The sequence below is a fragment of the Mustela erminea genome, chromosome 1, assembly GCF_009829155.1.
Source record: "Mustela erminea isolate mMusErm1 chromosome 1, mMusErm1.Pri, whole genome shotgun sequence".
Taxonomy (NCBI): domain Eukaryota; kingdom Metazoa; phylum Chordata; class Mammalia; order Carnivora; family Mustelidae; genus Mustela; species Mustela erminea.
The window spans coordinates 62,497,216-62,613,386 of NC_045614.1; the positions used below are offsets into that span (position 1 = coordinate 62,497,216).

General features: G+C 52.9%; 1 protein-coding gene across 13 annotated transcripts; it reads left to right on the top strand.

Annotated features, from left to right (window-relative positions):
• The first annotated feature begins 3,744 nt into the window (after positions 1-3,744).
• SCN5A (sodium voltage-gated channel alpha subunit 5) lies at positions 3,745-98,484 on the top strand. 13 transcript variants are annotated; one of them, XM_032350129.1, is made up of 28 exons: positions 3,745-3,927; positions 19,941-20,255; positions 22,602-22,720; positions 30,041-30,130; positions 31,401-31,529; positions 37,810-37,901; positions 41,074-41,304; positions 42,844-42,907; positions 44,291-44,432; positions 44,959-45,156; positions 46,357-46,536; positions 47,383-47,754; positions 52,408-52,540; positions 53,491-53,729; positions 61,703-61,876; positions 63,130-63,486; positions 67,445-67,885; positions 69,148-69,300; positions 72,083-72,203; positions 73,104-73,258; positions 80,263-80,436; positions 83,809-83,931; positions 85,856-86,137; positions 88,446-88,499; positions 89,013-89,150; positions 89,768-89,872; positions 91,416-91,686; positions 94,897-98,484. In XM_032350129.1, the coding sequence occupies exons 2-28, from the start codon at positions 19,983-19,985 to the stop codon at positions 96,135-96,137; spliced, it is 6,051 nt and encodes a 2,016-aa protein (XP_032206020.1). In that variant the 5' UTR covers positions 3,745-3,927; positions 19,941-19,982; the 3' UTR covers positions 96,138-98,484. The 13 variants fall into 13 exon arrangements, 12 of the variants coding, with proteins under 12 accessions (XP_032206020.1, XP_032206103.1, XP_032205804.1 ...); XM_032350212.1 differs by lacking the exon at positions 3,745-3,927 and adding an exon at positions 4,334-4,356; XR_004287236.1 differs by lacking the exon at positions 3,745-3,927 and having other exon boundaries at positions 19,983-20,255; positions 94,897-97,018; positions 97,107-98,484.
• The last annotated feature ends 17,687 nt before the right edge of the window (positions 98,485-116,171 follow it).

Consider the following 116,171-nt stretch of genomic DNA (forward strand, 5'->3'; position numbering starts at 1 on the left):
GATAGTTAGCCACTGATGGGGGAGGGGGACCAGCACCTGGCTGGGAGGACAGGGAGACACCTCTCTGGGTCTTCCTGGCTTCTGTGTAAGCGTTCCACGAGGCCTCCTGCTTTCAGCCTCCAACCTGTACTTCCGCCTTCCAAGATGCCTAGTCCTGAGCGTCCAAGCAAGCTGACCCCAGATCAGCTTGCTTCTTTACCTCCTGGGACCCCAGGCACGAGCAGAGTGAAAACAAGAGAAACACGAGCTAGTTACTGCTCTTTCCACCAATTAACATCTCCTACCCTACCTGTCGTCCCTCTCTAGGGGAACGGATAAATAAAGCGTGGTGGGTGCCTAACAGAGAACACGCGGCAGCTGTCAGAAGCGAAGAACTGACTGCCCACACCGAAATGTGGCTAGAGCTCCAAAGCAGAGTGTTAGGGGAGAAACACAAGAAAAAGAATGGAAGTTAGAACAATAGCCATTTATATAAATGAAAAGCACATATACACAAATGGCCAATAAAACATGAAAAAGTGCCCAATTTCATTAGTCATCAGGGAAATGCCAATTAAAACCACAATGTAAAACCTCTGCACACCCACTCCAGTGGCTAAAATGAAAAAGATAAAAATACCAAATACTGGAGGATGCTGGAGGATAAACCAGAACTCTCATACAGTCACAGCTGATGAAGTATATATTGGTAGAACCACTTTGAAAAACTCTTTGGCAGTGTCTACTAAAAGCAAAAACACTCTCCCCCAGCAACTCTCTCTCAGAAATGCATACATACACTCCCCAAAATTCATACACTAGAATGCTCATAGCAGTGCTATATATGGGAACCCCACATTAGAAACTACCGGACACCCATCTGCACTCGAATGGGGAAATAAATTGTGGTATATTCACACGATGAAATTCCGAAAAGCAATGAGAACAAATAGCAATATGGATGGGTCTCACAAACTTAAAGTTGTTCGAAAGAAGCCAGATACAAGAGTTTCTACTCAAAGATTCCATTTTTGAAAGTATCAAATCTAGGCAAAACTCAGGTGCCAGGGTGGCTCAGTTATGCGTCTGCCTTCGACTCAGGTCATGAATCCAGGGTCCTGAGATTGAGTCCCACCTTGGGTTCCCTGCTCACCGGGGAGTCTGCTTCTCCCTCTCCCTCTGCCCCTCCCCTGGTTCGTGCTCCCCCTCTCTTAAATTAAATTAATTAGGCAAAACTAGCATGGGGAATTCAATGTACGCCAGTATAGTAGTTAACCCTGGGGGAGAAGCAGCTGTGACAGTTAGAAGTCATGGAGGAGGCTTCTGGGATGCTGGTGGTGCTTGGTGTCTTGATCTGTGTGCTGGCTATAGAGAGGTTTTCAACTAGTGATAACCCTTGAGCTGAACGCCTAGGGTCTGTGCTCTTTTCCATGTGAAAGTTATGATTCAGCAGAGAAAGAAAAGCCCAGGGCAATAAAAACAGAAAACACATAAGCATGAACAACAATATTATACAATTTACAAAGATGTGTACGTATTTAAAGACCTGCTTTTTCTCCTAGAGAGGGAGCCTGTGTGGGCCAGAGAATGACAGTGAAGTGATGATGGTGACCAAGGGAATAAAGAAAAGGAAGTAATGCAAGAGAGGAATTGTGAATGGATGTGCAAACACAATGTTCTCAACCCAACTTTGAACTGGAAGTTGGGGGGGGGAGGGAGGGACAGATAAAGGAAAACACCTCACTTAAACTTTGATTGTTCTGGACTGCTGACTGCATGTTCTTGCTTCAATTGAATGGGGTCTGGGGCCCTTTCCAGCCTTTTCCTGCCCCCTGCAGCCTCTCTCAGACCAGCAGATGGGTTAGCTGAATCTCCACGTGGTCAGAACTCTGACACCTCCTTTTCATGGGCTTCCCTCCCCTCTTTTACATCTGGGGTGCCTGTAGAGTCACGCCTTAGCCTACCTACCCCTCTGGCAACATCCAAGTGTCCAACGCTAAGAAAGACAATGAGAACTCCAACTCTGCTGAAGCGAGGGTGCTCTCTAAAGATCCCTGCCCCCATGCCATGGACCCAGCTGCCTCCGTCCTAGCTTGGTTTTCTGCTTGACACGATGTCCATTTGTAAGTTTTAATCTTCATTCTGGGGTCTAGAATCTGGTCGTGGAAAACCTCGGGAGGACCCCCTTCTACAGCCCTTTCCTCGCACCAAGGAGGTGTGAGCTCAGGGAAGGCGGTCCCGCGCGCCCGGGCGGCTGCCAAGTTGACACTGCCTGCACTTCACGCTCTGGTCGCTAGTGGGAGATGCTGGCCAACCTGAGGCCCGTCAAGGGGCTAGAGGCCAGCGTGCTGTTTTTATGATTCATCTGTCTGGCCAGGAGCCATCCCACCCAATCCAGGGCCGGAAAGCGTCCTGTGTCTTAAGACTCTCCTGTAGACCGACATTCTCACCGATTCCCCTACCCTGGACTGGCTGTCCTGAAAGCACGGGTAGCTCCTCAGTGTATGTGTAAGGCCCCCAGTGACACCTGGAACCCCACACCCAGATCCCAAAGGGACAATGGACTCATCGTCACCTCTCCAGAGTCCCAGTGGAGGGGCAGGTCACAGTCTCTGAGATCTCAAATCCAGCACCTTGGAGCTTTCTGAGATACCAGCCCCCATTTTGCCCTCCAAGAGCAATTCTTGTATCTTGGGGCTTTGAAAGTGTCAGAAAAGTAAAGACGGCTGTGGGCAGTGGCCACTGTGCAGGGCAAAGCATACCGTCCCTTCCAACTATGTTACTGGCCTGTGGGGAAAATCTGGTAGCCCATTTTGTTTTAAAAACTTGTGTTTCTGGGCATGTTTCCCTATGGGTCAGCCTGGGTATGAGCGATAATTTGCCACTGGTCTATGTGTCCCTATGTGAGAGGCAGTGTCTGTCTCAGTAGCCACATGTTTGAGCGTCTCTCTGTGTGTAAAGGTGTTGGTTGTATGTGCCCCAACAAGGTGTATGTATGTGAGCATGTGTGTGAGTCCATTTCAGGGTGGGTGTCTCTGTGTTTGTTGGTTGTGCCCTTATTTCTGGTCTGTGTGAGTGCGAGTGTCTACTATTGTGCAGAATTGTGTACTATCCGTGTTTCTCCAGCAGAATGTGGTCCCATGTAAGTGTGTGCCTCTGTGTCAGGGGATACGAGTCTCTGAGTCATGTATCAAGGAGTTTGTCAGAGTGTGTCTGCCTCAGTGTGTGTGTCAATGATGTGTCTGCCTATGTCCGTGTGGGTGTCTGTGTGTCAGCGCAGGTGTGCGTGTGTCGAGTGTGTCTGTCAGCCTCAGGGAATGTCAGCATAGGTGTCTGTGTGAGCCCGCATCAGGGTCTGTCCGTGTCCAGGGGGCTGGTTCCCCAATGTAGGGTCCCCAGGTCAGGGAGGATGCCTGCGTGTATTCTCCCGTGTGTGCCGGGATGCGTGCCTGTCCGTGTCCGCGTGGGTGGCTATCTGTGGCGAAGCGACCCTGGGTCGGTGAGTGTGTACCCCAGCGTGTGCCCGCGTCTGCGTGTGTCTGTCTGTGCCCGCGTGGGCGGCTGTCTTTGGCGGGGCGCCCCCGGGTCAGCGTGGGGGTGTGCGCCCCGGCGGGTGCCCAGGGCTTCACCCTCTGAGCGGGCGGAGCGCCACGTGCGGAGTCCGGGGCGCGTCGCTCTGGGGCGGAGCCAGCCGGGGGCCCCAAGCCCCAGGCCGAGCCCAGGCGGGGCCCGCCCCCGACCCCGCCCCCAGCCCGAGCCCGCGCCGCCCGCCGAGCCCCGGAGCCCGAGCGGAGCGGCGGAGCCGAGACGGCGGCGGCGCCCGTAGGATGCGCGGATCGCGCCCCCGGGGCCGCTGAGCCTGCGCCCAGTGCCCCGAGCCCCGCTCTGAGCCGAGTCCGCGCGGAACCTCAGCCGCCCATCCCGGGGCCAGGGCCGGGGGACCAGCAGGTGAGCGAGCGCCCCCGCGCCTGGGAGCACCGGCCGGGCCGGAGCCCCCTCCGCCTGCCGCCGCCCAACTTTCCTCCCCGAGGGTAGGAGCCTTCGGCCCCTATCCACCCCATCCCCTGCCCCGGGTGCGCCCGGCAGTTCCCTCCCCCATCGCTGCCCCCGAGGCGGGAGGGAGAGAAGAAAGGGTGCAGATCCTCCGGGCTGGAAGGGATTCCCCCGGGGGTGTGGGGGGGCGTCTGTAATCGCCGTGCGCCCCCTCCCCATTCCTTTCCTTCCGGGTTTCCCGGTGCGCTGTCGAGGGCCCGGGGAGGAGGAGCTGCGGCCCCGGCTTCCCGGCCGACCCTGGCGCAGGCTCGGGGAGGGTCTGGGATTGGGACCCGGATTCCCGAGGCCGGAGACCCCAAGGTCAGAGCGGCGACTAGGCGCGCAGTGAGTGTGGTTCCAGAAAGCCGGGGAGCCGACCGAGCAGGGCTGGGAATGGGGGAGGGAGCCAATCACCCCCTTTTTCTGGGCCCCACTGAGCGGTCCTCTAGGGGTGTCTTCTTTGGGACCGGATCGCTTGCCTGTCCCGACCTGGGAAAGATCTCTGCGCCCTGAGGGAGCAGAGATCTAAATACGTGTCCTATCTCTGCGAGCTTCGAGCCGGAAGAGATCTCTGTGCCCTTTGACGCCCTAACAGGGCCGCATCTGGTCTCTGAGCGCCTTGAAGAAGGAGAGACCTCCTTATGCTCTCAGCAAGGGAGATCTCTGTGCGCTGGGATTGGAGAGAGTTCTCTGCCCTGCTTGCTCTCGCTTTTACCCGGGTAGATCCACTCGCCTTGACGGGAGGGAGGTGGCTTTCATCCTCTGTGTTATTTGATCGTGTTTGGTGGCACGGGAAGGAACGGGAGGAACGGTTGTACCTAGCCTTGTGGAGGCTGGAGGTGCAGAGAGCCGTAATGGGGGAAATGCTGGGGACGAGGCCCTGGCCATAGGCCTGCCTTGCAAACACCTGTTGGAGGCCAGGGTACAGATGAATCAGCCAGGAAGCCATGGCTGACGTTGGGGCAGGAGTCAATCTTCTCTCCTTAGAGCACTGAGACCAGTCCTAGGAGGGCAGGGTGAGCCGCCTCTTAGGCTTTTTGGCTGGCATTTCGTCCCCCCTCCCACTGAGACCCTAGTCACCTTCCTCAGTGAGCCTGAACAGCGGGGTGGAGACAGACACACCACATGACCCCCACCATGCGGCAGCACCTCAGCCTTCTCGCAGATTCCCACCAAGCCCCTCATGATCTAGAGGGACTCAGAGTAGCAGAGGCCCAGGCCACTGGGAGCCCAGGCCCTTGTGGTTGTCCTCAACTCCATCTCCTCACCCTCAACTCCTCCCAGCTGGAATCGGGCAGGTGCACGTGAGTGGGTGGTAATGGAGCTGGAAGGCGGAAGGAGGGTGGCACAGGATGATAGCTCATACCATGCTGCTGTCACAGGAGTATCAGGAGGGGAGAGTCAGGGGACAGCCAGACCGTGGAACACAGATTTGATGCTAGAATGTCCCACCTTGTGCTGAAATGAGACCCACTGAACTTTTAATCGAATTCTGTCATTAGTGCCACATTGGACAGGAGAAAACCGAGGCCGAGAGTGGGTCAAGGACTTATCCAAGGTCATCTAGAGAGAGTCAGTAGATTTGGTGCACCACTCAGGATGAAGATTCCTTGAGAACTACTTCCTAGGGACAAAAATGAGCTAGGACTGACCAAAGAGGATCTGAGCAGAAAGGAAACAGGCTCTGGGGTGCTGGCAAAAAGCATTCAGCCCTGTGTGGCCTGGGCAGCTGCTGCGCCTCTGCGGTGCTTGGCCCATCCCTGGTTGGTGATCAAAGCTCTTCTGGAAAAGTTCCAGGATTGACTCACTCAGCATGAAGACCAAGCTCACAGGAGTGGTGGGAAGCACCAGAGACAGCTGGGAGTTGTGGAGAAGAAGAGGCTAGTGCCCAAGCCATTCCAGAAGGGAGTCGCGCAAACATCCTGGAGCAGTGGTCAATGGCAGTCTTTGTTCTGTTCACAGGAGGCTAGTTCCCACTGACTTTTGGGAAAGTTATTGGAAGGGTATCACTATCAGAAGTGTGACCCCATTACCCCCCTGAAAGAGGAATGATTACTTTTGGCCAGAGGAGTTAAGAGTATCTCTCTAACAAAAATAACCTTCCTCATGGGTTTTGAAGGATGAATAGGAGTTTTCGAGATGGAGAAGTTGCAGTCTAGCCATCAGGACCTGCATGAGCCATGCAGATTTGTGAAAAACACCCTTGTTAGTTCAGTGACCCGTTGGGTCTCATGGTGCGAGGGAGGGAAGAGCAGAAGCTAAAGCCAAGGTCACAGTCACGGGGGCCCTTGTGAGCTCTATACTCAGGAATTGGGAATTTATCCTCAGTAATGGTACTAAAAATAGCTAACATTCACTGAGTGCTTTCTGTCAGCCAGGCACGGCACTAATCACTTTATAAGGCTCATCTCAGGATTCCTTACATCAGCCCGGGGGGTGGGACCTTACTGATGACAATACTGCAGGTGGCGAAACTGAAGGCCCAACAAGGTGAACTAACTCGCTCACTGTCACACATCTACTAAGTAGCAGGCCTTGGGTTTGAGCCGATGTGTCAGGTCTGCCCATACAGATCAGGAGTGCCATCAGAAGTCCTTCGGTTGAAGGAAAAGAAGAGTCAGGTCACCACAGGTAGTGGAACCTGTGGCATCCCAGCTTTCTTCTCTGTTCAGAGACGCGCCGCTTCTTCCCTCCCTGACTTTGATTTCTCATTAAATGAGATTCCCCACCATCACCCCCACCACACTGCAAGAGTGAAGTTTAGGTTGGTAAGTTTGATAAAGAACAAAGGAGAAGTGACACATATTCCGGAGTACTGAGTGGAACCGTTAGTACTTCCAGAGACAGATCCAAACATGCAGTGGTCAGTTGGAGGGGAGGGTCCAGTGTTTGGCAGGAGACCGGGGCTGGAGGTGGAAACTAGGAATCATCTGCAGATGCTGGCCACGGGAGTCATGGCAGTGAACTAGATTGTCCAGCAAGATTGCAGACCAGTGGTCCTCAAGCCTGGCCACATTAGCATCACTTGGACAGCTTTTAAAAATTGAAAAACATGGGGCGCCTAGGTGGCTCAGTGGAATAAAGCCTCTGCCTTCGGCTCAGGCCATGATCTCAGGGTCCTGGGATCGAGCCTCGCATCGGGCTCTCTGCTCAGTGGGGAGCCTGCTTCCCCCTCTCTCTCTGCCTGCCTCTCTGCCTACTTGTGATCTGTCTCTCTGTCAAATAAATAAATAAAATCTTTAAAAAATAAAATAAAATAAAAATTGAAAAACAAAACAAAACAAAAAAATCTATGCCCAGGCTCCACTCCCTCCCCTCAAGGTTCTAATTCATTTGACTCCAGGGTGAGGCCTGGGCATCAGAAATTTTCAAAGCACCCAGGTGAGCCTGATGTGGAGGAGAGAGTGCAAGAGAACAGCTATGGTCCAGAGCCCTGAGGCACTCTAACAATTGAGGCCGGAGAAGTCTGCAAAGGAGGCTGAGAAGGAGCAGTCGGAGAGGTGGGAGGCAAGCCAGGAGTGGGAGGTGTCACAGAAAGCAAGGAGAGAGCATGTCCCAGAGGAAGGGGAGTCTTCTGTTTCTTTTCTTTCTGCTGATTGTAAAGAAGATGGTTCTGAGAAGTTCAGGCATAGATCAAGAAGAATGCCTACTTTTAAAAGGAGTGTCCGTTAGATTGAGGAACAGTGTGGATGCTGGTGACAGTGAGCACCAGAAACTTCCTTAACACCTACAGAATGTGGTGCCCAACACAGATGGTTAGTTGTTGAATGAATGAATGAATGAATGAATGAATGAATGAATGAATGAATGAGTGAATGAATTGGTGAGAATAGGAGCCAGTTTGGAGTGGGTTCAGAAGTGAGCAGGAGGTGAGGACGTAGAGACAGCACGTGTAGACAGCTCTTTGCAAGAGTTTGATGGTTTAAGAGGGAGAAAGGAGATAGAAGGGAGCTGGCCAGGGGTGGAGTCAAGGGGGTATGTAGGGAGAGCCCAGAGTGGACTCTAGGCATGTGTGTCCATGCAGTGCACCCACGGGCGGTACTTATAGGTCAAATACTTTTCCTGACAGTGAGGGGCCAGCGGTCTGAGTTGAAGTTGTGCCTCAGAGGGGGATTTTGATGGCAGGAACTGTGATTCCTCCTGGGGGTGGGGGACAGGAAGGGGAGGGAGATCTTGCTCTGAGATGAGAAGTGTTCCAGAAAGCAGTGTTTGGAGACACATTGAGGTCCTCAAGAGCAGATAACCAGGAGTAGAGGGATAGGGTGGAAATCTTGTGGCAAACTCTATGAAGGAGGCAGAGAGAGAAGGGATGAAGCCAGGGGACAGGCTGTGGACAGAGACTGGATGCTGCAGAGAGTAGACCAGGCATGGGGGGGCTACAGAGTAAGCCAGGACTGGATTCCCACTGCCTTCTGCCTCCCCAGGCTGACCTGAAGGGTTGGTCTGAGGCAGAGTTCAGCTTGGGGTGGTGGGGGAGGGCCCAGATAAGACATTCAACGTCTACTCGGTGCCACAGAAGATTCTAGAAGGTATACAACTCAGATTCAGTAACTGCTCTCATGAAGTTCACATACTATAGGGGAAAGACAGACCAGATACCACTAAGCAAATAGATACTGAAGGTAATTTTAGATCATGACCAGGGCTATGAAGGAAGTAAAACAGGATGATGTGGTGGACAGACAGGAGTGATCCTAGACTGGCTGGTCAGGAAAGACCTCTTGAAGGAAGAGATTGAACTGAGACCTAAATAACAAGAAAGAAGCAGGGATGCTGGGTGGCTAAGTTGGTTAAGTGGGTGACTCATGATTTCCCATCATAATCTCATGGGTCATGAGATCAAGCCTGGCTCTACACTAGGTGGTGAATCTGCTTGAGATTCTCTCCTTCTGTGCTGCTGCCCATTCGTGGGGTCTCTCTCTCTCTCAGATAAATCTAAAACAAACAAACAACAACAAAACAAAACAAACAAACAAACAAAAAGGGAAAACCTATCCAGAGGAAATCTGGAGAAAGAATGTCTTAGAAAGAGGGAACTGCAGGTGCAAAGGCCCTGCGGCAGAGAAAAGCTCCTGAGGCATGGTTGGCTTCTGTGACCAGAGCAGAGAAAATGAGGTGGAGATGGAGAGGTTTCATGCCTCAGTTTCCAACTGCCACCCTTTCTGTCATCTGCCTCCTTCAGACTGCCCCTTTGTTATGCACAGCTTATATGACAGCCTGGGGCTGGCAGTGGTTCCTGGGGATGAAACTATTTTTAGACATAACTCTTCTCTCCGTGGGCCTAGAACATTCCGTGTCTTTTTAAGATGATCAATATGGAATGGGTGCTATTTATAGAGACCCCACATCAATTATTGGGGCCAGGGACCCTCAAATGGGAGAGGGAGTCCAGGAGTAGACTTTTCCGGGGCAAGTGCCATAGCTGGCACAGCTTTGGCACCATGTGACTCGTGGGCTCTTTGAAACCTGTGTCACCTCCCCTGCCAGATCACCCTCATCCCGTTCCCAAAGAGTCACAGCCATGGGCCGGGGAGCCGGGTACCCACAGCTTTCCTACCTCCAACTTCATTTCCTGGACAAGGTTCTGGCGTGCCCCAAGCCCCGCAGAAACTTTAGTGGTTATTGAAACTGGGGTCCAGTGGGACAGTTCTGTGACTCTCTTTGTCCATTCTTCACTCTGTTTACTACTCTGGTTAGGCAGAAAAGGAACCAAAGACCCTTGGGGCCTAGTAGGTTTACCCCTGGGGCCAGAGCGAAGGCTGCTCAGGACAGAGGAGATGGATGGCAGGAGTTGGGAACTCAGTATGCTTGCGTGCATGCACACACACACACACACACACACCAGCGGAGGTCCCTGTAGCCCAGAGATGCCAGGGGAGGGTACCTGGAGGAGGTGGGATTAGAGCCCAGCTGTGGCAGATGCCCAGAATTGGGAAAGGGGAAAGGGATCAGACTGTGTGCGCGGGCCTGTTGTGGGAAGAGAGCATTTATGCTCAGCGGCTGGAGTTCAGTTCTTTCTTTCTCTTCTTCAGTTTCTTCTTCTGACTGAATCTCCAGGGAGGCAGTGGGAAGTCGCGCCCCCACAAGTGTGTTAAGCAAGCGAAAGGACGGAGCCGCTCTCGTGGCAGCTGTGTGGGCGCGGGAAGGTCCCTCACCCACTTGGAGATCCCTCCGTTGTCATCCCCAGGGTGTGTGCTCCCCTCCTTACAGCCCTGGAGGCCGGGGACCAGCGCTGGTCAGCCTCTAGGCTCAAGGTCACTCGGGCACGCGGGTGGTGCGAAGCCCGGGACCCGCGGTGCCCAGGCCCCCACCTCCTGACCACTGTGCCCAGGCAGTCCCCGTGCTTTCTGGGAATGGATTTTGAGCAGTAGAAAGGCTCTTCCTGGCATCAAGAGGGTGGTAAATGCCTTTCTGGCGGGTATTGATTCCTCGAAGTCCTGGGCAAAGGAAGGGCCTGGCTCCAGAGGCAGTGTTCAAAGGGATGGAGGGCAGGGAGAGGTTTGCCTGGAGCTGCTGATTTCAGTCCTCAGGTTTCATTAGCCGTCCCTCCAGCTGGCCTGGCTGGGTCATCTAAGATGCAGGGGAACATCAGACCATGGGAGGGATCAGCCCAGCCCCATCAATACTTGCTGTGTGGCCATCAAAGCCCCAGCCTCATCGATCTGGGCCAGTAGCAGGGAAGGGGTACAAAGGTCCCCTCTGAGCCAAAGTGCCTGTTCCTGCTGCCCAGCACTGCTGCCTGCCTTGGGGCCCACCCCTGGGAAGAATCCCAGCCCCTGAGTCTGTTCCCCCTCCCCCAGCCAGAGGACACCCAGCTGCGCGTGCGGGTGCAGGCAGGCAGAGGGGGCCCGCCACAGCCGGACTTGAGGGAAAAGAAGGCGCAGGACGGGGGCCAGCCATTTGCAGCGCCAACCCCGCCGCCGCCACCTCCACCACCGTGGTGGTTGGATGAGGCACAGACTGCCAGTTAAATAAAGCGACAGCTAGTTGCTAACAAAAGTGGAAACCCAGGGAAAGCCCCCACTCACTTGCTGAGCTGGGTGCCAGTTAGATGTATAATTGCTGAGTTTCTGTTTCAGGAAATGTCTGAGGGAAGGAGAGAAAAATATTCCCTAAGGATCCCCCGGGGGCGGCTGTCCCCAGAGAAAGCTGGACTTCGGGTCCCTCCCAGTCCTCGCCTTTTATGATCCGGTGAAGGACTTGTCCCCAGCTGGGTCCCGTGTGGTCACAGTGCATTGCAAAGGGAAGTCAGATGGCCGTCCCCGGCAAATGCGGTGTAAAAGCCTCAGAAGCATTATGTCAAGCAGGAACATTTGATGCAAACAGCCCATACAGTGTGCTTCTATATATGCGAAGTTCTAGAACAGGTCAGACTCATCTATGATGATGGAAATCAGAAAAGCTGACCAGAAGGGGACACTAGGGAACTTTCTGGGGCGGTGGGAATGTTCACTAGCTTAACTGAGGTGGTAGTTACACGAATGTATACATTTGTTAAAACTCATTCAACTATACACTGAAAATCAGTGCATTTTCATATAGATAGATGTGCCCATTCTGTCTCATAGACAATTTTGTGGCATAGATCTTGTGTGTGGATGGATTGGCTTACCTTTCTCTGGGGGTTAAGGGACCCTAAGCGCCCCCAGGCTTCCCTAGGGCACTCCTGTCTCCCTAATGCACACAGTAGGTACTCCATAAATGCTTTGGTTGCCATGACCTCAGTGTACAGTTCCCCTGTGAAACCATTTTTTTTTTTTAGCCCAGGTGTTGAGAAAAATGAGTTGGAAGAAACGAGGCTAGAGACTTAGGATGCTGATTTCCAGCCATCTCGCAGGCACCTGTGTGCTGGTCGGGTGCTTCCTGGGCCACCTTTCTGGCCCAGTTGTGTGTGGTGTGTAGCTATAGACGATACACGGTCTGGGCCAGCAGTGCCCTGGTTGACCGAGCCAGCTGTCTGACTTCTGAGTTCTTTTGGTCACATAGTGGATCCTCCAAGCCCCCACCCTGGAGCCCCTGGACCCCTAGGCAGCTCTGGGCTGTGAGTAACATCTCAGTGCCTGACATAACATTCCAGACCCCTGTGCATGGAGAAATAATTGGGCTTACAAGACAGACTCAGGCCTGGAAGGAAGCGGATGCCAGGCGCCCTGTGCAGGGGGCCCTGAATGACCTAGGCTGTGTGTGTAGTTCCCCTGACCTGGCACCAGCAATACCAGGGAACTTGAGACGAGCAAGCCCTTTCCAGGCTCCCAAAGGGCCCTATCCTTACTGTGGGGAAGGTGGAGTTTGAAAAAACAGGAACTCTGGCTGAATCCAGGGCTCAAGCCAAAGGTGCCCCCACCCCATTCCAGCTCTCCCCTCAGCTCCCACTCCAGAAGGAGAGGTCTGGTCCCAGGGACCCCTTTTTATTCTTCCTGGGGAATCACTTAAGCAGAGCAAACGGGTGGGGTTTTCTTGTCAACTGAATTAGCCTCGGCTTCAGCCAGAGTGTTGGAATAAATGAGATGCAAATGTATGTAAATGAGGGCATCCCCAGCTTCTGGGGTGGGCGTGTTCGCCTCCAGAAGGGATGGGGGTGGGGATTCTGCAGGACTTCCCCAGATTGCTGGGGGCTGGGATCGGGACTGGAGAAGGAAAGCCCCCTGGGGATCATCCTCCCCCAAAGCTCGGGCTCTGGGCTAGACAGAGTTAATGTCTATGCAGCCTCAGAGGAGCGGAGCCTGCAGGGAGCCGGTTCGCTGAGGCCCTGCACAAGGACGTGCCAATGTGCCTTTGATCTGGGAGCAAGGACCTGAATGCACAGGCCACGAGAACCAGCTGGCACCCCCACTGAGCCTTTGTCCAAGCCGTTACCCTGGGAGAGCCAGGACTGTGCAGATAATTGCCTGGGCTGGAGGGATGCCGTTGACCCCTCCCACTTCCCCCTCTCCCCCACCCCCATCCCCACCTGTGGCTCCAGTCAGTACAACCACCCACAAGCCACTGCCCCAAACCGGGTGGCCACTTTCTGGGCTGCTGAAGACAACTCTCCTTCAACCCATCCCCGACCCGTCCTCCCCCTCTGCTTCTCTCCCCTCCCCCACCCCCAGGGCTAGGCTGAGGCCCAGCCCAAAGGCAGTGGAACTGTAAGTGTTTAGGGCCCAACAGCAGGGAGGGAATGCCATCTGGTAGAGAGGGAACATGAACTACCCATGAGAGTCACATATGCAACTTAAAATTTTCTAGTAGCCACATTTCAAAAAAAAAAAAAAAAAACAAGTGAGATTAATTCTGTCATTTCATTTAACCCCATACATCCAAAATGTTAACCAGCATAAATTGTAATCAGTGTTTAAAAGTTAATAATGAAATTTGTGGGGACTGTACCACTCTGGATGGCCACTGGGATAGCCACATTCCAAGTGGTCAGTAGCCATGTGGGCTGGGTGGCTACCCTTTTGGACAGGGCCGTTCAACAGGGCCAGAGCTGGAGATAAAAACTGCTGGGGAATCATTTCCAGCGGGGAAACTGCTGAGTCCCTGGCCATTGGCAGAAATCGGCCAGGTCTCCCTGGGAGCAGCCGCCCACGCGTGGGCACAGGCAGGTCGGCCAGCCAGGCTGCTGAGAGGGAGGAAGGACCAGCCTTGGCTGGACTCCTCATTTTGTAGGTGGGAGGGCGGTTCACAGACATGCCCCGCCCCTGTCGCAGATTGACGTAACTTACCCCTTCCTCCCAGCCCTCTGTGCCAGCAGAAGTAGGAGGGAATGTAAGTGCCTTGGTGAGACCTGGCTTTCACCAGACAGACTGGGGCCTGCTTACTTAACCTCGAAGCATCAGATTTCCCTTTGTGTAAAACAGATACTAACCTACCCTCTCCCTAGAATTGTTGCAAGAATGAAATAAGGTGATCACAGCAGCACTTCCGGCAGTCCCAGACACATCATGAGCCTACAACCTTGCTGGATTGGCCCACCCAGTTTGTGGCTGAGAAAAACAAGGCCCAGAAAAAGGGGGCTTTGTGTTGTTCATCTCCAAGCTCACAGGCTGGGCAATAGGAAGGTTAATCTGGCATTCATTCATTCATTCATTCATTCACTCATTCATTCACCAGGCCTTTAGAGGCACCTCTACTGGGCCAGACTGTGGTTCGAAAATTCAGGACACAGCCGAAGGGAGAGGGAGATGTGAAAGGAAGTCAGTTAACTGCATCCTGTGGTGAAGTGGGTATGGGGATGCAAGTGTGCTGAGAACACAGAAAAGGGAAGGCCAGCCAGGCAGGGAGGACTGGGAGTGGGAGGCAGAGGAGGCAGCAAGACAGGTCTTTCAAAGAGGGATCCTCTGAGTTGGATCTAGTAGGAAAAAAGTAGTGACCACAGCAACCACAATGATAAGAGCAACTGGCATTCTTAAGATACTTCCTGTGTGCTGAGCCTGTACAAGTATTAATAATCTAAGCCTCAGAACGGCCCTGTGTAGCAGGTACGATTATGACCCCCCATTTTACAGATGGGAAAACTGAGGCAGAAACACATCAGTTAACTTGCCCAAGGACACGTGGAAATAAGTGGACAGGACCAGATCCCACAGGCAATTGAATCATGTCCCTATCCCATTTAGAAACAGAATATCCTGCAGAGAAGGACGTGGGAAGGCCAAAGGCGGAAGCAGAACCGGGCACAGGTTTGGGTTCTCTGGCCCAGGGCGTTTCCTCATGGCCCATCTTGGCAAGGCTGAGTGGAAATGTCCTCACAAGCCGCCACAGAGTCTCTTTGCTGATGGCTCATCTTCATCTCCCCATCATCACCTGTTGATTTAGGATCCATTACCTTGGGAAGAAAAGTGTTCTATGAAGTCATTTGTAAGACCGTGTACACAGCGGGTGCTGATTACTGAATCATTCGATTAATAAAATGAGTCTATGAGTTGAGGTGTTAATTAGTTTTAACTCATTCTCCTCAAGGAAGAAATGAATTCACTCCACCTGCCCTCACTGACACCTGTGGGGAGTGAGCCCTGGCCTCATGGGCACCCACATGCTCTCCCTGAACCTCTTGCTGAAGGACTGAGGAGCCGTGGAAGGCAGGGCCATGGGGCAAGGGCACAGGTGAGCTGAGTCTCCAGAGCGGGAGGGAGGAGCCAAGGAAGCCAGCAGAGATTTTCTAGGAAGCCTGGGAACCACTTCCACTGAGTGCCTTGCATAAATTTACATAGCAAAGAATATTCTTTGCATGCTGTGTTCCAGAGGCTGTGATTCCAAGGCGACCAAAATGCTAGAGGTGACTCAGGATGCCAGAGCGTGCCTGCCTTGGGATATGGGAGGGGAATGGGAAGGAAGACTCCACAAGGAGGGACTAGGCTGGAGTCAGGCCCCTCTTCACCCCTCAGGTGACCAACCTTTCTGGTTTGTTCCCGACCAAAGGGTATCGCCTCTCAGGATGCATGAATCTTAGTGCTGAAGCCAGAGAAGTCCGGAGCATCACTCCCTGGCCCTGGACCATATCCACAGCTACACTCTTTTCGTGTTCCACAACCTGGCAAGGTGACCACCACAGATTGAGCCCCAGCTATGTGCCCCGTACATTCAGGAAAGTCTTCCTTCAGGAAGGCCAGCTGAAGAGACAACACGGAGACAGGTCCAGAGGGCTCCGGTGTCTGGTGCGGACAGTCACTGCTCTCCCTCATGGCATCTCCACCTTTTTGTAATACCCATGTGTACAGCCAGCGACTCAGAGGTTTTTGGGCTATTTGGTGAAATCAGACTGCCTGAGAGGTGATACCCTTTGGTCCCAAACAAACCCAGGGACTGACTATCAGGGAACCTTTGTGGCCAGGAAGCAGGCAAGGGCTGGATGCCCAGAGGAGGGAGATCAGCGTGGGTGGGCAAACATAGAAGGTGTCCTAGAGAAGGGGGTCGTGAAGAGAGCCTGAGGTGGCCCTGCCATCGCACAGGGCAGGGGCTGTGTTTGGGAAGGGCTGGGCCAGGGAGTGGTGGAACTGCAGAGTGGAGGGAAAGAGAGAGGGGGCCAGTGGCCATGAGGTCAGCATTGTCCCAGCTGGGGGGACAAGGTCTGCCCCTGGGCAGTAGCATCGGGATTGGAGGCTGTAATGTTTGATGGGGTGGGGGTGGGGGGGTTGTAGCCAGTGTCACAGGAAAGGATCAGATTGAAAAGGAAGCTTCACAGATTGCTTCCCTGAGCTCAGGAGCCAGCAGAACTTTGACAGAGAAGCCCCCGGTAACCAGAAACTGATAAACTTGGGACAGGATTGGGTTGAGGTCCCCTGGAGCTTGAGTCAGGCCGACAGAACAGGAGCAACCAGGTTGGGCAGGGTGGTCAGCTGGAAGAAGACGTTCCAGCCCAGGGAGCATCTACAGGACTGATGGGGACAAAGAAGCTAGCCTGGACGAGGGAAGAGAGCCATGGGGTGCTGCTTCTAGAGGAAGAGTCTCAGAATCAAATCAGGCCAGGCCTCTCCACACATTGAATCTGTGTAAGACTGAGACGTGTTCTTTCCCCAGATTGCTGGGGGCCTGACCTCCTAGGCCTGCAGGAGATGGCTGGGTCTTAGCCTGGAATGTCCTCGGGCCCTCCAACCCCAGCCCCCCAACTCGGGCATCACTAGAAACCTTGCAGCCAGGGCTCAGCCAGTCTCGGCCTCAGGCAGGGCGTGGGCCCTGAGCTGCTGAAGGAAGAGCAAGGCCAAAACCAGGTGCAGGCAGGGGGAGAACAGGAAGAAAAAGGATCCGTCCTGCCTGCAGGCCCAGAGACAAAGGACACGCTTGACTGGTTTACTTTGGAACCTGAGGCTGCCCGGTTGCTGGGAACCTCACCTGGTTTCAGGAACCACAGAGTCCCAAGGATTCAGGTGCTCTACTGGAGGCCACGGGGAACAAGACGTTCCTCAGATCTAGGCCCCATTGTCAGTGCTTCTTTATTAACATGTGAAATAATAAGATTTGGCAGCAGGTCTGATAAGCCTTTTAATTGTGGAGTATCAATGAGTGTTCATGATATCTGAGATCCTGGGGGCACTGGACACAGAACAGGAGAATGAGCACGGTTAACACAATCACTTTGCTGCCTGTATTCGTGATTGAGGGAAGTGCTCAGTTGCATTTAAAAGTTAGTAAGAACAAGGAACATTTCCTCCTACGCTGAAATCTTTCCCACCCGTCCAAGAGGCTTTTAGGAACCCCTAAACTCCACAGACAAGGAAAGCTGACTCTGCCATTAGCAGTCAGGAGAGTGGTCTCCCTTGGCCAGGGAGGTAGCTGGTGACTGGAGGGGAATCCAAGTGTGAGGGACAGGGGACAATTTTTTCCTTGACCTGGGTGCTCTTTCCAGCTGTGTTTAGTTTGAGAAAATTCATCCACCTGCACACTTAGAATATGTGCGCCAATCTACGTGAATCAATTGATTTCAATACACATTTTTTAACACCTTTACTGGAACAGACGGCTACGTAGGTGTGAGCTTGTATGTGCACGCACATTCTCTGTCTCTGTCTCTCCCTTACACACACATGCATACACACACACACACACACACACACACACACACACACTCCCCAGTATATACCGGTGAACCTCTGCAAGTCCATGGGCATACACGTGTCCCCAGAACCCTTGCAGGCATGGGACACAGATGGATACAATGAGACAGAGAACACTATTTTTAGGAAAAAATTCCAAGCCAAAGAGGAGGCTTCCTGATTTACTTAAATAGTGATTGCTGATGGTGGAGAGGATTGTCCTGGAAAGGGCCATTGTCATCCTGGCTGGCTTTTTTTCTTTTTTTCTTTTCTCAGTAAGGACTAAGGCCCTTGTTTTTATAGAAATAATACAAGATCATCCTAAGTAATTCAAGAACTAAAGAAAAGTACAAAAAGGAAAGTGTACCATGACCCACATTTTTACCAGCAAAGGAAAAAAATCACCATTCATGGGGCGCTTGGGTGGCTCTGTGGGTCAGGCATCTGCCTTCGGCTCAGGTCATGATCTCAAGGTCCTGGGATGGAGCCCCACATCGCCTAGGGCTTCCTGCTTGGTGGGGAGTCTTCTTCTCCCTCTGCCACTCCCCTTGCTTGTGCTCTCTCTGTCTCTCTCTCTCTCTCAAATGAATAAATAAAAATCTTTAGGGAAAAAAAATCGCCATTCACGTTCAGCAATGAGTGTCACAGACACCTTTCTTGTTCACTCAAAGATGGAAGCTGAATAGGGACACGCTTTTATAACAGGGGAACCTACTCCCTCACCTGCTATTATTATCAAAGGTGTTCCTTTAACTTGTCTTGAATGAAACAGAGGAACAAGATCCCGAAGGATGGAGTGGTTTTTAGAGTGCTAGGTCCTAGGACCTCTCCTCTGACCTCCCTTCACACCGGCCTCATCACCCTTCCCTGGGGACCAGAGGTGCCCTTTGGAGGCCTGGCTGTGTTATGCTTGCTCACCGTTTACCTGTCAGCTGACCAGGTGCCTGCCTCCCAGCCATCCTGGGCCCGGAGCCTGGGACCTTTGCCGGCTATGTGCAAGGATTGGTGCAGCAGATCGCCGGGGTCATTGGTGACGTATTTCATGGGAGTGAGATCAAGGCAAAGCCTGCCTTTGGTTGACGGAAAGGGATTCTGTCCTGGCAGAGATCTCCAACAGGTGTCTGCCCTGCCCCCTTGAGCTGGTGCCCGGCCATTCCTGGGTTTGATGTGGTAATTAGCGACACTGCCTCCCCCTTCCCGGTGGCATCCCGGTCGGAGCTTCTGTGCCTACCACATCCTGTTTTGCTGGGACAGTCAGGAGTACATTCTTTGGTCTCCATGTCATAGGCAGAGCATGTTCGCACCAGGTCCCAGATCGGTTGAGGCCACGGGGGCCCACATTCTCGCAGTCTGACATGAGTCCCGTGCGTGTGCTTCTCGGACACCCCTGTGGAGGGTGGTCCCTGTTTTCTGGTTCGGCCAGCACCAGGGGCAGCCCTCATTTGTTCGGATTTGGGAGGAGGGGAGCACATGGAGAGGTGTGAAGAGCCCAAGATGCTCCATTGGATCTTCCTATCTTGGGAAGAATGCTCGCCCTGGGCATTTGGGCAGGGGGCCCTCCAGCAGGACATTGCTGCAGTTGTGTACATGGGGTGCTGACATCTGGATGACAGCTCTGAAGCTGTGCCCCTGCTGTTTCAAACCCCCTGGCATTTGCCTGGGTCTGATTCGGCAGACACAGGTGGTCCTTCAGGTGCCAGATGTTGGCACCTCCATGCCCCAGGGAGAGTCTGGGCACCCTCTGCCTGCAGACACATGGTGCTGTGGGGAGATAGACAGAGTACCCCCCTCCCACCCTTTGGCCCCACTGCCTGGGCTGCCTCTGCCCAGAAAAGAAGCCTGGGCATTGGCCCAGGACACCTCTGATCACCTTCCACAGGGCTCCAGGGTTTCCTATAGAAGGGACAAGCTTGAGAGGAGGGACGGCACTGGGTACCTTTCCACACCCTTCCCTCACCTACACATTCTTCATCATTCCTTCCATCATTCATTTGTTCAGGACCAGCCTTGCCAAGGCCCTGGGACAAAAAGATGACAGGTCCCAGCCCTGCCCCAGCAAGTGTCCCTTCTTGTCCAGAGAGAGTCATCACCTTTGTAGGAAGTGTTTCATTCGGCTCGGTTCAGGAACCCACAAGGGCAAGTGTTCCCTTTTGTGTTGAGTGGGGCAGAACAAAGGACTTCAGTGACACAGCCACTCTTGCCTAATTGCCATCAAATGTGCTCGCTAGGACAGGAAAGGGACCCTCCTGTGCGTCCCCACACAGAGCCCGCATCCTTGAGGACACTGGGTTTGCCCAGGCCAGCACCAGCAAGGTGTGCCTCTGGAGATGTTGGGGACTGTGGCCGGGACCCTCTCTGCAAACTTTGCATCCTTCCCTCCACCTGCACAGCCCGTGTTCTCTGGCTTCCCCACAGGCCACGCGAGGACTGCCTGGGCCCCAGAAGCAGGATGAGAAGATGGCAGACTTCCTGTTACCTCGGGGCACCAGCAGCTTCCGCAGGTTTACCCGGGAGTCCCTGGCGGCCATCGAGAAACGCATGGCGGAGAAGCAAGCCCGAGGCTCGGCCGCCTCACAGGAGAGCCGAGAAGGGCTGCCCGAGGAGGAGCCTCCCCGGCCCCAGCTGGACCTGCAGGCCTCCAAAAAGCTGCCAGATCTCTATGGCAACCCGCCCCGAGAGCTCATCGGGGAGCCCCTGGAGGACCTGGACCCCTTCTATAGCACCCAAAAGGTGACTGCCGCCCACCTCCCTGCCCACGCCTTCCTGCAGCTCCCCTCTCAGTGCAGTAGACAGGGAGAGGGCCTCGCCTCCATATGGGGCTGCGTTTGGGGCGGGCTCCCTGGGCTTTGGGGGAGTGAGTCACTGGGGATCTATATTCTAATCATTTTCATTTTATTCCCGAATAAAAGCCAGAATCACGCAGCCTGATAATGTTTGGTGTTAGAAGAGAAGGAGCAGGCAGCCACAGTTGAAATCTTGCCTCCTTGGGGAGTGCCAGCTATGGGGGTCATCTGTAGTTAGACTTTCCCCTTGGGCAGACTCCAGCCATCCTGCAGGGTGTATGATTTGGAGCTGGACCCCAGAGCACAGCATGTGGTCCCAGCTCCTACTAGGGACAGATGTAGCCCAGGGGGTTCGCTGGGCCTGGCTGTGCCTAGGTAGCTCAGGCCGGCGGCCGCAGCAGCAGCTCCTGGGCCTTGCAGGCTGGCAATGGGGCAGTGAAGGCCGAAGGGAAATCTCAGACGGGTGGGAAGAGAGCTTGTTCTGCTGTTGTCCTTCTGAGTGTAGGGAGACCAAGTTGCTTTTGTCCACGAGGCAGGGTGACTCGGGCTCCCTCCCAGCAGGGATTTCCACCCAGGAGTTGGATTCCCCCATCTGGGTGCCCTGCCCCAGCCTCACCGCTCAAACCACAGGCACACGAAGCTCCCACAGAGGCCTGGTCCCCAGCTGGTTGCCCACTCTTCCAGGCCTCGCTGCTGGAGGAAGGCGGGTTTGCATTTGAGGATGGAGTCAAGGGTGGGCTGGGTCAGGGACACTGTTTTCTATCCCTGTGATCAAGAATACTTGAACCATGGCCCAGGGCAGGTACAGAGGAAGAAGGTGGTTGCTCTCATTATTGGGAAAAAGTCAGAGGGCAGACAGGGTCAGTGCTCCCAGGGCAAGTGTGAGTCCTGTGGGTCTGTATCACTAGGTGCCTGAGTGTGTGTGTGACCGTGCATTTCAGAGACCAAGAGCCTGGGGACAGGTGTGGTTGTCTCCTGTGTGATGGGAGTGGGTGTGGGTGTGTGGGTAAAGGGAAAGCCCACCCAGTCTATATGCAGAGGTGGGAGAAGAGACCTTGAACCTTGTTCAAGTCATGCAAGTCGGGGTGGGGTCAGAGTTAGTCTGGAAGCTGGGATCCGTCAGGGTAGGTGGGTCTAGGTCATGGTTGGTCACAGCTGGAAGTAACAATTAGGATTGAGGTGAAGGCCAAAGCCGGTGGCCGGTCCTGCTTTCAGTGGCAAATCCAAGTGGCAGCCTCGTTTGAGTTGGCTAGGACAGGCAGAAGGCATGGCAGGAGGACCCAGTTGAGGATGGAGTCAAGGGTGGGCTGGGTCAGGGACACTGTTTTCTATCCCTGTGATCAAGAATACTTGAACCATGGCCCAGGTATGACTTTGGCCTCTAACCTTCTGTCTCCTTGCTCACCCCTGGTGCACTGTCCCAAGTCCCAAGGGGTGGCACAGGCAGCACAGCAGAACTTTTGGTCCTGATATGCCTAGTCAGCTTATCTCCCTAGCTCAGATTAAATAGAACTTTGTCTCACCAGCTCAACCTTTGGAGAAGCCCAACCCCAGAGCTGTGTTCCCTACACTGTTCCAGCCTTAGCCTGGGAAGCTGGAGTTGCCCGTGGCTCAGCCTCCCGCACATACCGTCCACCCCCATGCCCCGCTATACTGTGTGGACAGCATCTTCTGGAAGCTTGGGGAGAGGGTCTGGTTTGGGCTGCTCAAGATCCTCCCGGGGGAGATACTCGGTCATCTCCTCTGGGGTGAGGTAGGGCTGACACTTGTCCTGGACCCCGAGACAGGGCCTCAGGGAAAGCTTCTCTCTTCTGGGCTGAGATCTCTGTTTTCCCATCCCTACTTCTCACCCGTTAGTCTTCTCCACTGACCCAGCTCCCCCATTAGTGCATCACCACTAGCGAGCAGGGGGAGGGGGTCAGAAGGGAGCAGGGGAAGGAGCAGGCATCAGCCAGGTCCTGGCCTCTGCTGTGGAAACAGCTCAGCTAGAATCACGAGAGGCCCCTTCTTAGGACTGTCATTTTGAAACTGAACTAAGTCCCACCCAACCTGACATTCCCCTAAACTTGACCTTATCCCACTACAGCCACAGGCACTACAGCCACAGGCAACACCGTAAGGGGCCACTGGCCTGCCCTCTCCATGCCCGCTGCCTTTCTCTGTCCCTCTCTTCCTCCCAGTCCACCCTTAGGCAGGGTTCTAGGGCTCTGAGTCAACCACTGCCCCCCAGAATCCTCCTTGCACAGGGGCCTAGGGGCCACCACCCCAACTTAAAGCCGCTCTCTGTCCACAGACCTTCATCGTGCTGAATAAAGGCAAGACCATCTTCCGGTTCAGTGCCACCAATGCCTTGTATGTCCTCAGTCCCTTCCATCCTGTCCGGAGAGCTGCCGTGAAGATTCTGGTTCATTCATATCCTTTGCAGTGAGTCCCTGCTGGGTGTCTCCTCCGGGCCCTACACGGAGTGGGCAGGGTGTTTGGGGCTGAGAATGGTGCGGGTCTCTGAAGACCCAAGCATCACCGTCATAGCCTAGTGGCGGGTCGGAAATGTAGAGCCCTTGGACCCCACACCGGACCTGCCAAATAAGCGTCTGCATTTCAGCAACATCCCAGGGGATTCTTGGGCACGTGAAAGTTTGGGAAACCCAGCTTCAGTAGAGAAGCATCCTGGCAGCCAGGTTATTGAGGATCCCAGAAGACAAGAGTTCTGCCAATGTCCCCTGGCTCTGCTTTGGCTCCCAAGTCCCCTGCCACTGCCTCCCCATCCCCGCGCAGGGACCTCAAACAGTGCATCAGGGCTGGGCTGAGGAGAAACCACTTTCCAGTAAAGAGACCTCTGGTTTTTTCACACGTGGGCACCCTTCTAGGGAGGCAACACTTGCTTTTTGATTAAGTGTTGACGAAATGTTTGCAGTTTCAGAGTTCTCTCAAAGAACTCTGGTTAGCATTAAATTATATAAACCACAGCCTAAAAAAGCTGCCGGCTGCGGAGGAACGCTCTGGGAGTGCTGCAGTGTGACAAGGGACAGACTGGCCTTTGGGCCCGAAGGGAGTGTGACAAGGGACAGACTGGCCTTTGGGCCCGAAGGGGGCCTCATTCAGGCCGCGTGGGATGTGGGACAGGACGCCAGCACCCAATCACTGCTGTTCCGTGGACTTCAGAAAGGGGGCCCCACAGATGGGGAGGCAGCGGTGGGGAGGGTGGGGAGGCCGGTGTCCGGATGCAGTCAGAGGCATCTGTGTCTCGTGGTGCCGGCCTGGGCAGCCTTCCTTTGGCTGGCAGCTGGCTGGGCCATTAATCGAATCAGTGCTGCTGGGCTCTGCAGAGTGATTAGCCGTGGGCGCGGCAGGCTGGCCTGATAGAGCTCCCCAAGGCCCCCCCCTCCATTCCCCACTCTGGATGGATGTTTTCCGAGGCTGAGGCAAAGACCCATTAACCTCTGAGCAGGGCTGGAGGCTTCAGGAAAACAGCTGCCCTGTGAGGAGCTAAGTCACTGAGACAGATGCTGACAGCTCAGGGGCTTTTCCTGGCCAGGCGGGGGTGAGGGATGCCCGTTCCAGGCTCCACTCACCTGTGCCCCAGTGCCCAATCCTCACCCCAGGGGTTAATTGGAAGAGCTCAGTGCCAAATCTGTTCTCTGCATGCAGACCCTCTCTCCCCGCCTCCGGCTCACTCCTGCCTTTCCCCCAGGGCTCGCTAGATGTGTGTGTCCAGGCAAAGTCCCACGTACAGCCACAGCCGTGGCAGCCTCGGAGAGGTCTCTAGAGTGGACAGACACTGAGGGGCGCGGTTCCATTCAGGGAGCAGCCTGCCCTTCCTAGCTGTGTCTTCCTTTGTGAGGCAAAGGTAGTTCTGGATTTAATTTTGGGCCATTCTGCAACTGTTTCTAAACTCCTTGGAGACACCCAGCACTTTGCAGGGCACCCTGGGTGCATGGAGCTGAACAAGACCCTGTCTTTGCCCTCTTGGGAATTGTACCATCCCCTCAGACTGATAAGACAGCTACGGGAATAGTTGTCATTTCTGCCAGCGGGTAGGCGCCGGCTGGTGAGGACAGCGCAGAGGGAGGAGGCAAGGCCGGCCTCCTTTCCAGCTCAGAGCTGGTCTCCCCCTCACTCCGAGGGCGTGGCCTCCCTGAAAGCATGCTCCAGCTCCCACCTGGGGCTTCTCCTCCAGGTATCTAACCAACCCAACACTGTTTGGCAGCTGGGGCGCCTCCAGGGATACAGCGGCAGCCCCAGGATTCCTGCAGGGCCCTGGGCTGGGCCCTGGGTGGGGGTGGCCAGATGAGGCCAGGGAGGTGGTTGGGAAGTGCTGGCGCCCACAGCCTGGCCAGAGGGTCCGTTGAGCAGTGACTGAGGCTGTGCGATGCTGCTGGTGTCCCCCTGCTTCCCCATCCCCACCACCACCCCCACCCCCACTCCGGGCACGACCGACCCTGAGGCCTCAGAGCTGGCCTGTGTCCCCCAGGGCAGCTGCCCCAGGGAGGTGGCTTGCCACGGTTGAGGCCCTGAACTGGGCTCCCAGGGGCTGCCTGGATCCTCCAGCTGCCAGGGATTGGAAGCACTCTGATGGCCCTCAATAGCACCCCCTTAGTGGGCTCGGGGGCAGTGGGGAGAGGAAGGGTCTAGATATATGAGGTTTGAGAGCTGCCCCTCTGTGCCCTTCAGAGTGTGGCACACAGACAAGTAGCAACAGAAGCCTGAGGATCTCGTAAGAATTGCCGAGTCTCAGGCCCCACCCCAGGACCTGCATTTTCTCGAGGGCCCGGCGATCCTCGCACACAGCTCCCTGGACAGGTGTTTCCAGGTGTGGGTCTCTGAGGGTCATCTCCGGCTCACCTGGTAGTTTATTCAAAATGCGGATTCCTGGCCCTTTCCAGACCAGAAGCTCCAGTGTGAAGCCTAGGAATCCACAAACTCTTCGTGTATTTCTTTTTTTCTTAGTTGAAATGTAATCCACATACCATACAACGTATTGTTTTGAGACGTCCAGCTGAGTGGATTTTAGTATATTCCTACGGTGGTACAACCATCCCCACTATCCAATTCCAGAGCATGTCATCACCCCAAAAAGGAGCCTCGTGCCCATTAGCAGTCACTGTGAATCTGCATACAGATTTCGTGTTCTGAGTAGTGAACTTTCACTCTGCTTACATTCTTTTCTATTGTAGTGAGAAAAAAAAAAACCCCACAGAACATAAAATTCACTGTTGTGACCACGATTAAGTGTAGGGTGCAGTGGTGTTTATGTGGAGTAGGTTTGTGTGCATATTGTCCTGCAGCAGAGATCTAGCATTTCTGCCAAACTGAAACTCTGTTCCGTGCTTGGCTTATGTTTTCATATCCACCCAGATACCTCCGAGCCACCCATGGGTGCCCTTTGGGGCTCGGCCCTTTGGAAAGGGTCAGGGGGCAGAGATGAACAAAGCAAGGGGCAGGAGGGTGGCCCCTGCTCTCAAGGAAGAAAACCCACTCACTAGGAATGAGGCAGGCATTCCCAGCGATCTGCTAGCAAGTGCCCCGTAATTCCGCTCAGCTTTGCTCTGAGCGCTACGCTTGTTCAGCATCCCTGGGAAGTGGCCTAAAAAGTAAATATGGGTATGTAGAATTATTTTTTTTCCAATGTATTTTTGTTATAATCCTGCAGAATGTGTTCCTGCCAGGATTAAATAAAAGAAACCAACTGAATTCCCAATTCTGCTGCAGTCACATTCAGAGAAGCATCACGTTCACGCCGAGAAGCTTTCTGCCTTCCTGGGTGCACAGGGTCTGTTCACAAAATCCTCCCACGTTTCTCTAGCAGATTCAAATGGGCAATCAAACCACATGTTTGTGTGTGTTTGTGTGCGTGTGTGTGCATGTTCACTGAATGACACAGATAGATGAAAATGCCCCCCACAGCATCCCTTCTTTTCTCGAGGTTTCGTTGTTGTTGTTGTTGTTGACTTCTCGGGATCCAAAGACAGGCAGTCTAGGCAGGCCAAGTTTAAGGCATTCCCCACCACCAAGGCAGGCAGTCCTTGCTGGCATTTTAATCATGAGGCTGGGAGTGGGTGTTTGGGGACAATGACATGACAGGATTGAAGATGTTCAGCAGAGCTCAGACCTAGAGAGCTGGCCTTTGCCTCTGCCCACACAAGGGGCCAGCTCAGTCATTGGCCTGAAACTGCCAGGCAGTGCAAACAGGTGTGCCCGGGGCTGGAGTGCACTTGACTCATCTCTCCAGTATTGGCTGCCTGCCGGGCTCCATGGGGGACCCAGGGATGCTCTGAGCAGAGTCACGTGGACTGGAGGCACCTGTAGGCAGGAAGAGAACACACACACATAGTGATGGAGAATAATGGAAAGGTGGTCCTCAGGTTCGGGAGAGCCAGGCAGGGTTTCCAGTGGTCAAGCAGCTCACAGTCTAGGGTTTGCTGCACCGCCCCCATGGGACGCAGACCGTGGCTGGCAGCATTCCAAAGGGCGAGCCATCTTCTCTGGCTCTTCCGTAAGTCTTGATGCCAGAGTTCAACTCACCTGAGCTCCAGCCGTGTCTGTTGGTCCAAGGCAGCCTGTCCACTGCTGTTTTCTGCCCAGGGGCCTTTTCTTCGCTCTAGTGAGAGCTGTTGAGAGGGGTCTCCCCAGGCAGCCCAGCTTGCTTCACCGTGACCAGCAGGCTGATGGATTGCTAAAGGAACCCTGTCCAGCCTTGGGTGCCTGTCTAAGCACCTCCTGTCCAGCCCTAGGCAGGCCCGGTTTCTCATAATGTCCCATCTTGGAACTGTTTCCTCCCTCCCTGTCTCCCACCCAGGGCCAAGCACACATGCTCTTTAGGTCTGTTCTTAAAAATGACAGTTTCAGGGGCGCCTGGGTGGCTCAGTGGGTTAAAGCCTCTGCCTTCGGCTCAGGTCATGATCCCAGGGCCCAAGGATCGAGCCCCGCATCGGGCTCTCTGCTCAGTGGGGAGTCTGCTTCCTCCTCTCTCTCTCTGCCTGCCTCTCTGCCTACTTGTAATCTCTGCCTGTCAAATAAATAAATAAAATCTTAAAAAAAAAAAAAAAAACGACAGTTTCATCCCCTAACCCCCACCCCCGGCAGGGTGGCAGTGTGCACACACTTTACAAAGTCTTTCACTCATTGGTTTTACTGCCCTGTGGGTAACAGAGACCAAGTATGAGGTAGCAATACCCATGAGGCAGTGTGACTCGCTCCAGCCTTCTGTCTGAAGGCAGGAGGATGACCCCTTGGTGTTCTCATGCAGAGACAGGGCTCAGAGTAGGGGGGCCTGCGCTGGGAGGCGGGGGCTCAGAGCAGGGCCAGGCCATTGACCGGCTTTGTACTGACAGTCTGTGGCCCCTTCAACAAATCACCACAAATATAGTGGTTTAAAACCACAAAATGTAGCATCATACACTTGTGGAGGTCAGGAGTCCAGGAGGGTCTCACTTGAGGGCGTTTAGGCGGGGCTGCGTTCCTCCCTGGAGGCACCAGGGGAGACTCTGGGCCTAGTCTTTTCCAGTTTCTAGAGGCTGTGTGGACTTCTTGGCTTAGGATAGCCCCGTGTGTGAAGTCAGCAACCGCTGGTGGGATTCTTCCCACAGACAAGGCTCCGCTGCCAACCGTCCTGCCTACCTCCTTTGCTTAGAAGGAGCCTGTGCTGACACGGGGCCCGCCCGGACAATTCAAGGTGATATCCCATCTCAGGACCCGTCATTTAATCACATCCACAAATCCCTTTTGTCATATAAATTAACACTTGTGCTTGTCCGGGATTCGAATGCGGTTGTCTGCGGGGTGAGGAGAGAGGGCTCTTATTCTACCGGCTGTAGGAATCTCCGGCCTGACCTTGTGCCTCAGTCTCCTCAGGTCCAAAATGGAGACAAAGTCCCTCCCCTCCACTGACCCCACATAGGGTTGTTGGGAGAATTGAATTAGTTAATGGTTACAGAGAGCAGAGCCTGGCACCTAGGAAGGGCTCAATAAATATTTACTCTTAGGGTCATTACTTTCATATTTCAGGAATCACCTGGGATCCCCAGTAGTGGATCAGGTGGGAGATTAGTGAATAAAGCTGGTTGAGGGGCAAGTTAACTGTCTGCCCAATAAGGACAGCCTTGGCACAGAGTCTGGGTGTGGGGAACATGGGCCACGTGTGAGGGAGAAGGGAGTAGGGTTAGCCAGGGAGACCTGCCCACAGGCAGAGGGATGGGCAGCTCTCCAGCAGAGGGACACCCCCCCCCCACTCCCTCCACCCCCCACCCCCTTCCCCCAGCCACACCCCATGCCTGGAGAGGTGTCCTCCCACCAGGAATCAGGGCTTCCTGGAGCCATCTGCTTTAACTGAGGGAGGTTCCCAAAGCCTGATCCTCTTTCATCTCAGGTGAGAAATTGGAGAATTCATTATAAACTGGGGGTGGGGCTTGGCAGGCTATTTCTTAATTCCCTCAGTTCCCTAGAAGGGGGACTAGAAGTGTGGAGGTCTCACTCCTGCATTCTTTGAGAGGCCTCACTCACCTCTCCTCCCTCCCCAGCCGGGGCAGCCCCACACTCTCCCAGAAGTCTGCACCCCGGCTTGGCTGACTGCACTCAGACCTGAGGCGGGGCCAGGCCTTAGAAATCGGAGGAGCTCTGCTAGGGAGGAAAGAGGCAGGCCCCTAGGGCTCAATTACTTCAGCTCCCTGGCAGCCAGAGGGAATCTCAGGTGGGCAGCCGCTTTGCACAGGTCTGGGGCCGGGGACCACGTCGCCATGAGCCTGGGGGCAGCCGCAAGGGGCAGGAAGCCCAGCTTCTCTTCTTGGGCTGGGGAGGGAATTTGAGAGAGCAGCCGAGTGTTTCCCGTTCTGACTCAGGCCCCTTGGGGGTCCCCTGCCCTAGTCCCTCCATGGCTCCAGGGTCTGCCCCCTTGCTCCCGGTAGGTCTTGTGGTGGTGAGAGAGGCCAGGAGGTCAGTCAGGGCTTCATTTGCAGCAGAGAAGGTAGCCAGAAAGTTAGGGATGAACCAAGGCCTGGGGCAGTTCAGTTCAAGGTCAGGGGCCCAGAAGGATGCCCAAGACCCAACATCTGAAGAGCTCCCCTTCTGATGGGGAACAGATGGGCATTACCGCTTAGGGGGCAAGGGCAGGTGCCCCTGCTCAGAGGCGGTGCACCTGCTGAGGAGTTTCTTGAAGGATGGGGAGGAGAGCACTAGGTGGGGCACGTGCAAAGGGCAGGTAGCAGTATGAGGAGCCGTCGCCTGCATCCTCAGTGTTGTTGGGACAGCAGAACCCTTCAGAGAGGTCCTAGATCAAAGGTAAGGAGCCTTCCGGGGGAAGTAGGGGAAAGAACTGGGAGCCCCACTGCCAGGGCTTTCCTCTCCCTGCAAGCAAGTGGCCCCTGAGGAGCAGTTTCCAAATCTCATCTCCCTCCCACGAGGTTGTGGGTCAAAACTGCTCTACTCTGGGGGTCTTCCTCCCTGCCCTCCAGGATGGACCCTACGTGGAACTCTGCAAATGGTGCCATGTCAGCTCTCTGGTCCCTGAAGGGACTGCAGAGCAGGGCAGGGCTCCTGCTGCAAGTGCCGAGGAGGGGAGAGGTGGGCAGGGCCTGGGCCTTGGAGCCCCCACCTTGTGGGGGGGGGGTCACCCAGTGACCACCATATGCCCATGTACATGGAGGCGGTGGCATGGCAGTGACAATCGCAAGGGCAGGACCCTCAGGCGCCATGGCCCGCCGGCCCACTGCACGTAGCTTTCCTTGACCTCTGCGCCACGTTGTTCAGTATGCTTATCATGTGTACCATCCTGACCAACTGTGTGTTCATGGCCCAGCACGACCCTCCACCCTGGACCAAGTACGTCGAGTGAGTATCTTCAGGGCCTCTGTGGCTGGCCTCTCCCTCCCTCCCTTTCCGTCCCATACGGTGGCCCCGAAAGTCACCCCAGAAGTCACCGGCAGGACTCACCCACCTGGAGGGTCCTTGGCTTGGCCCCTTCCCTCTCTGGCCACTCTTGGTCCCGCCGGCTCCTTACCTTGAGTGATGTCCTCAAGGGAGGAAGCTCTCCAGGTTGGCCAAGTGGGAGATTCCTTCCTGACCCACCCTAAAGAGCACTGAGCTGGCTGAGGAAGGCTCTGAAATAAAATCCTGACTTACCGAGCACTTAGTGTCTGCCGGGCGCTGCCGTGGAACAGTAAACCACATCTCCTCTGACCCTCCGGGCGGCACCATAGGATGGGGACAGCCACTGTCCCCCTTTGAGGGACAGGAAGCTGGAAATTGGAGGCATATCTTGTCCAGTAGGGCATGGTCCAGGGGTGTCCCCACTTCACTACTACCTCTGCTGCCTCCTGGGACCATTTGCTCAATTTCAGAAAACAGCTTCCAGTCCATCCTTCTCAAATGAGAGTACGGTACCCTGAAGTTTCAAACAGACCCGATAGCCCCTTGGGGCGCTTGGTGCCTGTTTTCAGGGAACTGACGGAATGTCAGGGACAGCCTCTCTTACCAAAGTGGCTTGCCTTGTGGCTCTCTGCGTTCACCCAGGACTGCGGGGATGAAGGAAGCAGCTCAGGGTCCCGGCATCTAGGCATCACGATTCTTCACCCCACCTAGCCTCAGGCATTAGAACCTCAGCCCCCTTCCCCAGTGCACTGGAGACAGCTGTACCCACCCACCTGTAGGTAGTTGAGAATACACCATGCTCTTGTCACTAGTTGCTGAGGACCGACCAGCAAGGATGAGGGAGTGACATGATCTGAGCATCCTTATAGGGTAGACCCAGTAACCACCATATGCCCATGTACATGGCCCCCAGGGCTGGAGTGAGAAGAGAAGTCGAGGGTCTTCTTACACCAAGACAAGAGGGAACATGGAAAGGTCAGAGGAGCACATGGTGGGCGCTCAGCAATGCTGAGTCATCATGTTACGGCATCATCTTACAGCAAAGATGCCGTAATTAGTCCCACGTTTGGACCAAGCCTCCAGCTAGGCCAGGGGGCATGGCCAAGGGTCTGGCCTGAGGGCTACTTAAGAGCAGAGCTATCTAGGGCTCAGGCACGCACATGAGGAACCTGGCCAACCTGGCCTGCGGGCTGCAGCCTCCCTGAAAAGCCCTGCGGGTCTCTCTTCCCAGGTACACCTTCACTGCCATTTACACCTTTGAGTCTCTTGTCAAGATTCTGGCCCGGGGCTTCTGCCTGCATGCTTTCACCTTCCTCCGGGACCCGTGGAACTGGCTAGACTTCAGTGTGATCGTCATGGCGTGAGTACCTTGCTCTCTGCGCCGTACTGTGTCTCACCAGGCCGCAGTCAGGGACATGGGCGTCCTCCCTGGCCCTGCGCCACCAGGCCTTCTCACCCCCTCACTGCGGGCTGCATATGGCTGGGGAGCAGCCGCCTCACTGCTATGGCAAGAGGAAGAAAGGATGGAGGCCCTCAGCCCCTCCTGGTGGGCCATGGCAGTCAAGCCCGCTGGCTCAGCGGTGGCCCAGTGCAGCCCTGGGCTCAGAATCCATTAAGATTCTGGCGTAGCATCCTCTGCCCCTTCCACGGTGGGAAACCAGTGTTACAGCCCCAGATCTCTGGAGCACTGTGATCAATGACCTAGATTCTAAGGTGATTAAGAATGAGTCAGCAGGAAAGACAAGGAGCCTGGAGAAGTGACTGGGCATCCCCAGGAGCCCACGCCGGGCACACCAGCACCTCTGCTCTCTCCACTCACGCACTCCATATTTGGCACATTCTAAGGCACCTGGTCACTGGCATGATCCAGTGAGGTATCCTGGATGGAGAGCCCTTGTCCCCATTTTACAGATGACAAAACAGATGCCAAAGACCCACAAGGAGCCTGCCAGAGAGTGAATGGGAATATCCCCGGCCTGCTGCCATGCAGTGTCCTTGTCTGGAAAGAGATCCTCGCTGAGACTGGGTTGAGGCCTTCCCCTCGGGATGTGTCCACAACAGAAGCTGCATTCTGGAGGCAACGACTGATCAGGGTGGGCCTCCCGAGTGGGAGCTGTGGCCTGGGCTCAGCCATCAACCCCTTTCTGGAAGCCTGATGTGTGTGCGGGCCTGGGCACCACACCCTGGCAGGGAGCGGAGCTGGTGGGCCCAGTACTTTGCCCTTGCAGGGCCCCTGTTCCCTGACTCATGGAAGGATAGTGCTGGCCTCGGTGGTGTTGGAGGTTCAGTTCAGCGCCTGCTTTGTAGGATTCTCGGATTCACTGAATGTACCTATTCATGCCGGACAAGGTCTGCCTCACCCAGGACATGAGCAGCCCTGGCTATGAGCTCAACCATGCTGTGGGGAAGAGAGGGGAGAGCAGGCAGCCAGACCCTGCTGATGGGGTGCTTTCCGGTGAGAGGGAGAGTCCACTGGTTAGAAAATGCATCAGGACATCTGCTTCTCGGTACTCTGCTTGTGAGCTGACACCAACCCACCGCCTTACAGGTGGGAAAACTGAGGCTCCGAGAGACACTGCCACTTGCCCAAAGCCGTTGTAGACTTAGGCCTGGGCAGAGCCGAGTGAGCAAGGGAGAGTGTAGCCAGAGAGAAGGCAGGGTGGTGGGGGACAGCCCTATGGCCTTGAGGGCCATGAAGAGAGCCATCAGGGGTTGAAAGGCAGGGAGTGATGAGACCTGAGCTATGTATCATAAGTTTGCCCAGCAGCTGAGGGGCTATATTCCTAGCCAGGAGAGAGATGGTGGTAGGGACTGGGGTTTAAGTAGAGAAGCTGAGGGACATGATCAGATTCTGAATGTACTTTGAGGGTAGGGCTGACGGGAGACCCCAAGGTGGGTTTGGCTTGAGCAGTTGGGTGAACAGAGTTCCCGTTTGTTAACATGGAGGCTGACGGGAGGAGCTGGCCGAGGGAGGAAGGGACTCGAGCAACTAGATTGGAATGCATTAAGTCTGAAAGCATCCAGGGTGAGATGTGGAATAGGCAACTGGATATTCCAATCTGGAATTCAGCAAAGAGGTCCGAGGTAGGGTTATATATTTAGAAACCATCAGGGTGCAGATGAGACTGGCAGCCAGGAGACCAGATGAATGAATCATCTAGAGTGAGCGTGGCCAGAGAAGGGACGGCGCCTGGGGACTGTACCTCGGATGCTCCAACATCTCGAGGTCGGAGAAGAAGGGGTGAGCCGAGGAGTCCGGGGGGGAACCGCTATGGAAGGTGGAGAGAAACCTGGACTGGGGACTGGTTGAGTGTGGCTACCCTTGAAAGATGCCCTGAAAAGGCTGAAGAAATCCAAGGCATAGACCATGGCAGTCCGAGATGTGACACCGCCTATGACCTTGATGCCACTGAGATGACCGTGACCCCGCTGATTGCCTTGACCCGACATGGGGGTACAGACACCTAATTAGACAGGGCTCAAGAGACTGGGGCAAGTATAGACATGCACTTTGTGGGGTTAGCTGTAAACAGGACTGAAACAAGGATGGGGGGGTGGGGAAGACGGGCAGAGCACCACTAGAGGGGTCTTTGTAAAGGAGATGCGGTGCAGGGGAGAGGGAGGCCTGATGGTGGAGGAGGGTGAGTTGCAGGAGCCAAGCCCTTGAGCTGGCCTGAGGGCCAGGAATCTAGGGCCCACGTGGAACTCTGGCCGTCAGAGCAGGGAAGGCAGAATTTCAGGTGGGTTGGGAGAGTCGGTGATGAAAGAAGAGAATTTCTGTTCTGATCACTCGTATTTTCTTCATGGTAAGAAGTGGGATCATCAGCTGAGAACACGGCGTAGGGAAGCTCCTGCTCTTGAGGTGAGAAGGAAACCTCTCCACGCAGAGGAAGGACATTGCACTGACTTTGGAATGGGGCAGGAGTGTTACGCCAGGCCCAGGCTCTGGAGTGCCTACAGGAGGGGAGAAGTGCTCTTTGAGCCACTGGGGGTGTCACAGGAAGGGGGCTGTGGCAGAACAGGACACAGCATCTGCCTGTGTCTTTCCTACTTCCCATCCTGGAGCCCGAGCAGGACTGTGTCCACCGCAGGGATGCTCCCAGACCCTGGGTCCCTTACCTAACTGTAGGTCTTTGGAAGATGATCTGAATGACCTCAGGCCCTTAGTGAGTCCTGCTGTCTTATCCCATGAGAGAGTCTCTGTCTCAGTCCCCATGGGAATCCACAGGGAACTGCTTCTTCCGCTTGGAATCACAGAGCTGGTGTGCTTTCCTCACCAAGGCCTGCCTGCCTGCCTTTGCTCTGGACCAGAACTGGGGGTGACAAAGCAGAACAGAGCCTTAGAGGCCAGCAGACCATTTCCAAGTTCCTGAGCATCTCCGGGAAACGGCACTTGCTTCCCCTGGGGCGCAGGGACCCACTGGAATGTCAGGGATCTGCTGTGTGCGGGACTGGCCTGGCAGCTCTGATTTGTGGTGGCCCTGCCTTCGGAGAACAGTGGTGCCCTCGTAGTGCAGTGAAATGCATCCTCCTATGGTCAAATGACTCCTTAAGGTGTTGGGGCAGGGGCTTCTAAAATAATTGAGGGAGCCTTGGGTGGCAGAAGTGGTTGATTCAATGAAACTCCCCCTCCCCCATTTTACAGATGGGGAACTGAGGCTCCGAGAGAACCTGCCTCTTGCCCAAATTTGTGCAATGAATCAGCAGCCCTGCTGAAACTAAAACAGGTCCCCTTGCTCAAGAGGCACGCCAGGTCTAAGGTTCCCACCTGATCCCCCCTCCCACTCAACATAGAGACTGTAGGAGGGTCTGGGTTGCCAGGAGGCCTGCCAGGCAACCCTCCAGCCAGAGTTCTTCCCAGGGCCCCTCCCTGGCTGGGCATTACCTGCCCGTTAGCACAGCCTCCCACCTCTTGGGGTTGTTATGGAAACTGAACCTGGAGGGGAAAGGAGGGAGGGCAGAGAGGAGAGGGTGGGCTGTACCTCTATGCCCAGCAGCCTGGGAGGCTCCGGCTGCATTGAATAGGAGGGCTGCACAGGAAGATGGGGGTGGAGGAGGAGGGGGTCTGCCCTTCCTCCAGATTCCTCTGGCTTCCAGAAGGGCTTCCCCTGCCCTGGGGCTGGTGTGCAGAAGTACAATGGCCTGGAGGAACGTTTTGCCACCCTCACAGGGGCAGAGCTCTCTCTACCCCCAACCCAGCCAGTCCCAAACCTGGCCCTTTGCCAAATACAGGGTCTCTCCGGCCACACATCCTGGAGCCCCAGAAGAGGCCTCACTGGGGTGTCTAGGGCCCCCATGTGGGAAGCAGCCAGGCCAAAGACTCCGAATCAGCTGAAAGGGCAGGAGCCTCCATGTCACAGACACGCCATGGTCACGGACACGCCAACCCTTCACCCAGCCCTGTATCTTACCTTTGAGACTTCCTTCTCCTCAACATTGCTCTCCCACATGTGTCCTGACTTCATGGGTGACCACCAGCCCTGCTCCTGTTCTCAGCCACTCAGCTGGCCTTGCAAGCCTGCTAGGAGCACACACCCTGGGATCTTGGCTCCTCTGTGCTCAGTACCAGCTGCTGAGGAGGCGGACCATGAATGGAGGGCAAGCCTGAGGGTGTAGGAAGGCGAGTTCTGCCCTGGGACAGGCAGAGACAGGCAGAGTCCAAGCTTCAGACAGGCAGGGCTTCCCTGGAGATGCGAGGGGACAGACAGGGTCTGCAAGGGACAAGAAGAGAAAAGCAAGGACCGTTGGTTCCCTCTGATGTGCACAGTGCTCTACTCACTCCCTGGGACCAGAAGAGACACTCTTGGAACCAGTGTCCTGAGTAGAAAGACTGCTGTCCCAGGCCACACTTACTGGTCCATCAGCAGGAAATGGGGCCCAGGGACACTGCAGGCTGGACCCATGGCTTTGTGTCTCATGGCAACATGAGCAACGTTCGGAGATAAACCTGAAAGTCTTGTGGCAACCCCATATCCAGATGGAAGTAAAGCCTGAAAGAAGAATGTGGGACAGAGGTTTGAGAATCTGAGTCATCACAGAGGATGGAATAGCCAACAAAAGCAGAGAGGGAGCTTGAACCAAATTAATAGTTGTATATGGGCCAGAATAAGGGAGGTGACATCTACTCCCCATCGGAAGTTTACAAGCTGAAGTGAGTCCAGGGGAAGGAACGGAAGCCACACCACAAAAAGGATCTGGTGTAGCCAGAAGAAAAGCTCTGAGAATGTGTCTGCTGACTTCTCATCTCTGCAGGTGTGTGGTGAGTAAGGAGGGAGCAGGCATGGTCCACAGGGCCCCATGAGGAGACACAGAGGAATCTGGTGTCAACCCAGTCAGAGAGCTGGACAAGGTAGGACCCGGCTGACTCCAGGATACTGAGTCCCTTGACATAGCCTACCAAGTCCTTCCCTGCAAATACCCACAGCTTGAAAGCAGATTCAGAAACTCTAAGCGGAATGGAAGGTCCCGGAGGTCCAGACTGACTAGCAGTGAGTGCAGCTGCACGATCAGCCCACCCTTGGCACTTGTTCAGCTTCATCGGTCTGCAGTCCTGGGTCTGATGTCACTCAGACACCAGGTCCAACACACTTGGTTAAAAACCAGACATCCTGAGTCCACTGTCCTTTATTAAACATCAGACGCCTTCGCTTAAATGTCATGTACCCTGGATGTGAAATCTTTGGTTAAATATCACAAGTCACTTGCCACTGTCCCGATGGTCCTGGTCACACACTGTCCACCCAGCTCTTAGACATCCTGGTCACGTGGCCCATCCACACACACCCTCACACTTGCTTGGGCAGCTCCCTTCTCCCCAGGGACCAACTCCTTCCTCCCGTGCCTGTGAAGACTACAGATGGGTGACCGTCCCAGTTGTAGGTTGGAACGTCTCGACCACTTACTCTGCCAAGTGTCGCTTGAACCCAAGCAGACCTAGAGGGCTGCTCACTCTTGAGGTCCCTCTTCCTGTGAAGAACTAGGACCATCCTTGGAGGTCTCCGGAGGTCTTAGAATGAGACTGAGTTGGGGGACTCAGCCTTCAGAGACCTTACTACACCTGTGTGAGGCTCTCAACCAGATACTGGGGCAACCAGGCACGAGTTGATCACAGATGACAGAAGATGCAGAGCAAAGCTGGGACCAGAATGCCCCTTGGCTTCTCTGCCACCCGGCCATCACGAGCACCTCGCTGAGAGAGCCGCCTCCCGTGTGGGGGCTTCCTGTGTGAACATCCTTAGGTCATCTCACCGAGGGCCCGATGTCAGGAAGGTAGCGAGGAGGAAGAGAGCCGGAGGGAGCCCTGGGCTGTCGGCAGCCCTCCCTGTGGGAGGGGGAGAAGGGACTGGGCGGGTCGGGGAGGGCAGGCTGAGGTGCTGCCTTGTAATTCCCAATAACTGTGGTTTAATTCTGCAGGTATGTATCAGAAAATATAAAACTAGGCAATTTGTCGGCTCTTCGAACTTTCAGAGTCCTGAGAGCTCTAAAAACTATTTCAGTTATCCCAGGTAAGATGCCCAGATTTGCCTCTCAGATCTCAGCTACAAGTGACTCTCTCTCTGTCTCCCCTCCCCCCTTCCCCCATCGTGTGTCTCCTACTGGCGTGTTGTCACTGTCTCGTGTGTGACTTTCCCTTGTTACAGATACACAACTGAATTTGTGGACCTGGGCAATGTCTCAGCTTTACGTACCTTCCGAGTCCTCCGGGCCCTGAAAACTATATCAGTCATTTCAGGTGAAAAATCAGGTTAAACGCCAAGGCCAGAGGGACACGCTCAGGCCTTCCCAGCCAGCTGGGCCCAACGCGGCCCTTGGGAAGGCACCTCCAAAGGTGCCTGTCACCAGAATACGTTTCCCAGAGCTCGGCTGTTGGGGGCTGTCGGCGGCGGACATGGCTGTCCCCTCAAAGCCTCATGAGGGGCTTCGGGCTGTCCTCCCCATCAAAGCCCACCCTCACAGATGCCGGGGGGCACACAGCTCCCACGGCATGTCCTGGATTGAACCCCAATTCTTCCCAAGATGGTGAGGTCCTTCCCAAACTGAACTCAGGGCTTTGAAGAGCTGAAAGCTTATATGTGAATTGCTTTGGCCAGAAGCATCACGCTCTGATAAGGAAACCAAAGAACTGAGTTTGAGGGAAACCACAGGCCCACGGGGCGAGGGCCCAGTCCCTGCATTGGGCCCCCTGTGGTGACAAGGGCACAGCTGCCGCCGCAGCCCCATTTTGTAAAACAGTGTACTCTGCGGACAGGCGTCATCAGGCCTTGGCGTCTACCAGCCTTCGCTGCATGGCGCGGTAGAGGCGTAGTGGACCATGCATGGTAGCCTCGGGAAGCAATTCTCCTTGACAGATGTTGGCAATTGCACCCGGGAAATCCAAGCTCGGGCGGCCTCTCTAGAAAACCGGCCTACCCCAGCCATCCAGGAACGCTCTCAAAAGGCTTATGATGATTTCACAGCCCACAGAGCAGTGCCCCGAGGTTCCTTCCAGAGTCTTTTCTGAATGCAGCCACACTCAGAACCGGAGAAGGCCCTTCTTTGAAGAAGGCAGCTGGAGACAGGTTGTATATACCACCGATCTGGGGAGGTGTCAGAGCCGAGGGAAGATTTAAATGAAGCTGATGGCTGCATCCACTCCTGATGTGGAAAGCCGTGGGTCCTGGGCCCTTCATCTCCGTGTAGCTGTTGCTGCCCCCAGAAAGGCAGGGGCCCTGCTCTGGAGGAGTTCAGTCTCTCCCCTGATGGGGTTATTATCTTGGAAGAGGACCCCCATCCACTTATGCTGTGTTCAAACCGAGCCTCAGAATGTTCCTCCTAGCCTCTGAACCCCGTAGGATGTGCTCCCTGCCAGTGCCCCAGACCCCTCCTAAGAGTGAGTAGCAAGTGGGACAGTCTGCCCCCAGTGCACACAGTCACCTCCTTTGAGACAGGTTTTGTCATTGGCCTGGATGCACACAGACATACTTAGAAGCCTCAAGGTCTATCCTCTAAGGTCCCAGGGACAACCTCACATCATCTGCTCACAAGATTAGAGAAGCACACTGACCACAGCAGTTGAGAAAAGGCAAGTTTCAGTCTCTTTTATAAAAAAGGCTAGCAAAGGAAAATATTTCTCGGAGTAAAGGAGGAAGCCTGCCAGCCTCAACCCAGGTCTTCTTCAAAGCTGCCAGCAACCCAGTGAGGAAGCAGACAGCAGACCCTGAAAGTGGTCATTAGAAAAATGTTGTGGTCAGCATTATGGAAGTCTCCCCAGAGGAGGTGTCCCTTGACCTGAGGCTTAAAGAGCCTTGGCCTTCTCCAGACCTCGGTCTTCTCTCCCACAAAATGGGAAGGAAATCAGAATGGTTGCTTCCCAAGGGCTCTTCACCCAGCCTGTTAGAATTTCAGTGGCTAGAGTGTTTCCCAGTTGATGCCCAGGAGCCTTCCCTTCTTGGGTCTTTCCTGAAAAAATCCTGTTACTTCATTGGACTCATTCTTGCCAGAAGTGAGCTCTCTCATTAGTATGAGAAATGTTTAAAGGACTGGATCTGTGCTCACCAACTGATTGTCCCTGTGGACACGATGTCCACAGGCCAGGAAGGGCTTCACAGGGGCCTAGAACTGGATGCTAGTTGAGGCAGAGCTGGCCGCCCACCACCTCTTGCCCTGTGCTCCCTGCCGCATACAGTACGGGCCAGGTCTCCAGGCCCGGTGAGCAGAACCAGAGCGTGCTCACTGATGGGGTCCTCGAACCTCTGCTACAGATGGGGTATGCTGAGCTACAGAATAGGGATCCTACCGCCACCACCTCTCCAGGCCCAGACCCCTGCCCAGGGCAGTTACCAACATCTGCCAGGACAATTTCTACCGAGTACACTGAGTGCCTCTGAGCTGTGGGCAGGCAGCAGTGCTGGGGCACAGTGGGAGGACTTCCTCCCCAATCCCGTGGTTGCCCATTGCTGCCTCCCTGTCTCGAGGTCATGGGCACAGCAGCTGTGGGCACGGCCACCACAGGTGCTCCTAACACATTAACCAGCTGAATGATGGATGGATGGATGGAGCTTAATCTGAGATCTGGCCGCTTGGTTGGGGGGTGGGGCGTGGGGGCAGGAGGCAGGCCTCTGCTGCTGGCAGAGAAGCCCTCTTCCTCCCAATGCTCTGCTCAGACTTGTCATAGGACAATAGCTCAGTGTCAGACCAAAGGCGTCTACACGTGCTTTTCTATCACTTCGCTGTGTGGTGCTGGCTTCTGCAGGGAGCTGGGCCGTGCAACTAACACATCATGGCCTTGGCTTTTGGGAATGGGTTGGAAGGGGATGGGTCCCAGACAGACAGGGCAGGGGAGGAAAATGCAAAACAGGTCAACCCCTTCCCTGCCCTTGAAGCTTTTCCAAAAGGAGGCCCCTAGCCAGAGCAGACGCTTTAGAGCATTACCCACCATACCCTTGCCAGACCTCCTGATTTCCACCCCCACTGTCCTCCAAGAACACACCACATTCCTCTACCAGGAATGGCTTGTCTCTCCCTGTTTCAAGGATCAAGGGAGATTCCATTGCCTGAGAATGGGCCTGGAACTCAGTGTCCTTCCCACAGATTACATTTAAAGGTCTACCTTGGGACCAGCCAGACGGGGACAGGCTTTGAGCATTTTCTTCTTCAGGAAAGCAGCATTTCCCATTTCCTATGTGATTAGTGGAGAGCAAAGAGGCCTGGGCCCTTCTGACTGCCTCTGGGAGAATCAGGACGCAATCTCAGTGTTGGAGGAAATGGGGGCTTTGGTCTGGAAAACCTGAGAGAGGCCTCCTTCACCTGCCCCCACCTCACGATTGCCCACCTCTCCCAGCACCCCCTCAGGCCCGGCCCCCACCCAATGGAGCAGGGAGCACGGGGCCTGTGGTTACCCCCCTGCTCATTCTTGCCTTCCCCAGGTCTGAAGACCATCGTGGGGGCCCTGATCCAGTCTGTGAAGAAGCTGGCCGATGTGATGGTCCTCACGGTCTTCTGCCTCAGCGTCTTCGCTCTCATCGGCCTGCAGCTCTTCATGGGCAACCTGAGGCACAAGTGTGTCCGCAACTTCACGACGCTCAACGACACCAATGGCTCTGTGGAGGCTGATGGCCTAGTCTGGGAGTCACTGGACCTCTACCTCAACGACCCAGGTGCAGGCTCACTCTGTGGCCTGGGCAGGGCTTTATAAGGCCACACGGGCCTCACTAGAGGTCAGACCTCCTCCCAGTGGCCATTCAAGCCCTATCTGAGCCCCTGGAGAACCAGAGGTTTGCTCAGGGATTCCAGCCCCTACCCTTTGGAGCTCTAAGAGAGGACAGAAGGGGAGCAGACTTTGGGCCTGCCCTCAAGAGTTCTGAGGCTAGATGGCTGGACACTTGAGGAGAAGGAAGGATGGAGTTAGCTGGAGAGGCAGACAAGGGATGGCAGCTGCCGTGGCTAGAGGCGGGGATGGACGCTAGAGAATCAGGCATGGGGAGAAGACCAGCTTACCTGCCTGGGAAGAAGTGCTGGCGGGCATGGGACATGGCGCTGGGGTAATCTGTGAGGCTGCAGAGAGCACGTCCCACCTGTGGGGCACGGGATGGTGCATTCAGCTTCTGTGTTCCCTGCCAGAATGTTAATCCCATGCACATGCCCCCCAGAACCCCGAGAGAGAGTCAGAGCAAGCTCAGTGATTGTACAAAATCACATGAGCTGCTCCTGTCATTTCACTGATATGTGGTTTTCTGCTTTCCAGGCTGATGGCCAGCACCTCTCTTAAGTAATGCCATCAGTCTGATTCAAAGGTAGACAGTGGTGTAAGGCCAGATTCCAGGCCAGGGACATTCTGAAGTTAGGGCTTCTTCCCTACAACAGTAGTCCATGCTGGAAAAAGAAACAGACCACAACTCATGGATTCCATTTGCTTATGGTTCAACTGTGGCCAAAGAGCAGTGGTTCCAGAACTTCCGCATGTACCTGGAATGCACCACATGTCACCTGGAGGGCTCCAGAAAGCACTGCTGGGCTGCACCACCGGGGTTCCTGAGTCAGTAGCTCTGGGGCAGCATTCGGGAAGTTACTTTTCTCAGCAGGTCCCCATTGATTTCCTGCTGCCGCTGGGCTAGGGACCACAGTTTGAGAACTGTTGCCTTAAACTAAGGCCAGTAGTGGTGAGTGATGACCAGAGGGTAAGGGACAGGACTGGGTGTTCCATATGTCACCGAGTCCAGCCCCAGCCCTGTCTGAGCAGACCACAGTATCACCACGGTGACCATAGTTTGTACCTCTTGCAAGAAGAAGTGGACCCTGACAGAGCTGGGTAGTAGCCTGCCAAGACCATGCTAGGACTCAGTAGCCAAGATGGGTCTCTGCCTAGACCCTTGCCTCCCAGTTCAGGGCCTCTCTTGGCCCTGGGTGTCCTCCTGAGTGGCTCAGGGCAGGGTACAGAAGCTCCCTGTGGGGACTTCCTGAGTCTTGCAGGAGCTGGGGGGATGCTGGCAGCTGAATGTCTGAGGGGGAGCAGAAGGCAGGCCAGAGAAGCAGCTGGAATTGCATCAGGCCTGGCCAGGCAGAGGGTAGGGGTCAGGACAGGGGCAGAGAAGAGACCACCAGTGGCATCTCTGCCTCCCCAGAGGCCTGGGCACAGCGCGGGAACCCCGGGAGTCTGGGCCACACATGTCCTTCACCATCAGTTGTTCCTCTTTCAGGAAATTACTTGCTGAAGAATGGCACCTCTGACGTGTTACTGTGTGGGAACAGCTCTGATGCCGGGTATGTGGCACCCGCCCCCCAGGGCCACCTCACCCAGCAAGGGTGAGGTGAGGTGAGGGCGGCAGGCGAGGGCCCCCGCTCCTCGGTGCTTTCTCAGCTGACTGTGCTTTCAGTTTATGCCCTTGACCCCAGGCCTTCCCCTGCCTCTGTTCCTTGCTGGGGCCCTGGCATCTTGTCACCCCACCCCCACCACAGGGGAGGCAGCTCTGAGGCAGTAACAGATGAGGGCTCAGATCTGCAGGGAGGGGGACAGAGCCCAGGGCCTCCTGCCAGCCCAGTCCTGGCTTTTTTCCCTCATGGAAGCCCCCCAGGGCTGCTCCCTTCCACTCCAGTCTTCTCTCCTTCCCTATGCATCTGTCCTCTGGGTCAGGAGTAAGTGTGGCTTTCCCCAGCAGCCTAAATTCTCCTCAGGGCCAGCAGAGCTCACAACTGCAGCCTGAGTGGGGTGCCCAGAGATGCCCCGTAATCACGGGCAGCTCCCAGGACTCTGTACAGATGGGGTCTGGATCAGTGTGACCGTGACACTGTTTGGGGAAGGGCGGGACCCTCCCTCCCCAGACCCCAGGTGAGTCTGGGGAGGGAGGGGCTCTGTGGGGCTGCAGTCCCACATATCTCAGTAGGAAGTTTCAGCCCTTCTTGTAGCTGAAGAGATTGTCTGGAGGGTCTTAGGACATGAGCAAGGCACAGAGGCTGTTTCCTCCCGCTTGCCAAGTCCCCTTCCCCAAACCTTCTGTCTCTCACACTCGTGAATCCAGCCCAGTGGTCCATCTTTGGGAGAGAGGCTGTCCCATCTGGCTCTGTGAAACATCAGTCCGCCTCACTCCGCCTGTGTGCACCGTCGTGCAAATGGGCACATTCTCCAGACATGGCCAGGCCCCGGCCCATCCACCCCCGCATCATCCTTCAAGCCCGTGGCCTGGCATTTGCCCTGGTCTCCATGCTCTTCAGCTCTGTACTGTTCCCCCAAGCCTCACCGTCCTATCTGCACCACATACCAGCTCTGTGTTCATCTCCCCGTGGGGTAAACAGCCAGAGGAAAAGACCGTGAGCCAGGTCCTTGGCACTTCCTCCGTGAGGGAAGAGGTCATTCATATAAGCAGCAGGGATGGGTATCGTGTGGGCAGAAGGGAGATGGATTAAGGCCAAGATGAATACAGATGGGTAGAGAAAAGACGGAAATGGTGTCCCAAGGGGGAGGCACGGCAGGAAAAGTCATGGCAGCAGGACAAGCAGTGTGGGACTAATTTTGTGGAACTCAGCCTCACGAAGCCTTGGGGCATGTGCTGGGCTGCCCAGGGATAAGAGTCAGGCCCAGAGGGCATCTTGGCGGGGGTGGGGGGGGGCTCTCACATCATGGAACAGAGTCTGTGTGTCTGACTGCAGGACATGTCCTGAGGGTTACCGGTGCCTAAAGGCAGGGGACAACCCTGACCATGGTTACACCAGCTTTGACTCCTTCGCCTGGGCGTTCCTTGCACTCTTCCGCCTAATGACTCAGGACTGCTGGGAGCGCCTCTACCAACAGGTACATGGGTGCCCGGGCAGCAGAAACACCAGGAACAGGCTGGGGACCCACATCAGGGACCAGGATGCACAGGTGATTAGCCAGAAGTGGCCCCAGCAGCTTCTCCACTGGCAAGAGCTGGGGGAGACTCAAGGAGAAAGAGACAGGGACCTTGTGTCTAAGGGATGGGACACAGCAAAGAAACTTTGCTGGTAAACAAGTATTCATCCCTCTCTGTGGGACACTGTGCTCTGGGAGTGCAACATTTCACCCTATGTGATGGCATAGTCCCCTCTATGCATGCAACATTTCCTCTGTTGATTGGAACACTCTGCCTCCCTCTGGGTGTGACACTATCCCCTGTGTGTAGGTCGTTCTGCTCTATAGGTTAGGACACTTACCTCTAGAGATAGGATATGCTCTACTCCCTCCCCAGGCTGTGGCCATTTGAACCCTTGGCACAGGCAGACTGAACAACTTGAAATTCCATGACCATGACCTAGAAGGGGTCCCAGTGAAGATAACCTTTATCGCCTTACTCCCCCAGACCCTGAGGTCTGCAGGGAAGATCTACATGATCTTCTTCATGCTTGTCATCTTCCTGGGCTCCTTCTACCTGGTGAACCTGATCCTGGCTGTGGTTGCCATGGCCTACGAGGAACAAAACCAAGCCACCATCGCTGAGACCGAGGAGAAAGAAAAGCGCTTCCAGGAGACCATGGAGATGCTCAAGAAAGAGCATGAGGTGGGTGAGCACCAGCCAAGGAGCCTCTAAGCCAAGCCCTTTCCTAACTGTGAGTGCCTATAAACCTGCTGGGCAAAACTGGTGCTTATAAACCTGGTGCATGCTGGGTAAAGCTGGTGCCTGCTGGGTAAAGCTGATACCTGTAAACGTGGCATCTGCTAGATAAAAGGCAGGTCCTGCTGGGTAAAGCCAGTGCTTATAACCCTGCTGCCTACAGGGCAGAGCTGGTACCTGTAAGCATAGTGTGTGCTGGGTAAAGTTGGTGTCTGCGAGTGTGATGCATGCTGGGTAAAGCTGGTGTCTGTGGATGTGAGGCATGCTGGGTAAAGCTGGTACCTTTAAGTATGGCATCTGCTAGATGAAAGGCAGTTCCTGCTGGAAGCTGGCATCTGCTGGGTGAAGATATTTCATGTGACTATGGTGTCTGCCAGGTAAAAATTTGGTACCTGGGTAAAGACAATGCCTGTTCATGAGGGGCCTGCTAGGTGAAAATGGTCCACACTGGGTACAGGTGGGCACTGTGAGTGTGGGGCCTGCTGAGGGAAGTGTTCCCTCTGACCATGGTGTCTTCTGAGAGAAAACGGTGCCCTCTGGGTAGAGGTGGTAGCTCCTGCTAAAGGAGCCTAGTGCATGCTGAATAAAAGAGAACCACCTGTCCATGCACTGAGTTTATCCTAGTCAAGGGATGCCTTCTGGTAGCTTGATGAGGAAGGTCAAGTTTGGAGGCCTGAGCCAGCTCAGAAAGTAAGCATGGCAGCACTGGTTACCCATAGCCCCACACACAGGTGCTGCAGGCTAACTACTGAGCCAGCTGTTAGACATCCACTTTCTTCTCACTGCCCCAGGCCACCACCCTCAGCACCAGTCTGGGCCAGTGGAAGCTTCTAGAAGATCTCCTGCCCTCCAGTTCTATCACTTCCTCTGCTTGTCAACTCTCCCCCTTCAACTGTCCTTCACACTCCCCTCTTCCAAGAGCTACCCACCTCAGCCACTTATTTCCTCTTCCCTGGACTTTGATTTTTGTCAGAACATCTTGGGTCTGTTTGAGCTCATGTCTCCATGATACCCTTGTCGGCAGTTAAGTGTGCAAGTCTACTTCCTGATGGGGAAAGTGAGATACTGAGAGATGTCTGGCCTGCCGTAGCCTGAGGCTGCACAGAGTCTCAATGACCAAATTCATCCCTCTTCCACCTTTTCCAGGCCCTCACCATCAGGGGTGTGGACACCGTGTCCCGCAGCTCCTTGGAGATGTCCCCTTTAGCCCCAATAAGCACCCATGAGAGAAGAAGCAAGAGGAGAAAAAGACTGTCTTCAGGGACAGAGGAGTGTGGGGATGACAGGTTCCCCAAGTCCGACTCAGAAGATGGTCCCAAAGCAATGGTAATCCCCAGCGGTGGCTCTGGCCCTTTCGGGGGGGGGGGGGGTTTGGCATCAAAAGCCCATTATGTTGGACCCCTGGTGCCATCAGAGGCCCCCATGGTTGCTCCTCAGGGAAAGTCTCCTTAAACCCACTCCAGGCCATTCCTGTTTTCCATGACTGTTCTTGGAGTGGAGGAGGTCTAGGCAGAGAGACGAGCTAGGTTTGGGCGTTGTGAAGTCCCCAGCACTGGGACTGGGGTTGGGACTGGGGGACACCTTGTGGTGTGGATTGGGTGCCCAAGGACATGGCCATATGAGTCAGGTGCATGGCTGATGGCCCCCAGTCCTGCTCAGGCCAGGCCTGTTTGTACCACCAAGAGCTTTCCTGCCTCCTTCTCCCCCTGCCCAGCCATAGGCACATCTTCAGGCACAGGCAAGCTTGAGTCTCAAAGCCCAAGAGGCACAAGCTTTAAGGGAGCAGAAGCCCTAGATGAGGCAGGATTGTCTCTACCCCCTCCTCTGAACACAGCTTAACTCAGCAATTCCCCCCCACACACCCCACCGCCAACCCCAGTTCCTGAGGGGCCAACAAAAGCCCTCAATGCTTGGGGCACCTGGGTGGCTCAGTCAGTTAAGCATCTGACTCTTGATCACAGCTCAGGTCTAGATCTCAGACTCATGAGTTCAAGCCCTACTGGGCATGGAGCCTACTTCAAAAAAACAAAAAACAAAAACAAAAAACAAAAAACCCAACTCTCATTGCTGTGAGAGAACTTCTCAGTCTCGGTCTCCAAGAACACCACAGGGGACAGGCTGCGAGCACATGAAGAGCTGGCTTGGTCATGTGCCTTCTCCCTGTGCCCCCAGAATCGTCTGAGCAGCGCACATGGCCTCAGCAGGACATCCATGAAGCCGCGCTCCAGCCGCGGGAGCATTTTCACCTTTCGCAGGCGAGACCTGGGCTCAGAGACAGATTTTGCAGATGATGAAAACAGTACAGCGGGGGACAGTGAGAGCCACCGCACGTCACTGCTGGTGCCCTGGCCTCTGCGCCGGCCTAGTGCCCAGGGACAGCTCAGTCCGGGGACTTCGGCTCTCAGTCACGCCCTCAATGGTAAAAGGAACAGCACGGTGGACTGCAACGGGGTGGTCTCCTTGCTGGGGGCAGGTGACCCTGAGGCTACCTCCCCAGGGAGCCACCTCCTCCGCCCTGTGATCCTGGATCGCCCCCCAGACACGGTGAGCCAGCCCCACAATGCAGCCCCAGGCCAGATCTGGTCTCCGAAACTGGTCACCAGTGACCGGTCCAAAATTCTCACCTAATATTTACTGAGCACCTATTGTATGCCGGGTTCTGGGGGTGAAGAGCGGAAAAAAAAAAAAAGGCCAAAAAAATTCTCTGCCCTCGTAGAACTTTCTTGATAATGGAGGCAGATGGGCAAACATCAAAGAAGAAAAATAGGTATATATATCTATACAGTGTATAATATTGATAAACGGAAGAGAGTTAAATATTTAGCAACAGGTAAGGCCCAGGTACTGAGATGCCACCGTGGCACAGGACTGGTATCCTGAAGGCTCTATGTGTGCCAGGGGTTAGCCCGTGGAGTTGCTGGATCTTGGACAATGCGGGGGCTTCTAGGAAAGAGGCCAGAATAGCCAGGGGATACTTAGGGCATTCTGGACAACAGTTATTTATCAAGCCTAAATATTTCAGTACTTTGCAAAATGGTAAACATTAGCACAAGTAATGAGTGCTGTGGGAGGGCACAAGTAAGGCCGGGGGAGCGGGAACCCTTACGCATTAGGAAGCATTTAAACAAAGACCTAAAGGAGGCAAGGGTGGGAGCCCAGGCTGCTTTCTGCAGCTGGGCGTGGGGGGTGATACAGCACCCAGATTCTAGACACAAGCTGGGTTTGAATTCCAGCTCATAGTTTACCAGCTGGATGGCCGTAGGCAAGTTGCTTTCTTTCTCTGTGTGTCTGTCATCTGTAAAATGAATTAAAAACACCCATCTCAGATTGCTATCTCCTATGGGTACAGCAATCAGGACATCATGAGTATGTTGATGCTGTGATAATGTTATAATTATACACCATCATTGTATCATCTGAGGGAAGCATGTTCCAGGCCTCAAGAGCACCCAGTGCAAAGGCACTGAGGCCCTGAGAGTGCCCAGCCTATTGAAGGAAATTCCATGAGGTCAGAATGGCTGGAACCCACGGAACAAAGGCGAAAGCTGTTGGAGTTATCATCAAAAAGGCAGCAGAGCGACAGGGCAGAGCATGAAAGGCCAGCCAGAGCTCAGATCAGTCAGTCAGCCCTGGAGTGTCCTTGCTGACCCCTACCCCCAACACAGTGCCCAGAGCAGCCCACCCAGGGAAAGGGCACATGTGTGGTTTATACCCAAGGCCTACAGGAGACAGAGGAGAAGAGACTTCCTGAGGAAGCTAGAATAAGACAGGAAGCCTTGGTTGGGAAGGTGGGGCTGAAGAGAGAGGGCTCACAGCCAAATGGGCTGTTTTGCTCCAGCTCAGACGGACTCTGGCTGCGGGACTTGGCACAGGTTAATGAATCGCTCTGTGCCTCAATTTCTTCATTGGTTAAGTGGCAATGAAATTAATATCCACGTCAACAGTTTGTGGTGAGGACTAAAAGGGTTAAGACCTGTCTGGTGATTAGACTGGTACTTGCCTCATGTTCGAGTCATTGCTGTTATTATCTGTTACCCTTTATTACTGAGGAGGAAGGAGTAAAGACTCCTGGTGCAGTCACAGTCCTCTAGAGCATGGAGTCAGAGAGAGGGTCCTGAGAGAGCACTGGAGGCAGACCACCCCCTCCAGGTGCTCCTGGAAGGCCCTGGCAGTCACCTGGAGAGTGGGACTTCTGGCCTGGCCTTTCAGGAACACTGAATCCCAGTGGCCTAGGCCCTCCTGCAGGTCTCAGCCCATGTGTGGAATCAGGTCAGCAGCCCAGAACACTAATAGAATTTCCTAATCTCATTAGGGAGAAAATCATCTCATTGTGCTGCACATGTCAGAAGGAATCCAAGTTCAAACACTTCATTACCGGACACTCTGACTTTACCCTTTCTCACTTCTGCCGGGCCCATTTGTAACCTCAAAGGGATTAGCTGACTAAGGGGCTTATTTGCGAAGTTAAAGGAATTATCAGACCAAGATGGAAATATTGTAAAGTTAAAGAGATTAGCGGGTTGTAGGCCCGGGGGAATGCCTTCTCTGCCTCCACCGGGTCCCCAGTGAGGCCTGTCTGCCCAGTTCTAAAACTGAAGACAGAGCATAGTGTGGGACACGTAGTGGGCACTCAACCAAGATAAGAGGGGGGAAGAAGGGCCAGCCCACCAGACAGCTCATGTTTAATTTATCCCAGTCAAGGGGGTAGAGGGTGAAACTTTCCTTTGTCTACAGGAGAACATGTGGCCCAGAAGGCCCCCACCCCGTACCCTCATCTAGCTAGTTAGAGGCAGGGCTAGAGCTTAATCTAAGCCTTCTGATTCTCAAGTAATTATCCATGCAGCCAACATTTGTCCAATGCCAGCCTGCCACATTGAATTGGAGGCTGCAGGGATATTGTGAACAGAACAGATGAGCGCCAGCATCGTGGAGTTTACTTTGTAGTCAGGAAGACAGATGGCAAACCGGTCAGCGTTTCCAGGTTAGCAGTAAGGGTCATGGGACAGACAGTTGCTGGGGGTGGGGGGTTGGGGATGGCTCTTAGAATCCTCGGGAAGTCCTTCCTGAGGAGGTGATATTAAAATTGGCAGGCAAATGATTTGAGAGAGCCAGCTACAAAGATGTGGAAGAACCGTGTTGCAGGCAGAGGGAACAGCAAGTACGAAAGCCCTGAAGGAGAGGAGGCTTGGCGTGTTGGAGGCATGAGAGAGCCAGGCAGGGTCAGGTGTGATGGAAACAGCTAGGAGGGATACAGAAACACTTTTGGTGAGTTACGATTTGGACTATACAGTGCCTCGTAGGTAATAAAAGGTTTGAATTTACTCTGAGTTAGATGGAAAGCATGGGGAGAGGGGAGGCACGGATTATAGTGGCCTGATTTCCTTTTTAAGGGAATCCCTTTCTGCTGTGTCGGGAAAATGGAAGAGATGATAGCATGCACTAGTGCAGTGTAACAGCTAGCTCCTGCTCCATAATGCTGTGTAACGAACCACGCCCAAAGTCAGTGGCTAAAAATAAGCCTTTATTCTCACACTGACTTACCTGCCCGATGCCTGTGTTTTGGCTGGTCTAGGTCGGGCTTGGCTGGGCAGCTCTGCTTCTGGCTACGCATTGGCTTGGCTCCTCACCATGGGTCAGGCTGAGGGCTGCTCTGAATGCCTTAGTGCTGAGGTTTAGGTCGAACGTGTGGCAGCTACCTGGGGAAACTGTTTTCATAAATGATTACTGGAGCCAAAGCCAGTGTGTCATTAGTGAGACAGGGAAGGGTGCTTCCCCACAGTGGGAGAGCAATGAGGAAATATTTACTAAATAATAACTCAGACTATCACCGTCGAGGAGGAGGTAGAATGCTTGAATACTTCCATGACCAGGAGCTCACTCCCTCACTAGGCAACATTTCAGGGCAGTCCCACCAATGGCAAAAATTGACTTTAACTGGAGTGCAGATCAATTTGGTACCACCCCAAGTCCTGACTCTGCCTCCCTGGGTAACCTAGGCCCCTCTTCCTTCTGACCTACAGAGATCATAGGGCCTCACACTTGCACACTGAACAGCCCCATGCCTTCCGCAGCCCCAGCTCAAGCTCTTGCACTGTGGTCATAGAGGGCCACGCTGATGGGAAGGCTTCATGCCCCGCCCTACCCCCTGTACTGGGAGACAGGGCTCTGAGTAAGCCTAGAGAGTTCCTGCCACCACCTCCTTCTATCAGACACACCACATCTGTCCGCAGATCTGGCTCTTTTGCTTACAAAAATGATGCCAGCACAATGACAACGAATCCCACAGTGCAGAAGCGTATGAGCACAGGAAGACTTCTCCCTCTCCTTTGCTCCCCCTCCCCGCCACAATCCCATTACCCAGATATCCTCACCTTGACGGTTCCGTGTGTATCTTTCAGGGCTTCTGCTTGTTTTTTCATCAAACTTTGTCTCAGAGGTGCTCCCATGGGAACACACATGGGACTGCCTCCTCTCTTTGTGTCTGTATCAGGGTCCAGAGTCAGACTGTATCCATAATTGATTTTAATATTCTTTCTATTGATTGGTTTTGTTTTTACGGGAGGAAGAACAATGCTGCAATGAACATCATTGCATATATATTTTGGGTGCACGTGTATAATTATTTATGAAGTTAGATGGCTAGATGAGGAATTGCCGAGCCAATTTAAAATTTTCTTGGTAGGTAGAGCCAAACTGCCTCCACAGCTGCTCCCACCAGCTATGTCTAAGCATTGTGCTTCATGCTTCTATTAATGTCACCTCAGAGCAGGGTTGTTTTTTTTTTTTTTTTTTCCTTTACGTTTCTTTATGCTCTTGACTCCAGAGAGCTTGTGGTCAGTTAAGACTCCCAGACTGTTTTTGCATGTACTAATGTACAATGACAGCATCTGGTTAATAGAACTTGGTACATGTAGTTTCCTGTCCACACTCAAGAATTACCACTGATGAGAGACAGTGAAGAAAGGAGGATGGAGATGATGATTGGCAAGAGAGATGGGGGAAGTTATGAACAGGGAAGGAGTTGGGAGCAGAGAAACCCAGCATCCGTGTCCCATTAAGACCCCCATCCTGTCTCCCCATGACCCCACCCCCACCCCAATCCTGAGTCCGGGACCGCTGTTCCAGGCCCAGCAGCTGCCCCAGGTTCAGGAGGACCCCCCCTTCCCGGGCTGATGCATATCTCCTGGTTGCTCCCAGACCACCCCGTCGGAGGAGCCGGGCCAGCCCCAGATGCTGAACCGCCAGGCTCCGTGCATGGATGGCTTCGAGGAGCCGGGAGAGCGGCAGCGGGCCCTCAGCGCAGTCAGTGTCCTCACCAGCGCCCTGGAAGGTCAGCTTCCCCTGATGTCATTCCAATGCTCCCACTCCTGCCCCCTCCCACTTAACCTGACCTGAGCCAAGCATCCCCCAGCTTCTAGGTTTGCCTCAGACATACCCACAGTGGGCCCAGACTTTCCAGTCTCTGTTGCCTGTTCATCCTCCCAAGCCATGTCTGTGTTTCTTCCAAACATCCCCACAGCTGTCCTGGACTGTCCTGGGTGCTTCCCAGTCTCACCCTGTCCTTTCCCAAGCATCCTCATGCCTTCCCGAAACAATCCTGGCCCAGGCATGCCAGCTCTAGCCTATTCCCACCCATTCCATGCCCACCCCAGGCTATTCCAGCTGGGATAGGAAGCTATCCCAGCTGGAATAGCCTATGCCCTATTGCAGCAGGCACCCCACATCTGTCCCAGCCAGTACCCCCCAGGAAGCCCCCAGGCATTCCAGTCTGAACTTGGCACCACCACCCCCATCTTGTTTCCTCTTGTCCCATATGTGTTCACATCTTCTCTGGCCTGTTCCAGGCACCTGCCATCTGTCCTAACATGTCCCAGATGCCAATGTCTGTTCTTCTTGTTTTGGGTGTCCTTAGATCCAAACTTGCCTGTCTCAGATGTTGTCTTGTCCTTTTCAGCTTGTCCTCCCCAGGTGTCCCCATGTCTGTGTGAGACTGTTGTCTCAAGAGAGCCCCTATCTGTCATAATCTGTCTTGCCCGAGTTGTCCCCACATCCATCCTGACCTCCTGCCCCTGTGGCCCTCCCCTATCCTATTTCCAGAGTAAGGGGCCAGGTCATAAGCCACATTTTCCCTTAGCCTTCCCTGTCCCTTTCACGGTCCCCCTGTCACGAAGGAGCCCTGCCGTCTCCCCAGCTAAGTCATACATCTTTTCTGGGATACCAAATTATCTGTGAGTCAATCCACAAAAATCAAACCAGCTCATTGGCTGCCCCTGCCCCTAGAGCTGGAAGAGTCTCACCGCAAGTGTCCACCATGCTGGCATCGCTTTGCCCAGCGCTACCTGATCTGGGAGTGCTGCCCACTGTGGCTGTCCATCAAGCAGAAAGTGAAGTTCATGGTCATGGACCCATTCGCTGACCTCACCATCACCATGTGCATCGTGCTTAACACACTCTTCATGGCTCTGGAGCACTACAACATGACAACCGAATTCGAGGAGATGCTGCAGGTTGGAAACCTGGTAAGGGCTGCCAGCAGTTCACTCTCAGATGGTCATCCTGGTGTGAGGGACTCTCGGCTAGCTGGCACAGCCTTCATGGGTAGTGAGGGGGGGTGATGCAGAGCACAAAAGGATCTTCTGAAGGTGGGAGTCACCGTGGAAGAATCTTGGAACAGGAAGGGTCAGGATCAGGTTTTAAGGAGATGAGAGCTATAGCTGGGAGCGAGTTGGGGATAAAGATGCCCAAGGGCTGGAAAGCAAAAGTGAGTTGAGGGTAAACTTGAAATGTGCAGGGATGTGAGATATGGCAATTAGTACTGGGAGAGGAGAGTGTATGCAATAAGAGGCAGTTCTCTCAGGGGAAGGATGGATGGACGAGAGAGGATGGATGGATGGACGGATAGTTGGGTGTAGTTGAGCCAATCAGGCAAAGCCAGATTTGAATTCTGAGTCAGCTCTTACTAACTATGTAACCTCAAGCAAATTAGTTACTCTCAGTCATTGGCACAATAAGTATTTGTTTAATTTAATAAATGTAAAATTAGTATGACAATTGCAAACTCATAGGAAGCTAATGAGAATTGAATAAGATAATGTGTATAATGGGCTTGGCTCAGAGTTTGATAAACAGTAAGCACTCAAGATAAATGATAGCTGTGGTCTGTGGTTATCATCACTGTTGCTGTTATTAAAGAGGCTGCCCCTGGAAGTCAGAACGTCTGGGTTCTGATTCTGATTTTTTTTTCCTTGAGATCAAATCAGGTCCTACCTCTTTATTCTAAAGATGGGAAACTGAGGCTCAAGAAGTGACATAGTGGTGACAGAGCTGGGCATGTGACTACTGTCTCCTGAGTCTAAGAGACAGGGCCCCACTGGCTCTGCCCAGTTAAACACAGACAGCCATTCTCTAGGGGATCCCGGGTCAAGCCTGGCAGAGAGCCTGGTGGCTTCTGAAAGGAGCTTCCGGCACCATCACTGAGGTTGGGTGGAAGAGAAGGCTATTGCTAAGAGAAGCAGAAGTCCAAGCTTCCTCTTACTGCAGAGCCAGCCCTATCTTGGTCCCTATGGCGCAGGTGACCCCCCAGGCAGGCAGGTCTCCTATGCTGCAGAGTGTGAGGATTTTTTTCCTTTATTACTTTCCATATCTAGACCTCTAGATCGTTTTCTCGGGGTCTTCAATTCTTCAATTCTTTTTCACAAACCAGAGTCCATTTTGCTATAAATCTACTTTCTTTCCTTCTATATGCAAACAGAATGGAAAGCTCTATTACAGTCTACAGGTGTCTCATGGCGCAATTGTGCCAGCCTTGTGTGGGCTGGTCCTCAGGTGGCGGCTATGTAGGTTTGCAGTTGAATGTGGTTTTATAGGAATGTGACCATTGGGTGGCATTGAGCCCAAGTCAAGGTGATAAAGATCTCTGGTGGCTTCCCTGGATCACTGAGCTGTGACTGAATTGAAGTTGTATTAAACTTGGGGTTCTATTGTTAGAGGTCATGTCCTTGGAATATTGCTTTGTTTTATTTCATCTGGATAGCTTTATTGCTACTGTGTAAGGTTTTGATTGTCTTGAAGTTAATATATTCTCCATGGTTTAAATGTTATATGTAAAGAAACAAAACCACAACAATAAGCATGGGAAAATAATCTTGGTAGGGGAAAAAAATCTTTCTAAGCATGTCATTAAAGACCACTTCCATAAAAGAGAAGATCAGTAAATTTGAACTTTAACCCATCATCTGAAGAACAAATGCAACTTCTATTCCTAACATTGTGGGCCAAAAAACCTGAAAAGTCCCCTACTAGGAAGCAACTAAAAATACAGCAAATGTTCTTTGAAATGCATATCAAAGCTCATGAGAAAGTAACAAAAATCCCGTAGTGTCAGAAACAAAGAGGAACTTAAAAACCATAGCAGTAATCATGTGAAACGGTTCTGTAGTTGCCCTGGTGGGAGCCAAGAGCAGGTAATATTGCTGATTTGGGTAATCTGGGGACTTGGATTTTAGTGTAACTACAGAGACAAGGCAGGTCTTTAGACAATGTGAGTAAGGGTTGGAACTGAGTAGCCCCATAAGAATATAACCCTATTTTCAGTAGAATGGTTAACCAGAAAAAAACTCCTGACACTGAAATTGGGAAATGATAAAGGAAGCTTGTCATTCTCAGCCAGGGCTGAAGAAGAGGGGAAAAGTAACCTCTGGAAGCTTGTGACTGTGAATTTGGCCTTATATAGATTTGGAGTTCAAATTTATAGCTCAGTGTTTCTGGGACCAGTGCCTAAAAATTTAACAGATAAAATGGATCCTATGATATCTTGGGGTCCCTGCAAGAAGTAATCACAAAACTTCTCTGGAAAGACATACTTTTAACCCAGGTCAAGCATATTCTCCAAATTACAAAACACACAAGGAAATAAACCACTATGAGGAAGAGTCAGCAGACAGATGGACATAGACACACACACACACACACACACACACACACACACACACAGGCTTATCTTCTTAAGAACGTCACATAATATAACTAATACAGATTATAAAATAAGAATGTTCATAATAACTAAAGACATAGAAGAAGGAATTAAACATTAAAGAATAATACAGCTTTGGAAAAGAACCAAATGAAATTTCTAGAAATGGAAAATATAGCCACTGAGATTAAAATCTCAATGTATAAATCAAATAGCACATTCATATAGCTAGGGAGAGAATCAAATTAATAGAATTTTAGATCTAAGGATGTTTCCCAGAATGTAGAGAGATGAAGAGATAGAAAATATGAAATCAAGGTTCAGAGACATGGAGTCAGAATGAGGTCAAGCACACAGCTGATTGGGGTTCCAAAGGAAAAGGTAGGACAATGAGGGCAAAAGAGTGTTCAAGAAAAGAATAGGTGAGAACTGATCAAAGAAATGAACCCTTAGATTCAGGAATTACATCACATCCTCACAGGATAAATAAAATATCTAGACACCATGAATGTAAAAAACAAAGACATCATACAGCAACCAAAACAAGAAAGATAGCTTACTAAGGAACAACAGTTAGATAGATGGCAAACTCTACAGTAGCTTCAACAAAATTCAGAAGACAGTGGAATAATCATTCCGAAGTTCTGGGAGAAAACAGTGGACACCCTAGAATTCTGTATCCATTGTCCTGCCATTTTCGAAAGACACTGATTACTGAGAGTCTACACACACACAAAGTACACAAAAATCTGTACGTCAGAAAGAAGTAAAATGATTGCAGAAACAGGATTTGAGAAGAACCTGAAAGGATTAGTAAGAATGTGGGTAAAGCTAAGCAAGCATTGACTGTAAACACAAGAATAAGAAGAGTGCTGATTGCAGGGTATAAAAAGTAGGAACTAAAACATTGGAACTAAAATGTCCCCCACTTCCTGGGAAGCCACCATCAGCACTGCTCAGTGGCCCTCCCTTCAGGAGTAGCATATAAAATAGGCATGGAGCAGGGATTGGAGGTAAGAGGGGCTGAAGTTCATGTACACTCTGAAATAGTACCTTAGACACTCTTAACTCAAGCCTGATTGCTAAAACTTTTAGGGTATTCTAAGAGGATAGGGATGGGAAGTCTTAATTGCCAAGCCAGAAGAAAGGAAAATGGAGAAATTTTACAACTCAATCTAATAGAAGAAAACAAAGAGGAAAAAAATACAAGATACAAAATAAAATAAAAACAGAAGTCCAAATATACCAGGAATTATAATAAATAAAGGTAGGGACCACAGACACCAGTTAAATGACAGATTGTTGGTTTGGTAAAGAAATCAAATGAAGTTATATGTTTTTTACAGAAGGTACCTGAGTATATTTTGGGATCCAGAGTCCTAAAAGGGATTGAATAAAAAGAGATGGGAAAAAAATAGAACAGGCAAATACTTTAAAGAAAATTGATGGAGTTATATTAATATAAAACAAAATAAACTTTAAAGAAAAAGTATTATTAAAGGATAAAGAGATATAAAAAATAAAGATGAAAGGAACAACTCACCAGGAACATATCATTCTACCTGAATGCGCTAAATTACATAGCTTCCAAATATATAAAGCAGACAGAAAGATCTATTTAACAAGACCACAATCTTAGTGGGAGACTACCCTTCATAACTCACGGGTCAAGCTTACAAAAGATCACCAAGGATCTAGAGGACTTAGATAACAGAAATGAAAAGCTTGACTTAATGAATGTACAGAGCACAACACCCAGTAGTTAAAGAAATCATACATGGAACATTTACAAAATGACCACATTTTATGCCTCAAAGCAAGTCGCAGCAAAGATAGGCTATTGTGCAACCTTCAATCTCCAGCCATTGCCCAATTAAAATGTATGTGTCAGAATCTCTAAAAATGCTCATTGACTATGCAATTCCATTTCCAGAAATTTATCCTAAGAAAAGAATTGGGCAAGATGTTTTAAAACAAGTATGTGGAAGGATATTTATTATGGTAATGTTTCTAATAGAGACAAAAGAAGGCCCATCACAGGGAAATACTATGGCACATCTGTGCAGTGGAATATTCCACAACTATTCAGGAAGGAAGGAAGGAAGGGGAGGGAGGGAAGGAGGGAGGAAGGGCAGAAGGAAGAAAGGAAGGAAGAAAGGAAGGAATGATGGATGGAAGGGAGGAAGGAAGGGAGGGTAGAAGGAAGGAGGGGAAGGAAGGAGAAAAGAGATGCTGTAGATCATTTTTAATTGACATTGAAGGATGTTCCCAGGAATTAAGTTGCGAAAGCAAGTTTACATAAAAGATATTAAAGAAATATGGTCAAGGAGAATTCAAAGTTTCCCAAAAGTACCCCCACTTCCTGGGAAGCTACCATCAGTGCTGCTCAGTGGCCCTCTTGCCCAGAGTCAGGGGAAGTGGGTCCCCACCCTCCAGTCTCTGCCTGCCAGATCCCAGTGAGCCTATAAAACATGCAGAGTTGTTTGAAGGCAGCCCCTGCCTGGGCTGGCACTCTTGGCTTCTCACATCAGTTATAATAAATGCTGCCATGGTAACAATAATGGGCCTGTGGTGGGGAGCATCTGCTCTGCATCCATTAGCTCTAACTCTTAGTAACTTCCTATGGAGCCGTCCTTATCCCCATTTTACATATGAGGACACTCAAGGCTCTGGGAGATGAGGAAACTGGCCTGAGATCACACAGCAGCAGACCCAGCTTTGGAAACTGAGTCTGGCCGCCATTCTCTACATGTCTTTAAACCAACAGGCTTTGATCACATGGCCTTAGAAAGCCTGGGCTGGTCCTTTGGAAGGAGGAGTCTGGCACCAAAACTTATGCCCTTATAAATCAGTGGTTCTCAAGCTTAGCTGCATACTAGCATCACCTAGGAAATTAAGAACAAAAAACACTTAACTCCTGGGCTGTCCTCCAGTCCAATTTAACTAGAATTTCTGGGAGTGGGACCCAAGCATCTGTATTTTTAAAGCTCCCTAGGTGATTCCAAAGTGCCCCACATTTGAGAACCAATGGCCTTTCTCAAACTTCGAATCTGGGTATCTAGTCAGAATACAGGTTCTGCTCGAGCAGGGTCAGGGGTCTTCAAGATTCAAGCATCCAGGTGTTGTTGGTTCCTTATCACTTCCCCCAAGAGGCATTCCCCAAGAGCTGCTGCTATCTTGCTCTTCTGACTTCCAATGCCAACTAATATGTGCTCTCTTACTGCCAAGACAGATTTGCACTTGGGCAAAAGGAGGCGGGATCTCTCCTGAGTACTCACACTCATTCCTGTCCCTGAAATGAATGTGAGCACTCATGGGTCTGGTGAACTAGCCTTAAGAACACACCTACCCTGGGGTCCTCAGACAGGTGATGAGGGAGACCAGAGGGCCGGCAGGGGTGAGGGGAAGGGGCTTCGCAGGCCCCACCCTTAGGGATTCTCAGGGAGACCCAGGGCAGGGAGTGTGGCTGACAGGACACAGGGCACGCAGGAGCTGAAGGTCCGAGGCCCAGCTATTTGTATGTTTATATTCAACAAATATTGGGTGGTTGCCTACTGGCTGGGCACCATTCTTGTAACGTAAGACAGAAAAGGTCCCTCCTGTGGAGCTTACAGTCTAGCCAAATCTGTAGCTACATATACAGTTTGTTACATGGTGGTAAGTGAGGGAAAGAAAAATAAAGCAGAGAAGAGGGAGGAGGAGTTTGGTGGGAGGGGGCCATGATTTTAAGCATCAGGAAGCCTCATCCATTAGGTGGCTTTTAAGCCCAAACCTGAAGGGAGTGAGCCCTGTGAATGGGGAGAGCAGAGATGGTGCAAGGGAAAGGGAGCAGCAGGTACAAAGGCCCTGAGGAAGGAACAGTGAGGAGACAGGCTGGAAGAGCAGTAGGGGATGGAGTCAGAGGGATGGAAAAATTATGGGTATAGAACCCCGAGACAGGCTGGGGTGCTGAGGAAATGGGAGAAGAACCCCAGCCTCCCCACACAGGAGGGAGCCCAGGCATTCAAAGCTGAGGCCGAGAGATGTCAGGCCCTCCTTTCTGTAAGACCCCAGCTGGTGAGAGAACAGTTCTCTCTGGGTACAAGCCCTGAGCGGATCCCTGAATTCACGAGGGCTGGCTGACCGGTGATGCCCAGTGTGGCAGTGCCGTGGTAGCCCCCCGCCAGCCGTCCTGGTGCCCTACCCCAAGGCCCATAGCAATCCCTGCCCCCTAGCCCACTGCCACAGGGCCTTATATGAGCAGAGGAGGAAAGGGCTAATGCAGGCATCCCTGCATTGCCTAGGAATTACCTTTACCTCCCTTCAGAACAGAGCCCCGGACAGGGGTTGCCGAGGCCTGGGTGATCACCCCTGTTTGCCGACCCCAGCAAGCTACTCAGTCTCGCTGTCTCTGACCTCTCCTCCCTCACAGGCCTGGTGCTATCTCTAGGGATGGTCTGGCCCTCCGACCTCAGCCCTCACCCACAGAAGACCTCAATGACTCCTCCCCACCCTCACAACAACCCCCTGAGATCCAAGAAGGCCTCGGAAGCAGGTCCAACTTCCTGCCAGCCACACCCTCCTAGGGCGTCCCCTCCTCCAGAAACCGTGGGCCCCTCCAGGCTATTGGCCCACTGAGGAGCGGTTGGAAATGGTCACAGCTGCGTGACCCACCACATGATGGGCTTCTTGACCACAGGACTCTGCTGGCCCAGGCTGGGGAGCTCCAAACTGTGTCTAACAAATGGAGGGAAACCCAGCCTTTGTCTACCTTAGGAATGTTTCCAGAAGGAAAGAGGGGGTTGCTCTAAATCTTGAAGGACAACCCTAAGTTCATTTCCTCGTTCTCAGATGTACCGGCTACGTGACTTCAGGCAAATTATTAACCTCTCAGTGTCTCAGTTTCCTTCCCTGTAAAATGGGGATGATGATACTTTCCTCGTGGGTTGTGGGCATATGCACTGCATTCTAGCCCAGGACTGGCATGTGGTCATGCCCTCAAGAAGAGTTGGGTGATTGTTATTACAGAGATAATAAAGCAGATAATAAACCACCCCAGTGTGTGGACAAGATGGAGCAGGAAGAGCATGGGCAGAGGCCCTGAGACACGGAAGCCGTGAGTGTTCGTGGGAATGCGTGTATTTGGCACATGAAGAGTAAGAGTGCTTCCTGTGGAGACAGGGACTGGAGGGTGTCAGGCTGGGTTGTGATACCCCCCACCTCAGCCTCCCCTGCCCCCAGGTGCTTCCTAGAGCTATCATTCTCTGCAGGGCCTGAGATGGGCCTGGCTGTTTCTGAGGACCATGCTGGCAGATCATGGGTGGCGAGCCAAAGAGGGAGTGGGGACATCAGGCTGCATATGTCCCCGGGGGCCTGGTCCATGGCTGAGCAAGCACCCACTGGAAGCCAGGTGCAGTCAGAGCTGGCAGCCCAGGAGGGGGTTCCCGCAGGAGCAAGAGTCAAAAAGCGGGGCACCCCTCCTGGCCCGATGGTCTTTCCAGCCCAAACACTGGGAACCCCGGTCTCTCTGTTCCACCCCAGGTCTTCACGGGGATCTTCACCGCAGAGATGACCTTCAAGATCATTGCTCTGGACCCCTACTACTACTTCCAGCAGGGCTGGAACATCTTTGACAGCATCATTGTCATCCTGAGCCTCATGGAGCTGGGCCTGTCCCGCATGGGCAACCTGTCAGTGCTGCGTTCCTTCCGCCTGGTACCTAGCTGGGCCCTCTGCAGGAGGGAAGGGAGGGGGCCTAGGGCACTGAGGCAACGCCCTACTGTGATCCATCATGCCTTCTCCCAACAGCTATTTGCTGGGCACCCCAGTGCTGGTGATGCGGGTGGTTGGGGAAGGGCAAGAAAGGAGATATCCTTCTGGGAAGCTATGGGGATGGCCATCCTGATGACTTGCAAAGCCCTTTATGGCTCACCATGCCCCCTTTAGCCCTCGTAGTATCCCAGGAGAGGAACTAGTATTACTACATACCCATTCCACAGATGAGGAGACTAAACGCCAGGTGAAAGGAATTTCCCAAAAGCCACATGGCAAATAACAGGTGGAGCCAGGCCTGCCAACAGCTCTCCTGGGGTTCTGCCTGCTGGTTTCAGAGTCAGCACTTTGGAAACTCTAATGTGCCCGCAAATCATCTGGTGATCTTGTTAAACTGCAGTGCCTAATTTAGTAGGTCTCGAGTGAGGCCAAAGCTGCTGGTCTTTGGACCACTCTTGGAGTGCAGAATGCCTGAGAGGTCCACACATGGGGCTGGAGGTAGGTCAGGGAAGGCTTCCTGGTGGAAGTCTGGGCAGTGTTGTTAGGTTCACTGGAGGCTTGGAAGGCAGGATGGTAGAGGCAGTAGAGAAAGTCCAAGCTATAGGTTCTAACCCTGACTCCACTGCCATGAACTAATGGACTCAGATAAGTTACTCCACCAGAAGGGCTGGCTTCTTCACCTGCCAAAGGAGGCAATAACAGTGCCTACCCCATGTGGTTGTCGGAAGCTCTGAATGACGTGAGTATCCTAAGCACAGGCCTGGCACAGCAGGTATTCAATAAATGCTAAGCATCTGCCCCCCTTTTCTGTGATAACTGAGCAGAGAGAAGGTTGGAGGGAATGGGGCAAGTCAGAGATGGTTTGACCTGATGAAGATGAGTCTGGAAGAAGAAGAACACTCCATGCTGGAGAAGTCTAGGGGAAGTTCCTGGCAGTGAGCCTGGGGCGGGTAGGAAGCTGGTATGGGGATGAAGAGCAAGGCTGAGTTGGGGAGGTGAAGCTGGAGATGTTGACCTGACTCAGAGCTGAGCCCAGCGGAGCTGCCCTCAGGCTGTAGAGAGAAAGAGCAGTGTGTGCTTCTGGAGAAACACGTGTCCAAGGGCCCCCTGGGGTTTCAGGTAGGAGCTAACAGGGGGTGAGGGTATCCATGGGCGGCAGGAACTAGAGCCCCTCACAAGGACACCTCCCTCCCCAGCTACGGGTCTTCAAGCTGGCCAAATCATGGCCCACCCTGAACACCCTCATCAAGATCATCGGAAATTCGGTGGGGGCACTGGGGAACCTGACGCTGGTGCTGGCCATCATCGTGTTCATCTTCGCTGTGGTGGGCATGCAGCTCTTCGGCAAAAACTACTCTGAGCAGAGGTACCGCATCAGTGACTCGGGCCTGCTGCCCCGCTGGCACATGATGGACTTCTTCCACGCCTTTCTCATCATCTTCCGCATCCTCTGTGGGGAGTGGATCGAGACCATGTGGGACTGCATGGAGGTGTCTGGGCAGTCACTGTGCCTGCTCGTCTTCTTGCTTGTTATGGTCATTGGCAACCTCGTGGTAAGTTGGCCAGTGGCCCCATATACACCAGCCCACCGGTCAACCCTCTGCCCATTCCCTTAACTTCCTTCCATCCACCCATTCATTCACTCAGTGAGCTATCGAACTGTCCATTTATCCATCGGTCTCATCATCCATCCATTTACCCATCTGTCCACCTATTCATCATCCATCCTTCCGTCTATCTACTCATCCATTCATTCGTCCACCCACTTATGCACCCATTTACTCATCCATCTGTGCACTTATCACCATTCCATCATCCACTGATTCTTCCATCTCTCTACTCATCCATGCATCTTCCTATCCAGCCATCGATCTACTCATCAGTTACCCACCCGCCAATTCACCCATGCTTCTGTCCACCTCTCCATCAATCTGTCTACTCAGTTACCAGTCCTCCTCTCTATTCACTCACTCACTCACCCAGCCATCCAACCATTAACTCCCCACTTACTCATTCTCATATCCATCCGCCCATTCATTCACCCATCATCTATCTGCCCATCAACCACCCATCCGTCAACCCCTCTTCATTCATAAACACACACACACACACACACACACACACACACACATACACCCTACCTATTCATCCACCCATTCACTCATCCACCCAACCATCTATCCATTCATTCATCACCCATATTTTTATTCTCTTATCTTTCCCTCCACTCACTAATCCAGCCCCACATCCATCCGTCAACCCACAGTCCATTCACTCATTCACCAGTCTTCTTCATCTACCCATTCATCCATCCAGCTCTCTACTCACTCACTCATTGACCCATCCATCCATTTCCATCACTCCTCATTTGCTCCTTCATTCATTCACCCACCTAGGTACCTGTTTCTTCATTATATACTCATTTAATATCCATTAACTTAGTTATTTACTCATCTACCATCTACTTCATTAGTCACTTACTGTTCAATAATTTATCACACAGGTTTTCAGTTCAGCTTAACAAACACTTCCTGTGCCCCTGTTGCATGCAAAATATTATGGCAGGAACTGCTGGGAATACAGAGTTGAATGTGGCCCTGCCGTGGCTTACCAACTGGAGAGTGGGGAGATGGAGAGCTCAAACAGGCCTGAAATAACTCGTAAGCTGGTCAGAATGATCAGAAGCATTAAGGAGTATCCCTTGGGTGCTGATCCCCACCATCGGGGAAATCAAGGAAGGCTTCCTAGACGAAGGTTTGGGGTAGACTTGACTGGTGATACTAGAGTGGGAAAGAACAAAGGGAGCAAAGCACAGGTGCAGTAAATGTTGGTCCAGATAAGGCAGGATCCATGGGAACTTGTATGTCACCCTGGGTAGCCGTGGGGGAGTCCGAGCTACCCTGTCACAAGGGACCCAGCCTTGCTTCCCTGGCCATCTGTGCATCCTAGGACAGGTGCCTCTTGCCTTGTACCTTACAATGTGGGGAATTCTGCAGTTGAGAGAGATCAAAAACCCCAATGTCAGAGGAGGAGCTTTGGAAAGCTCCTTCTTTGGAAAGCTTCAGGTGGAGGCAAGTGAGTGATTCAGGAAGAAGTCAGTGTCCACTGTGGATGTGGAGCTACTTGTCTGGGTACACAGGTGGTCCACACATGATCAGACCTCACACCTGCTTGACTTGACTCTTGCCAGTGTGGACAGCATAGACTCCCATCACCTCATAGAGGCCTCAAGTACCGGGGGCTGCAGTTTCCAGACAGATCCCTTCCCCAAACCTCCCTGGTTCTCCTCCAGATGTGCCCTAACCATGCAAGGGCGGGCCCAGGCCAAGTTGGTGGTCAGGCTGTCTCTAGCCCCACTTGTGGGGCCCAGAGAGGTGGCAGGGCATCGGTGCACAGTGCCAACAGAATCCAGCTCTTGGGCTGCACCCTCTTCCACATCTTCAACTGGCTGCCCCTTGGGCTGGAGCCTCATTCAGCCCTGGCCCTGCTCCAGGGGCCAAGGCTATGTATTCTAAGGAAGCTTATGAGTACGCCAGGCTCTCAGACCAGGGCCAGGCCCGCTGCCCTCATGCACACAGCCCTGCCATTTCCTAGCGGATCTGCCTGGGCATGAGAAGATTAGAGGCTGCTGGAGGAGGGAAGCTAACACAGCCCATGCTGCCCCCTCCTTGGTCGCCTCAGGAATTGGGCTGCTGTCGGGCGTGGGTGGAAGCAAGATTGCCATTGAAATGGGAAGTCATGATCAGGCAGAGGCTGGGGAGCAGCAGCCTGATTGAAGGGGAAAGCACTGGAAGAAGCCAAACCTGGGCACCAGGCCACAAAGGAGGAGCTGGTGTTCTTGTCGGGGTGGACAGGGCTGCTCACGTACCACTCCCCTCCACCTTATCCCCTAGCCTGGGCCCCAGATACCCGGACGTGAGGCATAGGTGAGGGCGGAGGAAGCAAGGTGGGCAACTGGGAGCCGAGGCAGGCCGGGCCCAGGCCAGCGTGGCCGAGGCTGGGGACTCAGCCAGAGGTCAGTGTAGACAACAACCCTGAATCATGTCACGTGCCCTGCCAACCAAAGATGACATTTTGACTTTTGACAGGTGTCAAAAGTGATCCTCTCCCCATACAGAATGCCAGATCCTGCCTCTTCCCCTTGCCATTCTGTCCTCCTGAATGTATATTGCTTCTTAAACCAAAGGCATGTTTCTGACTCCTGGAGCTCCAACCTTACCACTGCTTTCCTCAGTATTCTCATCCCTAGCTCTTTCAGAGGCAGGAGGTGTGTCTTCGGGGCTCGTGAGGAGCCAGAGAGGGGCCCATAGTGGGTTTCCAGTGAGAACCGCACACCTACCCTCACATACCTCCCTGCCATAGGGGTCCCCCTTCAAGGGAACTCTCTGCGGGGGCTGGCTGGGTGAAGGACGCACCAACCCCAAGGTGGGGAGGGAGTGTCTCTGGCCTGTCAGCTCCAGAGCCCGTCTGACCCATGTGAAGGAACAAGCCTACTGTCATTTTCATTTACCCTCCACAAGGCTGGGAAGTGGACCCACGGCCACCCTCTTGTCACTCCATGAAAGTGCTCTTTCTTAACAAAAGCTAAAGCTTTGCCCTTCCAGGATGGTTTAACAATAGCAGTAGTCCAGAATTCCGCAGAGAGAGATGAATTTTGCACACCTCGCTTAAAGAGTCTCAGATCCCTAGCTCCTGATAAATAGCTTAAGTACTGCCCTTCTGGCACTTGGCAACCCCAGCCCCTCCCCTGACTCCTGGCAGCTCCGACCCAGGTCCCTCCACCTCCTCCCCAGTTGTCCGGTCCTGTACCCAGCACCCATCCCAGCATCCCTCACTGCCTAGACAGCCACCTCTCCATGTTCTGACCCCGCAATTAGTCCCAGAGGCCCGAGGATTGCCCTTGCCCCTTCTCTGCTCCATCCCTCACGTCCCTCACCTGGAAAGCAGAGTCAGACCTGCGGACACATGTAGAAGGTGCTAGATTTTCAAATGTTGAGACAGCTCAGAGACCCATCACAATCCCTTCTTTCACCAGTAGACATAGAGGCACCTTCCCAGGAAAGTCCTCAAGAGCTCTGCATTGCTTCTGGGTGGGATTCTGCCTTGTCCCTGGTGATCTCAGTTTGGAGCCCACTTCCCAGGAGCAACTCCGTGCTCATTCTAACCCCGCTGTCTGCCATTACTCCCAGGCAGCAAGACCCCATCTGCAGGCTTCATCCCTGGATGAACCCATGCTTCTCCCTTAGACCCCGGGCCAAGACCTGAGATCTGGGGCCAAATGCCCTCAACCAGACTGCATTTGAGCAATTGGGAAAAGGGATGAGAATTGGTCTTTCATTTTATAGCCAAATTCACTGTATTCAAGAGGACTGTGGGGTTAGGATGAGGGCCCAGAGCTGCTGGCCATCAGCAATCCTTAAGGTCCCTGGGCCTCAATTTCTGCATAATGGCCCCGTGGCTAGCTGCCCCTATGGTGCCTGCCTTGATGAGCCTGATCCCTGGCCTCCACAGGTCCTGAACCTCTTCCTGGCTCTGCTGCTCAGCTCCTTCAGTGCAGACAACCTCACAGCCCCTGACGATGATGGGGAAATGAACAACCTCCAGCTAGCCCTGGCACGTATCCAGCGAGGCCTGCGCTTCCTCAAGCGGACCACCTGGGACTTCTGCTGCGGGATCCTCCAGCGGCGTCCCCAGAAGCCCGCAGCCCTCGCCAGCCACGGCCAGCTGCCCAGCTGCATGGCCACCTCCAGCACCCCACCACCCCCGGAGTCAGAGAAGGCGCCTCCAGCCCGCAAGGAGACGCGGTTTGAGGAAGACGAGCGGCCGGGCCAGGGACCCCCCGGGGATGCAGAACCTGTGTGTGTGCCCATTGCTGTGGCTGAGTCAGACACGGATGACCAAGAGGACGATGAGGAGAACAGCCTGGGCACGGAGGAGGAGTCCACTAAGCAGGTGACTGCCCCACCCCGCGCATATATGCAGCACCTACCTGTACAGGGCCCGGGTCTGTGCTTGCCAGGGCTCCCAGCCTTGCTTCACGCAGCTGACCCTGCCACCCTCAAGAGGCAGCATCACAGTGGGGTGCTGAGGCCAGCTGTCAGCCCTCTCTTCCCAACCCAGCCCTGAGGGGACCTTGGAAGGGGCTATTGTACATTGTTTGCCTGATACTAGCCAGGAGCAGCGAACTGTACAGAAAGGGGAACTGAGGCATGGCAAGAGAGAGACTTGCTAGGAGTGCCTCGCACACCTACGACAGAGTCAGCACTCCTGCCCACCCCTCTTCCCCCAACCATCGTCCCCCTCCAGTACTAATATGGCAGAATGTCTTAGGGAGGGAGGAGTGCAGTCTCCTGACCTCCCGACTGCCCTTTCCCCTCCTCCCAGGCCCAGGGCTAACTCGGAGATTTAAAAATAAGCATCCCTAAGATGGCAGGTGTCAGAGACAGCACTATCTTATCTCCCAACCTGTTATTTTTAACACTTAGGACCAGAGTCTGGACAAAAGAGACAGTGCCCCCAACCCCCTCAGTTCTCCCGTGGCCTGAGCCAAGCACAGATGGCTTCTCCTTAGGTCTTTAGGTCAAGCAGTGAGTGGTTCTCTGTCTGACTGGGCCCATCCTCACTGCTTGCTGTGGGCCTGCGCCGGTTGGGTCTGCTGTGAAGGGACACTGATCCCCACGTGGGGAGTTGCTTCCACATTGTTCTGCCTCCCAGTGGTCCCAGAGGCCAGCTTCTACCCCTTCGGTCAGGCTGTGGGACAGGGACAGTGTAAGCTGGGGAAGGGCAGTGCTAGCAGTTGCCAGACCACGGCTACCAGTTATCTCCAGGATGCTCCCTTTCCTGCTCCTCTCCTTCTCTTGAGGCTGTTGGCTCTGGCTCCCCAGGGCCAGTGTGTGTGCATGTGTGTGTGTGCGTGCACACGTGTGTGGAAGGTGCCATGCAGAGTGCCGTGGGAACTCATGGGGGAGGTCTGTATGTCCCTCCTAATTGGAGTTGCCAGCATTTGGGAACTGGGCAGTGCACCCCAGCCACACCCTTCCGGGGAGTGGGAGGAGGGGAGACTTAGGCCAGACTGACCAGGATCCTCCCAGAGGGAGAGACCTTTGGTGACCTGAGGCCCCATGAAGAGGGCAGGAGGCAGTGCTCCAGTTGCTTAGGCGGGGCCCTGGGAACACTCGGCCAGGGAGCTCATGGGCTGGGGGTCTCTTCGGCAGGAATCCCAACCTGTTTCCGGCAGCCCAGAGGCCCTCCCAGAGCCCAGGGCCTGGAGCCAGGTGTCAGAGACCCCCTCCTCCGAGGCCAGTGTGGCTCAGGCAGACTGGCGGCAGCGGCGGAAAGTGGAGTCCCCGGCCCCAGGGTGCAGTGAGGTAACACACACCTTTGTCCCTGAAGCCAGCGGGGTGCCGCACTTGGATCGGAGCCAGTCTGAGGGGTCCTCGCACACACCTGCATTTCCTGGTGGGAGCCATAGCCACGGTCACAGGCAGTGTGGGAGACCCGTCCGCACAGGGGGGCACGGGCAGCCCTGCCCTGACAGGGGAGGGGTGGCATGGGGCCCAGAGCTTCTGGAAGGTTCTGGAAGCTGCCAGCCTCTGTGTGCTCCATGTGCTAACCCTACCCCTCCGTGTGCTCATCCCTCCTCACTCAGTTCCCGTGCTTTGGTCCTCTTTGGCAAATGTTTGTCCTGTGAATTACCCCATTCCAGGGGACTTTGGGGGCCCCTGAGAACAAGTTCTTGAAGCATTGGCCACCAGCAGCTTCTCTCCTGGACTAAGGCCGAGGCCGCAAACGGGAGGCCTAATCTAGGGTTTTGTTCTGGCTAAAGAAGGATTTTAATTTGAATATGCTACGAACATTTAAAACTTGGTAGCTTTTATGTAAAAAAACAAAAAACAAAAAACAAGAAAACAAACAAAAATTCTGCATTGAAATGCAGAAAAAAAGTAGGAAAAATGAAAAAAAAAAATTGGAAGAAGAGCCACCCCGCCGGAGACAAGCGATGACCACCTCCATGACACTGACTAGAACTCCCTGGTTTGCCACATACCCACATGCTTAACTTCATTCCACAACTTGCAAGCATTCCACGCCTGTAAGCATTTGAGTCTGCAGCCCCTGAGCTAAAGGACTGCGGCGTTGGTCATGCTCCCCGACCCCACACAGCCACCCCCCGCGCATGCCAAGCATGGTGGAAGGTAGAGGGCAGGTGTTCAGAGGCAGAGCAGCCTGACCCCAACCCTTGGTCCAGCAACTGTGACTTGCTTCAACGGAAGGTTGTACCTTTTGTGCAATGGGTTTATAGGAGACTTTGTGATCATGATCAGCTCTGGAGCACGAGCACCTGCTGGAATCTTCATCCTGACAATACAGGTCACTCTTCTCCCCTGGAGGGTCTGACACAGAGGCATGTGGGAGCAGGAAGATGCAGGAGGGGTCCAAAGTCACGGAGAGGGAGGGTTTTCATACTGGAATGATGACATTTCTTCCTCTCCTCAAATCAGTTCATGGTAGGACCCATCAAAGGAAGAGAGAGGTGGGCTGGGTGTTCCTGGACAAGGACCCCTCATCCCACCTGCAGCAGGTTCCTGAGAACCTATTTCCCAGCCAGTACCCCCTGGTACTTTGTGCAGCTCCAGCGTCTGAAAAACAAAGTAGTGCGGAGATCTCCTCTGGCTTGTGCCTTTCCCAGTTCAGCTGCCCAACGAAGTGGGGGGCAGAAGGATGAGCCCTCAAAGCCATGGGGACCCCAGAAGGGCCAAGGCTCCACCCTGCACCCAGCAGCCCTCTTGACTTTCCCATCAGCGTCCAACCCTTCCCCATCACAAACGCCAAAACTGAAGAGGACTTTGAGAAAGCAGCAGAGGGAGTCACGGAAAGAAGGGAAAAGAAGACGGCTTTAGGAGCAGAGGCAGGCCAAAGACTCCAGCCAGCTCATCTCCAAGTGGAGCATAAGGCTGAGCTACCCAGGCATGCCCACTTGGCTGGTACCATAGACAGGATCCGAGGCCACCAAAGGCTTCCCTTCCCTCTCAGAAGCCTCTTGCCCCTGCCACGCCTTCTGTAGGGTAGGCTCCTAGGAGCAGAGCCTGAGATGGGCGTCCTGTGCCCCCAGAGGGAGTGCCCCCAGATAAGCTGGTAGGGAAGAGCGAGAAGCAGGATGAAACCAATGAAGAAGCTCCGAAAGGCTCGGTCCTGGATTCAGGCCTCAGCCTGGTCCAGTGGGGAGCCCTGGGGCACACACTGCACATGGCATTGTCCCACTACCCCCTCCCCAGGCAAGGGGCTGGCCTCATGTCTTCCCACATCTGTGCAGCAGTGGGTGTCAGCCACCTGTGGCTTGGGTTGAAACCCACAAGCTATTACGGGGCATGGCCACTCCCTGGTTATAGACCGTGTTCGGAAGAAGGGGCCAGCTCCACATCAGTGTTCATGGTGCGGTGGACCTACCAGAGGGAACTGGGCCGAGCACTGGCAGTGACCACTACTGCTCCCCCCAGTGACCGCATCCACATGGGACCGACGGACACTTGCAACGCCGCATGCCCACGGTTCTCTGTAATCAGATTATTCAAGGGCTGGCTGGCAGAGCCCTCTGTGGCCAGGCAGGGCAGCCTCCGGGCCCTTCTTGCTTTGACTCCGGGCTCTGCTCATCACCCCTGCACTCATGAACTGGGCAAGAAGCGTCGGTTGGGTGGCTGGCCCGTGCTCTGGGTGTCTGACCCCACACCGGTGTGTGCCTGTGGCCTGGTTCGGACTCTGTTCTGGGTATGGGGGGCATGCCTGTTTCCACTGCGTGTGCCAAGCTGCCACTGTGTGTCTTTGTCCGAGTGTGTGCCCGTGTTGCCACCCGTGTCTGTCTCTTCCCAGCTGGACACATTCCCCAACCCCAGTGCTTTCCAGTACCCCCTGCACCTGACCCTAGACCCCAGCAGACCAGAGCCACAGACTCAGGAGCCTCTGAAGTCCAACCTCAGTTCAACCTGGGGCAGGTTACCACCCACCCACCCTGGGCTCAGATTTCCAGGTTATGCAGTGGGAAGAAGTCTGGGCACCTCCCCTCAGGGAGCCCCTGGCTGCCCCAGACTCGGGGCTCAAGGCTGGAGCTTCTACGTGACCCTCATCCACCCCATCCCACACCCCTGCCCACAGACTCACGAGGACAGCTACTCGGAGGGAAGCACAGCAGACATGACCAACACTGCTGACCTCCTGGAGCAGATCCCTGACCTGGGTGAGGATGTCAAGGATCCGGAAGACTGTTTCACTGAAGGTACTGCCCTGAGTGGCCCTTTGCCAGAGCCTCAGCCCCACCGGGGCGGGGGGCGGTGTGTGGGCAGAACAGCCAGCAGCTCCTTGGGGCCCAGGGCCATGTTGCACCTCACCCTGACCCCAATGCTTGCTCTCCCTCCACATTCCTCATGACCCGGGGGGCCCCTCCGTCTACCCAGGACCTGATGACACCCTTGCCCGTGGACTGCTGGGCTGGGCAGCTGTGGGTCAGCTGCACGGAAGACCCATGACTGCATTGGTAGAATGACAACACGAGTGTGTGACCCCCAGCAGCAGGGGCTCCATCCTCTTCCCCATGCCTCTAGCACACGGTGCCTGGCCCATTGCAGGCCTTCTGTAAATACTCACCGGTGGTGACATGTGCCCGTCATCAGCATCTGTGGCTTTTATGAATTGGTGGTGAATATTCAGAAGGCAACTGGGGATAAAATGAGAGTTTCCCCTCCACATGGCATGTCCTTTGGGGCTATCAATGAGGGCTTTGCCCTTGCCATGGCTCAAAAACTGCAAACGTGGAAAAGACCCAGGGACCGAGTACTCCAGGAGTTCTGGAATATCCCCCCAGGGGGAAAATTTCCCAGGTGAGCAGAGGAGAAACTGGTGCCCAGCCCAGCCCAGCCTTCCCTCTGCTCAGATCTGCCAGGCCCTTTACCCACTCACTGGATGCCTAGTCCATCTGGCCTTTCCACAGAGTTCTTGCTGAGCGTGGGCCCCTGAGGACAGCACTGCAGTGCTCCCTGCTGCCCCATCCCACCTGCCTACCACGTCACCCTGTTCACTACTCCACATGATAACCTCGTTCTCTCAGTCACCCCTTCCGAGGGGTGGGCATCTGCAGGCCCCGGATTGGGCCTGACCCTTCCTTCCCTCCCCTCCACAGGCTGCGTCCGGCGCTGTCCTTGCTGCACCGTGGACACCACACAGGGCCCCGGGAAGGTCTGGTGGCGACTGCGCAAGACCTGCTACCGCATCGTGGAGCACAGCTGGTTTGAGACGTTCATCATCTTCATGATCCTGCTCAGCAGCGGAGCCCTGGTACCCTCCTGGGGCTGCAGGGTTGTGCAGAGAGGCATGGTGGAGCGGGGAGGGCAGGGAAGGGTAGTCTGCCACTGGGAGCTAGGCCAGAAACTGGGGCAGAGCCTCTGCTGTAGATGGGCTTCCTCCGGCCCCTGGCACGGGAGTCAGCTCACAAATTCCCATCACCACAGCAGGAACGGAAGTCAGAGCCAGAAGGGCTCACGGAGGTCATCTGGCCAGAACCCTGGGTCCCGCCAGAGGGGAATGATTGGCCCCATTTCACAGCTGGCATAGGTCATAGGTCACAGGTCACCAGCCTCCCTCCGCCAGGTGCTGGGGACACACCCACCTGCACCTTGTGCCGTTAGGCCATTTCAGTGCAGTTAACGATGCTGCCTGAGATTCCACTGGTAGCTCCCTTCATTCCAGCTGTTCCAGGGTTAGAGGCAGGGCTGTGTAGTTCACACATTGTCACATTTGATCCCAACAACAACCCTTTGTAGAAACATTACATAACCTGCCTAAGGTCCCACCACTTGCAAGCAGCGGATGTGGCAGTCAGATTCAGGAGTCCTTTGTCTTGACCTTCCACTTGTTCAATAGGTCTCTTCTAAGTTGTCCTTCTATCTAGTCCTTTGAGCCGTGGGGAGCAACAACAGGAGGAAGAGACACCAGCCGCAGCCTCACTGGCTGAGAGTCTAGCTGGGTAAACCAGATTCAGTAGGTTTGAGGTAGTCAGAGATCAGCTCGTGAGAAAACATTGAAAAAGAATAAATGACTGGGAGGTCAGGGGAACTGGAGCAATCAGGAAGACTTTCTGGAGATAGCAGGTGAAGCTGGGCTATGCAGGACAAGGAGGTTTGCTGAGACCAAGAGTAGCAGGGAGGCCCTCCTGGAATGCCCTATGTGGTTCCCAAGCACCCTATTCTGATCTCTCAGAGTCCATTTAAGAGGAGATGGGATGGCACTGGAGAGGGTTCTAGAAGATGCTGGTGAACGGGGAGATGGGTAGTCAAGAAGACAGAGGAGATAATCACTTTCCTGACCCAGGGGAGCAAGCACTTGATATCGTTGGGGAGGTGAGAACCCCATGTTTGAGCAATTGACAGGAAATGCTTTGAACCCCAGAGCAAGAGAGAAGGGCACTTTGACCCAAGGCTATGTGCCTCCACTCTGTGCAACCTCCTGAGCTTAGGTCATGGGGAAGTGCCATGGCAGTCACCCCTGTATCTCTGGGCCTCTCGTCCCATCCTGTACTCCCCTCCCCTGTTCCAGAGTGGGCCTAGAGCCCTGACTTACAGGCCGCATGTTTTACCATTGGCAGCTAGAGCCAAATCTCTGTAGGCTTCAGAGAAGGATGATTTGACAATATGTTAACGAGTTTTGTTTTTAAACAGCCACAAACAAGGGCAGCCAGAGCCATGTAGTCTGGGCTGTGGAGGAAAAACTCAGCCTGGCATAAGTGAGGAGGAGTTTTGGCAAGCAAATGGTGAATCTAATCAGGGTAGACAGCCAAGCACGGTTTAAAAAAAAAACACGTCGATGATATATTGAGAAAAAGAAGTCTGAGTGTGTTATTTAAAGTTATAAACTCGGTTAACAGAAAGCAAACTATATATCCCTTCCAAATTGTTGAAGGGAATTTTCTTTTAAAGAAAACAGAGCTCTTACAGCAGAAGATAGGAGAAAAAAGAAGGAACAAGGTGACATTAAACCAGGAAACAAAAAATAAGGTGGCAGAGGGAAAAGCAAATATGTTTTAATAATAATCATAACTGGATAAAATTCATCTTTTAAAAAAGGAAAGGAATCTGAATGGATTTAAAAAACAAAAACAAAGACTTCACCTATGTACTCTTAAATGACAAACCAAAACACTGTCACTCAGAAATAGTAAAAGTAAAATAATAAGATATATCAGGCAAATGCAATCATGACAAAAATCAGAGTGTTTGTGTCTGTTAATACTAAACAAGGTTGAATTCAATGTAAAAAATGTGAGATAAAACAAAGCAGGTCACAGCTATAACAAAAATAAAACTATTGGGGGACCTAGGTCGCTCAGCAGAGGAGTCTGCTTCTCCCTCTCCCTCTCCCTCTGTGCTCTTGCTCACTCTCTCAAATAAATAAATTTTTAAAAGTAAATAAACTATTATGAATATATTTTTGCTTGGGATTGCATAACACTTATATCAAACAAGAACTATTAGGAAAAAAAAGAAAAAGAAAAAAGTGGCAGTGATGCAATAATACAGGGAGATTTAACCACACTTTTACTAGTTCCTGACAAATCACATAAAAAGAACAAGACTATGAGAGATCTAAATTACGTATATATATATATGTAGTTAACAAGTTTGATCTAGCCTAATAATAAAAACAATAACATTTAAATAGCACCCACTATGTGCCAGACCCTGTCATAAGCATTTTACAAAGATTAATCCATTTGATTCTCATAATAACTCTAAGAAATGAGTCTGTTATTAAGTCTGTCTTACAGATAAGGAAACTGCTAGATGTAGCAAAAATAGAAAGACTAAAAAACAACAGCAAAAACAATCCTTAGAATTGTAAAAGTCATTCTTAAACTGTGGATCAAACAGAAAATAGTTGGATGGTACATTCATGGGTGCTCGTTATATTAAAAAGTAAGCAAATAAATAAAATACAAAGGCTACTCATGGGCCAAAGATGACAGTGTTTGTAAGTCAAAGATTATGATTCAACCAATTCTGTCCACTTAAGATCTAGAAAAATAAGAAAGGAAAATTAAAGGTAGAGAAAAAAAAAACTGGCTGGGGAATAAAAAACTAGAAAATAATAATATTGAAAGCACCGCTTGTAGAATGCAGCCAAAGCTGTAATAAGGGGAAAATACATAGGGGCGCCTGGGTGGCTCAGTCAGTTAAACATCCCATTCTTGATCTCAACTCAAGTCTTGATCTCAGGGTCATGAGTTCAGGTGCCATGTTGGGTTCCACACTGGATATGGAGCCTATCTGGGGGGGACAGGGGGAAGGAGGAGAATTCATAGACTTAAACACTTTTATTAATAAATAGAAAGAATGCAAATTAATTACTTAATTCAAGAAATTACAGATGTAGCAACAAAATATTCTTAAGGACAATAAGAAAATAGTAAAATTTTAAAAACAAATTAACCAATTAAAAATAAATAATAAAACTGATATGAAATTCCAAAGCTGATGCCTTGAAAAGTTAATAAAACAGATAAACCAGTAGCTAATTCTGATCTCTCACATCTCCAAGGAAGGGTTCTTTTGCATTCCCAAGGAAGAAAATAATTCCAGTCCTGTTTAAAATGTTGTAGTGTATGAGGAAAGATGGAAAGTCTGCACATCCTTTTTATACAAGCTAAATAATGCTGATTTTTAAAACCTCAGGTATAACAACGGGAAAACTGTGGATTAGTTTTCATACACCATACTTATGAATAGTGTTGCAAATATCTGAAATACATGCAGATAAGAACCAGCAATATACTTTAAAAATTAAATAAGTCATACCAGGTATATTCTAAAATGGGAGAATAGTGCCATACTAGGATATCTATGTATATGAATAGGACAGAGATTTAAAAATATAATTATCTCAATGCATACCTGATTTTTAAAACTCCAGTAAGAGTAGAAATTAAATATATTTCCTTAGTGAAAAATTTGTTCAAATTAACTTCCATTATATCATTAGTAGTAAAGCACTTGAAACATTTTTATGAAAGTCATGAGTAAGAAAAGGTTGCTTTAACTACGTTTTAGCTGTAGTTCCATTATTGAATAATAATCTTGAAGTACTAGCCAGTGCAATTGTAAGCACAAAATAACAGGGAATAAATATGACATGAGATGTTGTAAGAGGTACATGCAGAAACTCTAAAACTTTGCTAAGCACTGTAAAAGAAGACAGACCAACAAGTATACTCTGGTCTTGGGTATGGGAACTCCATATTAGATCCTAATGCAGTTAATAATTTCAGTGCAATAACAATAAAATTGCAACATTTTTAAAGGGAATTTGACAAAACATTGCTAATTTTATCTTGAAAATTACTAAAAACGGCCAGGAGAATTCATACTAATTCAGGAACAGACAGAGAGCAATAAAAGCACACAGAGAGGTCCAGTGGGCTTAAGTAAGTATAAAAATGTATTTTATATGGTAAAGTTGACTTCTAATCCATTAATAAAGTGTTGTAATGGTGAAAGCTACTCTGAAAAAAAAATAAAATGGATATTTGCTATTCACCAAAATATATCGGATTTTTAAAACTGTGATATAAAATAATGAAAGTTCAAAAGGCTAAAAAGAAGAAAAGAAGCGTCATTTTTTCCCTCTAGCCTTAGACTAGGTAAGGGCTTTCTTAACATGACACTGAAAGTTTTACTAGGTGAAAATGATAATAAATGATGTAATTCTATTAAATGATATAATAACAAATGAAAATAAAGTGTGAACATCCAGTATGGTAAACAAAAGTAAACGATTTTTTTTTAGTAGGTTGAATTTATTTAATTTGTTTTCTTTTCCAATTTTTTATTTTATTTTAAGATTTTATTTATTTATTTGACAGAGAGAGATCACAAGTAGGCAGAGAGGCAGGCAGAGAGAGGGGGGAAGCAGGCTCCCCACTGAGCAGAGAGCCTGATGCGGGGCTTTATTCCAGGACCCTGAGATCATGACCTGAGCTGAAGGCAAAGCTTAACCCACTGAGCCACCCAGGTGCCCCTCAAGTTTTTATTTAAATTCCAGTTAGTTAATACACACTGTAATATTAGTTTCCAGAGTAGACTTTAGTGATTCATCGCTTACATACAACACCCAGTGCTTGACACACCCCCACCTTCATACCCATCCACCTATTAAGCCCATCCCCTGCCCACCTCCCTCCATCAACCCTCAGTTAGTTCTCTATCATAAAGAGCCCATTTCCTGGTTTACCTCTCTTTCCGCCCCCCATGTTTATCTGTTTTGTTTCTTAAATTCCACAAATGAATGAAATTGTATTATATTTGTCTTTCTCTGACTGACATTTCACTTAGCATAATACTCTCTAGCTCTGTCCACATCGTGGCAAATGGCAAGATTTTGTTCTTTTTGATGACTGAGTAATACTCCATTGCACATACATACCACATCTTCTTTGTCCATTCATCAATCGGTGGAAAAAGTAAACTAGATTTAAAGGCACACAACTGGGATGGAGTGTATAAAACTGTTAACATTTCTGATTAAACCAGATACTCAAGTAAAAAAAAAAAAATTAGATGAAGAGACACAGGCAGTTTGCAAAAGGGATACTGCAGATATCCAAAGCAATGATGTCAGCATTACTAGCAATAAAATAATTAAAATGTAAGAAAATACAACTTTCATTCTTTAGCCTGAGAAGAGTGACAAAGGAGAAACCCCACCACAGTCAGGGGAGTGGTGAGGAAAGAGCCAACTTGGTGCACTCTGGAGGGAGTGTCTGTCGGTGTCCCCAGCCGGAAATCCTATTCCCAGTCTGTACCCAAACTACACCCTTGACCTGGCATCACAGTTCTAGAAATTTATCCCGAACAGATAATCAGACACACTGCTCACTGCAGTGTTGTTTCTACTAGTGAGAAATCGGAAACAAATGAAATGTTCGTTAATAGGAGTTTGGGCTAAAAACCCAAGGGTATATGCAAATAATAAAATATTAGGCAGCCTTTTAAAAGAATACTATATATCACATGTGTTCACATTAGAGAGTAAATAAACACTCAAAAGATTGTTTAGTGGAAAAAAAAAACTTTAAAACAAAATAGTTTATCTTAGGAAACTGTGTCCTTGTATACACACATGGTGTCAGAAAGAGTTTTGCCCTAACTATTAGCAGTGGTTACTATAATGTCATGAAATCAGAGCTGCACTCTGTTCTTTTTCATAATGTCTATATTTAATTTTTTGTGCACTCATTTTTATAAGGAGAAAAAAAACCCCACCTACTTTTTGTCTTGAACAACTCCCAGAGTCCATTTTAGGAATCTGAATTATCCTGCCATGCTGTCTACACTGACTGATTAGCCACACATATCCCTGGGTAGTGCATGTCAGGGCTGACGGCATGGACCACCCGGGCCACTGTCTCATGCGGGCCCTGCAGGCTGGCAGGGAGGCCCATAGTGACAAGCAGAGGTGACTCCCCTGGGCCCCTGGTGACGTGTTCAGTTACCTAGCCGGGGAGTCTCCAAGCACACTGTGCGGGGGGAGAGGTGGCTTGAGAGGCCCAGGTACAGATCAGGATAGGAGGTACCAGAGGGCACTTGGGAGCCGGCAAAGTTCCTCCGTTGGCTCAGGAATTCAGGTTGAGGCAGAAACGAGGTGGAGAAAGACACCTGCCAGCATCTTAGAAACTCTTGACTCCTGGATTCTGAGGGTTGCAGGAGCTTTGGGCTCCCCAGGATACCTGGTCTTGTTCTTACTGACAAACTGTCTTTGCTAGCATTTACTGGAGATTTTGCTTTCGATTAGCTCTCCCTGGTTTTTGTGTGTTTCCATAAACACATTGTAAAGAGGACTTTTAATGATTGTTATCACTGGACACCAATTTTGTGTCCTATGAAAAGTAGGTAGCTGCATCAAGCACATAGCAAAATGGCAACAAAAGGAGGGTTGGTGGGGTTTGCAGCAGGAAGCCCTGAGCTGCTCCTACACACAGCCTCTGTGTTAACCCAGGAGATCAGCCTCCGTGTTAACCCAGGAGATGCACTAGCTCAGAACTGAGCCTCACTCTCCAGCATGAAGCGTTCTCACCACACACTGTGCTTTGTTGTCCTCATACCGTGTGAGATCATTTCGTGAGCCAGGAGAGCAATGCTGTTCTAGTCCAGCGTGACCTCTAAGGGGCCCCTCCACCAGGAGGTCTGCTCCTGCCCTCCTGGGCAGCACCTCCTGTTAGAGATGAAGTCTCTGAAGGGTGGGATGGGTGGTGGTTGGAACGTCATGTCCCCCTCGTCTGGCCCGATCTGTAGGCCTTTGAGGACATCTACCTGGAGGAGCGGAAGACCATCAAGGTTCTGCTCGAGTATGCCGACAAGATGTTCACCTATGTCTTTGTGCTGGAGATGCTGCTCAAGTGGGTGGCCTATGGCTTTAAGAAGTACTTCACCAACGCCTGGTGCTGGCTGGACTTCCTCATTGTGGATGTGAGTGCGGCCCAGAAACGGGGAGGGGTGGGGAGACCGGCTGCCAGGGCAGGAAGGAGCTGAAGCGGAGGGACGGGAGGACGGAGGGACAGGGCGGGTGGGAGTCAGCAGGCTGACGTGAGGCACTCAGCTGGGCCACAGAGCATGCAGAGGGGAGGGAGGCCACCATCTGAGGTCACAGGAGAGCCCCAGGACCTGCCCATAAGGTTCCCTGGCTGGGAGGGATAGGAACCTGGGTGTGGCCATCAGAACCCCAAATTGGAGAGACAGAGGAGCAGGGGGAGACCTAGGCTTCTGGGGAGACGTGACTCACTACAGGGGAAAGTGAGGAGCAGTCCAAGCAGGAGTGCTCCCCTCCCCCGCCACACACACCGCCCCCTCAGGATGGCCAGAAGTCAGGGAGCAGACTAGCCTATATCCCAGCACTGCCCATGTGTGTCATGAAGTGTCTGTCAGGCCCCCTAGACAGGTGGCCAGTTAAGAACCTCTGTGTCCCCACATGGTAGGAGACTGTCTGTGCAGAGGAGAGAGGGAGCCAAAGGCCAGAGGGGACAAGGCTGGTGAAGGGATTCTGGGCAGGGAGGGGCAGGATCTTCTGGGCTCAGGGAGAAGGTACCACTGGGGGAAGGTGAGGTGTAGTCACCTGTGACTAAGGGGCTCTGGGTTGCTCCCCTGGACAACTGGGTAGCTGGCACAGCTTTTCTGCCTGTCCAGGGAGGGTCTAGGACAGGAGGTGGCATTTCCTCTGAGCACCCAGTTGGCAGATAGAATGGGAGGCCTCTCACCCACAGCCACCCAGGCCCCAGGACACTGCTGGGTACCAAGCAGGGTGAGCGCAGGGCCCCACGGGGCTCCTGAGCACAGGTGAGTGGGAGAATAACCGGAGGGGAAAATGAGACCCGAGTGTGGAGTGGCCTGAGGGCAGAGGGAACAGGCAGAGATGGAGGGCTCCGGTGAGGCTCACTGTCTGGTGGCGGAGGGTCCTGTGGAATGGAACGTGGGTCAGCATCTGCAGACCCAGAAGGCTTTCCAGAGGGCACCCGTGGCTTCCGGGCTTGGCCTCAGGCTCTGCCCACCAGCAGGGGCTGTCCTTCCCATGGTTGCACAAGAGGCCCAAGCCTCTGTTCAGCCCCTCCCCACATCCCACTCAGAGGCTAAAGGGAGGAGGGGTTCAGCCCAGGTGGGAGGTCAGCCCATGGGTGGCCATAGCAGGAGAGGCTCCTTGGGCTAGAGTGTGTGTGGAGACACAGATCCAGATCCTTGGGCTTCTGGTTCAAGCCTCTTTCTATTACCCCAGTGACTGAGAGGATGCTAATGTTGGGGGGAGGGGTGCTAGGAGGGCAGAGAGAGCAGGAGGGAAGTCTAGCTGCCCTTATAGCCTGGGGTCCTCAGAGCCTTCCTGAGAGGAAGGAGAGGACCCAGAAGCCTCCTGCCCTGGGGCTGTAAGAGGGCCCGGGATCCTGGCAGCTCTGCCCTGAGGCTCCTCACCCAGCAGCTTCTTGGGAAGTAGGGCCTGCTGAACGACTCTCCTCAGGGAAGGCAGGAGACGGTTTGCAAGGACTCCAGGAAAGCCCCCCAAGACACCCCCTTGAGGAACTCAGGACTGAGGCTGGGCAAAAGGGATTGTCCAGTGCTTCCCGTCCAGTCCCAGAACTGGAGAGTGAGCCTGTGGACAAGGAAACTGAAGCTCTCAGCAGAGAGAGGCCTTGCCCAAGGTCGAGGAGAAGGAAGTGGAGGCTGGAATCCAGCTTTCCTGATGAGGGCGGTGCTGCCCCCTCACTTCACGGGAAATGCCATCTTCAGGCCCCAGGGTCTGGAAAAGGCTATTTCCAGAATCCAGAATCAATCCCTGCTTTTTTTTTTTTTTTTTTCCCAATAAATACTATTGGGTATCTACTATCGTAAGTGCTGGGGATCTCGGGGACCAAAATAGACTAAAACCTCTGCTTACATAGAGGAAGGCAACCACAAACAATAAACGTACCCAGTAAGCCAGCTTTACACTCCGAAGCTGACGTGTACCAGGGAGAAATAAGATGCGGAGAACGAAAGGGGATTAAGAGGGCCAGGACGCCAGCAAGGGGAGGGTATAGATGACAACTTTAAATAGGCTGACCAGGTTGGGTTCACTGAGATGACACTGGAGCAAATGTGAAGGAAGCTGGGGTTAGCCAGGCAGAACCTTCCACACAGAGATTGGAACAGCAGTGCAAAGGTCCTGTGGTGGAGCATGCCTGGCATACTTGAGGAACTGCAAGGAGGCCAAGTGGCTGGAGCAGAGTCAGTGGGGAAAGGAAGAGCAGCAGATGAGGTGGAATGGCAAGGGGCAGAGCAGGGCGCCACCATGGAAAACCATGGGCTTTTATTTAGAATGAAGTGGGAAGGCACTGCGACACTCCAAGCATGAGAGTGGCATGAAGTGACTCCTCTTACTGGAGGAGTCCAGGGGGTGGGGGTGGGGCACCCACAGAGGCAGGCATAAGAGTCAGGAGGCCGTGGCGGCTGTCCAGGGGAGAGAGGACAGTGGCCTGGCCAGGATGGTGGCAGTGGCAGTGGTGAGAAGTATTTGGACTTCTGATGTATTTTGAAAGCAGAGCCAACAGGAAATCCTGCCGGGGTGGACGGAGGGTGTGAGAGACAGACAGGAGGCAGGGATAACGCCAAGGCTTGTGGCCGGAGCAGCTGGAAGGATGGAGTGGCCCTCAGCTGAGATGGAAGGGCTCTGCGTGGGGCAGGTGCACAAGCTTCAGTGGCACAGACAATGGGGGCAAACTGCTGGGAACGAGGGGACAGACTGGCCAGAGCTGGTCGCTGGGCCACAGAGTCCCTGCTCGCGTGTCCCACCTTCCAAGATGTCTGATGTTGCAAAGTCCGGCTTTGGGGGAGAGCCCCAGGATTGTCTGTCCACTCACAGTCAGCCCAGGCCCATCCTTCCTTACCAAGAAGAGACTTCTTTGGGGGAAGGATGGGGAGGCCCAAGAATCTGACTCGAAGGAGGGCTGGTGGGGACCAAAAGCCCAGGCTTTGTGTGCCAGCTCCTCCGTGCAGTGGCTGGCTTGAGAATTCGGGTTTCTATCCTTAGAACATGAAGAATGCATCCCAAGTCCACAGGTTAGTGAGTGCACAGAGCAGGCTCTCAGCAAAGATCTGAAAGCTGGGACACACTAGTCTCATCCCCAGGCTCCTTGGCCCCAGGAAGGCCAGCCCAGTGCGTGGCGGCCACAAAGATGATGCCACTGGAAATAGCACAGACTAGACATGGGGAAAGCCTGCTGGCTCTCCACACTGGCCTTGCTTTAGGTGGGCTGGGAGACCCACCACCCGTCTCTAGAGCTGTCCCCACGGCACTCATGCCCACCTTACCTCCCACAGGTCTCCCTGATCAGCCTGGTAGCCAACACCCTGGGCTTTGCCGAGATGGGCCCCATCAAATCGCTGCGGACCTTGCGTGCGCTCCGACCCCTGCGAGCCCTGTCACGGTTTGAGGGCATGAGGGTAAGGGGGGGTGACTGCCTTCCTGCCAGGGCAGTGGGAGGTGACTCCACTGAGACAACCCAGGTCCACTGGCTGACCGAGAAGCCCAGCCCAAAGCTGGGACTGTGGCCCCCCAGCCTGTAGGGGCAGGGTGCCAAATCTCTAGGAGGAGTGCTGCTGGGCTCACAGGCACCCAAAGGGTGGAGAGCGGAGAGACCCCTCCCCCTAGGCCTGCCACCTCCTGCTTCCGCTCTGGGGCGGGGGGCCATCTGTGTGTGTGCTCTGCCTCCACGGGCCCGCCTGTGTGCCCTCCTCCTGGCAGACACAGGCTGTCTTCTTGGTCTGCCATGGGCAGCTCGGCTGTGCCAGTCAAGGTGAAGGAAACAAGGAGGGAGCAGCTCTACCCTCACCATCACACAGCGGTTGGCATTTACTTAGCAAACTCTTTCACACTGATCTCTAAGTGCAGAGCCCTATGCATTTTTTAAGTCATCAAATTTCACCAAAGAATATGTGCATATAAGGCAACTTTAAAAGCCCCACCAAGGCGCCTGGGTGGCTCAGTTGGTTAAACCTCTGCCTTCAGCTCAGGTCATGATCCCAGGGTCCTGGGATCAAGCCCCACATAGGCACCCTGCTCAGCAGAGAGCCTGCCTCGCCCTCGCCCTCTCCCACTCCCCCTTGCTGTGCTCTCTCTCTCTCTCTCTCTGTGTCAAGTAAATAAATAAAATCTTTTAAAAATAAAATTAAATAAAAACCAAGAAAAAACATTACCCTGTAATACGTAGCAAGAAAACAAACGTGTGTGCATTTGTGTGCACAGGTGTTTTTTGTTTTTTTACAAAACCTGTGCAGTTCTGCTGCGGCTTCATCAGCCACACCTCTGTGTCTCTTGCTGACCCAGCAGGCCCCATCCCACAGCCCCCATTTTGTTGATGGTTTCAAACTTTGCCCACACCCCTATGAGGGAAACAAGTCACTTATTCCTGGTGCGAAAGCATTCACAAGTGAATCATCCCACCCCAAGTTCAATGTCTCTTGGGATTAAGGGCATTTGATTGTGGAGGAGATGCGAGTAGCCATGAGTGCCTCTGCTGGGGCTGTCGGCCATGGAGCCACCTCCATGGTTTCCACCCTGTTCATCATGCCTGCTGGGGACAAGGGAACCCTCCTCACCTGCACGTGTCCGCATCACCCGTCCCAGCCCCATGCTCACCATATGGCCCCACACCAGCGTCACTTCCAGTCAAACACCCTCCTGGCTCCAGGATGGTTGGACACTCGGCCCTCAGGGGACCAGAGCCCACTGTATGCCTTTGCCAAGGAAGCCTCCCTGGGTTGCTCTGAATTTCGATGACAAGACCAACACCAGGGCTCCACGGGGTCAGAGAGCTGCTCACGGGAAGGCAGAGGCCCAGGGAGGGCCCACACCAGACCACCACCACCCCCGCCCTCTCAGCTGGGCTCTCACCACAGTGTTGGAGAACTGCCGATGCCCCCACCAGACATGCCTCACAGAGGTCCCCGGGGCATCCTTTAGGGAGAACACCCATCCTTCCTAGTAACAGCAACCTTAAAATAAACCAGAAACTTAGCTCAAAGATGTGTCTCTGGAGGCCCTTTCCCATCAGACTGCTGGCATACTTAACTAGAGAGACCCTGTTGAAAATTCAGTGTGAAGGTCATGAATTCAGGGCAGGACCAAAAGGGAAAGGCAGAGTTTCCAGAGTTGCAGCAGACATTAGTGTGCAAAAACAACAAAAAGTGTGTGTGTGTTCTCTACCCCCCCCACCAACCCCCCATCATCTCTCCTTTTATTCCCCATCAGGGCTTCCACGCAGGGTGGAGTTAAGTGGGGGAAGTAGGGACATGGGTAGGCGCATCTTGAAAAGGGCATATGCTCTGGGCACTCCCAGGAACAGAGTCTCTTCTCTGTCCACTTGAGGTCGTGGTCAATGCCCTGGTGGGCGCCATCCCATCCATCATGAATGTCCTCCTCGTCTGCCTCATCTTCTGGCTCATCTTCAGCATCATGGGCGTGAACCTCTTCGCGGGGAAGTTTGGGAGATGCATCAACCAGACTGAGGGAGACCTACCTTTGAACTACACCATTGTGAACAACAAGAGCGACTGTGAGTCTTTCAACGTGACTGGCGAACTGTACTGGACCAAGGTGAAAGTCAACTTTGACAACGTGGGGGCCGGGTACCTGGCCCTTCTTCAGGTGGTAAGTCCTGGAGGGGAGAGACTTCCTTCCTCCCACTGGCTGTCCAGCAACAGGCTCCTTCACCCACAGTGTGGGCAGGAAGGGGACAGTGGGTCCCCTCTGGGTCCTCACAATAGGGTCACTCTGCCCAAAGGAAGCTAAGGATACTCTAGGACTTTTTGGCTCCTTGGCAAGTCCCTGGATTTTCCATTCTAGAACAGGTGCCACATTCTCTAAGAAGCATGGCATGGGGGTTCAGCACTGAGGCAGACCCATCTCCCCAGCCAGTGGCCAAGTTGACAGCCTCACGCTACCAATATGGCAGTGTGATGACACAGGTTAAAAATCAAAGACCAGAGACACACAGAGACTGAACTATTAGCCACACAGTGACTCCAGCCTTCTGTTATGAGATGACAAGCATCTCGCCACCTTGGGTGCTCTCCAGCAGCTGGTTTCCAGAGCATACCCAGCCCTCTCTGCACCAGACAGGGCTTCCTGGCATGGGGAGCTGAAGTAGCTTGCCTGCTCTGGGGCAGCCTCAGTTTCCCCATCTGCCCTGCCTGTGTCCGAAGAACTCTCAGACATGAAAGTTTGTATGGGCAGTTGTACCCATACAACTCTGTCAAGACTCTGTAGCCTTGACAGCAGACAGAGTCTTAACACAGAGAACCATAACTTGCTTCACTTGCTACCCCAGTCTTAAGCCCAGATACCTGTCTCTAGTCCCCAAAGCAGAGGAGCACTCAGTGGGCTCTCATCTGAAAATTTAATGCACATCTACTCGCTCCTCCAGCTCTCCCTTCAATCCCAGGGGTAGCTTTTTCCAAAGACTCACTGAAATACCTCCTAGAGGGCAAGATTAGAGCCAAATCCAGAGAGCCTTCTGTCCCAGAGACTTCCCTCTAAAGGTCAGCACTTGGAAGGAAAGGCCATTCCAACAGAACGACATAGTGGCCAGAAAAGCAGTCACAAGCATCTCGTCACCTTGGGTGCTCTCCAGCAGCTGGTTTCCAGAGCATACCCAGCCCTCTCTGCACCAGACAGGGCTTCCTGGCACGGGGAGCTGAAGTAGCTTGCCTGCTCTGGGGCAGCCTCAGTTTCCCCATCTGCCCTGCCTGTGTCCGAAGAACTCTCAGACATGAAAGTTTGTATGGGCAGTTGTACCCTGAAAGGAGGCTTGGGGCAGGATTGGCTTTTGCCGAGGACAAAGGTGAGACCCCCTGGATAGTCAGCCTCACCACCAAGCATGTCTCTCAAGTTCTTCCAGAATCTTCATAGCAGCCCAGGCTGGGGCGGATGGCGCAGCCAACACCAGAACCCTGTGGCATCTGGCCGCCGCCTCTGCTGCCTTGGGGCAGCAGTCTTGTGTGGGCTCATGGGAGCTGATTGTTGCATTTTCAGATATTTTGCAAGCCGTGGTTAAAAATCAGATGTTATAAACTTATAATTCATTAAGTGATATTAAAACAAAATCACAGGGTGGCTGGCCAGCTCAGTCAGAGGAGCATGCCACTATTGACCTCAGGATTGTGGGTTCAAGCCCCATGTTGGGTGTAGAGATTACTTTAAAAAATAAAATTAAAAACAAAATTCACTATTACCACCTATTATCATGTATGCCCCTGAGGTTGATCATATGTGCTGTAACCATACAGTGGAGACTACAAAGCCCCACTCCTATGTGTCTCTTCCCACATCTGTGTTCAGTAACAGCCTGTTGGTAACTTGAAACTGACCGTGGCGGGAGTGTTTACCCAGAGAAACTGGCAAACACAACAATCAGGGCTTTGTTTTCTTCTGGAAAACCATTTGTTAGCCACTTACCAACACACCACTGGCAAAAGGACCCCCCTTAAGTATGAGGGGAGGTGGGCATGCTTCAGGGCCATCCTGAGAGGCCACAGAGCAGAAGCCACAGGCTGCTCTGAGGTGCACGACAGATGGGGACCAGGTCAGGACGGGGATCTACCTCTCTGTCGCTGACATCTGCTGTAGGACTACATCGTTTTAGAATCTGGAATGAAGGTAGATCTGATAGGCAGACCTCCTTCAGGCCTCCTCAATCTCCTAGCCAACTTCAAGAAACTTCTTAACCCACTCCACGGCCTCCTTAGGGTGTGAGCTCAGCCAGCCTCCCCTCCGCTTCCATCCCTGAACAAGTCCTTTTCCTGACCACATAGCCATGTGTGGACCCGGCCAAAGGGCCGGGGCACGATGCTTGCTTCTCGTAGGAAGCTGTTGCCTGACCTCATCTGTCCGGACAAGAGCCCCTCGTAGCTCAATAGATGCAAGTTCACTGATTCTTACTCTTGTCTTTTCCTTCCAGGCAACATTTAAAGGCTGGATGGACATTATGTATGCAGCTGTGGACTCCAGAGGGGTAGGTAACCATGCTGGCCTCTCCCGCCAAGTCAGGCACCTGAGGCTCCAGAACGCTTGGCCTCTAGCGCCTCAGTGCCCACACCCAACAGCCCACCCCATAAGGGCCAGTGTCCTGTGTCAGCCTGCAGTTGAGCCTCTCTGGAAGGCCCAGGCCAGGCCCTGGGGCAAAGTTGCATGATCTCCCAAGGAACCCCAAATCCTCAAATATCTTTCCAATTAACTTCACTGTAATTTACGTGAATCTTGGTCTTACCCAAGAAGAGACCGGGTGGAAGGAATAAAGACGCAGATCAAGTTTCTTCTGTGTCCTTATACCCTACCCCGTCACAGTGTCAGCCCCCAGCCATCACTCTTCTGAACTCCGGCCCTGCCCGCCCTGGCCCGCTCTGCATACACAGACACAGACACGCAGCCCTGTGCTGGTGCCCTCGCTCCGGACACACCCTCTCTCCCAGGCAGCCCTGCCCCATTCCTGCCAGCCTGACTCCTGTATCTGGCTTCTCCCCCTCAGTATGAAGAGCAGCCCCAGTGGGAATACAACCTCTACATGTACATCTACTTCGTCATCTTCATTATCTTCGGGTCTTTCTTCACCCTGAACCTTTTCATCGGTGTCATCATCGACAACTTCAACCAACAGAAGAAAAAGATGCGTAGAGCACCTGCTCCCCGTGGGCCAGCAGGGGAGGGCTGGGTACCAGGGGACTGAGGAGCCATTCTGGCCCTGGCCCCATTTTGCCTTCCTGCTGGGGACAACCAGTCTTCCTCCTATGCTGCTGGAGTGGGTGGGAGAGGGATGTGTCCTTGACATAACAGCCCCCCAACCCGTAAGAGTGAAAGGAGGGATGCCATGCCTGCCCTAGCCTACCTGACCCGGGAGGCTCCTGAGAGGAGCTGGGCTGAGGGATGGGACTACTCACCCAGTCCAAAATTGAAACAGTGGCCTGGGGTCTCTCCAGCGCTACCAGCTAGGCAGAGAGAACGTCCAGGGTGGCTGAGCTGAACAGAGGAGAGGGTGGGGGATGGGGACTGGATTTGCACCTCCCAAAGCCAGAGAGGCCTCAGAGTAAAGGGAGACAGGGACCCTGCAAAAGCAGATTTGGGGAGGACTCTCTGGTGCAGGATAGGGACATACTCCTTTCCACCGGGAGAGGAAGTGAGGAGGAGGCTGGCCAAGGCACCCAAATCAAGGAGGCAAGATCCCTATATGCCCCATGCCAGAGCCCCTGAGAACCCCAAAATGAGTCTGGTGCTGTCTCTCTGCACTTAGGGGGCCAGGACATCTTCATGACCGAGGAGCAGAAGAAGTACTACAATGCCATGAAGAAGCTGGGCTCCAAGAAACCCCAGAAGCCCATTCCAAGGCCCCTGGTGAGCCAGCTTCTGATTCAGCAAGAGTGGAGAGTTGGGCTGGGAGGGCCTGGGAAACCCCAAACCCCAGGACTACTGAATTTTCCAATGAAAGCCTAAGTGAGCTTGCCCAAACTGTCCACTAAGATTTGTCTATTTCCTTAATAGTAAAAATTCTTAAATATGCACTTTTCAAATTCATTAATCAATAGAGTTTTTATAGGATGATATCACTGGAAGCAGTTTTACACTACAGAAAATGGAAATCTGAAAAGTTTGGGAAAGTTGCTCCAAGAATGTATTAAGGAAAATAACACAGGATTTGACATCTTGTTTAATCCTTTCTCTATAGTACCACAAACAGTTTGCCGATGTCAGGAGTGGGGTTTGGACCCAAAAGGCTAGAAAAAGTGCCAGGAAGACCACAAAGAAGACTTATCATGCATTTGATCTATTCAGAGACTGAGGAAGTGTTGAAAACAGGGATGTGAAAAATCAATATTCTTTAAAATATGATATATGATATTTTAATATGAACATTTTTATTTGGGCATTTTTAATCTGATGGTATTTAATGTAAAAGAATGAAAGAACATGAAACTGCTTCAAAATTTAATCCCCCCCCCAAAAAATCAACCAGGGCCATCGGTCAGTGGGTCAGTGCAGGGACGGAGGGGCTCTGTCAGGCATCTCAGACTCCTGAAGGAAGTGAGGAAGGCATGGGCAGCTGTTCCAACCAGGAGGGCCCCCTCCCATGGGAGTCCTTCTCCTCTGAGTGCTCCCTCTTCCCCTGCCAGAGTGTGAGAGCAAGGCAGCCTCTGTCTACCCACCCCCATTCACAGCCTCTTCCTTCAGGGGACGGACTCAGCCTGAGTCCCCTGGCAGGTGGTGCCAGGAGGGACACTCAGTCCCCTGTGAGACTGACTCCCTTGCCTGACCAAGCCATTCTTCAAAAAATTGGGGGGGAGGGGATCAGTACTCAAAGTAATTAGGTGACATAACCCAAATCACTAGCTAGGAAGTGACTGTACCAGGTTTTTAATCCAGTTCATCAATTTTATCTAATTCCTAGCTTTTCACCACGCTTTGGTTTATGTTAGTTGTGTGTGTGTGTGTTATAGTTTTCTCTCTTTCCCCAGATAATCTGAGGTGGCTAACGATTAAAGACACTTAAATATAGTTAATTGAATAAACAGAATCAATTCCATAAAGGATGGAGAAAATTTGTTAACCTGAGGACCAATTACTAGGATTGAACTTTAAATTTGACCTTGAGCCATCAGACAGTGGGTGCAAAAAAGAGAAGCACAGTGAATGATGATGTATTAGGGAAGGTCCGGATAGGAGAAATCTTTCCTGAAGGTTCAGAAAAGACTTCAGGGAAGAGAGAGCCCAAGGGCTGGGTCTAGAAGCAGGAGAGCCAGACTGTTTCAGCCTCGTGACCTCCTCTCACCCTAACGGTCTCACCAGAGGGTGGAGAGGCAGAGGGGATGGTCTGGGCTGAGGGGCATCAATAGGCCTATCTGAGGTCCCAGCTGAACCCATCCTTTGCCCCTCCTTCCAGAACAAGTACCAGGGCTTCCTGTTCGACATTGTGACTAAGCAGGCCTTCGATGTCACCATCATGTTTCTCATCTGCTTGAACATGGTGACCATGATGGTGGAGACAGATGACCAGAGCCCTGAGAAAGTCAACATCTTAGCCAAGATCAACCTGCTCTTTGTAGCCATCTTCACAGGCGAGTGTATCATCAAGATGGCTGCCCTCCGTCACTATTACTTCACCAACAGCTGGAACATCTTTGACTTCGTGGTTGTCATCCTCTCCATAGTGGGTGGGTATTCAGGCCTTTCCTCCTGTGCTGTGTCTGTACTTAATGCCAAGTGTACTAGACTCCTTTGTTGTTTTCGCTGCATTCCACACCTCTCCCTGTCACACACACGCACACACACATGCACACTCACCTCCACAGAGAACTTGTCTGGGAAGGCCCACTCAGGCCAGGGGGGTCATCCTGACAGAGCAGCCAGCACACCCTCCATGGGATGCTCTGTGAGAGCTTCAAGGATGAATCTGGGAAAGGTAGTTGGAGCTGGACAGGCTTCCCGGCCCTCCCAAGGGAAAGGTGAAAGGAAGAAGAGACTTTCCTAGGGTGAGATGAGTCTCCAGGAATGGGAACAGGTAGCACTCTAGGGTAGAACTGATGCCTAGAAATGGAAAATTCTAGAGTTTAGCCACGAAGATGTGTGCCAGACTCTTTCAGACATCACCCGCCTTGTGCAATTGAACTTACAAAGTCTACCTTGAGACAAGGAGATCATCCAACTAGGAACACAAGAGATAGGATTCACATTCCATCTGTTCGGGCTGCTATAACCAAACACCAGACTGGGTAACTCATAAACACCAGAAATTCCTTTCTCACAGTTCTGGGTGCTGAAGGTCCAAGATTAAGGCACCAGCGTGGTCATGTCTCCTTGTGAGTGTCCTTCCCCTGGTTCATAACCAGCACCCTTTTGACTATGTCCTCACAAAGTAGAAGGGGCAAGGGAGCTCTCTGGGGTCTCTTTTATAAGGCACTGATCCCACTCATGAGGGCCCCACCCTCATTACCACAGCACCTCCCAAAGGTCTCACCTCCTAATACCATCATCTTTGGGAGTTGGAATTTCAACATACGAATTTGGTAGGAGAGTCAACCATTCAAACCATAACACACGTCCATGTCTGTTTGACCTCAGGGTTCAAATCCTCTTTTATTTTTGTTATTTATGTATTTATTTATTGAGTGAATGAGAGAGCAGGGAGGTGGGAGGGGCAGAGAGAGGGGAGAGAGAATCTGAAGCAGACTCATCACTCAGCGCAGAGCCCAACACGGGGCTCCATCTCACCACTCTGAAACCGTGACCTGTGCCAAAATCAGCTTAGCCAACTGAGCCATTCAGGTGCCCCCCCTTTTTAAATAGTAACTTTATTGAGATACAGTTCACATACCTTAAGATTTACCCTTTTAAGTTTATGATTTAGTAGTTGTTAGTATACTCACAGAGTTGTGTGACCATCACCGCTACATCTCATCTTAGAATATTTCCCTTGCCTCCAACAGAGACTCTGCACCCTTTTAGCAGTCACTTCCCATTTTCCCTCTCCCCAGCCCCTGAAACCACTCATCTAAGATTTTGAAGGACTGCCAAACTGTTTTCAAAAGCAGGTGCCCCGCTCTACATTCCCACCCTCAATGTAGAAGGGTTCCAGTGACTCCACATCCCCACCAACACTTGTTACTGTCTATAATTTCTTACCACAGCCACGCTGGCAGGTATGACATGATCATCTCATTGAGGTTTTGGTGTGCATTTCCTTAATGACTAACAATACTAAGCATCTTTTCATGTGCTGATTGATGACTTCCTGTGGTGTGTCTTGGTCTATAATAGAAGAAATGTCTTAGAGACAGGTCTATTCAAATCCTTTGCTTATTTTTTTAATCAGCTTACTTACATTTTTATTGTTGAATTGTAAGAGTTCTTTATATATTCTGGACACTAGTCCCTTATCTAATACACAATTTGCAAATATTCTGTGGGTTGTCATGTCACTTTCTTGGTGGTGGTTTCTTGAAGCACAGAATTTTTGTTTTGATTAAGTCCCAGTTCGTCAAGGTTATTTTTCCTTTTTGTTCCCTGTGCTCAGAGCCCAAACTCTTGACCCCTCCGCCATGAAATTCTGCCTTGGAGTGGCTGACTTTTCCTCTTTCTGCCGCCCATGTACATACAGCCCATGCCTTTGGTGACCTCAGAGGAAAACGCGGGGGCTGAGGCAGGGGCTAGCTGTGGTGACAGAGAGATGGTTAGAAGCTGGATGCAGAGTCAGGAAATGCTCTGGGAGGTCCCAGACAGGGGTGAGGGTGAGCATGCCGAGTGGGACTGGAGAGAAGCTTTAGAGAATGCAGGATGTCAGCAGCTGCAAGGGCCAATGAGGGGTGGTTGTGGGGAGCTTTGGGAGAAAGTGCGTCATGCACCTCAGAAGCACCTACAGGTCCTGGTGCCTGGCCGTACTGGAAGGACTTGGCTAACAGCTCCACTTGGAGCCACAGGGTCTGAGTCGAATCCCAGCATCTCATTGACGAGGTGACAGCTTAGGTCAGTTACTTCACTTCTCAGTTCCCACTTCTGGAAAATGAGGACGATGGTATCCTCTTACCTCCTCGGGTGACCGGAAGGGCTAAATGGATGGATATAAAATGCTCAGGCCAGTGGCTTATTGACAGTAAACATGACACATGACAGCTGGTGACATGCTTACATGAGGAATCTAGAAAGGTCACTTGGGCCAATACAAAGAGTTTTTTTCACTCTTTCTCCTATAACTTATATGCCTGCTTCTTGAAACTCCAAACCCAGAGTTGTCAATAGAGACCAAGGGGAAGCCCCAGAAGCTAGCAGGGCTGGGAGGATGACAGTAACGATGGCAGAAACGCGGAGTTGAGACAGGCACGGCGTAGTGGAGAACACAGACTTGTAGGCCGGTGCTTTTTGCCCTTCCATGAGCACATGAATCATCTGGGCTTATTAAAATGCAGTGAGACTACGGGTGAAACTGAGAATCCACAGTTCTGATAATCAGCCCAGGAGATCCCAGGGCTACTGGTCCTCGGACCACACTTTGAGTAATGAAGAGCTGAAAAGCCCAAGTTCTGATCCAAGCTAGGCCACCTTGAGGCCTCAGAACCCAGGATCTAGAAGATGGGCCCAGTATGTCTTTACTGTGCAGGTGTTCTCAGAAGGCTAAGGGACAAGAGATCTGGGAAGGCACTTTGCAAAAGGTGTGGGTACTGTGCATCTCATTTTCTGGATCATAAATGAGAAATGGAGCCCCAGAGAGATGGGAGGATGCTGGGTCCTTGCACGCCCCCATTAACTTGGTCCTCCTGAAGGGGCCTCCTCCCCTTAGCTCCTTGCCATACAGAGATCCATCCAGTGACACAGGGCGAGAGGGAGGACAGAGGTGCACAGGTGGCCATGGTCTCTGTTGTTTCCCACAGGTACTGTGCTCTCAGACATCATCCAGAAGTACTTCTTCTCCCCAACACTCTTCCGAGTCATCCGCCTGGCCCGAATCGGTCGCATCCTCAGGCTGATCCGAGGGGCCAAGGGGATCCGCACGCTGCTCTTTGCCCTCATGATGTCCCTGCCTGCCCTCTTCAACATAGGGCTGCTGCTCTTCCTCGTCATGTTCATCTACTCCATCTTCGGCATGGCCAACTTTGCTTATGTCAAATGGGAGGCTGGCATTGACGACATGTTCAACTTCCAGACCTTTGCCAACAGCATGCTGTGCCTCTTCCAGATCACCACGTCAGCCGGCTGGGATGGCCTCCTCAGCCCTATCCTCAACACAGGACCCCCTTACTGTGACCCCAATCTGCCCAACAGCAATGGCTCCCGGGGCAACTGTGGGAGTCCGGCCGTAGGCATCCTCTTCTTTACCACATACATCATCATCTCCTTCCTCATTGTGGTCAACATGTACATCGCTATCATCCTGGAGAACTTCAGTGTGGCCACGGAGGAGAGCACCGAGCCTCTGAGTGAGGATGACTTTGACATGTTCTATGAGATCTGGGAGAAGTTCGACCCGGAGGCCACCCAGTTCATCGAGTATTCGGCCCTGTCTGACTTTGCCGATGCCCTGTCTGAGCCGCTGCGCATCGCCAAGCCCAACCAGATAAACCTCATCAATATGGATCTGCCCATGGTGAGCGGGGACCGGATCCACTGCATGGACATCCTCTTTGCCTTCACCAAGAGGGTCCTGGGTGAGTCTGGGGAGATGGATGCCCTGAAGATCCAGATGGAAGAGAAGTTCATGGCGGCCAACCCGTCCAAGATCTCCTACGAGCCCATCACCACCACACTCCGGCGCAAGCACGAAGAGGTGTCAGCCACAATCATCCAGCGGGCCTTCCGGAGGCATCTGCTGCAGCGCTCCATGAAGCACGCCTCCTTCCTCTTCCGCCAGCAGGCGGGCAGCAGCGGCCTCTCTGATGAGGATGCCCCTGAGCAAGAGGGCCTCATTGCCTACATGATGAACGAGAACTTCTCCCAGCGCTTCGGCCCACCCTCCAGCTCCTCCATCTCCTCCACATCCTTCCCGCCCTCCTATGACAGCGTCACCAGGGCCACCAGCGATAACCCCCAGGTGCGGGTGTCCGACTACAGCCGCAGCGAGGATCTCGCGGACTTTCCCCCGTCCCCAGACAGGGACCGCGAGTCCATCGTATGAGTGGCAACCCGGCGGTCCAGGACGCACCGGGGGCGCAGCCTGTTGCTTCGCAGCTCACGTGACTGCGGCCACAAGCCAGCATCTGCTGGGCCTTCCTTGCTTCGGGCTCGGGGTGTGAGCGATGAGCCTCGGCCCCACGGCTCGACAAGTCAGAGTTCGGTGGCGCCCACGCTGACAGCCAGAAGCAAGTGGCCGAGCTGACCATTCAGGGTGGCCTGTCACTGGAGGCCCTGCCTACGCCGGTGGCCGGGGCCAGTCAGGCCACATCCTGGGGCTCTGAAAAGCTCTACCATCTCAGCTGCTGAGAAGAAACACAAAACTGAGACTGTAGATGTTGTGAATGGGCTTTCATAAATTTATTATATTTGATATTTTTTTACTTGAGCGAAGAACTAATGTATTTTCCGTGGACATCGGCAGCAGTTCACACTGCCTTTTCTTAACTCCCAATGAGAGTGTCTGTGGAGCTGCCGGAACTTTGTTCTCAAGGCAAAAGTACAACCCAGTGTGGCTCCCACAGGCCCTCACAGCCCCGGGGCCGGAAGGGGTTCCCCTGCTGCATGGGCTGTGGCACCGGAGGCGCTAAACCCCACTCCTCCCCCAGCGTCTGCACAGAGTCCACACACAGAGGCCAGACACGGGCCACACGCAGCCCAAGCTCCCCTCACACGAGCCTCAGGCAGAAGGGTTCTTGTCAGTGGGGGCTCACTCTGGCCTTCGCTTGTCCCCAGGGTCCTGTTTGCCCCCTGTGTTTTTATGCAGGCCATACTGGGGTCATTTCTACAAAAATACAAAGCTTCCAGAAGAGAGTAACTGGGGTCCCAGGGCTGGTCCTAGGCGCTGACGTTGTCTTTTCTTCCCAGGAGAACCTGGCCTTCTGCGTGAGTATTAATTAAAGGGAAGGGCACGAGGGAACCAGCCCCAAGCTTGGCCTGGCCCCCAGCTTGTCCTTGCTCCTGAACCCGGCAGACCCCGCCGCACAGGCCAGGGAGAGAAGTCTGAACCCCGTGCCACGAGGGCTAAGAAGCTGAACAGCCCTCCACTGTGGGACCCCAGCGCATCTGAAGAATGGAATCTGTTGTCATGACCGGAGCTCTCTTTCCAGACCTTTCTGCCTCTCACCATGTGCGGGGGGGGGGGGGGGGGGGGGGGGGGGGGGGGGGTGAGGGGGAGTGGGGGGGGAGGACTCCTGTGTGGTGCCCAGCAACTCTCCAGACAGAGTGGGGAGGGCAGCGTGGGCCCTGTACCGGGAAGGAGCCTTGGGAGGGTCAGACACTTCCCTGCCCTGGGAGGGGAATGGACTGTGGGCAACCTTGGGAAAGGGAGCCATGTGGCCCCGGAGCAGCCCCTCTGGGCTCAGCCTGGGGTCCCGGAGGCACCAGCCACAGGCAACCTGGGGCAGGGTCCAGGCCCTCCACAGGTCTCATGAGAAGGCCTTTTCAGGGAAAAATACTTTTTCTAGTCCAGTTACTCCCAGGGCTTCTTGAGCTGCTGACAATCCTATTTAGCATATGCAAATCTTTAAATGCAGAGACCTGTCACCCTGAGAGTGACAGTGTTGGCTGGTGGAGACTGAGCAGGCAGGGGCTCAGCTGCCCCCCGATCCCAGCTCTCCAGCAGAGCCACCACCCGCCTCTGGGCAGCCCCGGAAGCTGGAAACGCTGCTCCTCACCTACCTCGCCGAGCTGTCGGAGGGCTGGACGTTCATGAGCTCGTGGCAGTGCCGAGGGGGCATTGCTGGCTAGTCAAGTATTACATTTCTTTCTGTTGCCCCGAGTTCCCTTGGTGGCTACCCTAGCCCCCGTCCCCCCACCCACCCCAGTGATCTCTCTTCTCCCGTGTTTCCCCTGAGTCCAGTGCGGGATGTGGTTTTGACCGTACCAGACACACTTCTCCGAGTGGAAATCTTATTTTTGTAGCTCTTTGTGCTTTGCTCTCAAGGCTCGGAGCGGTGTGTGCCCCTCCCGGGCACTCGGCGCCCACTGCAGGGGCGGGAACGCGGTTTGGGAGTGCAGGCCTGCTGGCCGCCCAGGTGGCCGGAAGGGGGCTGTGGTTTCGAGTGTGTGTGTGTGTGTGTGTGTGTGTGTGTAAGGCCTGGGAGCCCTGACACAGGTGCCCAGGGCTGTGGCTGAGGCGGGATAAGCTAGGCCTGACTCCTTAGCTTTTAGCGTGGCTCTCATTTTCTTTTTCCCAGAATGGCGCGATGACCAGTAAGAGGGAAGAGGGTAGAAAAAGGAGGGAGCATCAAGTGCCAGCTGTTGTCTGAGCTAACTGAGCACTTCTCACCAAACTCTGTGTATAAATAAGATACATATTTTTAAAACAAACCAATAAATGGCTTACATGACCTGGCCTGGGCTCTGTTCTTGTGATTTGACAAGGGCGGCGGCAGAGGCCCACCGAGCCTAAGAGGAGACCTCCCCCTGAAACCAGCCAGGGGGACGGTGGTGGTGCGGGGACAGGGGCAGGATAAGACCCCGAGAACCACGTGGGACTTCCCCTCATTTTCCCAGGAGAACAGATGGGAGCATGGCTGGTCTAGGAAAAGTGGGGATACCTGAGGCCTGCCTTCCAGGAACCCTCATCTGGAGCACTGTGGAGGGCAAGGGCTGCCATTTGAGGCTTCCATAATGGAGAAGGTTGGGAAGAGTGAGGCCACAGAGAACAGCCAGATGGTCTGTGAGTTAACACAGGTGGACCTGTGGCACCTTCCTCTGGCTCCTCACTGCTGCCCCAGTGCCCCAGCGCCCCACCAACAGTGCTCCAGAGCCAGCAGAGGCCTCCTTCTGGCTGGCTCTCTGTTCTATCTCATGGGTCCACTCCATGGCCTCTGACTCAGCAGACATCTGCCCCCTCTGGGGGTGTTGTCCAGGCTTTCCTCCAGGCTCTGGCATTGCCTCCTTCAGGGAACACATCCTCTGGGATCTGACTGACCCTGGGGCCTGCTTCCAGGAAGAGAGAGCAGGAAACACCCTCTGCCCCTCCCCACTACACCCCCCTCCTGCAGCCACGCTTAGAGTGGAGCCTTGATATGGAGCCCAGTTGCTACCACTGCACCCCAGCCTGGCACGTCCAGCTGCTTCCTGGGACACCAGCATGGCTTTCAAGCCCAGCCACCCAACACTGGGCTGGTCTGTCTCAGCCTGAGTCCCACAGCGGCCATCTTCAACTGCAGAATCCTCCTCACTGCCTGGCCAGCCCAGGCCCTACTGGCCTGCCTTGTCTGCGTCTTTCACTCCTGCTGTAAGGGACTCAGAGGCTTCCCTTCCTTCCTTTCCTTTCCCCTCAGCTACCAGAGTGATTTCATCCAAGATGGCTGCCTCCTGGATGAAACCCTTTGCTGGCTTCCTGTTGCCTTGGGATCCAGGCAAGCGGTACCTGGGCCTCCAGCCCCACCAGCCTCCGTGACCACCTCTTTCTCCAACCCTCAGGGACCCAGGCTCTTCTTCCTCGAGACCCTACCAGTGGCTGTTCCCTGCACTAGGAACACACTGGCCTCCTCTCCACTCAACCCAGGGGCCTCATCTTAACGTCGCCTCCTCTGGGAGCCTTCCCTGACCATCCAGCTCCCTTCCCCATCACCTGCCCCCACTCTAGGTACTGCCCTTGTCACAGCACTGAATACCACTATTGCAAACACCTGCAAAGCCCATTTTATTCAGCAGACACAATCTTGCCCTGACCCTGGATGAAAACAGGGCTGACCCTGAGGCCAATTCCACGGCCATTCGGTTCCGTCTTGGACAAAAGAGCAGCCTGCAGCCACACTGTAAATATGATCTTAGCCTGGGCCCAAAACTGCCCATCCCATGGACAGAGACAGGGTGGCTGTGCTGCTCCTCCTCCCCACACCAGGCAGGCAGGTCAAGGAGACCCTCCGGCAAGGGGGGGTTCTGTGGGATTTGGGGGTACTCCTTGCTGAGCCTTCTCCCTGCGGTTTCCTCAGCCCAGGAAGTGTGCTCTCTTCCAGGGACCCCTGAGACCCCTTCCTTTGCCCATCATGGGCACCCTTGAGTCCAGCCACAGCCTCTTCCTCCACGCCCTGTGACAGCCCCCCAACCCCAGGCGGCTCTCCTGTGGTGGCACACAACGGTCCCTCTCGGCCACCTGCCACCTCTGGTCCAGGAGAAGCACTCAGAGTATCTGCCCCCAGACACACATACACACACATGCTGGGGTGCAGCCATGCCCAACCATAGCCTGTTTCACAGCCGCCACCAGAGCAGGGGGCCCACAGCTCCCCTCTACGTCCCATGCAGTCAGGTCTCGTCACCTGTCCACCTGGGCTTCCCGAGACCCAGTGAGGCCCCATCCTCCTTGTCTCCAACATGTCAAAGCTCTTCAAGAAGGACCCCGTGGACCTGGGGAAGAGCTTCGCATACCTGACATGGGCCCACACGGGGTCCTGGAAAAAACAAGTGATAGTTCTTCCCAAAGAAACCCTCCCACAGCTCCCCTCAGCCCTCCACTTTCTTGGGCCCCTTTTTATATTCTTGATGTGACTGTGAGGTCCCAACATGCAGCACCACTTCCCTTGAAAACCATCTGCATATGAGAGACATGGGGTTTGGGACCCTGAAAGCCTTGGTGTTGGTCCCTTGGTCAAAAGTGGGGCAGAAGCAGGCCACCCTCACCTCTGTTTAAACATCTTTCCCCAACCAGACAGAGGTTTTTCAGAGGGCAGGCCATACCCCAGTGTTGTGGGCTATCAGCAACTGTTGTAAAAAATGTCAGAATTTGAAACAGCAGCATATCCTATGCAATAAGGGTGAATGTTGTCGTGTGAAACCACTGTTTCAGAGAGATATATATCTTGGGTGGGCACCCACATGAACAGAGAGAGTGATGGAAATGTGCTTCCCATCACAAGAAAGCAGCCTGAAGACTGGGTTCACGGCTGGTCTCGTCACCCTGCACGCGGGTCCTAGCTCAGGAGCGGGCATGGCAGGAGCCCCGCACATGTTGGTGGAGGGAGAAAGGTCGGGCCCCCCACCCTAACCTGGGAAGGGTCAGCCTCCTCTCTGGCAAGCTCTAGGACACGATGGCTCGGTCTGGGCCCAGGCTGCGGCTTCCCCATCATTCTCGAAGCCCAGGCTTGGCATCTGGGGTTCCTGATCTCCTTGTGCAGGGTCTGCCCCAGCTGCCTGAAGTGGACCTTCGCTTGGCATTGCACAGGGCAGGCTCCTCTGGAGGGAGGCCCGAGTGGGGCCACAGCTGTCATCAGGCCGCCGTAGGGTAAGGCTGGGGTCCAGGCAACGAGTGGCTCCGAGGGACGGATGCCGGCTCCTGTGTCAGAGGGAAGGCATGTGGCCCAGAGAGCTCAACCCTTGGCAGGGAGAGAGATGCTCCTGGATGGACGTCAGCTCTCACCCTGGGGCCATGGCTTTGGCAGCCACCCTGCCCCGTGCCAATGGCTCCCCCGCCCCCGGCCCCAGCAGCCACGAGACTCGAGCCCTGGTGTCCAGAGGCTGGGAGGGCGGGAGGCATGGAGACGGAACTGGGACAGAGCCGGCACAGCAGCCACTGGCTCAGGGAGGCCGCAGCACGGTGTCCCTGCGGCGAGCACCGTGTCCCTGCAGCGGGGGCTGCTGGCACCCGGCCCTGAGTGCCCCTGGAGCAGGTTAGTGGGACCCTTTGCTGAATTCACCTGTTCCTCTCCTGTGCTCGATTCCTTCATGACCTCCGCGTTCCCTGCCCCTTTCTCATAGGCAGTCCCACCTGCCGCTCTGGGTTCCCCTGGCAGGTCAGGCATGGGGCTGTCTGACATCCTCACCTACATGGAGACACAGGCAGATTCACACACACACGTGCATACTTGCGGCGCTGTAAGCTGGGTCTCCACTCTGGGGCCACCGGTGTGACATCAGGAAGATGCCTGAAATGCCAGGGATGAACCTTAGGCTTCCTGTCCCAACATCCCCTGGACCAGGGACCTCAGGACATTCCCAGGACAGAGATAGGCAGACAGGCCAGAGAGGGTGGCCAAGGGACTTTGTTTCAATACTATGCTCAAAGGCGGCTGACACGGCCAAGTTCTGTCTGGGGACCCCAGGAGGACCACAGTGGCCCTGCCAGAAGCACCACTCTCTTGCAGGTGTCCCAAGTCAGCCTGAACATCAGGGGTGGGGGCTGGGCCAGTTGGAGCCCAGCACGTATAATGACCACCCTGACAAGCACTTCCTCCTATGCCAGCTCACGGGGCTGGCATCCCCGGGCAGCTGCCAGGCACCTGCTACCGGAGAAAAAATCCCCATCATCCCAGCCCTTGTGGAGAGACGAACTGGCTCAGATTCCAGAAAGACATGCAAGTGAAACAGAGCCCCCCTCCCCGGATGTGGGCTGGCCGCAGGCGGTATGTCCTGTCCTCCATCCCTGTTCCGTGCCCAGCCTCTGTGGGCAGAGCCTCGGGGAGCAGGATTTTAGGTGCAACCAGCCAGGGCTCTGAGCTTGCCTCCAGCATTTGTTCTTGGAGGAGCCGTATCTCCTGGGGGACCATCTGTCTGCCACTCACCCTCTCAGCTGTACCCCCTCTTCCCAGAAAGCCAGGCATGGGGTTGACTCTGCGTGCAAGGCTGTGGGAAGGGCTGCGAGACAGCTGAGGGCGGGGAGGGTTGACCAAGATATGAGGCTGGCTTCACCGAGATAATTGGGCCTCCTGTATCCTGTATCAATCCATCACATTTATAGTCTTCTCTCTAGACAGGAGGCAATGAGGAAATGACAGAAGCCAATAAGGCTAATAAATAGAGAGTAATAGAATAACCAGTATGTACAGCCCATCCCCTGAACCCCAGAGCCTGGAGCAAGGCTAAGCCCCTCCCCTCCCTCTCTGTCTTGACTTCAGCCACAGGACGAAGTCCACAGTTGAAACCACTCCCTAGGGGGTGGGGGATGAGGCAGGGGAACAGCTGGATTTCCAGCTGCTCAGGCCAAAATCTTGGTGTCATCCCTGCCTCTTCTCTCAGTCTCTCTCTCTCTCTCTCTCTCTCTCACACACACACACACACACACACATCCAACTTCCAATCCAGTAGGAAATCCTGTTGGCTCTACCTGGAAAATATATCCCAATCCAACCACTTCTCAGCTTCCACGGCCACCCCTGGGCTGAGCACTGTCCCCTCTTGCCTGGATTCTTACAAGTGCCTCCCAGCTGGTCCCCGCTGCAGACCATCACGGCAGCCGGTCGGACCCCATGAATGCTCAGCACAGAGGCCCCCAGGGCCCCCTTGCACTCAGACAACAGCCTGAGCCCCCCCACAGCCCTGTTTTAGCCATCCCCGCTCCCTGCTGCTTCATCTCGGGCTGAGCACTCTTCACCCTTCACCGTGGGACCTCAGCACTGGCTGTCCTCTGCTGGTCACCCTCTTCCCCTAGAGACTAGCGCAGCTCCCCCTTTCTTCAGATTTCTTCTGTCACTTTTACATCGAAGCTGCCAAGATCATCCTATTGTCTACCCTCTGCAGCCCACTGCTTCTACACTTGAATCAAGGTTCAGCGAGGTATCATTTCCATACCACGAAATTCATTCACCCCTTTACAAATGTGGCTTGATGAGTTTGACAAATGCACAAGCAGTAGGGCCACCACCAACATCAATATATTAGACATTCCCATCACACCAGGGAGGTCCCCCACCCTCGCGTCTGGCATCGGCTGAGCCTTTTCCTGTGCCTGTGGATCCGCTTTTTCCAGCAAGGTCATATGAAAGCAGTAATACTGTACGTAGCCTGTCCCGTCTGGCCGTCGCTCAGCATAATACATTTGAGCCTCAGCTGTGCCTTAGCTGGAGTGTTAGTTTCTTGCCGCTGAATATATTGCATTACAGTTCATTGTGCGTGCAGTGGCTGATAGACATTTGGGATGCTCACAGCGTCTTGTTATCATGAATGAGGTTGCTAAGAATGTCTGTATACAGGTGTTCGTGTGGACCCATTTTTTTTTAATCTCTTGGGTAAATACCTAGAAATTGAATGTCAGGGTCCTACGATTAGCGCATATTTAACTCTACAAGTTAGCAAATGTTTCCCAACGTGTCTGCTCGGTGCTCATCCCCACCAGCAAGGAGAGCTCTGGTACATCCATCTCCATGCCAGCATTTGGAACTCTCACTTTTTATTTTTTTCTTCAACTGTGGCCAGTGGAGTGGGTGTACCCATAATTTTAATTTGCATGTCCCTGTTGACTGATGATGTTGAGCCTCTTTTCATGTGCTTATTGGCCCCTGTTCTCTTCTTTGGTGGAATGTCTGCCATTGTGGGGAAGGAGCTCTCAACCACTGCTTTATATGCTGACGTCGCCATCTGAAGGAGCAAAGAGCCTGCGCAGGGTGATCACATCTCCTTGCTCTGCATGGGCCTGCTGTGTGGTCTGGAGTCTGGTCTCCCTTTCCCCATCGGTGAGACAGGTGTAACAGGAACGCGAGGATGGGGTAAATTAAGACATGGGAAGAGTTTACAGCAATTCCCAGTACACAGTAAGCACTTCGTAAATGTCCAGTGTGGCGAAGACGAGTGTTGTCACTAACCCCTGGGTGACTTGCTCCTGTCGATCCCATTCCCCTCCTCACAGCCCTGCGTTTTCTGAGTGGTTGGCCCCACCTTCTGCAGTAACGTACTCTGGATTCATGAGTTGTTCCATTTACTGACCCACCCCTCTCAGGTCCCTTCCTCCACCCAGGGGTACCCCTGACAGCCACGCAGCCCTGGGACCCTCATCGCACACACAACACTGCACCATGCCCTAGGGCCAGCTCCTCGGCCACACAGTGAGAGGGACCATGAGAAACAGGAAGGAGTCTGAAGAGTAGTTGGAAGGCAGATGACACCAGACAGGACCAGGAGAACCTGAGAGTCTGGAGAAAGTGGTGTGGCCTTGCCAGGACACCACCCGTACCCCACAGTGGCTCACATGCTCCCCCTGCACCCCCGCTTCCCGCCCCTGCCCTCTCCCGAGCTCAGTACCATAGGTGGGCTGCCAGGCCTTTCTGAGCCCCACTCTGGCCCCAAGTGACCTCTGGAGGAGAACCGGGCCCCCTCCTGAGGGAGGGAGTGGGGAAGGGGAGGGAGTAGGGGGAAGGCAGCCTGCACAGGTCTGGGGCCGGAGCCAGGGCGCCATGGGGAGTGAGGAGGAGGTGGTGAGAGGACAGCCCAGCAGGCCCAGGGACTGCCTGCCAGGGTGGTGACTGGGGAAGCTGCGAGGGCTTAGGGGCTGCAAGCTGGGGGTTCTGGAGGCCAGAGAGGGGGAGGACAGGAAGCTCTACCCCCCCACACACACCCACTCCCACACCACCCCAGTCCTTCACTTCCACTAGGCAAGCTCTTCACGCTCATTGTCGCCTCAGTCGTAGGCAGTCCCACCCAGCCTCCCCAGCCACCGGCCACCGGCCACCGCCAAGACTGCCCTGGCCCGCCCGTGCCCTCCTCTCCCCGGGGTGAGTCACCACCTCAGAGTCTCCCTCACCACACGCCTGCTGTCAGGCCCCAGCACATGTCCCCATTCCCACCCCCCATCTCATTTCTCTGCTCCCAGGTCGCAGCCGAAAATCACTCAGCCTAAGGACAGCCTCGCCAGGAAGCCCCATGCCAGCTCCACCTGGGACATGGCCAAGCCGCCCCCACTTTCTCCTGTGGAGACCACCGTGTTTGTAGGATAAACAAAAACTGAGCAGCGGCCAAGGCCCTGCCAGCAAGGCCGATGCCAGTGATTCACGCCAGGAGAAAGTGGCAGGAGGCCTCTGAGCCAAGGGGGTCCCCTTCCTCACTCACTCCCACTGAATGATGTCAGCCCACACAGAGGACCAGCTGGGGAAATGGTGGCATCTGTCCATCCTTCCTTCAGCAAACACGTACCACGCATCTTCCAGCTTCTGGAGTTCTAATAATGGGCAAAAGCAGACAAGGCCCCTGCCCGTGTGCAACTCGCAGTCATGCTGGCAAGGCAGATGTTTACCTTAAGATCTACAAACAAGGGCTGCTTCTAGCCCCCCCAAACGGGACAGGGGATTGGGGGCAGCAGTGGGGAGCACCAAGGGCCATGAGCAAGAATGTCCAGGTGGTGGAGTCCAGGGGAATAAGGATCTCCTGAAGACACGGCATTTTTGTTTTCCTGAGACGGATGCTTCCAAGTAGAGAGAAGAGCAAAGGTGAAGGTCTTGATGTAGAAGGAAGGGGCCCATTGCAGAAGGAAAGTTGGCGCCTGGGGTTGGATCCAGGGAGCCCTTCCTGGGGAAGGATCCGACATGAGCCTGGGGCCCTGCGGGACTGTAGACTGGGTTTACTATCTATCCTTTGTGCTGTTTGGGCAAGGACAGGGTTGCTGAATGGGTTGGATGTTGGTAAGACTCTGCCTCCTGCTCTGAGGACAAGATTTGTGGGAGACAAGAATGAACAGGGAAAATAGGTCAGGGGGCCTCTGTCAGGAGAGGTGATAGTGACTTGAACCAGAATGGGGACTGTGGAGAGTGAGAAACGTGGGAGCTATTTCGGATGCAAAATTGGAAGACTGAGCACCCAAGAGTAGGTGAGGAGGCTCCTCTGGGCTCTGGCTAGGACAGTGGGGAAGGAGCCACAAGGGGTCTCCTTGGGTCCCCTCCTGGGCTGCCACTCAGTCCTCGTCCTTCTGCCCCATTGATGGGTGATTTGTTGGGGGCTTACTATATTTAGGAATTAATTCTAGGCCTTATCCTTCCTAATCCTGTCCTGTGTCTACCATAAGCAGCATGAGCTCAAAAAGACCACAAGTTCCTGGTACCTGCTTGAGGCAATCATGCATTGCCGGTGACAGGACAATGTCTGCTTCTCTGGTCACTGTGAACACACCTGTATGAACAGCCCCCCTGTGCGTGAACTGCCCCACAGCACAGAGCACAAAAGTGGCCTCGGGCTGCTTTGAGTTTTTCCCATTAACCAATTAAGAATTTACATGACATACCCCCTCTTGAGGGGACTTTGCCTTCAGCTTGAATTTCTTAAAAACAAAACAGTATTTGGGGTCTACCACCACATCACTGTTGAGGACACCCAGACACCTCGCAGGGTCCAGCCCAGGCTACCAGAAGACAGTACCATTCTTCAAAGTCAAGGGCAGCCTGGTGGGAGCCCCTACTTTGACTCCTCTCTAGGTGATGGTCCTGCGGATAAAAAACTCCAGGCCCCAGCCAAGAGCACCAGCAAACTCTCAGCATGGTGAAGCCTCTAGAACTCCCCACAGCCTCTTCCCTGCATGCTGAAGTCAGCCCTACCCCATGACACAGAGGCAGGCCCTTGCTGGAAACCTCAGCCACCACCCCAGACTTCTGTTTCTCTTGGGCTAATTTCATTGTAGAAGGCTGTGGCCCAAGGCCCTTATGGTGCGTCCCCCACTCTACCCCAACAGATCTCCTCCTTCCCTTGCCATCTCAAGAAGTAGCAGCTGGGTATTTTCTTCTCTTCCTGAAGCTTGGGCCCCTTCTGTAAATTGATGCACTTCCTCCAGGGACCAGCTTTGCATACCAGGGATCTCAGGGAGGAGAAGACTTGGATCTAGTTTCAAAATAGTTAACTAACTCTAAGTGGGGCACCAAGGCTACCTACTCACCCTACATTTGCATGACTGAGAAAGCCAATCAAGTGGACTCCAGGCATTTTCCTTTAAACTCTAACTGTACCTGCTACCTGCAGACATAGCAAGTAGGCTGTACTGGGCTGTTAATCTTCCCTGCAGGCCCCAGAACCTTGAGGAGGCTTATTTAAAGAGCAGATCTCCAACAGTGCTCCAACCCAACCTCAGCACAGGCTTGAGTCTAAGTGCTTTTCATGCAGGAAAAAGGAAAGTTTCCAGGTGGAAATCTTCCAAATGTGTCTTCCCCAATCACCTTGTCACCAGACTGTTCTAAGCAAAAACTTTCTCATAAATTATCTTTGCCTTAGGCTGTTCACACACAAAGGTCACATAGTTGTCTGCCTCTTATATCACACACGTAGCTGAGGAAACAGTTTCAGAGGTTCCCACAGCTGGAATCTCCAGAGGAATTCTGACCAGGAAAGGGCAGATGAGGTCATGATGAAGAGGGAAAGAAGGAAAGAGAAGGCGGACAAGACCCAGAGAGCTAGACAGGGAGAGAGGACTCTCTCCGGGTTATGTCGCCCCTTTCCCCCTTCCATCTCTAACCTGCAGCTTCCTTAGCACTCCCCCCACCATCCCATCCAATAATAATACACTGGGTCAATGAGCACACGCAGCACCCAAATCTTGGTTTCTAAATACCATTCTCGATTAAAAGGAAACAGACTCCTTGGTGAGGTGGCTGATTCATTGCTAGAGGAGAGAAAATACGAGAAGAACACAGAGTATGTAGCGCCAGAAAGGAAGAGACTGCTCAAAGACTGGCAGGCACCAAGAAACATGGGAGCCAGTGTGACTGGGCCAATTGATGGAGCTTGAATGGAATGATGAAGTCAAAAACCCAACAATGGGTGAAGACCAGTGGGGAAAAGTGTCCCTCACAGTGGGAGACTGGATATTGGGAGCCTCCCCATGTGATACTCAGAGGAAGACACAGCGTCACTCTTCGTGTGATCTTGCCAAAAATGATCACCTGAAACTGGCAAGAAGGCAACAGCAGAACAGAATTTGAGCCACATCATTCCACAAAATAACTGGCCAAGACTTGTCAAAAATGCCAAGTTCAAGAAACACAAAGAGAGGATGAGGAATTTAACCCGATTAACATGACAGCTAAATGCAGTGGGTGACCCTGGAAGAGGAAAAAAAGAGACAAAAAGGAGATGTGATTGAGACAACTGATCCAATGTGAATATGGACTGTGAATTAGTAACAGTATTATATCAGTATTAAATTTTCTGCTTTCGATAACTAGGCTGTCGTTTTGTAAAATTCTTGTCCTTACCGATGCACACTGAACTATTTAGGGATAAGAAGGCATGGTGTCTTCAACTTACTCTCAAGTGATTCGGAAAAAAAAAAAAAATGGTGCATGTGTATGTGTATATGTGATATATAGTATATATACGATACTGAACATAGAATACATTATATATACACAATGCAGAAAAAGAATTATAAAATAAATGGGCCAAATATGAATAATTGGCGAATCTCCATAAAGGACATGGAGACATTGCTTGCAATTTGAAATGCACTAAAATTTACATAATTCGTGACAGTGGCCAACAGTTACGTGCTACTTACCCTATGCTGGGCACTGTTGAAACGCTTTACCTGTCTTTTTTTTTTTTTAATGATTTTATTTTTATTTATTTGGCAGAGAAAGACACAGAGAGAGAGGGAACACAAGCAGGGAAAGTGAGAGGGAGAAGCAGGCTTCCCGCCAAGCAGGGAGCCCGATGCGGGGCTCAATTTAGGGCTCAATGCGGGGCTCGATCCCAAGACCCTGGGATCATGACCTGAGCAGAAGGCAGACGCTTAACTGGCTGAGCCACACAGGCACCCCATCTTCCCCATCCTAGAGCTCCAGGCCCTGTGTCTCCTCCCCCAGCCCCAATGCCCACAAATGCAAAAATTAGGGGTTTCTGGCCTCGGCCTTCTGGACCCTGGCTGGGGCCTTGGAGGAGAGAAGAAGGCGGGCCCAGCTGGAGCAGTAAACCCAAAGCCAAGGTTGAGGAAGACAGCTGAAAGCTGATGGCCATGGGGACTGGAGGAGACGGGATGAGAAGAAGACAGAGAAGGACCAGCCCTGAGGGGCAGTCTGCGAGAAGCAGGGGGTTACCAGACCCCAGCCCCACAGTCACTGCTGGACCGGGATTGGCTGGGGGTGGCCAGCCTTCTAGGCACTTCTCCAGAAAGGACTGAGGGTGGCCTGTCCCCTAACACCCGAGGAGGCTGAGGCCTCACAGGCAAGGGCAGAGCTCCAGAGCCTGAGCCGGGCTGAGGGTCAGGAGGATGGCAGTCTGGCAGGGAAATGGGGGTGGGGGAGGAAGACACTGACGTCTGAACTCAGAAGTGGAGTGGACCCCCGCCATCCCCTCCCTGCTGAAGGGCCTGTCACAAGGCGGCCGTGGCTCACACCTGCTTATCAGGGCTGGGGTGTGGAGAGGGTGTCGGGGACGGGAGATAGGGCTGTGACAGGGCTGTCCACACCGGCCTGCTCTGCCTCCCTCATTCACACCTCCTCAGAGGCCCCTCAGCCCACTTACCCGCTGTAGCCTCCAGCCTCCCTCAGCTTGCCTCAGGCAGGCAGCCCCTGTAGGTGAGGACTCCGCCCTGGACAGTGAAGAGACCCCAAACAGGGAGGGATCTGGCAGAGTCCCGCCCACCCCTCACTTGGCCGATAGGGAAACCAGGACTAAGGAGATGCCACTCACCTAAAATCAGATCGCGAAGTACACGCAGGAGCCAGAAGTAGGCCCTAGACCGGAGCACAGACGGGCCGGAGCCTTACCCTGGGGACCCACGAGGCAGGGCCCAGGGCCATAGTGAAGTGGGAGTGAGAGGGACATTCTTCCTGAGGAGCGCTGTGCTTCTCAAGCTTCAGCCTCATATAGGGAGAGGGAGCACACGTCATGCTGGCCATACTGGGCCTGGAAGCCCAGGCGCCAACACCTGTGCTGGACCAGCAAGTGGATGGCAAGGGATTCAAGGCTCCCTCAGAGTTGGTGGACAGACAGGGGTGGAGAGGCAAGGAGGGAGGGCCCGGAGCGCAAAAAGCAAGAGGCCAGCTTGGGAGGTGGTAGGAAAGGAAAACCTCTGTTCCCCTAGGTGGCCTGGAGCCCCAGCTGTGCTGAGGCCTCAGACGAGCTGGGGAAGCTCAAGGAAGCCAAGCCACAGCCTGCCACTATCCCCTCACTCGTAGCCTTAGAGATCATTTGGGTGGAAAGGCCCCTGGCATAACCAGAGGTGGGACAGTTCAACTCCTGCCTCAGGAGGAGCCGGAGCTAAGAGGGGAGGGGAGGATGGGAGGTAATTCCAAGATCCTGGTTCCGGGGAGAGGAAAGTGTGGGATTCCCCGCAGCTGGAAGACCTAATTTTAGCTCTGCTTCCCCAGGACCCAGCACATGAAACCCCTTCTCCTATCTGACAGTCACCTCCTTGCTCCCATCTTCCCAGCAGGGCAAGCTGCTTCAGACCAGACACCGGACCCCCGCAGAGCCTGAGTAAGGGTGCCGCTGGGGAAATGCCCTGGGAACCCCAGCCTACTGGAAGCAGTGCCCAGCACGCGGCTGTTACGAGACACAGGCCCCTGCTCTGCTCTACTCACGCGGCCGGCTGGCCCCCAAGCACAGAACCTGGGCCTTGGTGGGAGACCAGTGCACCTGCCTTCCTGCCTCCTCTGAGACACCTTCCCCACAGCTGTCCTCACTGTCCTCATCTGGTCTCACGGGTCCCTGCTGGAGAACTGACTCACAGCCATACCCTAGTGTCCAAGTTTCCCAGGTCTCTCACCAAGACAGTGCATACAGTGGGACTTGAGCAGGATCGTCTCAACTTTTCAGACTTGTTGGTAACTCCAAAACATTTTTTTAAAGCTTTATTTATTTGAGAGAGAGAGAAAACACAAGTAGGGGGAGGGGCAGAGGGAAAGGGAAAAGCAGACTCCCCTCTGAGCAGGGAGCCTGACAGTGGGGCTCAGTCCCAGGACCCCAAGATCATGACCTGAGCCAAAGGCAGACACTTAGCTAAGCCACCCAGGCACCCCAAACTCCAAAACATTCTTGAGCATGAACTATTTCCAGACCCCTCTGGAGGCCCCAGAAAGGAGTCAACTCCATTATTTGTCTGCTTCTAGGAAGTTAGCAGGACCGACAGGGCCAAAATGAGCATGAATGACTGGATTACAAAGCAAATTAAAATAACTCCAACAGCTTTGTGGGGGGGAGGGCAAATGTTAGAGCGAGAGCCCGAAAACCATCCTAAGTTATGCATTCCTGGAGCTTGTTTCCTCACGTGTGAAATGGTGGGCTGAATAAGCTCTGATATGAAAGCACTTTGCAAACTGCAGAGCAGTGAGAGTTGAAAGTTTGGTAGCAGCACATCTAATGGTCTCAGGACTGGGGAGACGCGATTGCTTCCACCTGGCCCAGAGCCCAACACCATATTAATATCAGGCTCTGTCCTTCACCTCCTCAGGACATGATGACCTTCATCTGTCATTGTCTTGGTCAGTTCAGGCTGTTATAACAAAATACCACAGACTGGGTGACTTATAAACAAAAGAAATTCATTTCTCACAGTTCTGGCGGCTGGGGAGTCCAAGATCAAGGTGCCAGCAGGTTCAGTGTCTGATGAGAGCCCATCTTCTGGTTGGGCCAATCATTGTGCAGTATCCTCAAATGACAGAGAGGCAAAGGAGTCTGGGGTCTCTGAGATCTTTTATAAGGGCACTAATCTAATTCATGAGGGTGGAGCTATTCCCCTGCCAAAGGCTCTACTTCCTCATACCTTTAGGAGGGGGTTAGATTTCAAGGTATGAGTTTTAGGGCCATACATTGTCTCTGGTAGTCGCTGGTAACAGGAATTCATAGTAACTGGCTACACTTATTGAGGACTTAGCTTATTCAATTCTCAAACGATCCTGCCAGGCATCTTCAACCTGTTCCCGTATGAGGAACCTGATTCAGGACAAGTGAGGTCCGTTGCAGGAGGCTGCGGTAGGTGGGAAGCTGGGATGGGGACCCAAGTGCACCTCTGTACGTAGGGAGGTATCCAAAGTGCTGGTCCAGCCATGCTGTGCACACCCAGAGATACAGTAAGCACTCTTACTGTCCTGGGGTGACTCACAAGCAAATTGTGACAGAGACTTATTTTTGCATTGTGCAATCAATTCAGTGTTGTTTCCCTTTTTAAAAAGAACTAGAAAAGAATTGAACTTAGAAAATATCAGAGCACATTATTGTCACATGAATCTTGTTGGGTGAGTGTGTGAAGCAGGTTGCCATATAAAATGAATTTTTTTTACCAATGGGATCTTCCATGGCTCTGTCTCATTCAATGTTTTTAACAGACACGTTGAAGGCTTATCTGATCTGCAATCCCAAAGCTGGGAGGCAGAGCTAACATGTCAGATGGCCAAATCAGGATCATCAAGAATGCAAACTCACATAAGATGGGGAGAAACTATAATGAAATGAAATCTTAACAGTAGGGCATACACATAACCCCATATTTGTGTTCCAAATATTGACTGTGTGAGTGCATGATGGGGAAGTGACTTAACAACAGACCACGGGAAAATGACCTGGAGCTGTCAGCTAGACCAAGTTCCACATGGACCAACAGTACTGTGAGAATAGTGGAGCGTCCCTACTAAGGGAGCACTCAATTCAGCACTGCCATCACTGTGTCTGATGCTTCTCCCAGATGTGGCTGCCATACCATAAAGGCCACATAACATCGTGATGGTGGCAGGTCGGAAATCCACGAATGCCCCAGGCATTAAGCATGATGCCCAGATGTCTTTATGAGGTTCCTATCTCTAAAGGACTATCAGGTGAAAGCAAGTGCCAGCCACCTCTGTGTACCTGGGATGGCCATTTAGGGCCTGTCACTGATGAGTAAGTTGCAGGGAAAGTTTCAGCTTAATGTTATGAAGCTCAATAATAAAGGAAAGTGGGTACCTGGGCACCCAAAGCAATGGAAGAAAGTTCTCCTTTGATAGTCAGGGGCTCAGAGCCCACCTTTGAGGACTGAGAGGACTGAGAGGACTCCTGTCTAGGGAATGTGTGTGTCGGTGGAGTGGCAGCAAATTGGGGCTTGGTCCAGTTCCAAACCCTGGAGAGTCATCAGAATCAGCAGTGTGGCTTGTGTTAAAAAATACAGGTTTCAGCTTCACTTCTGACCTACTGAGTCAAAACCTTCAAGGGTGGGGTTGAAGAATCTCTATATTTTTGAAGCTTACTAGGCAAACTGCTCTAGATTAGCAGAGACTAGACATGACGAGATACAAGACACAAACCGTGGCTGAGGCCTGGATATTAAAAAAAAAAATGTTTAAGATTTTGGGGGGGAAATCTAGGCAAACTTTTAAGACTTTGTTCATTAAATGATACTGAATTCCTGACAAATTTCTTAGGTAACAGTATTCTGACAATACAGGGGAATGTCTTTATTCTTAGATGATACAGATCAAAGTATTAAAGAATAAAGTGTGTCTACTACTTCTTTAAAAAATCAATGAATTACTTTTAAATGGCTCAAGAACAGAAATGAAATGGGACAAAATATTGAGGGGAGAGGGCATTCTTAACTCTACCTTCAACTTGCCTGGAAAGACATTTTTCAAAATAAGGTTGGGAAAAATTAAGCTAGCTAGGCCCCTCTGATGAGCCAAACATGAGGCTCACTGGACAACACAGCCTCTACTGTTCCAACTGGCCTGAGAGCCTGGAGTCTGAGGTCCAAAACTGACTGCACCCTCTGTGGCTTACACAGCTAGAGGTTCTCTGTTGGACAGTGTCACAGCTGACTCTTGAGTCCTCCATGTGGCACTAGGCCACAGTGACCCCTAGAGGTACTCTGCACACAGGAGCACACCAGCCCCTAGGTTATAATGCCATGTCCAGGAACACTAAGAGAAGTCCATCCACACATCCCCACTGCACACCCCAGATTACACAGGGTCCACATCAAAGATCAGTTCATGCACCTGACCTGCACGAATGACCGACAAGTCAGTTCCTGGAGGAGAGGCTGGACTGGAAAAGGCAGCACCGGACCCCCTGACGGATAACCTCCATGAATGACATCCAGGAAGGCAGGTGGGAATGAGGTGGGGAGCGGAGGCAGGAATGAGCAGGAGTGCCACAGCAGATGTGAGGCCCCCCTGACCAGTTCCAGCAGAATGAACGGAAAGACCAAGCAGGATGATGGCGTGTGCCCAGAAGACATAAGGGCACACAGGTGCAGCCATGAAGGACTGAGCAGGGATGTGCTGCTGATGTGAGCGACAGCGACAAGTTCACAGGAATGAGGCAGGGTCATTAAGAGAGTGGGGGCTGCTCTAGGCTGAGCCTAGCCCCGCAGGGATGTTCCTTCAAGATCACACTATGCCTCCCCTCCGGGTGCTTCTAAGGCCTGACGGAGGGGCAAAGTTTTTCAGCTGTTTGTCAGTTGTTTGAAGGTCACAGTGCAAGATAGCAATGCTGGCCTGCAGTAACAGGCTGGGACACCTGTCCTACTTTAGCCGCATATGACACTGGTCAAATGTTCTCAATCCAGAGACCAAAGAGCCTGGAATCTCAAATAAAGATGTGACTGGGGGCAGGGAGATCAGGGAATAACTCTCACCTGCAGTTGGGCTTCTGGCAGCGGAGCCCATGAAGATGGTTGCAGCCTTCCCCTTGGCCAAGATACTCCCTGAGCAACACTGGACGGAAAGCAGAGTCCCAGGCCCGACCTGAGAATTTGGCTGGCTCCAAGGTAGGACCCACTGGAGGCTGCCTGGTTCAGGTGGGTAATGAGGAGATAATTCCATCAGGGGACAGACAGTGCTGGGGAGTGGCTTAAGGATCTCCTGCATCCAAGTCCAAATAATCAGCAGTCCTACCAGGGGAGGCTGAAGTGATTTGATCCTGGAGAAAATTCCAAGCTCCACTGAGTATTTATATTTCAGTATGTTCTGGAGGGACTCTTAATGGAAGTGTTCAGACAAGTCAAGATCACTCCTGTAGACCAACACAACTCTTCCATGTGAAAATGAAGACTGGGAGACCGCATGTTTTATTATAAGCACGGAACTCTATTTTTCACAATGACCAGGCAGCACTTTTCATACTAAAAACCTAAGGCACTTCAATTCACTGATCCAAAAATCAAGATTCTCCACCATCTAGGTAGCGGGGCAGGAGTGCGAAGAGCATGGGAAATTAAGTTCAAGGCTGAAGAAAATTCAGGCCAAATCAGGGCATGGGGCAAGACATGAGGGAAAGGCGATGGTGGCTCACCTCTAGAGATGAATGCCAAGCACCCAGGACTTCTCCCCCAGAGTCGCCCCCTCAGGCTCTGGGAGAAACACCAGACCGGGAGGCCCCACCATCCCGTCTCCAATGAGGAGAGAAAGTAACAGATTTTTTTGGTCAC

Bases quoted from the DNA above. Each gene is read 5' to 3' on its own strand.
- SCN5A (XM_032350129.1), top strand. From the start codon at position 19,983: ATGGCAGACTTCCTGTTACCTCGGGGCACCAGCAGCTTCCGCAGGTTT. The intron at 37,902-41,073 runs GTGAAAAATCAG...TGCCTTCCCCAG, and splicing joins AACTATATCAGTCATTTCAG to GTCTGAAGACCATCGTGGGG. The intron at 41,305-42,843 runs GTGCAGGCTCAC...TTCCTCTTTCAG, and splicing joins CCTCTACCTCAACGACCCAG to GAAATTACTTGCTGAAGAAT.